The sequence below is a fragment of the Salarias fasciatus genome, chromosome 23 (assembly GCF_902148845.1).
Source record: "Salarias fasciatus chromosome 23, fSalaFa1.1, whole genome shotgun sequence".
In the NCBI taxonomy this organism is placed as follows: domain Eukaryota; kingdom Metazoa; phylum Chordata; class Actinopteri; order Blenniiformes; family Blenniidae; genus Salarias; species Salarias fasciatus.
In genome coordinates, this window is record NC_043766.1 from 32,667,429 (window position 1) to 32,810,665 (window position 143,237).

General features: G+C 44.3%; 2 protein-coding genes across 4 annotated transcripts; one reads left to right on the forward strand and one right to left on the reverse strand.

Moving 5' to 3' along the window:
• The first annotated feature begins 7,880 nt into the window (after positions 1 to 7,880).
• On the forward strand, positions 7,881 to 10,215 carry igfbp1a (insulin-like growth factor binding protein 1a). Of its 2 annotated transcripts, none has more exons than XM_030082481.1 (4): positions 7,881 to 8,445; positions 8,540 to 8,709; positions 9,006 to 9,137; positions 9,243 to 10,215. In XM_030082481.1, exons 1-4 carry the CDS (start codon positions 8,061 to 8,063, stop codon positions 9,351 to 9,353), a joined length of 798 nt encoding a protein of 265 aa, XP_029938341.1. In that variant the 5' UTR covers positions 7,881 to 8,060; the 3' UTR covers positions 9,354 to 10,215. The 2 variants fall into 2 exon arrangements, with proteins under 2 accessions (XP_029938341.1, XP_029938342.1); XM_030082482.1 differs by having other exon boundaries at positions 9,009 to 9,137.
• A 5,510-nt stretch (positions 10,216 to 15,725) lies between these two features.
• Positions 15,726 to 58,381, reverse strand: igfbp3 (insulin-like growth factor binding protein 3). 2 transcript variants are annotated; one of them, XM_030082480.1, is made up of 5 exons: positions 57,833 to 58,381; positions 57,322 to 57,329; positions 53,281 to 53,511; positions 49,965 to 50,084; positions 15,726 to 16,158 (listed from the first exon to the last, which is right to left on the reverse strand). In XM_030082480.1, the coding sequence occupies exons 1-5, from the start codon at positions 58,194 to 58,196 to the stop codon at positions 16,033 to 16,035; spliced, it is 849 nt and encodes a 282-aa protein (XP_029938340.1). In that variant the 5' UTR covers positions 58,197 to 58,381; the 3' UTR covers positions 15,726 to 16,032. The 2 variants fall into 2 exon arrangements, with proteins under 2 accessions (XP_029938340.1, XP_029938339.1); XM_030082479.1 differs by lacking the exon at positions 57,322 to 57,329 and having other exon boundaries at positions 53,281 to 53,519; positions 57,833 to 58,380.
• Between the last annotated feature and the right edge of the window lie 84,856 nt (positions 58,382 to 143,237).

The following is a 143,237-nucleotide window of genomic DNA, read 5'->3' on the forward strand; positions in this document are numbered from 1 at the left end:
GGGGGGCGCGTGGTGGTTCTTGCGGGGTCCGCAGGGCTGCACTGCATCCTGCTGTGTGCATGTGTTTTTGAAAAGGTAAAGTCTGTCCATGACCTGAGATAACTCTGCCCTGTTTGACCACTCAGCCGCTCTGATCTAACAGCGGCGAAGGGGGGCAGCCCTCCCCTACAGGACCTGTCAGCGAACACATGTGGCTCTTCCATGAGAATAGCCCGCATTTTTTAATGCCTCATGTCTCTCCGGCTTTACATCAACCTGTTAATCACACTGATGATCCCACGCTGTGCTTTACGGCGATATCACACAGACGGGCTTCACAGGGGCCTTAAAGTTGTTTTTTTTTTTTTTTTTTTTTTTAAGAGGTTTAGGGTTAAAGAACATCCTCTATTGAAGACCGCCGGGGTCAGATGAGAATAAAAGTCCGGGCTGCCCAGCGGCCCCGGAGACCACATTCCCTTCCCTCACTAAAAACCAGCCTGCGAGCGCTATCCTCAGATCACAGTTCAAATGAAGACAGATGCTTCATATACGTCAAGAAACATGTGACTGCAGCTGTAAAATATGAACTCTTAACATTTTGATGGCAGTTTAGTGTATTAGCAGATGAATCGTGAGTATGGAAATAGACATTCCAATCATTCCCAAGAGAAAAATGGATGTAAATCCATGTAAAAAAAAAAAAAAAAAAAAAAAAAAAGGTCAGGCACCTATCATACCAGACTGCAACTGTTTGCAAGAAATAGTTGGAGACGTCAAAATGGAAGAAACTCTACAGACTATGCACAGTTTTCACTTGTAATCACAATAAATTGGTACATTTGGTGCACTAGCATTGCAGGAAAGCCACACAAGCTCTCGGCAGCTGCAAGATACTCCACTCAACTTACACATCATATTTAACCAGTCCAGTCTGTCAACATGCAGGTATTTCTACTCTGTACTTAACGTTCACTCACCAAAATGCATTTGAAAACAAACATTTTATAGAACATATCCATAATGTTGCTGCTCAGACTCAAACAATAATGCTTGTGTTGACACTCTAATATTAACGCTACAAAACTAGAATAATGCCCATGCAAAGGTTAAACTGAGTTGTTTTTGCCCATTTTAGTCAGATTAAAATCTGTCCGGGGCATGTCCAGCTCTCAAAATGTTCAGAGTACAGTTACTGTATGTTTAGAAAGACGAGTACTGGAAAAGCTGTTCTGAAGTGGAGCAGTGCAACAAACCTCTCTGAGAAAGCCGCCGTTCTTATTACACATTAAAGGGCTTCCTGTCCAGTGAGAGTGAGAGAAAACAAACAGTATTTGGACATCCTGTAGGACATACTGTATAAGCTGCACATGTGCACACGTCACATGTTTAATTGGAGCAAGGATCAACTGCTGCATTGTTCTTTATTTAACCCCGAAACATCCGCAGACACCAGCGGTCCTCCCAAACTTCATCAACAAATGCACATGACTTTTTCTTTTTCATAAACCTGTCAAATCTGTGTGTTCGAAAATGTAAAATTATATATTGTGGGCATTAAGGATATTATCATATAACTCGAGCATGTGTGTGTGTGTGTGTGTGTGTGTGTGTGTGTGTGTGTGTGTGTGTGTGCATGAGTGAGAGAGAGAGAGAGAGAGAGAGAGAGAGAGAGAGAGAGAGAGAGAGAGAGAGAGAGAGAGAGAGAGAGAGAGAGAGAAACAGCCTGCAGGAAGGAGAGTGAACTGGAGTAGAAGCTCAGGGATGTCTGGAGAGTAAGCACTCAGGAAACTCAGTTCAGTAAAGCTATTTCAGAAGTTTAAACCTTGGTTTAATCCTAAAAACCCAACCAGAAAATAATCCAGGGTGTGTTGAACCAGCTCTAACTGTAGACAGGAGCCAACAGTAAAGTTTAAAGCCTAACCCCTAAAAGTTGAGTCTGTTAGGCCCTCAAACTGAAGCTGAGCTGATAGCTGCAAGCTCCGCCTCCCATTCTGCTTTTAGAAAGTCTAGAGACCTCTGGTAAGTGGTCTGATGAGATAGTTAGACTAACAGCCCCTTTCTCTCTGTCACCAGTTCCTCGCAAAACACAAAAAAAGAAGCCTGCTGAAACAGGACCCCACACCCCACACCCTCACCCCCGGTCACCCCACACCCTCACCCCCGATCACCCCACACCCTCACCCCCGGTCACCCCACACCCTCACCCCCGATCACCCCACACCCTCACCCCCGGTCACCCCACACCCTCACTCCCAGTCCCCCCCACACCCTCACTCCCGATCACCCCACACCCTCACTCCCAGTCACCCCACACCCTCACTCCCAGTCCCCCCACACCCTCACTCCCGATCACCCCACACCATCACTCCCGATCACCCCACACCCTCACCCCCGATCACCCCACACCCTCACTCCCAGTCCCCCCACACCCTCACTCCCGATCACCCCACACCATCACTCCCGATCACCCCACACCCTCACCCTGATCACCCCACACCCTCACCCCCGATCACCCCACACCCTCACTCCCAGTCCCCCCACACCCTCACTCCCGATCACCCCACACCATCACTCCCGATCACCCCACACCCTCAACCCGATCACCCCACACCCTCACCCCCGATCACCCCACACCCTCACTCCCAGTCCCCCCCACACCCTCACTCCCGATCACCCCACACCCTCACCCCCGGTCACCCCACACCCTCACTCCCAGTCCCCCCACACCCTCACTCCCGATCACCCCACACCATCACTCCCGATCACCCCACACCCTCACCCCGATCACCCCACACCCTCACCCCCGATCACCCCACACCCTCACTCCCAGTCCCCCCACACCCTCACTCCCGATCACCCCACACCCTCACCCCCGGTCACCCCACACCCTCACTCCCAGTCCCCCCACACCCTCACTCCCGATCACCCCACACCATCACTCCCGATCACCCCACACCCTCACCCCGATCACCCCACACCCTCACCCCCGATCACCCCACACCCTCACTCCCAGTCCCCCCACACCCTCACTCCCGATCACCCCACACCCTCACCCCCGATCACCCCACACCCTCACCCCCAGTCCCCCCACACCCTCACCCCCGATCACCCCACACCCTCACCCCCAATCACCCCACACCCTCACCCCGATCACCCCACACCCTCACCCCCGATCACCCCACACCCTCACTCCCAGTCCCCCCACACCCTCACTCCCGATCACCCCACACCCTCACCCCCGATCACCCCACACCCTCACCCCCAGTCCCCCCACACCCTCACCCCCGATCACCCCACACCCTCACCCCCAATCACCCCACACCCTCACCCCCAGTCCCCCCACACCCTCACCCCCGATCACCCCACACCCTCACCCCCAATCACCCCACACCCTCACTCCCGATCACCCCACACCCACCCCGTCTGTCAGTGCTGCAGCACACTTGGTGATCGGTTTCCTCCCTTAAAGCAGACTGACCCGTTCTGGTCCAGGTCCAGGTCCAGGTCCAGGTAGACTGACCTACTTTCTAACGCAGTGACACACATTGTGCTGTCTGTATAGCTTTGAGTTTAGTACATGAGATTATTATTTCAGTTTGAATTTTAACCATAAAAAACTAAAACTTCTAATGATACATTATCAATGTTTGCTTTAAGTCGTGTTTTCTTTTCTGACACCGTTGCATTTTCATCAAAGTAGCTTTCATGTGAAGCCTCGGTGCAAGACTGTTTGTCTTAATTTGACCTTAAGCACAGTGCATGAATTCTTCTTCTAAAGCTGCATGAACGATAGGATTATCGGCAACATGTGCACAATCAGTCAATCAACAATCAGTCACTCAATCAATCAGGCTTTATTTGTATAACACCTTCCACGTAATGTTTTTCACTTGCAGGTGCTCCAGAGAAGAAAACAACTTTCCAAACAAGGAGCCATACTGCACACATCAGCTGAGTGTGTGTATGTGTGTGTGTGTGTGTGTGTGTGTGTGTGTGTGTGTGTGTGTGTGTGTGTGTGTGTGTGTGCACTTACATGCATGATCTGGAGTCAACACTCATGGGAGTCATCACCCCTTTTACAATCTGGGAGTGGTCAGAACGCCACGTCAAATGAAGCGCCACTTTTCACGAAGCTCTTCAATACTTCTTGACCCGTACTGTTAGAAATGGCTGCTCGAATGGTCCCTCCAGGCGCCCAGGTGCCAACGGGCACTGCTTTGGCTACCTCTAGTGTAGAGACTCATCACCAGATGACCGGAGCCCAGGGTGCAGTGTGGCTCCTTTCAGAGTACAGCCGTGGTACTGCACTTCACCTTTGCATTTTCTTTCCTCTCATTCATCAACGTTCATCTGGGAGTCGATTTATTTTTTTGGTCCATATTTTAGAAATTCAAAAAAACACAGCACACAGAAGTGTGTTTTGAAGTTTGAATTAAGAAGAAAACATGGCTACTTTACAGAGTAATTTTTCATGAAAGGCAACAGACAAGACAGTTTTAATGTTAAATAAAATAAACGAAGTTCATATGTTATTCACAGTGATTCTTTTCCTTTTGAAGGCGCATTATGCACGTTTTCAGTGTTGCCCCTGACACCTTTAGCCGGCAGCGATGGATAACAGAAGCATCTTTGGTCCTTTAGACACAGCAAACTGTGTCCTTGAGGCGCCTGCTCGTCTGAGGACAGTGTGTTGGTTTCAACATGGATTCCCATAATCAGGCCATAATCAGGCTAAAACTGAAAATTAAACAACAGAAAAACTGGAGCTGGGACTCAAACGCATCTGAACTGCACACTGAACTTTACCCCAGCGCATGCGAGAAAATACCTTTCAGCTCCGGACAAATTGATCTTACTGTTGTAGCAGACTAGAAACATAGATTTATCTGAGAAGAACCCTCATCGACTCACTTCAGTACATTCACGTCTGCTGCAGACGGAGGTCTGACACCAGGTCTTTTGGTGATATGTGGAATCACAAAACTGAAGCTGGTCAAGACTTTTTGTAACGGTGGATTTATACTTATTTTCACTTTAAGATAAAAACAAAAACCAGATGCTGAATTAGTGAAAATCAAGACAATCACATTGAAATGACATGAAGCTACAATGACAGTTCCTAATAGAAATAAGTGAAAATAATCATCCATAAAATCCATTTTATAGCTTCCAAAAGTGAAACCAGTGAAAAAGAGAATAGAAAAGAAATACTTTCTGTATACCGGCGATGACATTTTTTTATTAGCATTACTTACTGAGTCCTGAATTTACATTAAATAGAGTTGAACCTAAAGAAAAAAAAACTAAATAGCTAAATAAAACAGAGAGGGGCAGGAGAATAGGAGACTGTTTACACATGGTTGACACATGCAGGAGTGTTGTTTAGTTTGAGCTCGGCTGGAAAAGACGCTCTGCATCGCTCGGCACTCATCTTGGACAAAACAGAGGGAAAGCCGAAAGACCCCTGAGCAGTGAACGTCATCAAATACGCTCTTTGACCCGATGAGAGGGTCCAGACTGAGACTCCATGGTCCTGCATACGCCTTTCTTCATGAAACAACAGAGGAACGATGAGAGTTCAAGATCGACGTGTCTGCCACCAGACACGAGAGCCCGCCGTCCCATTACCTCCAGTTTTAAGGCGATTTTCACTGTTTTCACTTTTTGTGTGATTTACTGAATGATCCAGGGAACCATGATGTCTGGAGGCCCTGTATTTACAATAAACTTACCTTTTCATGGATTTTCATCAAGTTTGCCTTTACAAAAAAAAAAAAAAAAAATTGGTACTAAAAATATAACTTAAAAAAATAAAAAGCTTTAGTAAGGCTAGAGAGAGGTTTGCTGAAAATTCAGTTTAAAGAAGTGGAAGCACAAAGAGAACAAAAAGAAATTCTATTAATGTAAAAGTGAAAATTGTAAGATTGCCACCCAACACCAGTCATCAAAAACCGAGGTGCCGTTTACACTGCGATGATTTAACGTGAAAAGGCAAAGCTTTCGTTTCACTTTCAGTGTTGATTTACACGACAACGTTGCCCGGACTCAATGGAAATGCATCTCTTTGGGATCAGCCCCCAGGGTGGAGAATGCCCGGGCTCCGTCCTGGTTAATGTTTATAGCCCAGTGTTTTCTGCATGTGTGTGTGGTTTCATGACCCCAGCTCGTGGCCTGGCAGGCTCACTTCACTGTTTCCAATGTTGCTGAGTAAATGTGACAGGAAAAACACAAAAATTATGTTTTCACTTGTAATGTCAATGCCCCCTCAAAAAAATTTAATTAAAATCAAAAAAATGTAAAAAAGGTGTGGTGCTTTATAATGACACCATCGAAGAGTTGGTATTGTTTAAATCATAAAACAAAAAAGTAACAAAAAGAAGAGATAATGGGCCCAGAACCAGAGGACATATGATACTGAGATGTGAATAAATCAAGACAGACTCATACTGAGTCACAACATGAAAGAAATTAATAAACTCGATTGTTTCTCTTATTTCAATTCAAAAGGGGGGGAGGGGAGCACAAAGGAGGTATTCAGCTCCTGGTGAGATAACTACATAATAATAATAACACAAAAAAAGATCATATTGGTGGAGTTATGATTCGACATAAAAGAGAGATAAGATTAAGACCTACACTTCCACAAAATGAAAAGTGAAATTCACTTAATGAGATGATGCAACGCGATAAAGCAGTTGCGTGCAGATGATGACACGGCTCCGCTGGTTGCATCAGAAACAAATGCGGAATAAACCAAGTTTAGGAGAGGAAACGGGAGAGCGGGGGTGCATCGAGATGCAGAGGGGCTTTTATTTATTTAGGTCTGGTGCGAATGGAGGGGACACAATCAGCCAGGACAGAGCATCCAAAGCCTTGCAGCAAACCGTGAAAACGTGCACGTGGGACCATGCAAGCCCCCGGGGAGAGTGACTAGTCGAGGGGGGACGTGTCTGTGGTCATGTCAGGCAGCCCTCGACCCAAAGCTCCGTCTATTATTATCGCAGGAAACGGGTAATTACGGCGGGACATCTCCTGGACGGAGCCCAAAGTTGGCTCCAGAACGCGCGCAAGAGGGACCGAGAGGGCTCACATGCGGCCCGAGACCCGGAGCATTAAAAAGAAAAAAAAAATGAAAACAAAAGAAAGAGGAAACAGGGACCCTCGTATCCCCGGAGCTATTTCTGAAACTTTTATTGCCTCCCCCCTCTCTGTGTAACGCTTGGATGCTGTTAAATTGGAGCTCTCTCAGGGCCCGCGCTCAGTGCGCGCAGCGTGGGCGTGCGTAATTTGCGCTCATTATTAGTTTCCCCTCACAAAAGTTGTGTAAGAAGTTCGAGAACGGACAATTAATGGAAAACCCTCATGAATAGACGACGTTGTCCAGGAGGAGAGGGGGGAGGGGGGCTCATTTGTGGTGGTGGTAGTGTGTGTGTGTGTGTGTGTGTGTGTGTGTGTGTGTGTGTGTGTGCGTGTGTGTGTGTGTGTGTGTGTGTGTGTGGGGGGGGGGGGGGGGGGGGGGGGGGGCAAGGAACTGGCAGAAATCCTGCCTGAACTTATCCTCATTTCAACTTCTGAAAACAAACGAAAGCAACGTGTTGTTACTATAATGTGGCAGTTTGGGGGTAAAGTGGTTTGGTGTAGCACATGGGTGAGAAAGGAAAAAAAAAGAGGTTGATGGAGGGTGGGGGTTGGGGGGACTGGGGGGGGTGCTCATTGCAACATCAAACAGTGTTGTCGTCACTCGCCAGCGGTACGTGCAAGCACCGCCTGTTCCAAAATAAATATTGACGTTATTGTTGTATTCAAATGAGCTGCCTGACCGGACATGGACGGGCCAATCAGAGCCCATCGTATCATTACACCTTCTTTTCAGAAATCATTCATAACGGCGATGCGTCAAACACTCACAGAGGACCCGGCTATAAATACGGCTGCGCGCAACGCACAGTTAGACATTTTCCCAAAAATCAAAGGAAAGACGCAACTGAGCAGGGACCGTGGGAAACGCGAGAGACACCTTTTGATCACCTCTCTCAGCACTGCTCCGCGTTTTATCTTCTGTATTCAGTCTCCAGATCTGAATGTTGGCCATGGCTGGATTATCTGTGAGGCACGTCGTGGCGCCGCTGCTGGTGTGCTCCGTGCTGGTCACAGGCACGCTGGGGTCCCCGGTGGTGGGGCCAGAGCCGATCCGCTGCGCCGCGTGTTCTCCGGAGAAGGTGAGCCAGTGTCCAGCGGTGGCGCCCGGCTGCGCCGAGGTGCTGCGGGAGCCCGGCTGTGGATGCTGCCTTGCCTGCGCCCTGAAGGCTGGAGAGCCGTGCGGGATCTACACGGCGCCGTGCGGCTCCGGACTGAGGTGCAGCCCGAGACCCGGCGACCCCCGGCCGCTGCACTCCCTCACCCGCGGACAGGCGATGTGCACGGAGAGCGCGGAGCCCGAGCCCACCCCCGAGACCCAGACGCAAGGTAAGGCCGACCACCTCCACATTTAACGCACATCTGCGTTTCGCGGTCACCCGGAGCCGCTTCACAGCCTCCCGTCCCCCGCGTCTCTCTGCAGACCTGGAAGAGCCGGAGGCGGAGATGGAGAACGCAGCCACCATCTCGGACCCCGGCTCCAGCCACTACCTCCCCGGTGTCAGCAAGCCTTTCGACCCGCGGGTGACCGCCGACGCTCAGGAGAGCATGAAAGCCAAACTCACAGCCATGCGCAGGAAACTGGTGGAGCAGGTAAGCACTGTCCTCATATTAATTTTAAAAAGCGCACGCGTCATTGCTCCGCATGGGCTTTGAGAAAGCTTCATGTTGCTAAAAGTTTTTTGGGGGGTGGGTAGAGAGAGAGAGATAGAGAGAGAGAGAGAGCGCGAGAGATGGAGGGAGGGAAAGAGTGGGGCGCCACAAGGGGGCGCTCCCGTGCTGCTCGAAATCACGACTAGGAGTAGTGGAGCCACAGAGAGTGCTTTCAGTGTGATCCAGCCCGATGCCCATGTGCCCGGTGCTGACCCGTCTGCCGTGCCCCCTGTCAGCAGGGACCCTGCCACCTGGAGCTGCAGATAGCTCTGGACAAGATCGCCACGGCCCAGCAGAAAGTCGGGGACAAGCTGACCAGATTCTACCTCCCCAACTGCGACAAACACGGGCTTTACAAACCCAAACAGGTGTGTGTTCCTCGCCGGAAGACTCTCTGAGTGCGTTGCATGCGAAGGCTTGACCGACTGCCCGGCAGCGAGGGCGGAGATGCTGAACACTCTTCCTCCTTGCAGTGTGAATCCTCCCTCGATGGACAGAGAGGTCGATGCTGGTGCGTCAACTCCTGGAACGGGAAGAAGATTTTAGGTTCGACCGACCTGCCCGCAGACGCCGAGTGCCCTTAAAAACGAGATCCGCCACCGAAGAAGATCTCACACAAAAAGAAGCAAGCAAAGCCACTGACCCCCCCCCCACCTCCCCCTCTTTTGACAGCTGTTTTTCTTTTTCTTTTTTTGTTTAATTTATTGATCTAGTCCATGGTGGTGTTTAATTCAGGTACACTGTCATTTGTGGGACTGTGGGTCCCCGACCACCCTGAACCCCCTCCCCCAGCAGCTTCCTTCCCTCCTCTTCAAACCCCCGTCCCAAAGAGAGAGAAATATCTATTTTTGTTTTTCTGAAAGGAGATTTTTTAATATTGATGCATTTACTTCTACTCTTCAGCCTTATTTATTTCAATTTTATTGCATTTTACTTGTTTTTTGTAATTATGTCATGAGTATTTATATCATTTTTTTGCCTTATTGTTATTATTATATTATTATTTTTATGCGTGTATAAAGTGTATATATGTATCTTGGCCCTGAGGAACTCCGCCGCTGAGTTGAGCTCGCTCTTCCCTTCAGGAGTTGTCTGGAGGTTTGGTTTTATTGTCACAAACCAAGCAAGAACAAAAGCACTGAGTGACCAAATGTCATTTAGAAGTATCTCTAAATGTTGTTTTTATGATTTGTTTTCACTTTTCTGCTATCGTCTTTGTTTTTTTTTTTTTTTTTACTTTATCTGATGTGATGCATCAGCTTTCGTCCATGAATGCAAAACGCTCTCAGTCGGGAATCCTCAGCAAACAGTCTCAGAAAACATCTTCCCATGCTTCCATGGGGCTGCAGATCAAGCGTCATGCTCTCAAACGGGTCTCTACATTTACCTACCTCCGATATTTACGTGTCTGCTGTCAGTTGAGTTGGCGTATCTGTCGAAAAAGAAGCAAGAAAGAATAGAAATTGCTACTTTATGTGTTGCTCTTCTCTCTGCGAATAAAGAACACATGACCACAGGGAGCGAGCGGCGGCTCGGCTCCATCCACATGCTGCTCGCCGGAGAGAGAATTACTGTTTATGTGTGTGAGTCTACTCCAAAGTGACTAACTGCTCACTCGTGTGTATGTACACTTTTGTAATTGAGATGTAATGTAAGGAAAAAAAAAAAAAGGTGATATATTTAATAAAAACATTAACCTCAGCTATGTGGCCTCTGCTTCACCTTCTTTCACCTCAGGCCTTGTTTGCATCGTGCGTCCAAAAAACACGCCAGTCATAATAACAGCCTGCTGCTTGTGGAAGCCAGCGAAGGCTGATGCGCTCCTCGGACCACATTTTCTATATTGGGGGTGTTTGTGAGCGGTGTTATCGCAGTGATCTGAAGTGGAGGTCCTTGTCTAACTTTAGCCCGTTCCCCTGGACGCTGCCTTTTGACCCGCGCTCTGTTTGCCTTGGTCGGGCACAGGAATTCGCCTCAACCTCTCGTGCCCACTGCCAGCCTGCCTGGCACCACCGGATTTATTTTTATTCTTTACAAATTGAACCCTTGCTTTATCCTCATTCCAAGACTGAGGGGAGAGCCTGATTACATTCAAGGACTCCAGCGGGAGCACATTTTTCTGAGCGCTGAGCAGCTTTATTAGCTGCCGATGACAACGCAATCAGAAGAAAACACACACCACAGCCTGCCAACTGAAAATGTGTTCAAATTTTTATTTAAAAAAAAAAAAAAAAGACAAAACAAAAAGACACATTAAATATTCAAATTATATCTTGAATCAAAATCATTTCCTTTATCGGAGAAAATAATAGCTGTGTGATTTCTAAAAAGCTTGAAACTCTTTGAAGGATAAACTTCATACATTTACCCGTGAAACAGAGAGGGCAATAAAAAAGAAACAAAAAAAAAAAATAATAATAAAAAAAGGTGGTAAAGAGGAGTGAGACCCTGGCTGAGGAGGGATGTCTGGGTATGCATGGAGAGAAGTGACCTAGCGAGAGGTGAGAAGTTCACGGAACTGACCGGAGACCTGAGTGCCCGACTGACACAGATTCGTACCCCCCCCCCCCCCCCCACCCCCACCCCCCCACATCTGAGAGCTGAAAATACTCAGGAGGGGGGGGGGGGGGGGCATGGAGCTTACCAATGACACTTAAAACAAGTACAGGTTCATCAAAAAAAAAAAAAAGAAAACATTCATTAGTGATTATATTCCCCAAAATACACTGAATAATATAGACTTTGCTGTGCAATCGGTGAGTCACTGAATTGTTCATAAGAAAACCTAGTTTGGATGAGCTTATAATCTTTCTTAGATAAATAATTTTAACTTTTAAGTACTGTACATGATGTCTAGTCAGACATATAGCTGGCCAGGAATTAATAATAATAATAATAATAATAATAATAATAATAATAATAATAATAATAATATAGAAAAAGACACACTTACAAATATTAGGGAGGGAATAGCTTAAACATGTTTGTGTGTATGTTCCTCCCTGTTACATCAAGTCTTTGAGTCAGATGGGATTTAGCACCAACAGGCTGGTTGTAAGTTGCTGCTGTGTGTTGGAGGAAGCCGATTTTCATGCTACCGAGCTACTGGGCAGGCATTGTCCATCGGCCCTCTGTCTGTATGTCTGTCTCTCTCTCTCTCTCGCTCTCTACTTTTCAAGTCTTTTGCACAGGATGCAGCAGAGCTTCGGCCGGAAGCTCCTGGGGGAGGACCACGCCTCCTCCCCTCGGACCCCCTGCCACTTGTGTGAATGCATATTTGGTGCTGTGTCCACCTTGTGGAGAGTTGTTGGCATAGGATCATACGAGCATTTCTTCCCCTCAAAGAAACAAAAACAACAACAAGAAGAAAAAAAAAGAGAAAGAATAACGTATTGAATGGAAAACTGTCTGAGGGGTGTTAGCTAAAGTTTTGCTGTCCGATATCCTGGTGTAGCTTTTTCTTTCTTTCTCTTTCCTCCTCCTCCTCCTCCGCCTCCTCCTCTTCCTCCTCCGCCTCCTCCCTCCTCTTCCTTGGGGTTATTATTGTTTTCTTTCAATATCGCGCTGTTTCATCTGACATTACCTCCACAGAAAGGTATGCAGATGCAGATAGGTCCAATTGTCTTTAACTGCATGCATTGGCGAGTAGCAGCGCAGCTAAAGTGCTTTAAGTGCTTGTGCTTGAAGCATAGAGGGCAGCTGGCACCTGCTGCGGGTTTTGGGCGGGGAGGGGGGTAAGGTGGGGTGAGCGGGGAGGGCGCGGCGGTCACGCCGGGCTCGCCGGCTCCGGGATGCACCACCGACTGAGAAGAGGGACGGGACTGGACAGGAGAGGAGAGGGCGGGAGACGGGGAGACGACGGACGGCGAGGGCAAAGATCGGGCGGCACGGAGGGAAGGTACGCGGACGGAGCCGTTACAGAGACAGAAGACAAAACCCATCCAACCAGACCATTGCTTCAGGTCGTGTGTGTGTGTGTGTGTGTGTGTGTGTGTGTGTGTGTGTGTGTGTGTGTGTGTGTGTGTGTGTGTGTGTGTGTGTGTGGACACTAGTGTGGTCTTCTCCACTGAAGACCCGTCCCTCCAGTTGCAAACATCGCCTGACCATCCTCTACACCTGCTGTAGCCAACGCCATCCAACACAGAAATACACACACTTACACACTTACACACACACACACACACAGACAGACACACACACAGACACACACACGAGACAGCCGAACAAACAGAACCAGAGCACTGGGGGAAAACCAACGCACAGGTAGAACATGCCAACCATGAGTCAAACAGGCATAACTGGGAGCAATGGAACAGGTTTTCTACATATTTCTGAGACTACCTACCCAGTCGCAGTCGCTTTACACCTTGCTGCTGATGCTAACCGCCACTGCAGCGCCATAATCCACCGACTTCTCCAGATCATTAAGTAATTAGTTTTTGACTATCTTACTGAAATTAGGCCACTGTATGACACGTTCTCCTGCAAACTTTCTGCTCCTGCTCTGCGTGGGTCGACTTATTGCTTCATTCTTTGTGTTTTTATTTGTCTGAAAAGACGGTGATTCAAATTGCGAAGTGTGAATACAGCCAAAGTTCACACACTGGGCAAGAAATGAAGCTGCAGCCTTCAAAATGACAGCGAAGCGCCGACATTGCATGCATCACGCACCGTAATATTTATTGGGTTTAGTTTGTCATTGACACCAACTACTCCTGCTTTACAGCCTTCTCATTCTTCTACTGTCCAAACTATTATACACCCAAAGTTATTTAGCTTGAATTACTACTTTAACCATTTTTTAAAGGTATTGTTTACTTATGCTGATGAATTTGAGAATTTATTTTTACAGAACTTGCAAAACGGTAATAAACATGCTTCTCTTTCTTGCTGGTTTAGATGTTTTTAATTTAAAGCATCTGCCGAAGTGGTTCGCTCTCATTAATGTGGCTTGCACAAAATTTTATTTTCTATTTTTAATTAGTCTCGATTGCATGCATAAACACTTTCCTTCTAAGTAGGCGTGCTTTAATAAATTAATTAATGCATTTAATTTCCCTTTTGACAACAGTAAGACAAACAGTAAATTCTAAATACGAAGAGGAGGAGGAAGGCCGTGAGCTTGGAGTGAGTAACGAGCTCGATTCCGGAACGGACACGTTCCCGATGCGTACTGAAGGCTGTAAGGCTGTTGGAGGTGATGTAGCATCGACGCAGGAGCTGTGCGGAGTTTGAACGACCCAACTTGGAAAACGATATTGAGCATGTGAACGCGACGGAACAAGTGAAACCTGTGTGAACCTGCAGAAATGTCAACCCGGCTGCCTCTGACACCATAACGGATTTTCTGGACGAGAATTTCTGCTTGTAATACTTTGTATGCTTTCAGATTGTAGCTAAATGCAGCACTTCCACGCCACATTCCTGCAGCCTCAGAGCGCTGACTCTCAGCCAGACCTCCAGCACTTGTGCCTGTCTTCCCGGAGCTGGTCACGGTGGACGAGCAAACCGGGCTGCAGGAGTCTGCACGGACGTTTGTGCTCGAGTCTGGCAGCCTGGACTGGATGTACGTTAGCTGTGAACTAACTTTCAGACTGCAGCTGCAGTCCTGGATCTACGGCCGATGGTGCACCCTGCGGTGCCAGCTCTCCAGTGAGGAAAGCAGCCATTGGCTGTCAATAATCATTACCTAATTTGCATATTTATCCATGTTCATGCACTTGTGACGGACTGTGTAAGGAAGGGAGGGATAATGTTGTGTGAGAGACAAGACGTTCGTTTGGAACCCCAAACGTGATGGGAGCTAGCGCACTGGGATCAGCGGGTGGTAGCTTTTCACATGCCCGATTCATTTGCAGTCCGGACGCACAGGGGTGAACACGCCTGCTCTGACTAGGCCAACTGTGGGCGCGCTGGGACGGGGGAGGGGCCCACAGCCGCCGCCTTGGCTCATTGTGAAGACCAAGACGACACTGCTATGTCAGAGTCCCCAACAGTCACTGCCTCTTCGGCTGCTCCCTTCTCGCCACCACAAGTCACTGCAACCTGCACCACAGGCTCTCCTTGCCGGATGTCTGTCACGGATCTGAACCAACGACTGAACCAAATGCACCAGCAGGCGAGGACAACCTCCGATAGTACTCTGCTACGTCAAAAAAAAAAAAAGTTCTCCGATTTGAGGCTGGAGAAACTGGGTGCACAGATCCATTGCATAAATTTCAGAAACACAAATTAAACTTTTGGACTGCGGGAGGAAACTGGAGTACCAAAAGAAAGTCACGCACACACAGGGTGAACATGCAAACTGCCCCCAGCCCAGACTGGAGTCGGGGATATTCTGTGAGGCAACAGTGCTCGCCACTACGCCACCGTGCGAGCTGGAGATCCGTGACGCCCGACGCCCGAAAGGCAAGTTCTCAGCGGAGTGGGAAGGTTGGAGGAGGCTGCGGAGGGAACGGGGAGGCATCGAGCGCCGGACTCTTTAAGGCACTGCATCTGCACGTCTTGCTCCGATCGGGAGAGACGACGCAGCGAAGAGCCAACGCCGCGCCGCCGCAACAATCTTCAGAATGGACCCTGAGCCAGAGAGAGTGTTGTTTATTTTCAGCATTGTTTAATTGATGGAGCGAGTGTCCGGGCAGCGGGGGATGGGCCAGCGTGACCCCTCTAAAACCGAGCTTAGAGACGCACAGTATGTACACACAAACACGCACACACACACACACACACACACATACACACACATAGCTGCGCACATGTATGTTAACCAGGCGCTGAAACACAGACAAACTGACAGTTACACACTCACAGAAAAAGTGTTTTTTTTTTCTTTTTAGTGTTTTTTTTAAGGGGGGGGGGGTCACAGTCACAAACAAGTCCTCCTAAAAGTGAGTGGAAAAGTCCCTCCTTCCTCTCTCTCTAAAATAATAGTGCAGATGATAGGATTTATGTCTTTCTCCCCCTCCTGTCTCAGTTTTCAGCTTTTTTTTTTTTTTTTTTAAAGTAAGAATAGAGGCTCCCTAAGCACAGGACAGATAGCTGTGATGGACCAGAGGCGGCTCCCCTCCCCCGCTCCGACAGAAATGGGACCTGAAAAAATCAAAAAGGTCCAGAGTTCCTTCAAATGTTTACAGAAAACTACATGCAAGAGCAGAGTGGGCTCTTTCTTTCTTCCTCTCGGTCTCCCTCCTCCTCCTCCTCCTCCTCCTGCTGCTCCTCGTCCTTCGTCTCCGTCCACTCGGTGTCCCTCGCCGCGCCGTCCTCTCACTTGTTCTCCAGGTTGTAGCACTGCGTCTCGCCCCGCTCCCGGCCGTCGTACCCGGGCAGCGGCTGCCCGTATTTGTCCACGCACCAGCAGTAGCCCCGCCTCCGACCTTTGGATGGACGGCACTGTGAAAAGATTTTAAGACAAATCCAGAGATCAATTCGGTTCATGGTTTTTTCAGCCTTTATATTCCTACATCCAAAAGATAAAACGTAGAGAAACAGAGCTTTGCTTCCTGACATGAATCCTCATGGTGGCTGGAATTATCTTGGAGAAACCTATCTGGACATCTATATTTTCAAGTCTACTTTCAAGGAATTTCATGAAAACCCAAAGCATTCCAGTCCAGAAACAGATTTTCTAAACATCAGCTTAAACTTGACCACTCATGAGACACAGGGTGAAAACACGGGGATATGGCGGCGTTGTTATCAGTGTCAGTATCGATATCTTCCACGGCAGCCATGAGCCGAACAGTTTGAGTTCCACACTCAGGGTGCGTTCACATGGTGTTCCAAGTGGAAAACACATCATTTTTGTGTTTTTGTTGTAGAAAAAAATTTGCACTGACATGGCGAGATTTTGAAAATGATGTCCATTTTTCCAGAAATGTCAGAAAAGCTGAAAACTATCTAGTTTCCATGTCGGGCCAATAGTGGCGTGCAGAGAACAACACGGTGAAAACATTAACAATGGGAGAACAGTACCACCAAGTTGGACTGTTAATGCAGTGACTGACAACTCTAAAACCACCAAGTCCAGGAGAACCTGGGCTGGGATCAGGACCAGGACCAGGAGAATCTGGACTGGGAGCCATGACACTCTGGAGGAAAACACTCTTCTTATTGTCCGCCTACTGAGCATATGCAGAAACTGCTGTTCACCATAACCACGTATTTTAGCTTCATTTCATTACATTTAAAAGTTTAAAACTTTGCATAAGAAACTTTTTACCATCCTGAACTTTTTATGATTTCTGCTGTTTTGATGTTTGTGATTCTTTTTTGATTATTTTTCAATTTTTTTGACTGTGCTCACAAAACACTCCATTTCTAGCATTCAGTTTCAGTCCTAAAGGATGCCCTGATACCGATACCGGTTTGAGGTTTGCTAAAGGGTTCTGCGGCTCACACACCAGCTATGCTACACGCTACGTGCGACTGAAGTCTGACTGACACACTCGTTAGCATGGAGCTCGATTTCAGCAGTTTAACAATTTTACGTCTTTGTAGGTCGTTTGGCCGTTTGGCATGCTTTTTTAACATTTTATTTCATTTCATGTATTTCCCTCAGATTTTTTTTTTTTTTTTCTGTTCCTGTTGCAGTCTACCGTCACAGAGGTCTGATCCTGCACTGGAACTGGGACATGAGGCATTCTACTTCACTCTCTGCTCAACCTTCTTCCAAAAGCTGAAACGAGTAAGTAAACAGTTAAATGGATGTTTGAAATTTTTTTCAAAAAAATACAGTTTTACTCTAAACGACTTGAATATGGATGCAGAGATTAATGCGTCCAGCTTTCCGGTGGCAGCGGCGGGGCACGAACCAACAGCCCGGGCGCTGCCTCGGCTCGCTCTGGCTTCCATCTTTAGCTCCCAGCTAGAGGCTGGAGAGCAGCGGAGGACTTATCACTCAGAGACACACTGTGAAAACAGATTAGGGTTTCCACGGTGAGGAATTATTTATCGACACCACTTTCCATGTGCATGCACGTATTAGAATAACACTCCATCCCTGTGCTTCACATTTCGAATGCTTGTCGGGAGGCCAAGTCGTGCCTCAGCAGAACTCTAACAAGACAAACATCTCATTGGAGGAGCGCCTCGGACCGTGGTAGGTATTTATGTGCAGGAGCGATCAGAGATAAACAGACTGCTGTCCTTGTGAAAGGCAGTTTCAGCGTTATGAAGATCCAGCCAGAAAGGCATCCACGTGCAACCAGCAAGTCTGGCGAATTTTTTCTCCCATTTAGGCGCGACGGAGGAGTTTACTCTGCGCCGCTCACCGCTGGGGGTACAAACGATGAAAAAGCAGATTATTTCTGATCTGGAGCTGCAGCCTGTCAGCCTCGCTCTCACTGAGCGAGAGTGAAAGAGTGTGAAGGTAAACACAGAGTTGCTAAAATATTTGCCAAGGCCAGTTGGAGGGCTGCAGGGAAACCAGCGCTGCTATTCTGGGAAGCTGGCAGATGCTCAAAATCATCTGGAGCTGATTATGGCCCGCGCGTGCACGAGAGGCAGTGGCGGGGCGTGCGCGCGTAAACACACATCAGCAAACATGTAGGCACACATAAACAAGGGGTGTATGTACTGTATGCGTACATACCCCCCACCTGCTCGCACACATGTAGGCAGTAATATCAGATGTCCCGCAGGGGGCCGGGCTTTGTAGAGTGGCAACTTTATGAGCTCCATTTGGGGTTCACATGAAACGACACAATCAGTCGAGCCAGGCTAAACTGTGGCCCGGAATAATCCTCCTCCCACCTCCTATCATCTCCCACCGGGGGAGTGGTGACAGAGAGGTGGGGAGACCAGCTGGGACCCAGACTCGCCTGTCTGTCTGTCTGCTCAGCAGCGGAACTACACCCGCCAGCCGCGTATACGGTCGAATCGTATCACAAATATCAGCAAAGCAGAGCCGTCGTCTGTCAAGACACACACTTTGTCACTAAGGGTTGGTCAACTTCCTGTATAATCAGATTTAAAACATATTGCTGTCATTAGTCTCTGTGTCCGGTGGAGAGACTCTGGCCCAAGTGGAGGAGTTTAAGTATCTTGGGATCTTGTTCATGACTCGGGGACGGAGGGAGCGTGAGATTGAAGACGGATCAGTGCAGGTCGTTGTATCGGTCTGTTGTGGTGAAGAGGGAGCTGAGCAGGAAAGGCGAAGCTCTCGATTTACCGGTCAATCTACGTTCCCACCCTCACCTATGGTCATGAACTTTGGGTCATGACCAAAAGGACAAGATCCCGGATACAAGCGGCCGAAATGAGCTTCCTCCGTAGGGTGGCTGGGCGCTCCCTTAGAGATAGGGTGAGGAGCTCAGTCACCAGGGAGGAGCTCGGAGTAGAGCCGCTACTCCTCCACATCGAGAGGAACCAGCTGAGGTGGCTCTGGCATCTGTTCAGGATGCCTCCCTAGGGAGGTGTTCCGGGCATGTCGCACTGGGAGGAGACCCCGGGGAAGACCCAGGACACACTGGAGAGACTATGTCTCTCGGCTGGCCTGGGAACGCCTTGGGATCCTCCCAGAGGAGCTGGAGGAAGTGTCCGGGGACAGGGAAGTCTGGGCGTCCCTGCTGAGACTGCTGCCCCCGCGACCCGGCTGGATGGATGGATGGATGGATGGATGCTGTCATTATCAGCATTTGCTGATGGGAGCTAATTAAAGGCTTTTAAATGAGGTTAATAGTTTTTAAATATGTCAGAGTCCAATGTTCAACAACAGTGAAAACACTGTAGAGAATAGATTCAATGTCTCAGGAGTTGGGGTGCAGCGAAAGCCCCTGAGGAGAGTACGAGCCTGACAATTCGGAATGAATTCAGGAAATTGCGGCATTTAGTACAGAGACTCCAGGCTCGACTGATGAAATTTATATATGTTAAAGATATACATTCAGAAAGAGAAAAAGCAATGCTTTTTAGGACGTGTAACTTTGTAAACATGCAAAACAATACGATTTTCGGTTTCAGTATCATCACTCTTCGGTGGACTAAAGATTTGCACACGTTAAAATGGGCTCAAAAGTGATGCTGTGTGAAAATACGCTTGTTGCGACACCTTCCAGGCGCCGCTTACCCGACACGTCAACTGAAAACACACCGATTTTTTGTTTTTGTTCCAGAAAAATTTCGTATTTACACGGAAATGGAGAAAAACACTGAAAACAATGTAGCTAGTACACTGGCGCTGTTTACTTTTGCAATAGCACCACACAAACACACGTGCACAGAGAACAATACACTCTAAACATTAACAATGAGAGAACACAGACATGCATATGGACAGACTGTTATTACAGTGACTGTCAACTCTAAAACTACCAAGTCCAGGAGAATCTGGACTGGGAGTCATGACTCTGGAGGGAAACACTGTCATTGTCAATCTACTGTGCATGTGCAGAAGAAATACTCCTTACAGCTGTAGTTCACATGTGCAGTAGCAGCGTTTCCTAGGGTTGCACGATAATGCAGTAATAAGATATTCTGTGGTATATAAAAAACAGCATTGGTATCAGTTTAAAAAAGATCTGGTGCACATTTAGGGCTTTAGAGGCCTGATACACTTAAATCCTACATAATGAGTGTCTGTCCAGCACCTATTTCATTCATTCATTTCATTTCATTTTATTGTTTATTTCATTCTTTGAAAAAAAAATGAAAAGGAGCAGAAAGAAGTAAAAATTATAATGTCTGCCCCTACCAACACAAAATAATTGACAAAACAACAGTTTACATCAAGATTTCATTATAAACATAACCATTTCACAAGCTATTTACAAAATCAAAGTATTATAATTTCTTATTATACAGTAGTATCATTTTAATAATTGTTCTTTTAAACATTTCTTGAAACTATAAATGGACTGAGAGATTTTAATTTTACAGTCAAGATTGTTCCACAGACTGATTCCTTGGATTGTGATGCATCTTTCTGACTCTGGTAATGAAAAGACTTCAGTTCCTCGTAATTCATATTGACTTTCTCTCTTTTTAAATCTGTTTTGCAACTTATCTGGTAATATTTTTTGCTGAGCTTTGTACATAGTTTTAAGGAGGTTGAGTTCAACCAATTCATTGAGTTTTAAATATTTCAATTGTTTAAATATTGGATTTGTGTGATCCTTGTATCCATTTCCATTTACCACACGAATGGCTCGTTTTTGTAAAAGGAAAAGTGGTTCAAGACAAGTTTTACAGGCACTTCTCCATATTTCAACACAATAGGTAAGATATGAGGTGTACAATAGAAACAAAGCATTCTTATTAAGTGACTCTTTGACCTTATGCAACACAGCATTGGTTTGTGAAACCTTTGTTTTAACATGTTCTATATGAGATCCATGTTAGTTGTTCATCAATCAAAACACCTAAATACTTGATTTCGTTTGTGCTTTCAACTGCAGTACCCTGTACAGTCAATTTTGTACATAGGCATGTGTGGTTGAGTTTTCAATTAAATACTGCTACAGTCCAAAACTAATAGGAGGCTGTGATGTTGTTACGGGAGGTGACAGGTAATAGACTCTTTGGAAGTGACGCCAACAAGATGGCAAACCAGTCGGTCTCAAAAAAGATGGGCGCATTTCGAGTTACGTCCAAACGACAAGAAAGAACTGGCAAAAGCCAGAGCGCACCATTGGACTATGGTCCAATATTGAGAGCGTATTTTTACACAGCTGACACTGGAAAAGCGAGCAGCGCCAAATACAAACTGCAGTGAGGCTCGCAGAGCTCATCCCATAACAGAAAGCTCACATCAATTTGTCATCGGCGTACAGACAAATAGCACAAAGGACGCTTCATATCCAGGTCAATTCACACATCTGTGAGTAAAGCATGAGAAGAGGAGAGGGCTTCATCTCATTCCTACACAGATGTAAAGTAATAACGGAACAATACACAATTTACATAAGTGAAATGTTTCACCTGATAACGTCGTGACTATGAGAGACGTTTGAATGAGAAAACTGTGCAGACAGAGTTATTGTTTCTGACAGTGTGTAATCGTTGCAGTCAAACTGCAACGCAGAACTTGTGCTGCATTCTGGTATTGTCACATAAATAAGAAATTCCTTTACTTTAATAGGCCACAGTACAGAATCACGGTAATACCGCAAATCCCAACAAAATGCGGAGAAGGTTTAATGGTATCAAAATGTGGATATTGCCAAACTCTGTCGCCCTCTACACAAAGAGTTGTGTTTTCAGAGACAGTGACGTGTACGCCGTTTATTAAACACCTCATAGAGAGAGGCTTCAAGTGCTCTGTGCAACAGCGCCACATTGCAACTTCTGCATCAGAGTGAGTGACGCACTAAAGAGAGCTGAAAGCGATGGTGCAGGGAAGGAAAATGTGGTTAGACAAATTGCATAAAGTACCGAGGGGAACACCAGTCGGTGGCCACGTGAACATGGCGCTCCGCATGTCAGCTGGGGACAGATGACACTTCATCGGCTGGTGCAGCGTTTGTGCCGAAGCAGCAAAAAGTCGCTACGAACCCAAGAAAACTCAATCGTGTATGAAATTCACATTTTGGTGGAACAGGTTTGAACTCTTTCTTTCTTTTTTTTTTTTTTTTTTCCCTAATTTCCATTCATTAGAACAATTAACAGGAAACGTTTAGTTTGGGGTTTAATAACAAGACATTCCTTTGTAAATCTCACCTTTGAGAGGTAAACAGACAGACAGGCAGTTTGGCAGACGGACAGGCAGATTGTGCATTTTTCTGTACCAAAAAGTAACCGAATGCTGCATTTCATAACTGATTCAACCTCACTTGGCCAAAATAACCTTGACACGTTGCTTCCTGTAACTGTGAATCAGAGCTGCATAACGTTCATGAGAAAGTTTAGGTCATGCTTTCTCTCAGAACTGTTTTTGTCCTTGAATGTGTCCTGATTAAACAGACAGACACAGGCTTCTGCTACTCTGTTGAACTCATTTAAAAAAAAATAATAATAATAATAGCAAAAATAAGATGTAACATTGTTCCTCATTGCACGGAGAATCTTCTAAAACTATTCAGAAAGTAGAAGACTCAGCTTGAAGTGCTGCAATGTGACGTTGCCTCTCTGGCTGGCTGAAGTGCCTCCTCCTCCTCCTTGTCCTTAAATGCACCATTTTCGAGTAATTAGTGTTGTGTAATTAGCCTTACAAATTGCAAAGCTTAAACGCTTTAGTTTACATCTTCATTACACCGAGTGGATTAACGGGTTTGAACACGTGCGCCGCAGCGCCGTGGAAATTAAAAAGCAGATGAGTTAAGCAGACATTCGCGTAGACCGTAGAAATGAGTCACAACCAGCGGCTGCTTCTCTCTTTGGTTTTCATTTAGCCTGACTCTTCTAACATCTGACTGAAACACATTACTGGACACTTTTATGAGATACCATAAACCTTAATAGAATTTACTTATATAACGCTTTTCTTTTCGTTTCTTTTTTCCATGTCAGCAGTTTTAGAGCACTTTACATGATCTGTCACACTCCGCCATTCTCTGACACACTTTGCATCACCTCGGGATTCAGACGTCAACACAAGGACAGAACCAACAAAAATTCATCTGTAAAGCAAGTCTGACCACACAGACAGTCTGAGTGATGAATACAAAGACTTCTTTAGATTTGGTCTGTAAAAAATCCTCTCCTCTTTACAGCGAAACGACCATCTGAGCTCAAACCACCTCCAGTAATCCTGTGCTCAATGCTCTAAAAACTAGGGATGCATAGATACCGGTTTTTTTAATGAGCCTGTACAAGTACGAGTGCTAACATTTAGCTACTTGCTGACACCGAGAACTGATATCAATACTTAATAAATGCCATAAAGTCTAACTCATACTCTATATGCAAACGATATGCACAGGCTGTTGCCGTAAGCCACCTCCACACAACCACTGTGTCGACGCTTTATAACACACACCGCCATGTGCACGGTAGATTGTAGACCGAGGGACTGAGCTCGCTGTAGCACGCTCCAGCGCGCTGTTAATGAGTGTCAGGGAGACTTTAATCCTGTTCAGCATGTAGCTTCACTTGTGTGTGAGCCCTGAAACTCTGCACAGCTCGGACAAACTCATGAGCAACATCGTTCCAACTGTGCCGGCCCAAGTGTCTCTGCTGATTAAAGTTCCTGGTGTTTAACCAACTATCATTCTTCCAGTCGTGATATTTTGGCAGAACATCGTTTACAGTCTGTCTCACTGTTGTCATTCTGATTGTGACATAACTGTGTCGTAATGAGTCGAACCCGGCCGTGAGGTGTTGTTTCACCTCGTACTTCACCGTAACACGTCGTAGAGCGCTGCGTCATGCTGTGTTGTGTGGCGTCAAGTCACACTGAACCACATGTGTAATGTGTCGTTCCGTGTTGTGTAGCTTTACATCGCATTGTGTCTTAACAACTTGTGCCTTATCGTAATGGGTCAGTCTGCAGAAAAACTGTGCAGGTCAGGTGGAAATTAGCGAGCTAGTCACGCAGTGGGCCATTTCAGCTCTGCTGTCTACATATCTAACTGTGAGAGACGAAGGGGAAACGTACAAGCTGATTCACCAGCACCTCACTACAGTGTCAGGTCTATACGTCCATGTGATGCGACCGCGAGGTTAACAAAGCTTTCGTCCTGCTGGTATCATGTGGTGTCGTCATCCGATCTGTCTGATTGGCTGGTTTCGGCTTTGCAGCGTACTTAAACTTCAACTAACCAAATGTTTGGAAATGGAGCGAGATTGTCCTCTCAACAGGTTGTCTAGCTGTTTGGTGCTCGCCAGGTTTGATGGCAACACAAATAAACTTCTCCAGCAGAGAGATGACACAAGAGTTTGTTTTAGCCGAACACACCCTGCAGAGTGCGAACACACCCCGTGCTCCCTGAGTCTGAGGAATGAGGACCTGCCCGTCATGAGTGAAGCCATTCATAGCCTTTCCCCCCCCCCTCAGGATACGGGATTAAAAAAAGACTATAATCTCTATACATCTTATCAGATGTGGATACAAACACCCTCAAATTAAACACGAAAGTCAGCACTTCAGTTTCCAACAAAGCCAAAAGAGAACTCTCCCGATGCTTGGAGACGGCACAGCCGGCAGACAGACAGGCTCTAGAGTGTGTCCAGGTGTCTGTTTCCGGCACAATCGACATCCACGTGTAGCCTGAGTGCATGATCAAAGGCAGCTTTATAGAGACAGAGGCCCATTAAAATACCTCTCCAACAACTACTGCAGCAGTCTGGGGGCAAGCATGCAGCCCAACACACCCCGTTCCCACACGCCAACATCATCCAGGGATGCCTTTTTTTTCTCTAAGTCAGTTTTGTTATGACCTAGAGCACCTCCTTCCTCATCCCTCTCTCCTCCTTCCAGCCCCCCCAAAACCTCACTCTGCCATCGTCTGCGGACAAGCTTCTATTTTAACACCAACCCAGCGGACGAGGCTGCGGAGAGGAGCTTAACATTGTGTTCCTTTGCTTTGGTTAATGATGATAGAGTCATGTGTCTGGTGTGTGTGTGTGTGTGTGTGTGTGTGTGTGTGTGTGTGTGTGTGTGTGTGTGTGTGTGTGCACGTGCATGGCGGGGTTGAAAAGCCAAAGGAGAGGCGGAAGGGAGAGGAAGAGCAAAATGTGCATGTGTGCATTCCCCTGTTGCTTGGCTACCTTTGAATTTCCGCTCAGTCTCTCTTTCATCTGTGAACTATTAGCAGTCATCTCAAGCGATCCTTTCTTTACTGCTTCAATCCATACACACACACACACACACACACACACACACACACACACACACACACACACACACACAGAATGCAGGACAAGGAAAAAGGCATCTGAACATCACTCAAAATGCTGAAAGTCACTTCTAATACAGATTGCAGCAGCAGTAATATTACATGCATTCATTGAAGATGCGCACCAAACAACAGTGCTACGTGTGTTAAGGAAAAAATAGTGCTTGACAAATAACGGAGATTTTACTTAAATAAGTAGATAAATTACTTGAGAAACTAACTGTCTGGGAACATGCTCTAAATCTGGATGTTAGAGGATTTACAAACTAATTACGAGAAGAAGCAGTACTACCAACATGCAGACAGAGTTTAGAAAGTGAAGCTGACGCTCATCTTTGACGGTTAATGCCGATGTTTCATGAGTCGCGCTCTGATCTGTTTGCCTCCCACTTTGGAAATCTGAGCCTTTTCCATTGTTGAGAAGAGAGAAGCATCAAAACACTTCAGGTGAACTCAGAGCACTTTCTACAGAATACCTAAACCCGGCCACCTGAACTCTCTAAACCTGGGGTCAAACAAGACCCCATGCCCTATTTTCTGAGGTCCCGTGGCCCCGGCACTGGTCCTGCATGGGCATGACTAAAAAAAAAAGCTAATTTCATCCAGCTTGCACATTCATAATGCTACCTTTATGAGGTGTGTGTTGTGTGTATGAATGCATGCTCTTGTGATGCCGGTCTTTATAGCTAATAGCAGCGTTGCTGGGCTTCACGGACATTAAAAAGAGCCTGGTCTGACCACAGGACAAACACAAGCTCATAAAATTCAGTGTGTGTGTGTGTGTGTGTGTGTGTGTGTGTCTTTGCAAGCATACTGTGAGCAGCTATGAGATATCATTCATTTTTTTTTCTAAAAAAGAAAAACAATATTTAATGAGACTCAAATTAAAGTGTTCTCCACGTGTTTGTTTTACAATAAAGAAGTCAAATAAACTTTAAATTAGGAGGCAAACTGTTCCTTCAGAGTTTACCAAGCTTCGGACTCAACAGGGCCTCACTGGATCAGATTATCAGTTATGAAAGAAGAACAGCACCAGTGTGAAAAGGGTCAATTCTCTGCTATTGTCAAGGCAGCTGTGTCAAATTCTTGTCATGTCAAACCCCCAAATGTACAATATCTGCATGTGAAAGCTTCTGTGAGGTTGAAATGAGGTGTTCTTGTACTGTAACCAATGATTAGCATTGATTACAGACTCCAGTTATTTATACACTCTACAAAAGAAGTATATACTGATTTAGCGAAAATGGAACATGCGGAATGTTCATAAAACTGAAATCCACTGAGCTCCAACTGGTTTAAACATTTCTCACAGGGCTGAGAAACAGAGTGAGAAAAGGGAGTTCATGTGGGAAAGGTTAGGGTTGACCCAAAATAGACAGGAATCCATATGCAGGCACTTTATTTGTAAGCTGTTTCGATTAACGTTCAATCTCAATGCTGAAATGGGATTCCCAGCTGACAGGTAGGGTACAGCGCAGACGGGCAGCCAGTCCATTGCGTAAAAAAGACACATTCACGCCAACAAAGAATTTGGAGGCACCTCGAGAAAGCCCGACACGTACGTAAACAGGATCAGACATCGCAGAATGAGTTTACAGTGAATTTAAATCCCCTCCGTAGGAGGAAAACATAAGCAGGAGAGACACCTGGATCAGGTCTAATGGCATTCCCTCATATACACACACACACACACACACACACACACACACACACACACACACACACGCTCCTCCAATGGAGGAGACAGGGAATCAAACCTGAAAACTTCTGCGTGAGAGACGAGTCGCCCTCATAAATATATGCTGGTATTTACTTCATGTGACTGTTTGCATTTCCCAAGTTAACTGCAAGAAGCATTACTAGAAAATAGAAATAGCCTTGACAAGCGGGCGCTTCACAGAGAGAGAGAGAGAGAGAAAAAAAAAACAATTCCTCAAGATTTCGGGTCTATCAAATAAAAACTGTTGTTTTAAAAGATTTAAATGGTTGTTTTCAGAAACTCCAGAGAGGCTCTGTTCATCTGAAGGCAGGTGCTATAGTTAGCACCAGCCGGCTTGACGACGTCCACGTTTACTGCTTCTAGAAGATTGTTCAGGTGCTGTGCTGGCACAATCGCTCTGCCCTATATATTATGCAACAGCCGCTGCAAACGAAGTGGCCCCAAGTGAGAAGGAAGGAAAGAGGGATTAGAAATCCAGGGAGGGAAGAGAACCAGGCAGAGAGACAGAGTGAAAATAGCTGTCTGGGTCCCCGAAGGTTGGCCAGTCATTATAAAGCCATTGTGGTCGGTGTGTATGTTTCCACAGATCCTTCTGAGTCACGCTCAATAAGTCAGCCCTTATGGGACTGGCACTGTCAGAACCCAGTGAGGGAGGAGGCAGGAGGGTACGTAGGCACCTGGCTCACATCCTTAACCCACGGCTTCCTCCTCCTCCCCCTCCTCCTCCTCCTCCTCCTCCTCTTCCTCTTGCTCGCAGCAGCGCACACACTAAAAGAGCACACAGAGAAGGGCAGACGCTGCTGTCCCATTCACAAACCCTCTGCGGGGTGATTCCTCGCCAAACAAGGAAGGAAAAGACAGGTGGGCGGAAAGGGCAGGATGGACCGAATGATGGAGCGGGCAGGCTGAACAAAAGCCGGCTGGGTGACTGTAGGCAGGGCACAATGGGGGTAATGATGGGTGCACGAAATGATGAATAAGAGTGAGAGAGAGAGTGAGACGTCGAGGGGTGTAATGAGTGGGTCAGTGTTAGGAGTACACGGCCTGAACTGATATACTGAGCCAATTCATATAACTGCGACTAAAAATAGGTTTCCCTGTACTGTAGCTGAGGTAGGGCGACACGGCTCGACTTCTCTCGCAGGCCCGAGGCGCTCAGGTTACCACCAACGTACACAGAAAACCACACGGACATGCTCGCAACTTTTTTCAAGGTTGACCTGTTGACAAATCTCAGGTTAAATTCATAGAGAGTAATACAGCTGGGCATGCAGGTTATAAAAATGCCACTTATACGTCGATAATACTTCCATAGTTAACTGAATTTAGTTGATAATTATCAACACATCATGTGTTTTTACACTGTAGCGTCAATGATCCAGCTCTGAAACAACCCTTAAAATCTACCGCAAAAGATTAGCAATTATTAGTAATTACTATAATTCCCTGAGCTGCTTTATGTTCCCAGGAGGCTAGATTTTCAATTTTCATACTTTATCTCGAGTTAAAGTGGCTTTCCCTCAAGTGGCCTAACTCCTGCGCTGCGTTCAACAACTGAAATGTGCACACGAGAAAGAGCCAATGAGTGCGTCTGCCTGCAGGTAAAGACTGCAGCCAGGGATCAGCACGGACCCAAGTGTGCTGCAAGAAATGTAAAAAGTCAACAAATTAAGTTTCAGCCGCAGTTGTCAGAAAGTAAATGTTGCTACGCCTTGACTTATGAGCTAAGGCCAATGGCCCTCTGATTGGTGCATTTTGCATTGCAGCTGGGTTGCGGTTGGGTTTTCTCTGTAAAAACACCCTGACGTGACTGTGTTGCATTTATGTGTCATGTGAAAAAAAAAAAAAAAAAGTAATCAAATTGCATTACAGACAAAATAGAACTAGACCAATTAAACACAACGTTACAACCACCTGCAAAAATATTGTGAAGTGACATTTTACAGCCTCACACACAACCAATTGTTTTTGACTGTGTCTTCTGAGTTCCTTTTACCAGAACCGGTGTTAAAATGCGCAGCAGGTTAAACTGCAGTCGCTCGTCTCTTGGAATGGTGCATTAATGAGCCTCGGCTGTTCACGATCCTGCCGCCAAATCACCACGTTTCCTTCTCTGGGCCACATTTGATGGCAAAAGCAGTTGTGAACATCAGAACATCGTGCCACTGGAGCAGATTTGTGGATGTCCTGACATAATCAAACTAGCGCCATGATAAGGAGGTAATGAGTATTATTTGCCCCGCGATTAGCGGTTGAGCGTATCGGTCATTTTTTTCAAACACGTTTAGCATGTAGCATGTAGCACAGCTCGGAGTTTCGTGCTGCTGAACAGTTAAACTAATGAGCGACGTCGTTCTATCTGTGCTGGTTTAAAGGTCTCTGCAGATTAAGATGCACCTGGTGCAACCGTTCATCCCTTACCGGTGCTCTGGATCAAACCTGCTTTCAGTTGCCTCCCTGCAGAAATGTGTCCTTCCTTCAAATGAAGTTGCCTTTTATTAGAATACAGATATGAACCTCTGGTATTTGAAAGCCTTATAATAAAGTTTTTTGAATGTCGGTGGGATTTTCTGTCTGCACCTTTTGCGGAGCGATAAAGTACAACGCCAACACTGTCAATTATGTCTTCATGATAAATACCTTAGTGTCTGCGATCCTGTGCTTTGGAAATGGTAACCTAGCTTGATACAGTATAAGACTACGTTACATGTTTATTTGGGTTTATATTAAACAAATATGTCAGCCTAAGGAGGATTTCTCACCGTGATCTCGTTGCAGAAATGGGCTGATATACGTTCAGAAACCTTTCATCGAAAGAGCAGTAAAGAAATCGTACACGACTTTCCCCACATCCAATATTAGCCTAATCCACACAGATCTCTAGACACACTGAAAAAACAAACAAGACCGCTACAGCTGTTATTTTGGTTCCTGCTGATCCATCGTTCTCGGAAGTACATGGTCAAAAAAGGCGCTAACTCCCTGTTTAATTCCCGGTATGAAAGACGAAACCAAGCCACCTTCCAACAGTTCGTGAGTGTTTCGGTATTAAAAGATCTTGGCTGGTTTATCACTTTATCTGCGACAGCTTGCATATCAGGTGCAAAGTTGGACTTCTTTTTCCTCTGTTCAGTTCTCCATCGCTCCCTGCATCCTCACATCCCACCCCCGCCCCCCCCCCCCCGTCTTTTCACAGTATTGTCACCCTAGACGGTTCACACGGTCTCCTCTTCACCGGGTTTCCGGTCATAAATCTCTGCTACACACACCGCACACCGCACATCCCTTCCAATGGATTTTACACAACACCCCACACACACCCCACCACCGGGCCTTCTCAGGAGGACAACAAAACAGAAAAGAGCAACGAATTTATGACTAGAAGTGACACTCTCTTCCCCGCAGATATACGCTGACACAATCCAGGAAAAGCACAAGGAACAGTCTGATTTTAATACAATCGACAATAACACCACACTAACTGTGTGTGTGTGTGTGTGTGTGTGTGTGTGTGTGTGTGTGTTCTTACTTATGTCCAAATTGGGGATTTTCATCAGCTCACACACCAGTTGATTGGGGACACCATTGCCTTTGGGGACCAAAACCACGGTCCCCAATTAGATTGCATTGTAGTTGCATTCAGAATGCTCTAAAATGGGTTTCTTCCTTAAAATCTCCATTGTCCCCAAAAATAGTTTTTTTCAGATATTTTGTGTGTGTGTGTGGACCCCCCCCCCCCAATCTGTGTATAACTCTACACTGCCCCTAATGGATGTGTGTGGTACTGCACGACCCCAAAGGTAGGGTAATAGAACGGATACACAGTAAATGATAATTTAGCAAAAATAAAGTTTGACTGATATATATATATATATATATATATATATAATATATTTAAATAATACATTTTCATCTACTGCTATTCATAGCTAGAAATGTAGCTGGCACTGCAGTAGCATGCGTATACCAGTGCTATCTGCTCAAGTCAATGGATTTGCTTAACTTTAAATAAACCTAACTTGCTTAAAGTTAAAGGTATACTGGAGGATCCTTAGAACCAATCAGAATTGTATGGTTCCAACTTATGATTGGACAGTCATAATGCCAATCAATGTGGGAACGCGTTTGCGTGATGACGTATCATGGCGAGTCGCCTCCTCTGTGTGCGCTCTTGTTTCGAGCCGCGCATGCGCAGAGCATTGTTTAGGAAGTGGCATGCAGCGGGAGCGACCATCGCAGAAGCAGAAGTCGCAGAAGCGGCTTGTTCCTCCCGCGAACACCTCCGAAGATGGCCAGCCACAAAAAAGAACATTGTTTGAGATGGCAGAGGATAGAAGAAAGGCCATAGAAAAGAAGGACAAAACGTGTGTTTTACTCGGAGATTCCTTTACGAGGTGGCGGACATTCAAAGCACAAACGGGATTTAGGACTGATCACGACATGGGGAAGTTTCTGCTGGACAGGTAACATGCTTATTATCCCATTCAAATGTGTTTCTGTTGCATAAACACGTAAGACACTACTTTACGGATCGTATTCTTATGTATGATTTGAAGAAGAGTCCGACATGATTACAAATGTGTTTTAATCCTATGCGGAAAGACGATGCTCCAGCCGCGCAGATGTAAACAAACTGACATGCGGCTGACGTGCGCGCTCCCACAGTCCTCATGTGGAGGGAGCCTCGCATGCGCAGTGCTCCAAAAATGGCAAATCGGCCATGTTGTACGAAATCGGCAGAGAATCCACCAGTATACCTTTAAGTACAGTTGTGAGTCACACTTTGTAATATTGAGAAACCTGATTCTTTTTGCAAACTTTCAAGTTGCAATCACTTGAAGCCGGTTTGGCAACATTAGCTATGTCAGTGGTTCCTAAACTTTTTCTTGTGGCCCCCCCTTTGTAGTTAAAAATATTTTCAAGCCCCACCACCCTTGTGAATGCATATACACATCTTCTTCTTGAAAACGTCTTAAGACTCGTTTCGTAAACATTGTCTCACCAATACAGAACTGCAACTTCAGTGTGACATCGCAACTAAAAAAAACTTAAAGAACAATTTTCTTTGCAAACTGTAAACCTTTTATGTGCATGATTAATTTGGTAAATTTACTTGTACACAACAATTATTTCTCTCAAATATCAACAGGCTCTTTTTTATGTCTCAGTTGTCTACTTATTCTACCTCACACTGTCAGAATCTAATATTTTGACTTTTGAGACACACAGCACACCACAATCTGTCTTCATTAGCCAAAGACTTCATCATATTTCCTTGTTTTGTTCCTTCCTTTGTTTTGTAGCCTTGCTGTGACCCCCCTTGTGATAATCTCAACAAATTCAGTACACCATCCTCATCTCCCCTTCACTGTGTCCTGACTGATACATCATCTTGTTTATTTGCATTACCCCTCCATCACGAACCTGTGCCTATCTATAACCTTCCCAAAATTGAAGGTATTCTAAGTCCTGTCATGCAGTTTCTAAGCTGGTCACCTACAGCAAAAATCTTACAATCTGCTAGCTGACTGTCCTCTGAATATGCTCTGAAAAAATTCAGTCTGTTTGAACAGCCGAGGCTGCAACAACCAGCCAGTCACTGACGAGAGGTACTGGGGGTTTGCATCCCTGCACTTGAAGAGGGTGTGGGGAAGTAGAGTAGATAAAAGAAGTTAGCTATGGGAGAGCGATGATGCCAACACCGATAGAGAAACAACAGTTTTTTTTTTTAATTCGACATGGTTGACACAGGACCAAAAAGGATATGTTCAGACGCTCATCCTTATGTGCATTCATGTCAGGAGCATAAGAGGGGGAGAGGCAGAGATGGGGAAGTCCTGAAATTGAAGTCTTTATTTTGGGCTACATTTTGTGTTTGAAAAGTAGGGGACGGAGCTACGGTCCCAAACGTAAGACCTTTTCCCAAAATTTACGTCCCTCTAGCTCCACCCCCTTATGCCCCACGGGGCCGAGTCGGGTGGATTCTCGTTCAGGGTGACCCGAGCTTTTCTAACAGTGCTCTTTTTTAGGGCGTGGCTCCAAAATTTAAAACCGGTGTCTGACCCCGGCTCAGGAAATCAAGTGGGTGAAAGGGTTTCACCTCACGCCCCCCTTTTTTGGGCCTGGGGGGTCCCGACCCAAGACCGAGTTTCCACACCGCCCGGTAGAGCCCCTCCTGCCCTGCACAACACCGTTGACCCTGCCTTTCTCTGGGCTTCCGTTGCCGAATTACGGCAGGTTGAATGACGCTGAAACGGGGTCCTCAGACAGAGGTCAAGGCATCGAGCTGTGAAAAAAGGGGGAACGCCTCCGTCTGGGATCTTCAAACTCTAGATTATGTTTCAGAGCTACTACTACATCTGAAATTTCAGCTCCTTCTGATGTTTTTTTTCTGAAAAAGTTCAGTTGTTTCCACTTGTGAATTTGCTTTCCCATTCTGTACTCTTATTACAGGGAAACTCTTCCACGCTTGGAGCTCTAGATTATGTTTCATGGCTACTGGTACATCCTCTGTGTGTAATTTCAGCCCTCTGGGACACACTGGAATGATGCTAAGGCCACAGGTCAAAGGTCAACCTCATCAAAACTCCTCCACACTTTCACCTAGGAAGGTGAAATTCACATTTTGTTAGTTTTACATGTGTCCATATTCCCTCTGTCAAATTGCTGCCGTCTAGCCACAGTGGATCCCTTTCGGGGGGTCTTCTGAGTCCGTTCTCACGGGAAATTCCAAAAATTGCTTAATGGAGCATCTTTTGCTCATAACTTTTAAAATACTGCACCAAGATAGCTCAAAGCAGAAGGGAATCACTGTCTCTACACCCCATTTGTGTGTGCAAGCTGTGGTGGGACCCTTTGGGCAGGAGACACATATTGAAGCCTCATCCAAGTCCCTTTCAGAGTTATTCACCGCCACTTTCAGAGCTATTCAATGAAACGTGCGGCGTAGGTCAAAGGGCAACGGTCCGCAGGTGCTAGAGGGATGAGATCGCACACAGGTGTCAAGGACCCCCCACCCCGGGAGACACATATTGCACCCCCATCTCCCTAGCCCCGCCCCTTTCAGAGTTATTCACCGCCGAAGTCGGTAATGGCAGCTAACGGCTAAATCCATTAACTGCACATGTTCCTCAGGTGCTAGGGGGATCGCCTCTCACAGAGATGTCAGGGACCCCCTCAGACACACACACATCCAACCCCCATCTCCCTAGCCTCAACCGTTTAGGAGTTATTCAAGCTGGAAGTTGGGATTAGCAGCGAACAGCTAATCACAGCTCACGCCCACTTTGTGCAGTATTTCTACAAGGTGGGCGGGGCTGACCCATGCCCACGGATGTGTAAGGTCTCCACAGACCAGGTGTGAAGGTTTGAGCCAGCTAGCTATCACTGTTTGGGAGCTATTAATGGAAACAGCTAAATTAGCTTCTTTTTTAGCCACAAAATGCTAGCATTTGCCTCATTTGCATATTTCTACATGTCCCGGAGGGCTGAAAATCGCACCATAGATGTGTGATGGGACAACAAGGAATCCCTGAAGGTTTCAGCCCCCCACCTATCACCATTTTTTTTTAGAAAATAAAAACGTGAAAACGCAAAATATCGAAATTTGCTTTTTATGGGTACTTCCGTTTGAGCTGTAACCACCACAGCCGGCACACATGAGCGCGGTGTGGAGAGGGTGATTTCATGCTGGTTTGAGCTCGTTTGGCGGAGTATTTCAAAAACGGCGCACAAAATATACTCCGTTAAGGTGTTTTTGAAATCTGCTCCTTCCAGCTCCCTAGAAAGGCTTCCGGTGGGGCTGGAGGACTGAGATTTCACACAGGGGATGGGGTGGCATTCCCGAGGCATAATCTTAAGTTTCTAGCTCAAAGCGTTGAGGGAGTTCTAGCCACGTTGACCTTTGACCTTTGGGGTTAGGAGGGTCCCAAAGGGCTGATAAACACAATGGATGTCCTGGCAGCCCTCATTCAGGATCTAGATTTTCAGCTCCCTAGCTCAAAGCGTTGAGGCATTCTCCTGTCTATCAGGCTGCAGTTCGGGCCTCTCACTGTGCAAGTGGAAACTGATGGATTTTTTTCAGTAAAATCTTCTAGAGAGCTGAAAATTCACACAGTGGATGTCCTGGCAGCCCCCATGCAGGATCTAGCGTTTCATCTCCCTCGCCGAAAGTGTGGCAGAGTCCTGTTGAGGTTGACCTCTGACCTTTGACCTTTGGTCTCGGCACAACCCGGGGGGGGGGGGGGGGGGGGTCCTAGAGGGCTGATATTTCACATGGGGGATGGGGCGGCATTCCCAAGATATAATCTGAAGTTTTCTGTCTCTAACTCAATGCGTTGTTTTCATCCTCTGGGGGAATCCCGATTAGGGTTACCTCACCTCACCTCTGTGTTTTCCAACCTGATCCCACAGAAATGCATGAAATGAGCATGCATTGTTAGTACCAGAGGGTCCCAGATTACGTGCTCCTGTCACGCAATATGCTGAAATTGCGTGTGGAGACTTTCAGTCTCCACTGAAAGTCAATTGGAATCCGTGGCGTGGTCTGGACACGCATTTTCAGCTTCAACGACGTCACTCCGTGAGTGTCGTTTCAAATTCTTATTACTTTTCCTGGGGTTGTTGTTTGCACTAAATAGATATTCAACCGTGGATCTGAAATTTGATCTCGGCATTTAAAGGGGGCATACGCTTTTTTCACTTTGTGAAGAGTTTCTTATAGTATTATGTGTCGCCGTAGCCTCATTATGACGTTCAAATGTGAAAAGTGTCTGTTTCCACCGTGTGTTGCTGCACCACATTTTGTGAAAATGAAACGGAAGCTGAAATGGTCAAGTTTGAGTTTGGTCCGCTTATCCTGAAATAAGCGGGTTCAACTCCTCCCCCTGACTGTGCCCGCACCATGTGTGTGTGTGTGTGTGTGAGAGTAGGCGTGGACAGACACGTTCAAGTGCATACCTGGAGGCAGGCTCAGAAACAGCCTGTTCTGAGGAGGGCTCCTCAGAGCCACTTTTTAGACCACTGAAACTCCAAACAAAGGATGAATTTGGGGTGAACAAACTTAAATACTATGTTTTTGGGCTTCTGAGACCTATATGATATGACTGAAAAATATGTTCCCTTAAAACTCCTCTGAGCTGCCGACAAAAGTACAGAACAGAAATGCACTTTAATTACTGAATCTAATGTTAATCACTGACTGTGTTGCTTTAAGGACTGTTTGCATATTGTGACCTGATCGCTAGAATAACGCAAATAAAACAATTTAAATCACAAACTTGTCTTAATAACTGCAGTTGCAGATTGGTAACTCACCCTGAGCAGTCATCTCCTCACAGCTCTTAACATCTCATCTTCAGCTTGATTCCGCTGCAGGGCCTCCCAGACTCTTCCCTACTTTTCTTTCACATTATTTCTCACTGTTTGTAACATTTTATGACTCTCTTCTTACAATGAAAAGCGCCAAAACAGCAGAAAGACACATGACGGCCTATGTCCTTCGTTCAGCTTGTTTATGTCTGCTGAGGGGCGGAATGTTTACCATCTGATTTCCCCGCCCACTGAGAACAGTATCCATGGAGACAAACAAGGCCAGTGGAGACACCACAAAACCGAGTCAAGTACAGCGGGGCAGAGTCGAGTCTAGTAGAGTGGGGTAGGTGGAAACACGTCATATGTCAGTAGTATTAATTTGAGAGAACCAAAAAATTAAAGATGCACACTGTATGACTGACAGCAATAAAGCCTCAAAACTCAAAAAACTCAATCTAGATGTAGTGTATAGAAATAGATCATTTTATACCTAAATGTGAAGAGCTTATTCGCTGTGGTTGATGTGGGAAAAAAAAAAGCTGTGGTTGATGTGGGAAAAAAAAAAAGCTGTTGTTGATGTGAAACAGGTCACTAAGGTTTGGAGAGATTCACATGGATCAAAATGTTCTGGGATAGAGGTAATAAGTTTTCAAACCATGCATCCTTCGTTTTTGTCTTTCCTCAGCAGAATTACTCTAATCTTGATTTAACCAAAGGTTAATGGAAGTGAGACACATTTTTATTGACCTCTATATTACAAATCTAGCCAACTGCTTTGATCACTGTTCTAATAAACAACTTAGGAACTAATTATAAACATGCCATACAGTGTATATAGCACTGCTGGATCAGTTTCAGTATTATGAAAATTGTAAACAATACTGCATTTTAGGTGAACAGTATTTGTGAATGTAGTTGAAATGAATACTGCTGCTACCTATTTCCTAATAATAATTGTTTTATTAAGCAATTAATTATTACAAGGTGTGTACTCAGGTGACTTGCACAATAAATAATAGTCACCATTGACTAAAGTGTGAAACACTCATTTAATCGGACACCACAGCCCATCCCCCACTCCCGACAGGAAGCGTGTCTTCCTGGCAGCTCTGCGCATGCGCGTCAGTCAGTGTTGGAGGGAACGACAGCAGGACGCCTGATGGAGTCACCTTTAAAGGTAGGCAAAACTTTTTATTGGAAAAGCAGGGTTTTGTGCTGTGTGCCACCATCCAGTTGTGTAGTGAAAACGTGCCGCTTCCGGGTTTCTGATGAATTGGTGCAGATGGTCGGACCTTTTAGCCCTGATGCTAACGAGGCTAACGTGAGTGACAGACGCAGGTGCACTAATTAGCAGAGATGTGGACTCAGTCTGACTCGACTTCCACTTGAGACTCGAGTCTTTACTTGGGCTTGAGCCTTCTGAGTTGATCTGACTTTCTGCTTTCAACCAAACAGATTTTTTTTTTTAAAAAAAGGTATGCTAATTGACGCTCTGCAGTGCTCGCTCTCGCTCTCTCTCTCTCTCTCTCTCTCTCTCTCTCTCTCTCTCTGAGAACGTGTGTATGTGATGTGCGCGTGCATGCATGACACGACTGGATGTACTGCATTCTGCAATAAAGTGGTTTATTATGTACAGCATGCACTTTACATTGAGCTAACATTAAACCCCACCGCTCGCCGTAGCCCAGGTCGGGCGGTGGGGACGCAGAGTGACGGCAGGGCGAGACGCTGCTCCTCAGTGCCGATAAGACAAGTGTTGATTTCTGCCAGAAACTGATTTCTGGTCCGCAGGAGCGCACACAGCTGAAAAGTGCAGCTTCTGTGACTCTGTGGAAGTCTTCATCAGTCTCAAACAACCAGTTTGTTTATGATCATTGAATGATGTTTATTTGTGTGTGTGTTTGATAACCTCCTGTCTGTACAGTTGCCTTATCTCGCTGTCAAATAGGCTTGTTGGTGTTTCATCCCCCTTTTACTTCACAGACCTGCATATTCTTTGCAAAAAATGACTTGGTATCATGCCATCAATACATGTAATTAGCAAAATATCCATCTACATACAATACTAGAGACATGAATAATTTTTTGGTAAGCAAAAAAGCAGATTTTTACACTGTGATGGCCCTTTAGTCATGTTCCCAGTAGTAAAAAGTACTGGTTGTGTTCAAATGTGGTAAATCTGACTCTGCTGTGTTATATTAACTTATTTTGGGGCAAAATATCCCTCTATGTATAATACTAGAGGCATGAATCAGTTTGTGGCAGGTGAAGTAAGCTGATTTTGACACTGTGATAGCCCTTTAAGGCCCGTCCATGCTTCACATGTCCGCGTGGGTGTGCGTTGGTCCGCGTGACGTAAAAATCGTCATGAATTCCTGTCCGCTAGGGTCCGTGCGGACCGATCCGCGGACGTCCGCGCAGCAGCCAGAATTTGAGACCGCGTTGCGCAGTGCGCGCAGGTCACGGAAGTGTGCGCCTGTGCCAGAGCGCCATAGCAAACAAAACATGACGGTAAAAGTGAAAGTAGACGGAGCTCCAGCCTGATGGCTCCACTTAAAGACACCGAAAGAGTGAAAAACTCGTGGAAAGAGAGAGAGACTGTCTGGAGGGAGGAGAAGGTCCGCAGACAGAAGTGAAAAAGTAAGTAATCGCTCCGGCGCCGCCCCCGCGATTCAGAAACAGAAAAAAAAAGGCTAAATAAACTTTAATATTTAAAGATAATGTACTGGCAATGTATGTGCTTAATTTTCTCTAAATAATCCGTAATAAAGGAGCAGATAAACAGTCTGTAGAGCCGGAAAAGCTTGTCGAGGCTGCGTGGATCACCGCGCCTGCATGAGACGCGCACAGCTGAGCTCAAAATGTAGCATGGGAGAAAGCGCGTCCACATCAGTGGTGCGCGGACCTTCCAAAGCGGACGCGGAAACGCGTACATGTGAAGCATGGACCAGCCTTTAGTCAATTTTCAAACCGTGCAAAGCACTGCTTGGGATCAAATGACTCTGTTGAGCGATTTAGTAATTTTGATGCAGAAAAAACGAACACATAGAACACCTCAGTGACACTTATCTTTATTAGCGTAAATACAAGCCAGATTAGAATCACCAACGAGCACCCACGATTTAACAGCGATATAAGGCAACTGGAGGAGGCTATCAAACGCACACACAAACAACGTTTGATGATCATAAACAAAACTTGTTGTTTGAGATGGGTAGATGGGGGTATGTCACATTCGCCCACTGTCCAGGCAGATCGCTTCAACCCTCGGCATTAAAGTGGATTTAATCCTTTGTCTTTCCCATGTAAACGCCAAGCTAATAAATGTAATTTGGAATTAAATAATTCTGAACTTCCATGTAACCGTGGCCACTGACACGGATTGTGCTCTATGCAGCAGTGCAGTCCCCCCCCCCCCCGTGGGCACTGTATACTGTAGGACAGGGGTGCCCAACCAGTAGATCGCGATCGAGTGTCCCCAGGTAGACCGCGAGGTGCAGGGGGAAAAAAAAAAAGTTTGTGCGGTTAAAAAAAAGAAGAAAGCAACAAGTGTGTGCACACGTTAGCGAGCGAGTGCGTGTGTGCACATGCAGCACTCTCCATGAATGACAATCACGCCTGATGCACACTGGATGGGGTCCGGCTGCGAAACGGCTGCGTTCCACCTACGGAACGGAATCACCGCATCACCGCCTGCAGTGTCTCTGCAGTCCGCTGGAGGAGGTTGACAGATCTGTCGCTCTCCCCTGTAAACAATATGAAACCTGTTTAACTCAATAGAAAGCAGCCCAAACGGCCATCTTGGTTAAGAAATGCATATTAAAACTGTACTTGTGTAATAAAAGAACACGTCATAAACACAATCATTTCATCAACCCGTCCAACATGTTCAAAAAAGAAGCTTGACTTGGCAAAAACCTGCCCAATTTGAGAACACAGAGCCCCTCCGTTCATAGAGCTGTTTCATTTAATTTTGGAGCCGTTTGACTTTCCTGCAGTGACAAAGTACAAAACTGTTCATTCTTCTAATGCATATAATCACTACATCACGTTGTTTGTTCTGTTTTCTACCAGAGGAAGTAAAGAAAATAGAATATTACGGAAAAAACACAATACAGATTTTATTTTGGAATCACTTATTTTAGAACAAGTATCGCGTTACCTTCTGGTACTACTTGAAAAGTAGCTCTTGGCCCAAAAAAGGTTGGACACCCCTGCTGTAGGACAACATATAGTGAACCTGTCTATACAGCTGGAGCTCCCCCAAGTCCCATCCTGCACCTGATTCATTGAATGTTCTGAGCAGTTGCTCACATGCCCCACAGCAAAAACCGCCCATGGTTGAGAAGTTTCATTAAACTTCATATTTACCTTAAATAACAGAAAATACACAACCCTGTTCATGTACTGTTTCACTCTCTCAAACACATAGACACACTTTCACTCTCTCAAACACATACACACACACTTTCACTCTCTCAAACACATACACACAATGAGTTTGTTTTAATGATTATAGATTTTAAAAGTATATATAAACTGTCTACATTCGATGCGTCATTGCTTTGTTGTTTAAATCACTTGAGAAGACTCGAAACTGAAAGTATAAGACTTGTGACTTGACTTGAGACTTATTAGTCTCGACTTGAGACTTGACTCGGGACTTGATTGAAAAGACTTGAGACTGACTTGTGACTTGCAAATCAGTGACTTGGTCCCACCTCTGCTAATTAGTTTTGGGGGCAGGTGAGTTGAGGGGTGCGCTACACAGATTAGCCCAGGTCTTGGTGAACTTTTTTTTGTGAATGCCTTTACAATTTATGATAAAAACTAATGATAGTCTTTGAAGAAGGGGATGACTCATTGAAGAATGAGTAGATTTTGCTGATTGCATTGACACTGAGATTTGCACTGAGATTTTCAATCAGTTAAAGTTTAAACTTTGATATAAGATAATGTGTTTAGTGTATTGTAATGAAAACACATTGTTCAAAACATTAAATTAAAAATTGTGTTCCAGGACTGCACATCATCAGATTTTGAAGAGGATCTATAAATGAAAACATTCATTTACTTATTTCAGGATAAACGGACCAAACTCAAACTCGGCCATTAAATAAGGAGATTTAACTCCTCCTCCTGACTGTGCCCCCACCATGCATGTGTGTGAGAGTGGGACAGATGCGTTCAAGTGCATACCGGGAAGCAGGCTGAGAAAGAGCCTGTTCTGAGGAGGGCTCGTCAGAGCGACTTTTTAGACTGCTCAAACTCCGAACAAAGGATGAATTTGGGGCGAACAAAATTAAAGACTATGTTTTTGGGCTTCTAAGACCAATATGACGTGACTGACAAATAGCACAATATGTTCCCTTTAAGTCTTGTTGGTTTTTTAAACTGTGTCTTGTTTCTGTTTCCAGTAGATGTCATCACCTGAAGTCAGCGAGCAGACTGTGGATGAGAGTGACAGATCTCAGGTAGGAGCCAGATTATAATACACGACTTAATCTCTCAGAGATTGGACAGTATTGGTTGTCTGTGTTGTATATAGTGGTTCAGTGAGTATGAATTGACGTCCCAGCACAGTCTAAAATCAGTCCAAGTAGGCTGTGTGTATAAGTACTTCTCATGTCTGCTGTTGTGATCACTCTGTCTGTTAGTTACCACACGACAAGTTTGGTTGGACTGACAAACTGGTGTGTTAAGGTTTCATCTAACGGGACGTCCCCAATTAGGTTCAAGTAGCAAGTGTGTGTGTGTGTGTGTGCTTTGAACGACCCCAAAAGTATAGCTCAACTCTCAAACTGGTGTCTAAAGGTTTCATCTAACAGCCGTCCCCAATTGGCTTTGGGTAGCAAGTGTGTGTGTGTTCTTAATGACCCCAAAAGTATGGTTAGACTGACCAACGAAACTAAGTTTAACTTGGTTCAACATCTGTTAACACTGAGCAGGTAAAATGTTCCCAGGCTTGGCATAAACGGAGCCACCTCCATCCTCACACACCTAAGTACAAACGTTAAGTGTTGTTGGTTTCTTAAATTGTGTCTTGTTTCTGTTTCTAGCAAATGTCATCACCTGAAATCAGTGAGCAGACTGTGGATGAGAGTGACAGATCTCAGGTAGGAGCCAGATTATAATACATGACTTAAAGGATAGGTTCGATTTGAACAGTTTGCATGTTGTTCATGGAATGAAGTACAACAATATTCTCACCCAGAAGGCTTTTCTGATCCAAGCAGTGCTTTGGGAGAAAGTTAGATCCAAAATCGAGCAGTGCACATCCCTATACTGTTAGCAGATGGGGCATGTATTGTGCCGCTAGCAAAATGGCTTTAATCATCCAAAAACTTGTTAGTTTCACCAATATTTCATCATGGTCCACTCAGCCTCTTCTCCACGACAGCCCGGTGTCGCGAGATATGTCATATATGCAGATATGTTTGATTTGAATGTACTACTAGGTGTCCACGTGTATCTATACACCTACAGCTAGATATCTATGTGTATATGTCTAGGCGGTAGTGTGACAAGAGGAAGCCCCAGTTTTGTTTTGTGTGTGTTTTTTCGACTGCCGATCCGAACGCATGTTTCTGATCCGTGCTCTTGGAATATACATCCTCACGCTGCCAAACAACTCTGGACTTCTTTCAAGCATATTACAAAGATTAATGTTTTTGTTGTTTTGTTGACCTCTGAACTGAAAGCTTTGTTTACGGCACCGCACGCATGTGTAGTACGACTCATTGTTTCCGGGGCAACCTGAGGCTGCACGCGGTGCTTTTTTTCCAGTGTAGTGTAAAATGGATGAATATCTGTCGGATGAAGTTGTTGTGGACGAGAACTTTGAATGATTTTGTCTTAAGCAAAAGCAGCATTAGCACTGGCAGTCGAAAAAACACACATACAACAACACTGCGGCTTCCGTAGCTCTCCTCACACTACCACCAAGACATATAGACATAGATATCTAGATGTAGGTGTCTAGATACACGTGGACGCCAAGTAGTACATTCAAATCGAACATATATCTGCATATATGACATATCTGGCAACACCAGGCTGTCATGGAGGAGTGGCGTGAGCGGACCATGATGAAATATTGGTGAAACTAATGAGTTTTTGGATTATTGAAGTTGTTTAGTGAGCGGCGCTACACATGCTCTACCTGCTAACAGTATAGGGATGTGCGCCGCTCGATTTTGGATCTAACTTTCTCCCAAAGCATTGTTGGGATCAGAAAAGACTTCTGAGTGAGTATATTGTTGTACTTCATTCCATCAACAACGTGAAAACTGTTTAAACCAAACTTATCCTTTAATCTCTTAGAGATTGGACAATATTGGTTGTCTGTGTTATGTATATAGTGGGTCAGTGAGTATAAATGACCTCCCAGCACAGTCTTAAATCAGTCCAAGTCGGCTATGTCTACAAGTACTTCTCATGTCTGCTGTTGTGATCACTCTGTCTATTAGTTACCACACTACAAGTTTGGTTGGACTGACAAACTGGTGTGTTAAGGTTTCATCTAACGGGACGTCCCCAATTAGGTTCAAGTAGCAAGTGTGTGTGTGTGCAATGAACGACCCCAAAAGTATAGCTCGACTCTCAAACTGGTGTCTAAAGGTTTCATCTAACAGCCGTCCCCAATTAGCTTTGGGTAGCAAGTGTGTGTGTGTTCTTAATGACCCCAAAAGTATGGTTAGACTGACCAACGAAACTAAGTTTAACTTGGTTCAACATCTGTTAACACTGAGCAGGTAAAATGTTCCGAGGCTTGACATAAATGGAGCCACCTTCATCCTCACACACCTAAGTACAAACATTAAGTGTTTTTGGTTTCTTAAATTGTGTCTTGTTTCTGTTTCCAGCAGAAGTCATCACCTGAAGTCAGCGAGCAGACTGTGGATGAGAGTGACAAATCTCAGGTAGGACCCAGATTATAATACATGACTTAATCTCTTAGAGATTGGACAATATTGGTTGTCTGTGTTATGTATATAGTGGGTCAGTGAGTATAAATGACCTCCCAGCACAGTCTTAAATCAGTCCAAGTCGGCTATGTCTACAAGTACTTCTCATGTCTGCTGTTGTGATCACTCTGTCTGTTAGTTACCACACTACAAGTTTGGTTGGACTGACAAACTGGTGTGTTAAGGTTTCATCTAACAGGACGTCCCCAATTAGGTTCAAGTAGCAAGTGTGTGTGTGTGCTATGAACGACCCCAAAAGTATAGCTCGACTCTCAAACTGGTGTCTAAAGGTTTCATCTAACAGCCGTCCCCAATTAGCTTTGGGTAGCAAGTGTGTGTGTGTTCTTAATGACCCCAAAAGTATGGTTAGACTGACCAACGAAACTAAGTTTAACTTGGTTCAACATCTGTTAACACTGAGCAGGTAAAATGTTCCCAGGCTTGACATAAATGGAGCCACCTCCATCCTCACACACCTAAGTACAAGCGTTAAGTGTTTTTGGTTTCTTAAATTGTGTCTTGTTTCTGTTTCCAGCAGAAGTCATCACCTGAAGTCAGCGAGCAGACTGTGGATGAGAGTGACAGATCTCAGGTAGGACCTAGATTATAATACATGACTTAATCTCTTAGAGATTGGACAATATTGGTTGTCTGTGTTATGTATATAGTGGGTCAGTGAGTATAAATGACCTCCCAGCACAGTCTTAATTCAGTCCAAGTAGGCTGTGTGTATAAGTACTTCTCATGTCTGCTGTTGTGATCACTCTGTCTGTTAGTTACCACACTACAAGTTTGGTTGGACTGACAAACTGGTGTGTTAAGGTTTCATCTCACGGGACGTCCCCAATTAGGTTAGAGTAGCAAGTGTGTGTGTGTGCTATGAACGACCCCAAAAGTATAGCTCGACTCTCAAACTGGTGTCTAAAGGTTTCATCTAACAGCCGTCCCCAATTAGCTTTGGGTAGCAAGTGTGTGTGTGTTCTTAATGACCCCAAAAGTATGGTTAGACTGACCAACGAAACTAAGTTTAACTTGGTTCAACATCTGTTAACACTGAGCAGGTAAAATGTTCCCAGGCTTGACAAAAATGGAGCCGCCTTCATCCTCACACACCTAAGTTCAAACGTTAAAGAGATACTTCAACATTTTGGCAAATTGGCCCATTTAGCGCAATTCCTTCATCATTTTCAACAGCATACTTACTTTTTTTGTGAGGGCGAGCTATTGTTTATTCAGAGGTGAGTCGGGGAGGGTTTTCAGGAAGGACACAATGGAAGTGAATGGTATTTTTGCTTCCCCTCGTCAAACTCATCAAATACAAAATCCAACAACCCCAAAACACTTTAGTGGACACGTTATAATCTGCACATTCACTACGCTGTGGAACACCCACAAATGATATTGGAGCGTTACGACACTGAAGCAAATACTGGGAACTACTTTTTCTTTTGAAATCACTGTGTCCAGATGCCATATTTAGTAAGTAGTTCCGTCTTAGCAATCTTCGCATAAACAACTCAATCTGGTAATTTTGCATTAATATTTCACAGCGTAGTGAATGTGCAGATTATAACGTGTCCACCAAAGTGTTTTGGCAGATGCATGGTTTTGAAAATCAAGGCTGTAAATGCAATGCAGCTTCCTCACTTCATGCAATGTGTGTTTATAGCTACATCAGCTATAGAAATACAGAATAAAAGAGACTGGATACTGTGCCTTCTTTTATGACTTGCTGACTTTTACACATTAGAGTAGGGCATTATCAAAATTTAGACTTTTAAAGGAATACTCCGAAGATTTTGGACCCACGCCCTATCCCGATCATTTACAGAGTTAGATAAGCTCATAAATACCTTTTTTGTGTCCGTTCGTCCAGTGCCTGGCTAACAGCTGTTAGTATCGTAGTTAGCTTAGCTCAACTACGGCAGGTGAAGAGGAGACAGAGCCAGACTGAGAAAGTGGACAAAATCCTCCTTCCGGTGGTCCAGGGGATGGCGTATTAGCACGTGAAGTAAATCCGAATGGTTATAAAACTTCTTAAAAGACGTGTTTTCTTTTCAATCCCTTAAAATAGCGTTTTGATACACACAGATCTGCACAAGCATAGTGCGCTGTGGAAGGATATACCAGGCGCACAGCGGCTGAGTCTATGCTGCCACTGCTGTGCTCCGGTATATCCTTCCGCAGAGCACTGCGCATGTGCAGGTCTGTGTGGATCAAAACATTATTTTAACTAATTGAAAAAAAAGCACATCTTTTAAAATGCTTTATAACCATTCGGATTTACTTCACGTGCTAATACGCCGTCCCCTGGACCACTGGAAGGAGGATTTTGTCCACTTTCTCAGTCCGGCTCTGTCTCCTCTTCACCTGCCGTAGTTGAGCTAAGTTAACTACGATGCTAACAGCTGTTAGCCAGGCACTGGACAAACGGACACAAAAAAGGTATTTATGAGCTTATCTCACTTTGTCAATGATCGGGATAGGGCGTGGGTCCAAAATCTTCAGAGTATTCCTTTAATAATTCGTTTAACATTATGGAAAGTTTTGTTATTGTACTTGAAGAGAATATCATGTTTGCTTTGTATTACTGCCTGCCACAGGGAACACAACAGCTTGCCAAACTGGGCAAAGTGCTTTTGACAGTGGAGAAGGGGACCCTCTCACAGTGTAAAGGCCAGGCCCTTGACGACATTGAGATTGACCCTGAAGGTATGGATGTGTGTATGTTAGTATAATTAAGGTTAGATGTACGCCATGGCTAATATCTCATGAGAAATGCATCATCACTGCCATTTAACTGTAACATACTCTTGATGCTGTATTTGGTTATTTAAGTATAATCATTTCCTCCCTGTCTTGCCACATCACATTTTTTTTAGAAAATGCCTTCTGAAACGGTTGAGTTTGAGTGTGGTCTGCTTATCGTGAAATGAGCGGATTTACCCTGCTGTTCAAGTGCATATCGGAAAGCAGGCTCAGAAACAGCCTGTTCTGTAACTTGACATCACCTTTTCACTTTTCTTTATAGAGATTTCACAGATCCATCTTAAAAGAGACAACTCTAAACGTAAGTGGGATGACACTGAGGTACGTGCTGTGGAAAGACACATGATGGACTTCATACATACTTGCAAGGTACCACGCAAGATGGACTGTCTGCAGTGTATCAGGGCAGAGTCCGACACACTGAGAGACTGCAACTGGACTGGTGTAAAAAATTATGTCAGAAATCGAATCACTGCTATGAAGAAAAAGGCTTGTGCTAAACAATAAGAGCCAGTATTTGATACTTTACAGATCATTCATCAAATCATCCTTTTCTCTTTTGAAATAAATTGACTTCTTACCTCTTACTTATATGTTTCTACCCACAGAAATAAGAGCCAGTTTTTGTTAGTTTTCAGTAATTCATCAGCTCATCGTTATCTTTTGGAAGAAATAGACTTGTTACACGCTACCTATATGTTTGGAACCACATAAATTGTTGTTCTGAGCTTTGATGTTCACACATTGTTTCAGTAAAACACATTTTGACAGCATACCTTAGTTTGTTGGGTGATGTTTATTTTCATGCAAATTTGATTCTGGTTCCAATGTGGCTAAGATATTCAGTCTAAATCTTATTTAGAACAAAGTGTTTCCTGTAGAATTTTATTGAATCTCAAGTAAGTCAGTAAGTAAAATTTATTTATAAGGCGCTTTTCACAGATCATCCGTCACAAAGTGCTTCACAGTGTAAAAATCACAAAGAGGTCAAAGACATTACACAGTACATAAAAACAAGGAGATTAGAGTATGTGTTACTGCCGAGACAGCGCTGACCGGGGGTCTAGAATGCCTTCTGAAACAGATATGTTTTTAAGAGTTCCTTGAAAGCATCCACTGAGTCCAGGGAGCAGGTCCGGAGGAAGCTCGTTACAGAGGCGCGGCACAGTGGATGTAAAAGAGTATTCACCCCTGGTTTTAAAACAAGCATGGGGAACTCTCAGAAGGTTCCGATCAGATGACCTGAGGCTCAACTGTTGTTAATAGTCCTTACAACATAAAAATTGCTAATATGGCAAGGACTGGCCATTACTTAAGCCATTGTCCTTCAGTTGTTTTGGTTTCTATTGAAAAAGTTAAATAAGAAAAATGTTAGTGCATTTCTGTAGATGCCAAGAGCTACTCAGGAGCAGTGTTGAGACTGAATTTGATGGTTGAATATTCTCATAACTCAAACATAACAAAAATACATGCTAGAATTACTTTTATGGACTTTTGTCCCCAAAGGAATTTGAGGCACCTAAAAGTGACTTTTATGAGTTTGTGTATCTGTGTACAGTTGAAGTCCTCAAAATGGACATTAAAATTATTTGTCCCCAATCTCAAGGTAAAAATTCAAGTTGGACAAAAGTTGTTTTAAACTAAAATCCCAGGTGATTTTCATCATCTGGGTGTTCCCGGTGATACATTACACTTACCGGCATCTCTCTAAACCATTCAGAAAGTGGTGTTCCCAAAAGTAGGGTATTTTGATGTGCGCCCCCAAAGAGGACATAAGGCAGTATGTGTGTGTGTGTGTGTGTGTGTGTGTGTGTGTGTGTGAGATGGCCCGAGTCGGACTCTGACTCATGGTGCTTATGGGGTTTTTTTTTTTTTTGGTGACTCATTCACTTCTCAGAACGGGCAATAGCTCGGCGAAATCCCTCCGATAAGAGTCTCGAGAAAGAGGATAGCGGTATTCGTCTGACATGCTGCGCGTCCCGGCAATGCCCCTCCTCCTCTTTCCCCACTTTCATCTCGCACTTTCCTCTCCCGTCTCGCTCCTTCTTTGCGCCAAACTCACTCCAGCAGATTCCGGCTCCCTCTCAGAGCGAGCAGGCCATGGGTGGCCCCGGTCTGCGGCACCACGGACAAGAAAAACTAAACCAGTGACAGCCTGTTTGTTTTTTTTTCCCCTCACCAACAGCACCCCACACACCTACACACACCCTCACCAAAACTACCGCCGTCAAACAAGCGCCATACATACACTCCCCCCCACCCACCCCCTGCCGCCACATGGACCATGCCACACACATTCCCAGACCACATTCTTACATCCCTACCCCCCACACTCTCCCACACCGCACACCCACAAACACACCTGACCGACTTCATTTCCTGTGAGGCATGAGTCAGACGGCTGCAGTGCATTTACCGGAGTAATACATGGTTATTAGCCATTCTGATAATATAGTGTTGATGCGGCTGTCAAGGCAACCCGCTCTGCAAAAAAAAAAGAAAAAAAAGTGGGGGGGATTGTGCATGTGTGGGTGGCTGGGATGAGCCTTTGAGGATTCTTTGGAAGTGTTCAGGCATGCGGTGGGTCTGTTTGTACGTCCGCAGGTGTGGGTAAAGCAGGAGAAGGGGAGAGATGAAACAGCAGAGAGAGCCATTCACCTGTTTTTTCTTGTAGAAGCCCTTTCTGTCACAGTTGGGTATGCGGAAGCCTCTCGGGTTGAGCACGTTGCTGATCTTGAGGCTGTTCAGGATGCTCTCCATCTCCCGGCGGCACGGCCCCTGGCAACGCGGCAAACAGCGCAGAAGAAAACGGCCATATCACACACAGTCATTACATAACCGCAGACACGAAGAACAGATGAGCCCACAAGTTTATGTCAAACATTAAACTCTTTAAAAGTTGCCCTATTGAACTCTGAATGTCCTGTTATTCATGCACACAGCATCTCTGATATCTGTCATCTGTTAATGACTCAGATTTCTCAGTTTCTCTGTAAGTTATGGGGAAGAAGTTTTTAAGAGATCCTCCACCACGAGGCGGTAATTCCGAGTTTAAACTTGGAACAAGCTTCAGTCAGTCTGAGAGAAGCTTCCACTGTAACTGTGCACGGAGCGGTATGTTTGTAAAAATGGTTCTTTGATTTTCTTCTAAATGCTGAAGTCCAAAAAGCCGTTAAACCTGAATCGCTCAAGTGGGAATTACGAGGTTGATCTCGGGGCAGCTTTGACGACTCGTGGTTCGGTTTCCGGTGTGGCTGCCGATCAATTAGTTCATAGGGAGGTCTGGACTAGGATTATAGTCATTACTAGTTAGTCTGTTAAAAAAATGATGAAATTTCTCTACTAGCTACTGAAAACCCAGTTTTCACAACAACTTGAAAACGCTGGTGACTTGAATACGGGTGATTTTTAACAGCTTTTATAACGTGAATGATTGATGTCGCTTGCATTGTTCTAATCAACTAGACCGATGGATCAATGTTCCATAAACTGATGCAGTTCGCAGTTCAGAACTTCAAGCTATTTAAACAGAACAAAACTGAGATGAAATTGGCATCTACTCATTCATCGGCAACGACAGAATTTTCAGATTTGTGTGGCATCATTTCAGTTTTGTCAGCAAGTTGTGCAGATTAAATTATATTAAACTGAGCTGAATTGAGTTGCTGAGATTAAAAAAAAAATCACTTTATTTTTTTGACTATTCATTGAACTTTTTTTTTTTTTTTTACATTGTTTGGCTTTCAATGTAAATTACAGTAAGAAGCATACTGCATGTCAAAACGTAGTGGTACATGCTCTGTGGGACCAGTAGTTGTCTCTGTTTGACTACAGAATGCTGCTACAGTACCACAGAAAAACCTTCATTAATGCTGCGTACAGCTGGGAGTACAAGAAAAACGTGGCCAAACATAAAAGCCCAAACAGTAGAATTTAGATGTAAACTGACAAAATGTGCTTCAGAAAACAGACACAGAGCAGCAGAAAGAGTTCAGAGTGTCTAAAAACTGGTAAGGCAGAAAAATTGAGAAATTACGGCTAAAAGCATAAGTAAGGAGCCAGAGCTGAAGGACAAATTCATAGATCCTGCAACAAAGGCTGCTGGACCTGGACTATCAAATATGCAGTTACATTTGAACATGGATCATATTTGCAATTTAAACAAAACTGAGACCTACATGTGTGTGTTTTTTTTTCTTGCGGGTCATCATGACATATTTTCTTGTCATCATGACATATTTTTCGGCATTAAGGTATCTCTTCTCCTCAGAAAGGATGTTTGGGTAACCGAATTTTACATATATGGTGGATTTTGTTTGAAAGTCTCAATGCGATTTGCATGACACACTCCCGCGCAGACACACACATCAGTGGTGACAGCCATCATTATGACTGGCACACCACAGGTAGCTGGGCTCGGTGTTTGGCTTAAGGACACTTAAACACAAGGACAGGAAGAGATGGGGGATCAGACGTCCAATGTTGGGATTAGAAAATAACCTGTTCTACCAACAGAGCCACAGAAAATCCCTTAACAACAGAACAAATCAAGGCCGGGCCAAAAGGGCCGACGACCAGCAGCCCCGGCAACATATGATTAATGAGGACTGCAAGTCGCTGCCTCTACTTCAGGTCTCAGTAATTCATCCTGGCTTTTCTTCAAGAACAAAGCAAAGCTCAACTGTGCAAATGTATTTCTTTTCCTTTTTAATCTAGAGATTCTCACATATACATAGTACCTAAAGAAACCTTAAATGAAAAGCAGAAAAGTAAGTTAAATAATCAAACTTTATATAATGAGCTTTGCTTTTCAGTGCAATAACTAACCATCAAACTAACAACCCAGAGCGCAGGTAGGAGGTCGTTTGGAGCTGTAGAGCTGAACCCTCTGCCAGAATTAGGTTAAAGAGGCAAAGTATCACAATGGGCAAAGCCACACGAGTTTGAAAGAAAGAAAGAAAAACAGGTGGTACCTTCTGTCACAACATGTTTGTAATCAAAGCTGAGATATTTAAACACAGTCTGAGTTCCCTATCACGAATGTATATCAGTGTTTAGCTGAGCGATTTTCCATACTGTTTGAGTCTTGTGTTTTATCCTACATGTGCATGTATACCACCTACCGCAAGTGTGCGTAGTATTGTGTTTATTCCATGTGCTAATCAGTTGGTGGGAGTGTTGCAGGAGTAAAGGCTGACTTCAATGGCAGAGGGTTTGTTATTCTCATAAAATGCACGAGTTTCAGGCATTCCTCGCCACTTGATAAAATGCATACCCTTCAACGGGTTTTGTTCACGAGCCACTCGAACTCCTTAAATATTACTGGCTTTTGTCTGATGCCTAATGTCTAATCTATGAAAGTGCTTCAGCTTCAGCTGATGCTGAAGTTCACAGTGGAAACACCGAGTTGGGGCAGGAACTCAGAGCCCGTGTGCACGACAACATTTTCAAGTGCGAATGATAAAGTTTCGATGTATTCTTGGAGTCCATTTACATGACAATGGAGCCAATAAAAGCCAAAACCTCACAAAAACACTGGGGCTTGGTGCTGCTGCCCGTGCGCCCATAGCTAGACAGTAAATAGCTGTTCTGCACATGCTCAGTAGATGAACAACAAGAGCAATGTTTTCCTCCTGAGTGTCATGACTCCCAGATTCTCCTGGACTTGGTAGTTTGAGTTGACAGTCAATACCAACATTTCTATTGTTCTATAGCGTGTTGTTCTGCTAAGTAAGGTTTGATGATTGAGGAAAGGTTTGCTCTTTTCCTCACTGAGCCACTCGATTTCTAGGTTATGGAGGTGCAGTCACATTACGGAGACTGCTGCACTACGGCACTCCATCCATCAGCTGGGAGCAGTTTAGGGATCAGTGTTGTGCTCAAGGACACTTTGGCATGTGTACAGTAGAGACTGAGAATCGAACCTATGACCTTACTGTAGGGTGTAAACTGATTTGTTCTGTTTGTCACTTACATACTCGGTCTCCCTCTTATTCTCCAGGGAGAAGTTGTGCATGTCCATGTTGGCTCCTCCGGACACCGACTCCACCTTGTAGCTCTGCGTCTTCTTGTTCTGATCCTTCTGGATCAAGGTGTTGTGCCGACTGTCCATGGAGCCCCGGCTGTGCCCGCCCTTCACAGTCGCCATTCCCGGCACGACGGTCATCGTCTGGGTCATGTTGGCGCAGTCCTCCACCTGATTCCCGCTGTGTTCTGTAAGGCGGATGTTAGGAGAATGTAAGGAGAATCGCCCAGAACCTTTTCAGGAATGGGCTGGATTAGAGATTTAACTCTGGGCCAGTATTCAACATTCTTACTGTGGTTGGTCTGAGGCACTCAGGTTATTTTCCATAAAAGGAGGGAAAATAATTTTCTTGTAACAGATTAATTTTTTGTTTTTAATAGCACAAGTTACGAGTGTTTTTATTTTACAATTCTCCTTTGTCTAAGTCAATTGTGTTGTAAAATAGATAACACTCTCCAAATACAGCCCTTAATCCTCACCCTTAATTTCACTATTGAGAGGTCGCAAGAGAAATTCTAAATTGTTTTGTGGAAACGTAATCATTCTGAACTACTTAAAAGACACCAGAAAGGCCAACCTGGCAGAAAGGAGCAGGGTTTCATCTCTAAACCAGCAGAAATTTAGTCTTGTAATGTGCTCATCTGCTTGCGAGCAAGAGCTAACAACTTAATTCTTCACAATCAGTGAACCGTGTTAACTTATAAGAACCCAAGATAAGATAAAAAGCTCTTAGTTTAGAGAACTGGTCTCAGATTGCTCTACCTCAAACAGATAAAAGGCAGCCAGTCCTGTGTTGTTATCTTATAATTTGATGGGCAGCCGGAGAGCTCATGGTTTGTTAGATGTGAAATACTCTCCCATACAGGAAGCAGGAAGAAACCAAATTACACAACACCGAGGTCTCCTCAGGACGAAGACCCCTTTTCACACTGCAGAGTGCTCAAGTGAAGACACAAACCTTTGGTAGCGGTTTGGGTGTGCATTCACACCAGCAGTCCCTGGCGCTGTTTTCAAAAAGTTCCACCGACGCACACCCAAAACAGAACAAACATTTTCCTGGGCCTAAAAATTTGCTCAAGTTGAAGTAAGAGAACGAGTAAAAACTCGTCTTCCAAAACATTCCATCCTATTGAAGTAATGAGTATTTGCTGAGAAGCATTGTTAATTTCATTCTTTTTAAAAACAGCTAGGTAATCACATCCATGGCAACTTTATTTATAAAGCCTGATTAGACATTAACTTCGCGATCCGTAATGGTAATCAAATAATAGTTTTCCCGTTTGTTAACTTTTCTTTGGGGGGCTTCCCATACCCTGTTGCTTTGGTCCTCCCTCTGTTTCTGGACGGCCCTGTCTGTGAATCTGAAATGTTACTGTCAGTATAAACTTTTTTATAACCCTCGGAGGAAGTCTGGGAGGGTTCAGACAAACACCTTACGCAATTTGTTTGTGTAATGGCAGTGGGGTAAACAGCACAAACTGTGGCGAGGAGAGCTGGTTCATGTCTGGGAAGAGAGTGCAAATCACTGGACTGCAGCGACACGATATGACCAGTGGGGGCGCTTCAGATCACTTCCCTCCATTTTTCTTCCCCTGGCTCTCCAGCAAAGAAGCCTGATACCTGTGTGACTTCTATCAGGAGGGGCTGGGTGACATTCCTTCGATTGCAGGCAGTGATTTCAGTTTTTCAGGTGACATCAGGGGTGCAAACAGTGAGAAAAGTTAGGTTGCGTTTAAGGAACTGGGAAAACTGACTAATCACCCCCTCTACATGACTCTCACCCACATCTTAGAGCTGCATATTTTCATGCAGTGTACAAGAATCCACCAGCTGAGCTGGTAGGAAAACAAGGTCATTGCAGAAGACTGTATACTTACAGCATGTATGTGGCATTCCTTAACTATTGGTTTCAGGGCGCCAGGATTGTGCATGTACGTCTGCACATACCTTTTCTTTCTTTCTTTCTTTCTTTCTTTTAAAAAATAAAAATAAAAATCCTACATCTCGAGATCCTACAGGATGACACATTTTCATGGTATTTTCCCCTATTTTAAACACCGTGACAGTTTGCTGCACACACCTATAGAAAGAGCCAATAATTAGTGCAGCCTGTTCGATCCACGCAGGGCCGCTCCGAACACGGCACAGGCCCTGAGCAAGAGAATATTATGAGCCCCCCCAAAATGACCTACTGCAACCATCTAACCCCCCAAAGACTTGTCCTTCACTTTCTGCCAGCATTCTGCACGTTACTGAAACTCAATACTAACCACACTTATAGTTGCCACTTTATTAAAGTACTCAGATACTTAATAGTAACTGAAAAAGTTATTAGTTGTCACTGTTAAAGTAAGAAAGTCACTTTCCTAAATGGCTGTGATTTCATACTTGCCTACAGTTATCGTTGTGACTTTCTGCTCTGAACTTCAGATAATCATGCAAGTATCTTGCTTGTTAGTGAAAATCAATCCTTGCTTAGAGTTATAGTTACCAATTATCACTTCAGGTAGCACACAGTGACTTTAATAATAACTAAAATAAAGTACCTGATGGAGGTTGCACTTATCCATTAATACTTTATAAAGAAGTCTAAATCACTCCTAAAGACTTACGTTAAATACTGAACTACCAGCATAGTTGCTAGTTGGAATTACTTTACCAGATTCTGAGACCTGAGATCATTAGCTCAAAGAGTTACTTATTGTGAGCAACTCAGACACTTCAGTCTTCAGTTCCACTTACCGAGGTGGTAAAAGTACTATACTAGTCACTGAAAAGTGGTACTGGATTACAGTTACAGTTAGGAGTTGCTGGTTTATAAAGTAGTGGTTTTTCTTTAGTAACATCCTGAATATTAGTACCTTTTTAGAGTTATATTTATTAGAGTTTTAAGTAGCAATTGAAGTTTAATGGTTAATATAAGCTGATGACGGTAACGTCAGTAGTTATTCATATTAAAAGTAAGTACTTTACTCGTTTCTTAATTTTTTTTACTGGTTATAGTTACAATTACTGCTTCTGAAAGTAGTAGAATGACTTAAGTTATTTTCACATTGTTACTTTTTTAGAGCTGCGGTTACTAGATAGTACTTCAGAAAGTGATGGAAGTTTAAAGGAAATACTCTACTCGTTACACTCAATCAGCATATGATTACTGCTAGTTACTATCACTTAAAGAGGAGTGAAATTACTTTTCCAGGTGCTAAAGAGCAGTACTTTGCTACTTAGGATGGAAAGAAGTGGAGTTGCTTTACTGGTTACCTAAATTAAGTATGTGATTACAGTTGTAGTTAGTAGTCCTTTAAACATAGCGGAATTACATTATGAATTACTTAAGAATATCATCCGAGTATAATCACTCATGCAGTACTAATTACTAGTTACTGCAAAGAGAATCACAACAGTTACTTTAGTAATTAAAGAAAATTAGAACCTGATTAAAGTTATAGTGACTACTCTGAAAAGCAGTGGAATTACTTTACTACTTATTGGACAGTGCCATCAAGCACTTTTTATACTAGTTACCATTGATCAGGGCATGATTACAGCAAGTTACTAACTGGCACTTTAAAAAGTTATATTACTTCACTAGATACTAAAGATCAGTAGATTGTTACTCAAGTTGTGCTATTATTTCACTGGCTAACTCAAATTTAGTATGTGATTGCCGCTGTAGTTAGTAGTCCTTTGAAAATAGTGCAGTTACATTTTGAATCACTGATAATTAGTTACTGATTACTACTTACTACACTACTACTTTACTCATTATTGCTGTGAGGAGTATAACAGTTACTTTAGTAGCTAAAGAGAACTACTACTTGACTACTACTCAGTTAAAGTTAGTAGTCCTTTGAAAACAGTGGAATTACACTATGGATTACCAAAAAAAATGACTTCATGAGTTTCTTGTGCACTACTTAATACTCCTTATTGATTTAAAGGGTATAATGCACTTGATTAAAGTTACTGCTACTTGTAAGCTCTTTGAATAGCACTTTAGTTACTTGGCTGATACTGAAAATCAATAATGCATTACAGTTACTGCTGTAGACAGTTGTGAAATGGTTTGAATCAGAATTTGAAGACATTTCTGGTGGGAAGCTCTGGTGACTAGTGGAAAGCTGCAGTTACAGGCGAGTAGTAAACTGAGTACGTGATTACAGATGTGATCACTAGTTCAAATAGTAGCGGCTTTTCTTCCACTAAGTTGCCTGTCAATCATATCTGAGCTCGCAAACTCCTCTCGGCGCGCTCGTGAGGCGGTGTGCCGTGCTCGCGCACACGGCTGGTTGAGATGTCAGACCTCCTGCGGGGCCGCTTTGTGATTTTGCGCTCAGTGGCCAGAAACAGGTTTATCTGTGTCACTGTCAGCGCTGCGCCTTTAATCTGCGTTTCCATAAGAAGGGAACTCCCCAGATCTGCAAAGCAAATCTCATCTCTCTCTCACACACACACGCACGCACGCACGCACGCACGCACGGGAAATCACCACCGTTCCTACCGTGTCTCTGCGCCGGTATGAGAATGCCGCTGAGCTTTCTGGACGGCGCGCCGGTGCACACCCCCCGTCCCTCCAGCAGCGCCTGCAGGGGCCGGCTCTCCCCCGGCCGGTGCTGGCACGTCAGCCCGGAGCCGCAGCGCGCCGTGTACACTCCACACGCGTGTCCCTCGCCGAGAGCGCACGTCATGCAGCAGCCGCAGCCGGGCTCCCGCAGCCGCTCCGCGCACTCCTTGGGCAGCGGCTTGCACTGGAGCAGCGCGCCGGCGTCGCACGGCTCGCATCGGACCACCGGACCCACCGCGCCGGCGAGCCGGGCGAAGGCGGCCAGAGCGGCGGCCACACAAAGCACGCAGACACCGGGCATTTTTTTTTTTTTTTTTTTTTTTTTTTTTTTTAATGTTGCTCGATGGAGAGCCGGTCACAAAGGGACACTATGCGAGTTGTCACGCAGGCTTAAGGGGACTCTGTGACACAGCGCGCCGGCGAGCCTTCTCCATCTGTATTTTCTTTTACGCGAACTTCTCGTTTTATACGAGGCGGAAAAAAAAGAGCCAACAAGTCACACCCTCCTCCTCCGTATGAATAATGTAAACGGAGAGCCCCGATATGAGGGACCGCTGCATCCAGTCAGGAGCGAGCAGCTCCGATTCCTCCCGATCCTTTGTAATAATTTACTGAAATCTGCATCTGCAGCGCTTTGGTTTGTGTTTGAAAAAAATAAAAGGGGGGAATAGAAAGAAAGAAAGAAAGAAAGGTGTCGTTTCCATGTGGAAATGTGCCCTCTTGTCAAAAGACTGGCAAGTTATGTGAACTGCAGATGGCATGATACACATGCAAATGTTGTTTCTTTAACAGATAAGATACTGATCTGCAGATTTCAACTTGTGCGCTGGAGGTCGGCCACATCCCCTGCTGGCATCGATGGTATGCGAGCGAATGCCCCCCACATGCAGCACTCGCACAGCATTCCTCTGGGCAGGTGTGTAGGTGGCCTCCATAATAACTGGCTAAAACAATAATTTCCTTGCACATAACCTTTGTGCATGTGTGACCACACCACCGCACCACAAGGGGTGTTGTTTTACAGCGCTGGCCGGTCGGAGCTGCGCAGTTCGGATGCTCCAGCCAGCTACCCTGCACATGCCAGCCAGACTGCATACCTGACCCCTGGGGCAGCTGGAGCTCGCTCTCCTAATTCCATGGTTGGCGGTTCGACCCCCTATCATGCCATGTCATTGTGTTGATGTGTCCTTGGGCAAGATGGTGCACCCCAATTTGTTCCCAATGCGAACGAGCTTGTATTTCAGAGGTCACTGATGATGAGAGAGTGAACTGCCCGACGTGGTGAGCTCAGATCACTTCAGCATTCATCTCTTTTAGTCTGGATAGCTTCACACACCCCGGAGCAGACTCGGCCGATCCGCCACCCCCTCCCACACGTCCGCACCGGCAACCGTCCAGACCCCCTGCACCTTCTTCCCCCTCTCACACCCCATCATAGACCCCACAAGTTTTCAAATTATTAGAAAGAAAATGTTCAGATTGTGCCGGCTCAGCATCGCCCCCCTGTCCGGCATATCCTCCTGTTCTGCAATAACAAACGCGAGAGGGGGGTACACACTGAGAAAATAAAGCAATCAGTATCGGCCATTGTGTGATTTCCACCACAGGAGCAGGAAAAGTGTTGAGACTGCATTATGAAAAACAAGCAGAGGGTAAGGAAACACCCCCGGAATAGCAAGAAAACGTCTCCAGCTAAGATTAGTTTTCTTATTACTTGACATTTTTTCACGTCTGAGACATTCAGCTGCTGACCTTTGGCTTGTTTATTGTCTGCCTGTTCAGTGCGAGGTGTGATTTACCTAAGGTGCCCTTACAGTTTAGACTCATTCAGCAAAAAGACGCTCTTTGTGTGATTGCAGCTCATTCCTGTTTATTTTTGCACTTCTATAACAGTGTCAGGGTTCACAGCGGCGTGTTGTTATTGCTTGTCTGGCAGTAGATAACTACAGAAAAACATACAAAGAACCCAAATCAATGAGTCACTCTCCGGTGTTATGACAGTTTGCTTGGGGTTGGGGGCAGCAAAACCGCGAGGTTTGGGCAAAAGGAAAGATTCACCTTGGACAGATAACCAGGCCCTCACAGGGTAAACACACACTCTGTTGTTGGATTTCAGGCCTTCGTTAACCTACATGTTGGGTTTTGCAAAGAAAACGACAACAAGTGATGTATTTAAATTGTTTTATAACAAACTCTACTGGACTTATTCCCTTTCCTTATCAACCAATGACTGCAAAGCAGAGATCAAGACAACTAGGTGAAGCAATTTCGGGCCGAGGACAATTTAATGTCCAATTTAGAAGATAACTTTTCAAGTGAAGACACATAATTTTTGCTTCATTTAAAAAAAAAAAAGTTTTGCAATTAGACCCCAGCGTTTTGAAAATGACGTCCGTTAACACTAAAGTGGCAGGAATACTAAAAACAATGTAGTTAGCATTCAGGGCCACTAGCGGGTGCTGTTGGTTGTTTCTGTGATGACACCTGTGCAGAGAAACACACAATGTAAGCTTCAATGCCTGGTAAAAGGACACTCGTATGAAGAGACAACCAAGTTAGATTATTACAATGACTGTCAACTGTAAAACTACCAAATCCAGGAGAATCTGGACTGGGAGTCATGACGCTCTGCTGGAAAACGTTGCTCTTATTGTCCATCTACCGAGCATGTACAGAAGAAATATTCACTCTGACTGTTGCAAGATGAGTAGCATTTCCTCCGTCTGCACAGAGACAGAGCCAGGCCGTTTTCAAAAAGATCCACCCTGGGAGATGTTTTCTGTTGTTTAAAGGTACACTGAAAACACAATGGAAGTTTAGCATTTTTCACTTGAAAACTTTGTTGTGAAAGAGAACGTTGGTGAATTGAGTATACCTGACATCGTTCCACAGTTAATCGCCAGATGTGCCCCGAGTGATAATCGTCTCTTCAAACAGGAAAGATAAAGAAAAGTCTTTTGTCAAATGATGATTTCTGTGATCAAATGATGGCACTAGTAGGGAGATACTCCAGATGAATGGTGAAGAAAGGCCCTCACTGAACAATGTCTTCAAGTGTAAGAAACAAAAACAGAGTAAAATAAACTCTACTACTAAATGAAAATAAACCAACCAGCACCGTTTGATGGCTGTGGCTTGGGGAAAATTTTAAATCCGGTTTAAAAGTGCACTGAAATTGAAGGATGATGAAATTTACCACCGATGAAAACAAAACTTTTCTGAAAATCTGCCACTGCGTATGCTATGGCTGGATGATAATTAAAAAACAACACAAATTGAATACTGTACCCATATTTAGCAGTAATTTTAATAAATACTTATTAAAACATTTTTAAATTTGTAAAATTAGTTGCAGGTACTTAAGTTTCAAGTCACTGTTTTGATTATTAATGTAGCTAGTCACGGTTGCAAATAGTAGTCTACTTTCTTCACTCATAATGGAAAACCAGCACTAATACCCCTGCAATCACTTTACTAGTTACTGAAATTAAATTCTCTATTACCATCAAAGTTGTCGCTTTGAAGAGAAGTAGAATTAAGTCAGTAATTATCAAAAATGATCAGCTGAATACAGATGGAGTGACGAGTCACTGTGTTGCTTCTCAGTCACCTCTTAAACTCACCACTGCTATAGTTTCAAGACACTGCGTTAATAAATATGAATGTAATTACCAGTTGCCACTTTAAGTAATCATGAAGTCACTTTGGATGTTTCTGAAACGAGTAATTCAGTTATATTTACTTTTTGGAGGAACTTTATGCCTTACCTAAAATCACTGCTTGATTTCTATTTGCCTGCATGACTGGTCTTGGATTTACTTAAGCCATTTCTGAAAATGAGTAAGTGACTACAGTCATAGCCCAAACATTAGTAAAGTCACTCAAATTAATATAAAAACTTTTCTTTTTTTTTTTTTTAATGATTACTCCTACAAATAGTTGAATACCAGGGCTGACAGGTCATTGGATGGTTATAAGTGATCGACAGGCGAATTTGAACGTAGTGGAAAAGTGGGAGGAAAATGCATCACCTCTCAACGACAGACTGGGACACAACGTGTGTGTGTTGACGCTCCTTCTTGAACTCAGGTGAGTTGATGTTACCTCCATCCATTCATCTGTTGGAGCCATACACCGATGCCACTATCTTAAAGAATGAGTACAAGTACGATGCATGCACTTGTTAAATGCAAAAAAAAAAAAATAATAATAATTTCCACTCCATATGCAGTTGATTCGTGAAGGCAATGCCTCGCGTTATCTGTCGTTCTCATTAATGCCGAATAATCTCCGACACTCCTGCTCCCTTGCATACCTCACATCAGATAATACTCACCAGGTTGCAATGCGGATCTTTTATGCGTACAAGCATCGCACCAGATAGTAGCATCAGTGTCGGTGTGTCATTGCGAAGCTTTACCCATGTTGGAGTTGTGGGTAGTTTATTCCAGATGACTATTCAAATTTACACCTTGAGCAGTCCTTCAGTCCATCAGAGGGCAAACATGGAGAAATACTCTTGAGGGGAAACTTCAAGGCTTCAGAGTGTGGACTTGAATCCTCTTGCTGTGAGGCAAGAATACAAAGAATGTGCAGTTGTGGAAGGCCATCATTGCACCTGTTACATTTATAATTGTGTAGTATAAAATAGCTTATTTTATAGCAGCTCGTTGTCATTGGTTCTGCATAAAATTCAGTCCCAGTTCAACTCGTCCAAGTTGCAACCTCAGCAAACGGCAAGGCAGTGCCGCTATCTCTCTCATTCACCCATCTTCTCTTCTTTTTTCGTCCTTTCCGCTTCAAGGAAGCCGATTAATCCCTCCGTCTTTTTTAAGTGTCTCCGTCCCGGTCGAAATTCCTGCTGTACGTTCCCAGAATGCGGCGGCCATATATCATTAATTGGAAACACAAAGTCTTGTGACGGTCCTCAGTGCGGCTGGCACAATGCACGTTATAATTTGTGGTTTTGTGGGAACAAACGGTTCTGGGCTGATTTATTTGTTTCCTTCCTCCGTGAGCGATTCAGACAGCACATTTCCTCTCTGTCAACATGTGCTGTCATCGTACGCGAGCTATACCTTCAGCACACTCTGACCACGTAATGCCATGCATATAACTTCATACAACAACAGCTAATTTACACGATATGCAACGTAGATCATACTGACAGAGCCCCCATTTTGTGCCTTGTGACATGGACAACCTTAGTGGGCAGCACGCTCGCTCTGGATCCCGTTTGGACGTTTTTCACCACAAAAAGAGCTTTAAACTGCTTTTAGTTGACCTACAATTTGAAAAAAAAAAGAAGAAAACATATTTTATTATCTGAAAACAACAAACCTTTTTCTGGCTCAAGCCTGTGAAACTTTCCCACGTTTCTCTGCATTCTATCATTGGAAGTTGAAAAATCAGATTTGAAAAGATGATTGAGCCAAACATGCAGTTTAGTTGGTGTTCCCTGCATCATTTCTATGTCTGAACAAAAAAGATCTCAATTTAAGGTCTGCTGACATTTTCCAGAGCTTCCAACCACACCGCATCTCTGTGGATGGATCCAGTTGGCTTGTTATCGTGCAGACAGTAAGAGCCGGCTGAACGACCTTTGCCTGCAGATCACAGACTGTGATATGGAGTGAAAAGCGAGTGTGACTAACATTAATATCTTTGTTTAAACTACTGACCTTTCCTGGTTTGGGTTGCAGTGATCCTCCACAATGCCTGCTCTAAAAGAGCCAGCAACAGCTTATTTTATTTACATGATCTGAACCACCTTATTAGGAATAAAGTGCAAAATGATCCCATGTTGCACTGGAGTTTGCTCACTATTCCTTAAAGTATCCTTCAGCAGACCAAAGATTTGAATGTTAGGTTACGTAGTGTCCTTAAAACTGGATGAATGGATGAGTGAACATGTCGTGAGGGAGCATGATGAGACACTTAACGAACATATATCTGCATTTATGACATATCTGGTGACACCGGGCTGTGGAGGAGGAGCGGCTTGAGCGGACCATGATGAAATATTGGTGAAACTAATGAGCTTTTGGACGATTAAAGCTGTTTTAGGAGTGGCGTCGTTACCCATGCCCCGTCTGCTAGCCGTATACGGATGTCCGCCGCTCGATTTTGGATCTAAATTTCTCCCGGAGCACTGTTCGGATCAGAAAAGCATTCGGGGTGAGTATAATGTTGTACTTCATTCTATAAACAACGCGAAAGCGGACCAATCACAGCCCTCGACGTTCACGTCACCACGCGTCGTGTCGTGCCGCGTGGCAGTTGCTTTGGACAGGTTTGTATGTCCCCCTCTGTTGGCACATTCTTGAGTATGAGGTTCAAATCCCAGCATTGCAACGTAAAAACTATGCAAGTGTATGGCGCAAGTTGAAGTTCCCAGTTTTACGGTGTTCAGGTGTTCCGCATTCGTGAGAACTTTCCCACTTCACGGTTCGTCCTGGATGTCCCAATGGCTGCATGAGTGAGTGAATGTCACGGATGACTGCGACCCATCACATAAAGCAGCATTTACGACTGACTCACCAAAGCCAATCAATGCAACTTGCACTTTGGATTTGGGTAGTTTTGTTTTTGTTTTTTATGCTGCATGCGCTTCCCACAATGTCTGAGATAAGAAGCCAGGACCCTTACTCTCTTGGTCTGGCCCTAAACCAATACACCCACAGGGGCTCTCGGTTTTACTCTAATTTGCAGTTGAACTTTGTGTTGTTTTATCTCTGACAGAGTTTAGACTGTCACATTTATATGTTGTTGGACTTTGATCTTCAGTTGAGCTAAACATCCTTTCAGTCACGCGTCGAGCCAGTCCAGCAGTCACCCAATGACCTAACAAGCATATCTTTGAACAGCGATAGCACCTGGAGGATGCCTATATATGCACAAAGGGAACATGCATTTAGTCAGGCAGGGGTGTCCTGATGGACCCCTGTCCTGTGTGTTTTAGGCCTTTCCCTGCTTCAGCACACCAGAATCTGATGGCGATGGCATTATCAAGCTGGTCATAAAGCCCAGTATGGAAAACGTCACTGCCATCAGGCGACTGTGGCAGATCTAAAACGTGCAGGCTGGTGGCCCTCTAGGACCAGGATTGGACACCCCAGCAGCAAAGCTACAAAACCAACATCAAACTGGCTATAATCTCTTTGTGAGGGAAGTTTGCTAACCACTACACTCCAGCGTTTTTCACTGTTCCCTCAGGAAATCAATGGAAGGTCCACAGGCTCCACTGTTTTTCCATGATTGCTTTGCATTGAGTGTAATTTCACAAGAAGAGATCGCAATTATGGTCAAAGCAAGATTTGAATGGATGGTAATAAACCAAAGATGGAGCTCATCCTTCTGAAATGTTGTTAAAAAAAATTACAAAGACAGAACAAAAAAAAAAGAAGAACAGACCACGGAAAGTTTCCCAAATATGTGACCCACACTTTTTCCCATTCATCACATCCAAATTACCTCACAGCTTCCATACATTTTTTTCTTTAAATATTTCCTTATGGCATTCAGCACATTCCTCAGGGCGAGCAGTATTGAAATTAATTTAGCATTCTTCCGAGCAGCCAAACGAATGCCTTCTCTTATCGACGGACTCCACTCCAACTTCATAAACATCCTTACAAGGCAGCCCAAATATTTGAAGATTGTCTGCTTTGTGTTGCACTGCTGTTGCAGAGCACAGCCACTTTCAGTTCAGTCTCTGCTTTTTCTTCTCGTGCTGTTCTGTTGCTTTCCCATCAGGAGGATGATTAACATGTAATTTCCTTGAGCGATGTTGACTGTGGCGTTCAGGCAAAAAGCATAAATAATGTGTCCTGCCAGCTCCGTGTTGAGGAAAATCATTTGGTGCTCCTTAACTCAGCCGCCGCGCTGACAGCGAGGACAGGCCTCGTCCGTCATGGGGGGAACACAGAGATGGGCTAATGAAGCCGGGATCATTTCTGCAGGCTGACAATTGCATCTGGGATGTTTTGAGGGGCCTTTAAATGTCAAAACTGTGCAGCTTGTAGCTGAGTCTGGCGAACCTTTAAAAAAATGTAAGCATTACTTGTTGGGTATCTGTTCTTCCCATCATAATCACAGCTGACATCCAGCATTACCCCTTAATGCCTTCAGCTGTCTCTGGACTTTCTGTGACTGTGTTAGGATGAAAACTTGGGTGGCAGACTTTGCCTTCTGTCTTGAACCGCTGTCCTGCCACCCCATTATTTCGATGGTTTAATAACGGTGTTGTAATTGTTGGGAAATGACTTGTGCATGCATGTGGAGATAACCCTAACCCTCAGAGATGTGAGTGTGAGTCTGTAACAGCACTTGGTTGTGGATACATAGATTTACATATGCATAACATTAAGCTTTATTTTGCCTTTATTTCGTGAGGTAAAATGTTCCAGCTTGTCTGAATTTCATTTTTACTTCGACCTCCGCTTAAGTTTGGCAGGATTTTGCTCTCATACCCACAACTGACATTTGCTCTTGGGTGTCTAGCCTCGCGCTGCCCTCAGTCTAGACTTGCAGGCTCACATTTTGCTTAGCCAGTTCAAACCAGCTGACGACAGGTGAAGACATGGACATTTACAGGTCCTCGTAGACATGCTCCAAACATATTTACATGCACAAATCTGTGTACGCACAGGTTGAAGTACAAACAAGCAAATCTTACCACAGGCTCAAAAATATCAATACAAACATGCAAATGTCAATAAGCATACACACATTGAAGATACACACAACTCTCAACATGCTCACTGATTTTATTTCAGCCATACTTGGAGGGAAAGACTGATGGCGGAGTCCAGACAGTTCAAGGCCTGTTGTTGTCTGATTCAGTCAAAACGTCTCTTAAGGGTGAGTGAAAGCCGGTAAATTACTCCGTCTATACAGACCTATTTAGTTTTTATGTGTTTTCCAACTGGCATAATCATGAGAGTTTCCACACAACTGCTATGAAAGTTACTCAGGTATGTACTTTCTTGGAAAGTACAGGACTGACTATAGAATAAATGCACCAAAAATTGAAAGTGCTCTTGTTATATGGTTTGTAAAGTTTACGGCACAGGTCTTGCTGCGGCAACACAAAGCCACCTTTTTTTTTTTTTTTTTCCTAGAGACAATGGTGCAGCTTATATTGAAACCTATTAAATGCCACGCATGCTTTTAAAACCAGCCGTTTCTTTATTGATTGTCAAAATGGGGGCTGCTCGACGGGAATGAACTCTTCCTGTTGTATCTGTTTTCAATAAATTGATGGAATGAGCAGGGCCTGACTGCGCTCTGTCACTGTCTGCGTGACATGGTTGGAGAAACATCTGGAGGCAAGAAGAGCGGGGCAGGAGGAGGAGGAGGAGGAGGAATGTGCAAAGCCAGAAAAGGTGAAGAAAGAACCAAAAAAAAAAAAAAAGCCAACAAGTCTCAATTTTTTTTAATCAAGGCAGCTGCCTGTGGGAACCGAGAGGCGGCAGAGAGGTTAGGGTTCGAGCATGTGTTATGATGTGTTTGTGGTTAAGTCTGCGTCGTTTGTTGGGATTTGTTTTTTTTTTTTTTTTTTTTTTTTTTCTCCTCCTGGCAGCTCTGAGCAGCAGGACACAGTCCTACCCAGCAGAGACTTACTCTAATTGGTTGAACAGGCAGTGTGGCACCTTGGAGTGCTCTCATGCCTGGAGGTCAGGTACGACATACTTAGCAGCACATCGAGGGAAGATCGGAGTCATGTGCTCAGCTGTCTTCAGGTCAGCGAGTGCTTCCCGCGGGGCGCAGGAGGTGGCCGCTCTCGGAAGGAGATACAAGGCTAGACAATCTCGCCTGGCGCTCTCAGGTTGACCAACTCAAGTGACACTTTCCTGAGAGTAGGCCAATTCCAGGCTGCTAAGAGGATCAGTTTCCCCTTCCTGTCCTGACACACATACCCGGCTAGCGACACTCAGCAGTGGCAGGGCCCGCTGCTGGCCGGCCACAGCCGCTTTGAAGCTCTCCTCCATGCCGTGGTCCTGCAGCAGGGCCGGGATCAGGGAGCGTTTCAGTGGAAAGACAAAGTCCTCACTAAGAGGATTGAAATCTTAAACCCAACTCTCTCACACAGTCTGTGTGACCACAGGTCGGCGGCAGGCAAAGACCATACACATACAACTGTGCTCGAACAGGCCAGAATAGATTTATGAGGGAGTGCGCTGGGATTAAGTCGAAGGAAGGAGGAAAAAAAGAAGGCAGAAGAAAGGCAGGACTCAGCGGGGGAGGCAGACAGAGAGGTGTCTAATCTTGGATTTTGGAGTGGCGAGGCTTGCACGGAGCATGTCACATGGAGTGTCGCGTCACCTCCGAAGAGCTGGGCGGGGCTTTGCAATCCAACGGGGGGAATCCGTCAACGGAGACTTGGGGCTAACGGATGAGGGACGACTGCAGCGGTGCACACTACCTCAAGTCACTAAAGTTAAAGAAAAATGGTTTTAAAGCATGGATGTCAAGAAATAGTTGGTTTCATTATCTGACTTCCGAGCATCCTGTGTATATGATCATTAAAGACCACAGTTAAGTAAATAAGGTAAATCTTGTTTGTGCCCATTAGATTATTTCATTTAAAAGTCTAAGTCTTCTGAGAAAGACAGAAGGGTCACTACTGTTACACACTTTAGGTCATTACACTGGCATTACAATCCACTTGTAAAAATATATTTTGCTTATTTTTTTTAATTGAAATCATCAATCATTTAATGCTGACATTTGTTTTCATCATGCTAATTTGTCATCTGAAATAACAGAGAATGGTTCAGAAGTAGCCTGAATTTGTAAACACAAGGAGGCATGCACAATGTTTTCATAAGAATTAGAACTGAATCACCTGATAAAATATGTGTAACCACACAGTAAAAATAAATAAATAATAATAAATCAGATTTAGGATGTCCAACCAGAGCATCAGGACTTGCAGTGTAAATAAACTCAGTGTCATCAAGTTGGCAGTGAAGGACTGTCCTTCTCGTTTAAAAAAAAAAAAAAGAAAGAAAAAGAGAAGAATTTTTGGTGAAATTAGTTTTGGAAAGTAACGAACAAGAAAAGTTTGTGTGCAGCTAATTGTTGTTCCCATTATACTTCAGGAGGATTGTGGGGTATTTCAGGACTCCTCCCGAGACGTTAATGCATCACCTGAGGTGGTGGCGGCACGAATCAACAGCAGGTTGACAGTGATTGTGAAATGTTTTAAGCAGCCCTACTTTTGGCCGAAACCTGCTGCTAATATTTTATTATTGAACAAGTGACACAGTTTAGAAAGTTTTTTTAGGCACTCGAACATAAAAGCAGAGCTGCTGTCTCTGTGCTGCTTCCTGAGGAAAATATCACTTTTGACACTAAAACTTCAAAAAGCTGTCGTTTCTAGTTAGAGAGCAGCACTGTGATCAGTGGCAAATACCACCCCAGAGTAGAGGATATCTCCAATGACGTTCAACTGGTGTGCTGAATTATAGGGACAATTAACGTCTAGTCCTATTAAGAAGTCTTCTAATGTCCTGTAACTGATCACTGCCGGTCTGTTCCCTGTCCAGAAGGATTAAGCGGTAGAAAGATGGAAGAACAACAACAACAAAAATTTGTCAAATGGCTCTTGTTGAACTCAAAACACTCCATAAACGTTGTTTTCCAGAGACACAGTGACTTGACTTTGACTTTCCCTCAAAGGGCGTAAAACAGCTCGACAAATAGGCATCCGACTGTGAAAGTGATTTTGTGCATTTAGGTGAACTGACCCTTTAACATGTTATTACAAGGACTTGATGAAAAGTGAAGAGGGCTTATGGATTTGAAATTACAAGATGAAAGCTCGGCACGCCGCGATAAAGGGACAGGTGTTAGAGCCGCTGCCAAAAAGGCAAGAGTGCTGTACTCCCAGCCTCTGTATATTTTGACACATGTTGGAGCCTGACCTGACACTGCGCAGGTGTGTGTGCCAGAGCGGGCTAAAAGGCAGAGTGTCCTACACGCCAGCTGCAAAGCGGCTCTGGCTGAACCTGCGTGCCTGACGTGCTGTTTGGATTGCGAGTGACTGATGAGGTTGCGATGCAGGAGCCCTTTCACCACATGGCCTCTTCGCCGTGCGGTGCCCACTCAGCCTTTAATGGATGTCTTCCGCGTTGTGTGTGCAGAGGGAGTGACAGGTCGGTGCCGTCGTGATGTTTCACATACGAGACGAGGGAGGACATTAGCTCAGTGGTTTCGCTGGGGCCGTTATACAAGGCTTCAGCCGCAAGGCACAATCAACGGAATCCTGGGGCTGTTTCTGATGTGAAGGAATAAAGGCCCAGCATGAACACGCCATGCAGCAGCAGCGAGCGGTGGTTTTCCAGATTCACACTGCCTTCATGGGATGTTTCCAAATGAAAACGCAAAACTTTCGTGGCGTTTTGGATGTGGAACTGAATGTGGACTCCGTCCTTCTGGAAATGGGTAAAAAAGAAATGTCCTGTAAATGGTCGTGCTCTCTCTTTGCCTCCGTCCTGGTCCACAACAGGAGCTCTTTCAGTAACAGACTCCAACCTCTGATGTGCAGCCCAGCGTGCCACAGGAGATCCTTCCTTTCTGTGGATGTAAGACTCAATAACTTTCCTTTGTCAATGGCGTTTGTTGTTTTTCTGCTAACTTCATTCTTCTTTGCTTATACTACTCACTGCTTAGCCCCTTGTATATTGATATTACCTCTTTTAACTGTATTCAGTCTTAGTGTTTTTAACTTCTTTGTATTTATTGTGTGTTCTTCTCTGTATGGAGATATGTTACAAAAACTAAAGTATCTCTGTTCTATTGTAGCTAGAGGAATACTGATCGTGCTAATGTACACTACAGCCAGTAATCAGTACTTTTGCACATGCTCAGTAGATGGACAACAAGATCAGTGTTTTCCTCCAGAGCGTCATGACTCCCAGTCCAGATTCTCCTGGTCCTGGTAGTTTCAGAGTTTACGGTCACTGAAGGAACAATCACACTTGGTCGTCTGTCCGTATCAATGTTCATGTTCTACTCAGAGAGGGAGCTGCATCCTGCTTTTGCAAGGCTGCCAGAGTATTCTACAGTCAATAATAAACTATTTTAGCACAACTAGGATGACAGAGCACTTTTATATTATGAAATATTATTAATCCTATATGCTGTGTTTTCAACACAAAAGTCCAAGCAACTCGATTTCACACGGACACTGTGTGATTTCGAGGGGATTTCACCACGATTTTGCCGTCGCAGACCACGCTGCGTCATCGTGGAAACATCGTAGCTTCGGGACGTCCGGTCGGGAGGTCGTGAGCCGTACAGTGTGAGAACACTCACGAGGAACGATTAATTGCTGCTACGTTCCAACGATAATGCTGCGACCTCCCGATCAAACTTCTGGCATGTCAGAAATTGTCGCCGCAGCCCGTACAGTGTGAGTGGCGTTACGTCACGATTCTACGTTCGCACCTGCGCAGAAGACGCCGGCGGAGCTAACTGTATTCATCATAACGTTATCGGCTACAGATGAGGAATTCGCCGGGGCAGTATAGTGTTTAAAGCAACATTGGCTGGCTCAGTGCGGCTCCATGCTAATGCTAATTGCTAATGCTAACGTGAAACTATCATAGCTACAGTAAAACAATATATAGTTTACATGAACGTTACCTCAAGCTCCTGATGAAGGATGGACATCCCATAACGACCACGTCTCCTCAGCCATTCACGTACCCAAATCCTTTTCTTTTTTTTAGTTTCAGCACAGAAGACAGCGCACACAGCTGCAGCAACTTGCTGCCTGCTCGCCGTCTTGTTGTCATGCACGCTGTGGTTGTCATAGGAACGCGGAACCTTGGTCTTTCGTTGTTTACACTCGAGCATGTCGTGCCGTCACACGCCGACTGACGCCGTGGTTGTCAATAATCTTGACCGACAGCAGTCGTACAGTCTGAGTGCACATGTCGCAGGGTCAAATAGAGTACGAGCGACAAACCCAGTCGTGCAGTGGGAGCATTTGCCCGACAGTCAGATTTATAAAATCTCAGTGTCCGCCCGGCATTACCAACACCTCTCCAACTCTCACATCACGATACCAGCCGCATAACAGCACAGCCACGACGAGCATAGACCCACGACACATAGACCACACTGTGGATGGATGCATCTACCAAATCTGTATTGTGTACCGTCTGTCTGTGTGTGTGTGTGTGTGTGTGTGTGTGGTTTCTTTACAAAAACAACCAAGAGCACCCACTAGTGGCTGAAAAAGAAAACTACATTCTTTTCTGCATTTCTTCAATTTCTATGTATCATTTTCACCATTTTCAAAAGTTTCTGAGTAAGCGTGCAACTTTTGTGAAACAAAAAAGCAAAAACGATACGTTTTCACTTGAAACGTGTAAATGGAGCCTCAATGTTGAGCAAGGCGACCCCCCCCCCCCCCCCCCCCCATCATCAAAAAACTGTGGAATCTGCAGTCACATTCTCTTACAAGCAGTTCTGCAAAAACTGAGGAGAAATCAAACATCTGATTTTGTGCTCAGCTCTGCTCTGGGACTCTGGAAGCCGCCACTGGTGTTGTTGTATTTCCACCGTCTACACGGAGGTGGAGACCGAGCGTTTTCAGAAGCTGAGTTTCAGTTGCTCCAAACACATTGCGTAAACAGACAGCCAAAATGCAACAAAAGTTTTGTTTTCATCTTTTATAGTTTTAGTAATAGTTCAGTTAGACCTTTCCATATTTAATGTTATTTCAACATTACATGTTTTTTCTGTTTTTTTTATTTTTATGTCTCTTCTTTGTTTTGTTTTGTTTTCGCATTGTCTTTTAAAATTTGTACTTTTTCAAGTTTTACCTCCTCGTCGTTTCAATAGTTTTTCTGCCAATTTTAGTCTTTTTTCAGCTGTTATTTTGTTGTTGTTGTTGTTGTCTTTGACACTTTGTCCTGAATACATGCTAGTATATGCATTTGAGAATTTAAATGTGTCTTTGATATATTTCATAGGGACTTGTAATCCCTATGTGGACAAATATCCCACATGGATTCATCACTGAATTTGCAGGTGAAGACATGAAGGAAATGAATGCAGGTCGATGGAAAGTCCTGCGTTCTTGTATTTGTCACATTTTGTAGCCCAAGAAACTGGAGACGCTGGGGCATATTTACATGTCATTTGAGGGTTTTAGCTGTAAGTCACAATTAGGTAAGAACAATCAAAGTGGCCAAGAAAAGCATTTACATCTCAATAAAAAATACCCCGCAAAGATTTAGCCACAAGTCTGTATGCGCATGTACGTGTGCGCTGACTGTATGCACACAGTCCCGTCCATATAACTCTTCTTCACATCAGTGACTCTGTAAAGGGCATGTTGAGCTCTGCAGATTGTTCAAGTGAACAGAAAGAGTGACAGGGTGTGGGAGGAGAAATTAATGGTTCCCCCGGCTTATCACTGAGCGGGGCAGTGGAGTGAGGCGGCGATGTGGTGGCAGCGCTGGGGGAGGTGGCAGTAAAAGGTTGGTAAAGTAAATAAACTGCACTCCTCTGTCAGCAGTAAAAAAGAGAGAGAGGGTGGGGGGAGAGACAAAGAAGAATGAAAACGTAATCTTACTCCAGCTTTTAAATCTATCACCTCAGACAAGACCTTGAGAACAACACGTTTCCCATCAAATGGCGGATTAATCTTGTGTAAGTCATGCACGGTCACATCCCCGGTCCTCACGCAGTGCTGGGAAGATTGCGTGGGAGTCCTGGAGCGGGGGAGGGGAGGGCCTGCAGGGGGGAGTCGCTAAGAAGGACTCAGCGCGTGCATCATATCATCTGATTTGTGGGCTGTGGGGGAGAACAATAATAAAGATGCCAGCCTCCTAAAGGTTTTGTCTTCATTACAAGGCTGCAGAGCTGCTGACAGCAGAGTCGGGAGGCGTCGTTCAAACAGCCTCCTCATTCGTGGCTTTCTTTTTTTTCTTCTACTACAAAGTGCAATAATTAAAGAAAATACAACAGGAGAAGAAAGAACACAACTAAAACCACATCATTGGAAGCTTATAATGAAGTTGCAGAGATGTTGCTGAGAAAAAGCTAAGAATTGCTTTATTGGGGGTTGTGCCAACTTACTACTCATCATATCAGGGAAATTAAAAGTTGCAAAAAATGTATCATCAACAGTGTTTTCTTTTTTGTTCTTTTTTTTTTACACTTTGACACAAACCTCATTTTGAATGGTTATTTTTCTGACCACAGAAGGGATCTTCTGTATGAGAACTTTTGCAGAACTCAGTGTTTCTGCAGTTATGTGAAGACCAGCTCCTCTTGCTTTAACCGGGTTAGAGCTGTGAGGATCTGAAGCTCATCATGTCTTACATCGAGTCAGCTCCTTCAAGGGCGAACTCTGAGAAACACAATGTAGAAATTCTGTCACTGTCAAACCCAACATGCGCATCCGGGATTATTAGGAAGGAGCCAAAATACAGAAAAACCCTCAGAACCCACACTAAGGCCCCTGTTTGCACAACGTTTCAACTGAAAACACTTCATTTTTCCATTCTCACTCCAGAATGGTATCTCATTCACATCGCAAGGTAATGAAAACCACGTCGTTTGATCTGAATGATGCTGAAGTGTGAACGAATCCTTCCAAACTGGCTAGTTCACTAGTGGCTATCAGCTAAGCTAACAGCATGCTGCTTTTAGGGAGAGCATCTCTAAAAGCTAAGCTAGCTCCAGAAGCCTGTGCTTCCTGCACTGCTGCTTCCGTTTTGTACATCACAGGTTAACTGGCGGTGTTGTAATCGGATAACTTTATTAGCTGCAAAGACGCAGGATGAAAAGGGTTGAATATAAATTCGAATTGTGGCTGCAAGTTTTAATTTTAAAAGCAGCGAGGAAATTGTACTCAAGTATGAGTAAAAGTACACACTTGAAAATAATACTCATCAAAGTACAAGTAACTAAAAACACCCAATGAGATATGGGGCTTAAAATATAATCACAGTATTCACCTTCCGAAAAGAGAGTGGGTGACTTTAACCTCACCTTGAAAAAGTTTCATGAGTACTTTGTACCACAGAAAAACACATTGCAATTGCCACAGGAAAAAAACCCCACTTTTTTGCAATTATTGCACCACAATGCTAACCTAATGTGTGATGCTTTTCTAAAACAAAATAAGTGAAAAAAGTACCTTTTCAGGTTTTTAAAATGCTTAAAAAGTGTAATTAGGAAAGAATTTAAGGTGTTTTTGATCAATACAACACAAACTACTGCTTGAGTTTAAATTACAAGGTTTTCAAGTGAAAACTGAAATTTTCTTTGAGGTGTAACTTTACATGATAATGGTGTTCAGAGCCACTAAAAATGCAACTTTGGAGACCGAGCGTTTTCAGGAAAATGGTCCCCAAGGTAGAAGTTTTTGATAAAGCTTTGCTTCCAATCCCATAGAAGTGAGAGACAACACAAGTTTTCTGACACAATGCTGCTGTGCAGCCGCACCACGGCCCCGGTAAATACTTCTGCACATGCTCAGTAGATGTCAATAAGAAGAATGTTTTCTTCCAGGGTGTCATGACCCCCAGTACAGATTCTCCTGGGAGTTGGTAGTTTTTGGTCTTTGGTTATGTTAGAGTTTAAAATCCCCCCGATTGAAAACCCAGCCTGCCGGTCTGTCCATATGAACGTCGTCTCCTTTCATTGCTCATGTCTATAGGTTGTTGTTCTCTGCACAAGTGTGCAGGTTCATTACTAAAACAATCCAGAGTGCCACCTTGTGGCCTGGCATGCTAGCGCCATCATTTTCACTTTTTTTTACTTTTGTGGCCTTTTTCATTTTCGTGTAAATGAATCCTTTCGTTTGTTTTGTTTTGTTTTGTTTTGTTTTGTTTTGTTTTGTTTTGTTTTGGGGCTACAACCAAACACTCACATTCAGATGCAGTTTAGATCCATCAGTTAACTACATGCTCATATTTTTGCACTGCACAATGAAACTGGAAGAGAGCATATGCAACATCCATCTTCCTGATCAATCTGTAAACACAACATTGCATCAGGCGATTCTTCAAACATTGTGGCAGAAAGAGAATCTGACTGAAACAGACTGTAGACGCTGTAGTCAGAATATTGAATCCACCTGTTTGCTATTTGTTCCCTGTGAGATGATGCTGTCACTGAGGAGCTCTAAATAATGAAATGTTGCAGCTTACAGTTGTTTCTCGTCTTATTTGGAGTTGGCTGCTGTAATATGTCAGCTTTTGCGAAACAGCTCCATAGACTGCGGCTTTCAGGACGACCCAGATCAGTTCAGAAGACGTCATTTAGAGGAATAAAGTTCACAATCCAACGCACTTCAAGTTGGGGTGATTCAGGGATAGCGTTCACCCTGAAGTTGAGCCTGTTTTTGCTCACCCCTGAGCACCTTGTACATGTCAGATTCATATTTCCTGACCATATAGTCTAATGTATTTTTTCCGCACCCTCCTGTGAAATTCCTCACGTGAACTTTATTTTTCACACAAAATATTTGGGAGCCACTTGACATAATGAAGAAGAGAAAGTGAGCGAGAGGGAGGGACGAAAACACTCACCGCCATCGAGACTCACACACACACACACACACACACACACACACACACACACACACACACACACACACACACACACACACACACACATACATATATTCCTTCTTGAAAGGCCACAAGTTTTCTAATTATATCCTGGGTTTCAAATAAAAAGCGTTTACAGCCAATTCGTTTGCGTAAATGCCATTCCTGTCTGTGTGGAGAGATGTAACCATCTCTAACCTCGAAACAATAAATTGTTTATTGCTTTTATTTGTCGTGGCTTTATGTTGTATTGCCAAGTCCTCAAAAGAATAGAAAAAAAAGAAGCATATTTTCCCACTAATGACTGTGTGTGATTTATAGCGTCTGCCTCTGACATGGGGGTGTCTGTAGTTTCAAACCCAGCATAATTAGACCTCTGGAGCAGCATGGATCCCAAAATGCATTGGACACAAAAACGCTGTTTCCCAAGAGAGACTCTTCCGTGCGGTTTGGGGTTCGATGCCGGAAGAGTGCCTGGAGGTTTCCCTTGCCGCGCATGGAGACGTGCACAAACCCAGAGGTAAACGATATCTGGAACAAACATAATGATCAGCTTTGGCATACTTTCAGAATCAGATACAACGGGGGAGAAGAAAGAGCATATAGATTGGCCCAGCGGGGATCCAAACAGTTGTTCAAGCATGAGCTGTTCCCTGCAGGCTCAGAAAGAGCGGATTCCCCTCCCTCCGCCGTCCTCGCTGACCCTGAATGCTCACCCAGTGATTTCAACAGGTCACAAAGGAGCAGGAGTTCACACTTTTTTGACACCCTTCACCCTCTCTCGCTCAGCCGTCCTCCTCCTCCTCCTCCTCCTACCCTTGTCTCTTTGCCTTTTGTCTGCGTCGCTGCCCAAAGGAGAATCAAAAATAAGAAACTGGAAGTCGAGACGTTTCTGTTTTGGGTCCCTGTCAAGTGATTTCTAATGACACACTGCTCTGGTCTCCACAACATGTACTTTAGAGTAAATGAATCAGGGAGTACATGGCCTCATTAAGTTGAAAGTGCCGCTTCATGCCGCAAAGTACATGGTGCTCTGACGCCGCGGCGTTCACACCAAGAGGCGGGCAGAGCTGCAACACGGGACACGTCGGATGGGAACCATCTGCTTGTTTTTGACACAGCTCTCACCAGAACCTGACGAGAACCCGACGCCGCTGCTCGGCGTCGATAAGCTGAGAAATCATGCTGGATTTACACTTTCACTTCCAGTTCTCCATGGGCTGCATTCAAGAGCTACAGCTCTTTCTACAGGCTAGCCGCTTGTTCAGAAACCGAAGCACCGTGACCTGATTTGTTTGGGTTCTGACACTAAGGGTGCTTTGCCTTTTACCTGCTGTCAAAATAAAGTTCCCATGATCAAGAAAATCCTGGAAAAGCTGCAAACTTGAACTCATAAATTTCTTTCAGCTATTACTTAGAGCATGCAAAGCTTAAGAACACTCCTTAATATAAATGTACTGACTTATCATTGTGTGTAGTTGTGATTTATAGACAGTATTTTATAAAGTCATGAGGAGGAGCCAGGCACAGGATAACTAAGTTTTCTTTTCAAAAACAGGTACAACTAAAGTCAGCAATGCTGAAACCAGTGCAATTATAGTATGTCTTCACTTGCTCTGGAAAATGAAAGAAGAAGTCAATTTAAGCAAATTATGTCTAGAAAATGACTCTAAGACATACGTGACTATTTCCAAATCTTGTTTTATATGTTCTCCAAAAGCTTTGTGGATGCACAGGTGCCAGTACAAGTACCAGTGGTAATCTCTATCTTCTTGCTGATAAGAGAACCGATGTGAGTACACATTAAATGCCATAAAGATATTGGAAGGCTATACGTTGCCGTGATCTTCCTCTTCCTCTTGATATTTTGGCAGAACATATTTTATAGTCTGACTTACTTTAGTCATCCTCATTAATATAAATTCTCCAAACTGTGGATTTTGCTCACACTCTCTTGCTTACCTGCGGGTGACGGTGGTGACCCACGATGCTCTGCACTTGCTGGGTTACATCGAGGAACTGGAACAAGTACCTGCATGAGTACTCTGTGCAGTATGGGACCAGATACTTGATACTGGTATCGGTATCGGTGCATTCATACTCAGAAGCAGGGCCGGGTCTACGCAGGAGCAAGAAGGGCCCTGGCCCCCTCAAATAAATGTTGTGCCCCCTCAAACTAAATCCCCCAAAATGTATTAGCACGAGCACGCACCACAACATCCTCGCTCCAACGCTACATGCGGAACCCCCCCACACACACACACACACACACACACACACACACACACACACACACACACACACACACAGCCACTCTGGATTTACTTGTTGAGTAAAGCATTAACTGCAACTGCAGTTTTAGTGCAGGAAATTTTCAGGAAATTTGTGTTTTGTCTGTTTTAAACTTTGCGCTCCGGAAAACTCTTTCAAAAAGTGCCGTTGTCGTGTAAACAAACGCCCAAAACACCACAAAAGTTGACTTGTGCACAATGTTTCAGTGAGACTGCTGCATTATTACAGTGGGAGCTCAGGCAGCAGAACGAGTAGTCCAGATCATGTAATAAACTAATTCTGTGAAAAAGTGTGTGTTTGTTTTCAGACAAGCATTTTTTTTTTTTTTTTACCTTCTCTTAGCAGGACTGTTTAGCTTGGTTCACGGTTCAAACTGGAAATTTAACCTCTGGTCGCTGCATGGAGCTGTGAGGGCTGCCGAGATGCAGATTGCCTCCACTCAATACTGCGCCTCGGGGCATCCTGTGTAGACACTGATTAACAGACTAAAGCTGCTGTCTGGATGAAAACTAAGTCACCGTAGCTAACGTTTAACTAAGTGATGGCATGACGCACTTTTTCTTGTTAGGGCGCATTTTTGTGTATTTATGTGTGAGTGATTATGTAACTTAAAGAGTTTACGGCGTAACTGCTGGGTCAAAGCGGTCAGTTTGATCATTATATGAAATAATGTTATTGCAGAAACCACTTACGCTACATGTTATTCTGCTGACTGATGTTGTTTTATTCACGTTGTGGGGTAAAGCCTACATTAGTCTAACAGGCGATGAAAAGCATGCTGCTTTTTCCAAGACTCAAGGTGGTTTTAGGACTGCGGCTGCAGCTGAGTGAAGGTCAGATACTGAGTTTTCAGAGGAGGGAAGATTGAAGCAATCCATCAATTCTGGCTGTTCAGTTGACCTTCACCCTAATTTCCCCTTTAGGTTTTGCAGCCTCCTATTTTGTAACCAGAGATGGTCTCGTTCTTCCCCCGCTTGCATCTGAAACCTCATTAAATTATGTTCAATATCAGATATCGAAAGTGATACTTTTGGAGTTTTAAGTTTAAAAGGCTAGGGATTTTTTTTTTTTAACCTGTCACGGCCATAGGTGAGGTTTCTACGTGTTTTCAAGGGTCAAGGTTTGGCGTTTAGGATTGATGTTGCAGTTAGATGAAGTTGAACTTTAATGATGGCTATGATTAATACGAGGGGTCAGGGAAGGCATTACCTTGGTGGGCCTCACGCTCGCACACATGAGGCCACTAAGAAGATCCTGTAGAAAGCATGCATGCTCACAAAGATAGGTTGTGCATTCTGTTTTTGCATGCTTTTGAATGCATATGATAACCAGTAAAGAATAATACTGTGGTGAGCGATGACTTCGAGGTGTGCAAGAGAAGACAGGAGACTTCTGCAAGGGCTTTTATTTTGAAAAATCACACAAGCCAAAACACACACATCCTGCCCACAGACCCAGAGGTCATGATGGCCCACACCCGCCTCACTCACGGTTCAACCAACTTGGAACCCACCCCATCAAGCGAACACCAATAGTGAACCCCGGCTTGCTACAATGCAATGACTAGCAAATGCAAACGAATAAATGAAATATGAATATCAAATGCAAATGAAGATAAATGAATACAAATGAATATCAAATGCAAATACAAGTGTTTAGATGAAGGAGTTCTTTGGCACGTAACTGTTATTTACTTATTGATACAATGATACTGATACCAGTATCAAGTATTGTGTCCGATACAACCCTGATACAACCCGGCAAGTATTATGTGACGTGATGCGTCAGCAATGTCAGGTACGCAAGAGAGCACAAGCGATGTCTTGGAACAATGGTTTGGAGATTCTTTAATGAGAAATAATGAGAACGATATTAGTAAGGCAGATGGTTTTGTAAGACCTGCCAGATCTTGAAGCGAAGGGGCAAAATCTAGTTTGTGCAACACCAGCAACTCAGTCATGAGAGACATTTGGACCAGCACAGTTAGCCAGATGTTGCTAATTAGTGGAACTGCTCAGCTTGTAACTCTGAGCCATACCACCTGCTGCAGAGTTTTGTGGCTCACACACCAGCGATGCTACATGCTAAATATGATTAAGGTCTGGCTGAACACCGAGCTTGGTCTTCAGTCTGCAGTGTGTAAATACACACTCCGCGCAGCTCTATGTGTATCTTAGGCTGTAAGGTTGTTGTAGGTGTGTATAGCATCAACACAGAGGCTGTGCAGACATGTTTCACGGCAAGGCATAGCCTCTCATATCATTTCAGTATGGAGTATGAATCAGAGTTTATTGCATCAGTACTTAATTTGAGTAAGTATTTAAAGGGGCTGTATCATGCTTTTTTAGCTAGTCCAAACCCTAGAAATGGCATTAACATGGTAATAGTTTATTTTTGGCGCTAAGGAAAAGTCATTTTGTGTGAAATGAAAGATTTTCTGGGGCTAATTCTGAAACCCGGAAGAGAAATTGCTCTGTTTCACTGAAAATCCCGCCTCTCCCCCTGTGGACTTTGACTGACAGCGTACTTCAACCAATCAGCGCTTCAAAACAAATACGCTAGCGAGCTTTAGCTCTTTAGCTCTAGCTTCGCTACACGCAAAAACATCTTTTCCTGTTAGAAACTCACCAAGCGCAGACCCTTCAGACTCTTGCTCTTGCTTGATTGTTGCCTTCAGACGATGGTTAAAGTTTATCTCCGTAATCAGAGTTACAAAAAGCAGCAACGCTGATTGCCGAGGGCCTGCGGGAGGAGGGGGGCTCAGGGGAGCCATCTTCTCCGTGTGACGTGAACGTGGGAAAACAGAGCGTTTTCACGGGTGCGGGAGGGGCTGCCTCTCTGAGCAGCACAAACACCAGGAAAGCTCAAACACGCAGGCACGAAGGAAAAAAAATGCTTTGGGGGTGTTTTTGGTGAGTACATAGTAGGGGTGTAACGATACACAAAAATCTCAGTTCGATACGTACCTCGGTTCTGAGGTCACGGTTCGGTGCGGTTTCGATACAGTAGGGAACAAAATGCAAAACCTAAATTTTGTTGTTGTTGTCCATGTGTCCGCCTGTCTGTGTCCGCTTTGCGGCACATCACCGATGCGAACGCTCTTCTCTCCTGCTACATTTGGGCTCAGCTGCGTACGTTCCATGCAGGCGCACTGATCCACGCATCCTCGAGAAGCTTTTCCAGCTCTCTAGACTGTTTATCTGCTCCTTTATTTCAGATTATTTATAGGAAATGAGGCACATACATTGTCAGTACGTTATCATTTAGTATCAGAGTTTATTTAGCCTTTTTTTTCTGTTTCTGAATCTCGGGGCGGCGCCCGAGCGATCAGATACTTTCACTCAGGGTGCGAACTATGGGGGGGCCAGGGGGGTCTCAGCCCCCCTTGATGAGACATGAGCCCCCCTGAAAACATGATTTGTGAAATTTTTTTGGGGGGGGGGGCCTGAATATTGGAAAAATGCTGTTTCCCCCATGTATTTCCTTTAATTTATTATTATTGATTTTGTATGATCATAATCATGGATTATATGCAGAATTATGCCAATTTTAATGGATGATTTGCGCATCACTATTTCACTTTAACAAAGATGCCGACCTGCATGCAGTACTTGTCCTCACCATTGAAGCGTGGGGGCGCTATGCCTTAAGCGTCACTTAAAGCAGACATATTCCTTCCGAGGCACGCGCATCCCCCCAATAAGTGAGCCCCGCCGACAGCCGCGGTATAGTTCGCACACTGCTTCACCTCTGTGACAGGCCTTCTCCTCCCTCCTGACAGAGTCTGCTCTCTCCGTCCTCCAGCTTTTCTCTCTCTCTCTCTTCTCTTCTCTCTTCACAGACTCACTTTTCAAAGTTAGCGTCTGTCATGGTTTGTTTGCTGTGGCGCTCTGGCGCATGCGTGTACCGGCACGACGTGCGCATACGCGCAACGCGGTCACAAAATCTGTGCTGCGCGCGGACGTCCGTGGACAGAAATTCTTGACATTACGTCCCAGGGACCGATGCGCCATGCGGACATGTGAAGCATGGACGAAGCTGCTAGCAGTAGCAATCATGGCTGCAGGTGTAGCTGCACATGCTAGCAGCAGAACGTAAACACACGCACCATCCGGCCCGTGAGCCGGGGAAAAAAAACAAACTTTGGTCCGCGAACTCACCCGTGCACAGTCCTGTACCGAACCGAACGGCCCGTACCGAAACGGTTCAATACAAATGCATGTATTGTTACACCGCTAGTACATAACTATATAACAAGGTTAAAACATACAAAAAGTGAATTTTCCATGATACAGCCCCTTTAAAGGTTACAACTCGTACTCATCCTTTAAAAAAGGTATCAGTGCATCTCTAGTTCAGAGCATTTCACTAAGTGGGTGTGCTTTTACATGATCTCTCACATTAACACCACAATAACCAACGACATGGTGATTGTAATCCAACCCACTAAGCCAACGGAGGTTCCCATATCCATCTTAGACTCCGTTTGACCAGCTTTAAATCTGTCTACAAGCAATCATTGTTATTTCACAAATAACTTTTGCTCATTTACTTCATCACTATGAATGAATTAGAGTTTTCAATTCAGGCTCCTGTAATAGTTACAACTGAAAAAATGAATATAACCAAGTGTCATGTCTTCTAGAAAGCAGGGGAATCCAACACTGGTTACCTTCTGCAAGTTATAATCTTCTACTTTTTATTGACTTTCAGTTCATACAGTCTTATTCTAAACTCAACCACACCAAAAAGTCATTTGTGTCCTCATAATGTGACCATGTGACCACATCCTTACTTTCACTGTATTTGCTACAGGCAGACATTTATTAGAACTTGCCTGCCGACAGATTTCTTTTAAAAATGTCTTCACTCACTGACATAATGATTTTCTGAATACGTTACCTCAATTTTTGTCCTCACGGTCACATGAGTCCTCATGGGTCACTGTGCAATCAGGTTACGTACCAACCAGCACACACACACACACACACACACACACACACACACACACACACACACACACACACACACACACACACACACACACACACACACATTGTGTTGGTGTTTTTGTGCCTTTCGGGGATATTGTATTGCATTGACTTAGACTCATTTCCTGCAGACTTACTGTAAACTCAAACAAAAGTACTACTTGCTACTATTTGTGCTTAACACTAAGCTCAGTGTAACCATAAACCACGTCTTTACCTCAACATTAAATCAGCTCTCTCCTGGGACTTATTTCCTGTCTGCATATTTCTGACAAGTCCCCGAAATGTGAGTCCACAAAACAGACACAGCTCCCCTCCCTGTGTGGTTACAGGGAGAGAAGGTCTGACAGTGTAAATGTGTTAAACAATGTGTAAATTATGCAAGAAACCACAAATTTTGCAGAAGTGATATGAGGTGGGACGTATAGACAGGGGTTCCTGTCAAACACGCTCTCTCACTGAAAACAGGTGGCTAAGTCATAGCATTGTCATCTTACCTTTGGTCAAAACATTATTTGTAAGGCAATTTAGCTTTATTGGGCTTAATTTTATTGACCAAAAAAGGGACAAAAGGAAGGGGACTTGACGTCTTGTGGTGATGTCTGTGTGAGTCAGAATGACGTTTCCAACTGGCAGCATGTGCCTCAGACGCACTTCATAATGTTAAGATTTGTCTTGTAATCTTCACAGATTCTGTGTTTTATGAGGCCAGCTGTTAAAAAGACCCAGAAACCATCACAGCTCATTTCCCTACTCGATCCCCAAACAGCTCCATAATAAATCTTATCTGTAATAAACCACAATCAAGCCAGAGGAGGTGAAATTTGTTGTGGTTGTTTTTTTATTTCCTTCCTTTTCCCCCCTAAACAAGAGAAAGCAGAGCAGTTTATCGCATTGATAAATTTCAGCCTCCCATTAGTGGTGCTCCTGCTGATTGTGAGGACAGATTGATAACATTGATTTTTGCAGTGTGTCACCTGACTGGCGAGGACTGGTGGAGACAGATCAGGAGGTTTCAGCAGCCAATCACAGCATGGCCATGCGGCCTGTCACTCATCTGCCCATAGCCAATGATGTGCCACACAGCCGGGGTGAGCACCGCCCTCCTGGGCTCTGCAGTCAAAGGGTTAAAAAGAAATTCATCTCAGGGTGGGTTGATTGAAACCCACAGAAAGCAGTCTGTTCTGTTCTGCCCCTCAAAAATCTACACAAAAGATGGAGCCAAGGCCTTCACGCCAAAGTTTACACTGTTGCTGTGTCTTTCTTATATCTTACAAGTGTTGCATTTGTCGAGTCTATGAATTTGACACTTGCTTGGTCAGAATGTTCACTTTAAAATCAAACAGATCAATTTTTTGACTAGGCTTGCACACTATAATTTAATTCCAAACACCAGCTGGTTTAAAGGAGTAAAAGTGCAAACACATGAATGGAAATTAATGGTTGACTGAAAGAGGGGATAGATGAACATTTAGAAGCTGACTGAGTAATACTTTAGCAAAAATAGATTCAAAATCATCTCATAAAGCCTTGTCAAATACGAGGCCCACGGTACAAAAGTAAAACATTTCAATAAAATTGACTGATGTGTCATACAGCCAATCACAGCATGGCCATATTCCAGCGAATGCACTTGTTTCAGTAAAAGAAGCTATTAAATAAGACTAGAGCCAAAATTCAACAGTCGATGGCAACAATGCTAGTATTTGATACATGAGCAATAGCTGATAGCAAAGCAGCATTAGCATCAAAAGCCATAGGATGAGGGATAATTTCTGAAAACATGATTGATATAGGCTATTAAAAAAACAAAGAAAAAAGCAGAAAAAAAAAACAGCCAACACCTCAATAGTCTAAAGAAACTTACAGGTCCCAGAAGGATTTTGATTTTCAGATTTCAAAGTTTTGAGAAATTTTGAGTTTGCCCAAAATAGATTTTGTAGAACGTGTGTGAAAATTTTCATACATTCACGACGTGCTTGATTTTAGTGCCTTTAAATTAATTGAAATTCAAGAAAAAAAACATTGTGATTGTTTGTATTTGCAGGTTCGGGCTTCAAAATTTCAAAGGACCTTTTTTTTCAAGCCAGACAGAACCCCACACCGCCAATCCAAGCTATTATCGTCATAGCTGCGTTGACTCTCTATGATCCTAATTAAAAAGAAGCTGAGCTTGGTCAGACTTCGTTCTGCATTAAAATGATCCCTCCCGGGCAGCACATTGGGTAAATTCTTGACCTTGTTGGTTGCAATGGCTCATTTTAGTTTTCAAAATACAGAATCAATCTTTGGCATCATACAACGATAGTTGCACAGTGTAATAAACCATGCAAGCATAACATTTTGATTTACATCTAAACATTCTCATCAGTTGCTGTACTGACACAAAATAAAATTGTTCTGGCCAGAACACACACAGCAGGGGGTCATATGCATCAGATGCCTGATGGAAGATCTAGATCTACTTAAAGTTGAACCATCCAAATTTTGATGAGCGCTGTGTCCACATCCCGGAACAATGTGGTTTGAAAGAGTCATCAAAGAGGAGAACTATGTCAAAACAGAAAAAGTTTCCCTAACAGAGGAGCAACATCTGTCCTCAAAAAATGTGTTGAAAACATGCAGTGAGACCACCATGACATGGAGAAAAGCTTTGTCTGGCTACACCCTACAGACAACTACTCCTGCAGACACATGGATTGTGTTTCATATGTCATGTGATGCGAATTGAAATTCTCATGTGTGTTCATTGGTCAGAACTCTTTCCTGATCCCCTGCAGCGTTTTGAAGAATGCCAGGATGTGTTACTTGTATGTTTTATTCCACCATTTAAGTAAACACACTTCAAAGTTTAAATTATTACAAAAAGAGGCAAGTATACGGAATTAGTTTTCAAACCCATGAGATTATGAAAAGTACTCTTAACTGTCAGCAGGGTTGGGGAGTAACGGATTACATGTAACGGCATTACGTAATCAGGATACAAAAAAATTGTAACTGTAATCTGTTACAGTACACACAAAAAACATGCAATCTCATTACAGGTAGCCTATATAGGATAAAAACACGGATTACTGAGCGGGATTACTTTTGAAAATCAGACGGAATATACCAGAATTACAACAGACATCCGCGCCGTATACAGACATTGTGACTCTTTACAGCACTTTACAGCACTTTACAGCACTTTACGGCACTTTACGGCACTTTATGGCACCAACCACCATACCATAGATCTATAAACAATATGCACCGTAGATATATAAATGATAGACGCCGCATCTACCGCTGTCTTGGAGCAGCCTCCCGCTCTACTGATATGTTTAACCGTGAATGAAACAACCCGCGTTGCCATGAATTTTACCACCTGCTGCTGGAGTCATGGCTGCTCCAGGGAGAGAAACTCATTCTCTGGCTGGAAACTCAGACATCATTTTGTATTTAAAGGGCAACTCTGGTTTTTTGACATCTGGACCTTATTTCTAGGTGTGTGCATGCTCATATATTCACTCGGACAAACACTGTGCAGCTCGGAGTCCTTCAGAAGTTATTTAGAGCCAACCGATTTAGCCGCACTTAGCGGGGGCCACGGCAGGGGAGCTTCAACGCGGGACATAATCTCTGCAAAGTCACTCATTTCGGCTATATTTTTTCATCCATCGCCAGTGTTATCATAAAGTCAGCTCGTCTACCGTACAGTTTTCACTAACTTAGCCACAATTAGCTCGGATGGGAACGTCGCGGGGCTCCTCTCCCCAGCAGAGAGGCACTTTGGCTGGGCCTCGGCTGTCACGTCGCGCAGGCATCTGACTTCCAGGGCCGAGTTGGTCCGAGTCAGGGCCGAGGTGGGTAAACAGCCCGGAGCTTGCTCCACGGAGTCTCCGGAGGTCTCCAGGCCGGCCTGGCCGCGGTGCGCGCGGATACCCGCCGCGTTCCGCCTGGATGTCTCTCCTCACCGAGGGTCTCTGGAGGTCTCCAAGCCGGCCTGGGCGCACCGCGGCTTCGGAGACCCACAGTGAGGAGAGACAAATGCTCTCAACATCCAGGAACTCATCAAACCTGAAGACACATCTACAGGTATGACACACACCTGAACTCACAGTGAAGCTAAAGTGTTATTAGCCTGCTAACCTGTCAGTAACCTGCTGCTGAGAACCTCAGCCTCACCAGGCTGAACTCAGAAGAATCTGATGGAGGCAATAATATCTTAAGCCTGTATGGAGGATTTATTGGAGACTGAACGTTTTCTTCTGTCACTGAGGGATGAATCAACTCTGAACTCTTGAAAAAAAAACTTTGCATGGCATACCTGAACACAAACCTGCTCCTCACTGCAGCAGTACAGCTACACAGTAGGGCTGCCACGATTAGTCGATTAATCACGATTATGTCGACTATTAAAATAATCGACTACTAATTTAATAGTCGACTAGTCGTGTTTTTTTTTTTTTTTTTTTAATGTTTGTTTTTGTCTCGAAACTGCTGCGGTACCTTCCACTGCCGCGTCTGCCTTTCTGTGTTTGACACACATGCGCAGTCGTGTCAGCTGCGACAACATGGCCACCCAGCGGCAGCGGAGCTCCAAAGTGTGGGAGCATGACAAGAAAACCTCAGGGAAAAGTGCAATGCAGCATCTGCAGGACAGAACCTGCCTTCCACGGCAGCACAACTGCGATGCACGAGCAGCCGAAACGGAAGCACGGCGTGGCTCGTGACGATGATTGACCGTCGTCTCGGTAAGCTAGCGTTAATGATATTAGCATGGAGGGCTAACTTGCTGTTTACTCATAGCTGTTAACATTAGTGGTGACGATTTGATTCATTGGCTGCCTTTAGCACACATTTCATGTTTTCTGTAACGTTATAACAGTGATGTGTTTTAATAAGAAGTGATGTCGCGCTGATGTTTTCTACCGTTATGTTTCAGAGCCTCTGCCCCATCGGAGCGGATTCTCTCCACAGCAGAACATCTGCTCCCAAAAGAGAGAAGCCTGTCTCCAACACATGTGGAAATGCTGACTTTCCTGAAACAGTTGAGCACTGAACACAAAATGCACTTTTGTTTTATTTGAGTCAGTGAGACGAAAACTTCAATAATTCCGTAGTTACAGGTGCCTGCCTCATTGTTGCTATGCTTGATGCTAAACACAAATTAAGAAAAAAAAAATTAACGTGAAGGATTTATTTTTGTGTTGTTCAGGCAAGTGCCTTTTCCTTATTTTACTCAAGTATTTGCAATTTATGCCATTAAATAAAGGTTTAATGAACTCTCATCTGAATTGTCTTTATTTTTAGTTAGCAATATACCTTAAACACTTAAAGCTGAAATCTAATTATGGTTATATAAGAGCAGCTTCACGGTGGTGCGATAAACTATGTTCTACATTTAATTTATATATGATGCGATTAGTCGACTAATCGAAAAAATAATCAGTGATTAGTCGACTACCAAAATAATCGTTTGTGGCAGCCCTACTACACAGCAGACTGAGGATATAATATAAATGTGTGTTAACACTGTCAATGCGGCTCCTGGTGTTGCTGCTGTTCTGTAGAGCTACAAGAGGAACACAGTCTCAACTGATGAAGCTGATCCTGAGTCAGAGAGAAAGAAAGTCAGATTCTCTGTAGGTTTAGAGGTTAAAGGTCATGTTGTTGGTATTAATTGGGGCTGAACACACAGAGTTCAGCAGAGTTCAGAACACTCAGAGCATTTAGTGTTTACTGTGAGTCAATACACTGTGAGGATGACACATGGTATTTGTCTATGTCTTTATTTTTATGTTTGTTGATGAAGTAATCTAAAAGTAACTAAAAGTAATCTGGTATGTTACTTTTTAATTGAAGTAATTAGAGTAAGTTATTGATTACACTTTTTGACAAGTAACTTGTAAATGTACTGGATTATAATTTTAAAATAACCCTCCCAACCCTGGCTGTCAAACTGTGGAGGCCTGTCCAAGCGAAGCCAGTTAGGTGTAAACTTTGCAGCGGGTCAGAATAACCTTAACAGTGGGTCAGTGTAAACCTTGCAGCAGCTCAGAGTAAACTTGACAGTAGCTTGGAATACACTTGACAGTGGGTTGGAGTAAACTTTACAGCAGGTTGGAAAAAAACTTTACACCGGGTTGGACGAAACTACAGCTGTACAGAGTAAATGGTCACAATAAGCTTTTCAGTGGGTCACAGTAAGCTTTTCAAAAGGTCTTAATAAACCTTTTAGTGCGTTGCCAATAAACTTTATAATGTGTTGGAATAAACTTTACAGTGGGTCATAATAAATTGTCAGAGAAACGTCAGAGAAAAGTTTACACCATGTCGGAGTAAACTTTAGAGTGGGTCATAATACACCATGTCGGAGTAAACTTTACAGTGGGTCATAATAAATTGTGCAGTGCATGAGACTAAAGTTTTCAATTTGTCAGAGTAAACTTTACAGTGGGTTGGAAAAACTTTACACCGGCTTAGAGAAAACTTTACAGCAGTTCAGAGTAAATGTTGCAGTGGGTCACAGTAACCTTTTCAGTCAGGCGCAGTAATATTTACTGCAATTCAGAGTAATCTTTACAGTGAATTGGAGTAAACTTTGCAGCAGTTCACAGTAATCTTTACAGTGGGTCAGAGTGAACATTTTAGTGATTCAGAGTAAACTTTACAGCAATTCAGATTGAAAATTTCAGTGGGTCAGAATAACTTTTACAATGGGTCAGAGTAAGATTTTCAATTGATCTTAATACATTTTTCAGTGGGTTGGAATAAACTTTATAGTCTGTTGGAATAAACCTTACAGCTGGTCAAGGTAAACTTTACAGCAGGTCAGAGAAAAGTTTACACTGTGTCAGAGTAATCTTTATAGTGGTTCAGAATAAATTTTACGGTGTGTGAGAGTAAACTTTTCAATTGAACAGAGTAAACTTTACAGCAAGTCAGAGTAATCTTGTCAGTGGGTCATAGTAAACTTATCAGTGAGGCGTAGTAAACTTTACAGCAGGTCAGAGAAAGGTTTACGCCGTGTCAGAGTAAACTTTTCAGTGGGTCAGAGTAAGTTTTAGATCAAGTCAAAGTAAACTTTACACAGGGTCAGAGTCAAATTTACACCAGGTCAGAGTTATTTTTTTCAGTTGGTCAGAATAAACTTTACAGCTGATCAGAACTGACTTTAAAACTGGTCAGAGTAAACTTTACAACAAGTAGGAGTAAACTTTACTGTGGGTCAGAGTAAATTTTCCAGTGGGGCAGAGTAAACTTTTCATAACGTCAGAGCAAACTTTTGCCGTGGCTAGCCTAAACTTTTCGGTGGGGTGGAGTCAGTTTTCACTAGTTCAGAGTAAACTTTTCAGTTGGTCAGAGTAAGCCTTTAAAATTTATAGTGGGTCAGAGTCAACTTTACACCGGGTCAGAGTTATCTTTTCTGTTGGTCAGAGTAAACTTTTTACTTGTAGTAAAGCTTTAAGTTGTTTAGAGTAAACATTACAGCAGGTGAAAGTAAACTTCACACCAGGCCAGAATTGTGATGCAGAATGTTCACCCACTAACAGGGAATGTGAGCTGGGTTTAGACTGTCGTGAGACAAGTTGGTTTCACCCTACCGATGATGTGTTGTTGCAGTAGTAATTGGAGTAAGCTTTTTCACTGCGTCCGAATAAATTTTACAGCACATTAGTGCATGGAGTAAACCACTCTGATGCCAAATAAACTGCTTATCATTTATAATAGTAATAATAATAATAATAGTAAAAAATAATAATGATGATGATAATAATGCATTGGCTTTGTGTAGCACTTTTCTGGACACTCAGAGTTGCTTTACAATTGCTTTATTCATTCACTCCATACGCAGTGATAGCAAACTATGTATGTAGCCACAGCTACAGACTGATGGAAGCGATGTTACCAATTCGCACCATTGGACATTCTAACCACCACCATCCACTCATTCTCACAATGCATTTACCCATTTGTGTTCCCAAGGGGTTTCTGATCTTTTTTTTTTTTTTTTTTTTACTCCCAGGTGTAAAGTGTTGACTGGAGAGCCAGGTAGCTATCAGCTCTGATTCGGAGTGGCTTTGCAGCGCATAGCAGCTTTTTATAACAGGGTCAGGTAGAAACACAGTGGCTGTCATTCATCATTCTTTCGTTGAAACTGGTGCAGATCCGAGCGGTCATCTCACTGTAAGACGGGGCCCATGTGAGCTTCATCAAACTTTCGTATCTGACCAGTCTCAGCATATGAATGACTGGGTATTGATAAATGCGGTGGCTGAATCCGGCAATCAAAAACATGTTATGCCGTGAAATATTATTTGCTCAGAAGCCTTATCCACTGAGGTCATACAGCGTTGTGTACAGCATCGCTGTGGACCAACAGACACAGCGATGAATAAGTTATAGCTCCAATAATTTAACCCTAAGAGTATTGTCAATCGGAAATAATGACATTTACACACATTACATGGGTGCACATTTTTACTGTTTCTCTTAATGATGTCTGAGGGCCAGATGCCATAGGAACAACAGCCGGGTCTCCTTCCCAGAGCGGTGACGGTCCCACCAAGACACACCTGGAACCAGACCAGACATCGGACTGAGACACACTTGGTACCACGTCTGGACCCGGTGCTGAGCCACACTACAGACCGATCTGGACCCGTTACTGAGCCAGACCCAGGACCTGGGCCACCGAGGGCAGGCATGTGCCATCTGCTCCCTGTGCTGGGTCAACATCGGTCATCATCACTCAGAGTCCTTGGAAGCAGTGTTGCCAGATTGGGCGGGTTCCTGCCCAATTGGGCTACTTTAAAAGTCACTGGGCTGGGAAAAAGATCCTCGGGCGGGCATGTAAAAATTGGGCTGGTTTTAACTCCTTGGGCTGGAAAAATCAGCCTTGGGCGGGAGCCCAAATTCAGCAATCGTGGAATTTTTCACGGAAATCACATCTGTCCGCTCTTCTGCGGCCGGTGCAGAAACACGACACGCCCCCCTCCACTGTGTACCTGCTGAGCTGAGACGACTGCAAGGCGGCAGATACGAAAAACCAATAGTCTGCAGCAACCATTGTCATCCTCCACAGACAGTTACTAATGCTGTGACGTTCAATGAATGAGCCGTTCGTTTGAACGGCTCTTTTAAGTGAACAATGAGAGCTGGTTCACAGCTGTCTGAGAGCCATTCCTTTGTACAAATTGTCCACGCTTCCTTCACGTGTCTCCTGAGTGTCTCCTGAGTTCAGCTGTCACCGCTGCCTTCATGTGAACGACCGAGTTTCAGTTTTCCGCAGCAGCTCCAGTCACCTGAACGCAGCAGCTAACTAGCGGAGGAGAAGTGTGTCGAACCAGAGCAGAGCGGAGCCGGTGTTTTGGAAGAACTGGCTTCCATATTAATTGGCGAGTTCAATGTTCAAAGTAATTAAAAAGAAGAAATGGAATTTCAGCCCAATTCTTCATGAAGGTAAGATAATTTCATTAGGATGTGCGTGTGTGTGTGCGCGCACGCGTGCGTGCATGTGAGCAGCGTGCTGTGCACATGAGAGAGCAGCTGCTGGTTTTGAAATGCATTGTTTTTGTTTAATAATTTTATTGTGGCAACAGAGAGGTGTTACTTGCGTTGTCTTATACAGTTGTTTATCCTCGTTATGGTCACTATGTGAAGGTTTGTATGCTTAGGAAGTGTTTTCTGTTGTGTGTGTAATGTTTTGGCGCTCTCTCATGGGTTTGGCCGAATTGGGCTGGTTTTTATAAAAATGGGCGGGTTTTCAGCAGTGCTTCGGCTGGAAACTGCCATGAGGATCTGGCAACACTGCCTGGAAGGAGAAACAAATTTGCCGTTTGTTGGCCACAGTAGTGTGGTCCAGTGTGTAGCTAGGCCCTGTGTTGTGCCCCATGGAAAAAAAAAAACTCATTGTCTTATAAATGGCATGGCAGAGTGGATCTGTGCAAAGACCATCATGCACCAACAAGAAAATACACAAATACTGCCCATAGCTGGCCCCTGGGCTCTGGACTCTCAATGAAGGCTGCTGTATATCAAAACAGCTAAACTCCACAAAGCACAATCATTTCTGTAAGATTTTCATGCTGGGTGTGGAGAGCTAAACCTTTTGTTCCATCATTGCAAAAAGGTTAACAACATAACTGATTTCCAAAGAATCCATCGATCCTAGTTGCCAAAATGAAGGGGTTCTGGGATATTCCAGCTGTGTCGAGCATACAAGAGTGATTTAGCCAGCTCATCAAGGAATCCAACACTTAACCGCACACCCACTGTCATCTGGCTGGACCTCACCAAAGCCTATCCAAGCATCCCACACCAGCTCATCCGAAAGGCAATGGATAACGACTGAGTCCCATCAGAGGTTTTCTGGCTTGTGATATCTCGTATGAATGCACTGAGGATGACGTTGACCATGCAAAGGATCACCAGCAAATGGAAAAAGCTCCAGAAGAACATCAGTTCAGAATGTGCAACCTCTCTGACCCTTTACAGAGCACCTATAAATCTACTCTAGAAGGCAGGAGGAATGCAATGCAGGGCCCAAAAGTAAACAACAGCATGGGACACACCACTGCTCAAGCCTTCAAGGATTATATCACTGTAATGACTCCATTAATAAAGGTTACACAATGAATCTTAAACACACTGGAAAAGATACTGACGTGGTCATGCCTGCAATTCAAACCTGAGAAGTTGACATGTCTCAGTACTCTGCAGGGGAATTTAACAATGAATTTCTTCAGCACCTAATTCTGAGAAGTTCGAACAATCCAAGATCAAGGGATTCAATGACTGGGAAAAATAAATTACAACTCTTAAAGCAGGGGACTCTAACTCAGATCCTGGAGGGCAGCATTGCTGTTTTCTATGTCTCTCTGCTTCAACACAGCTGAGTGCAATGACTGGCTTGTTATCAGGCTGTCTGTCAGAAGAGTGAGGAGTGTTGAAGCAGGCAGACATGGACAACATGCAGAGTTGCAGCTCTCCAAGATCTGTGTTTGGGACCCTGCCTTAAAGAAAATTGGTAATCTCACAACAACACAGTACAGCTGAAGGCAATCAAGAACAGCCAACTGCTCGGGAGGTTCAACGTCTGGTGATTTCACCCCCGATGCACACTGGATGCGGTCCGGCTCCAGAACGGCTCCGGTCCGGACACCGCAGCTAATCCGTATCATTAAAATCAATGCTGTGATGCACACCGGCCGCGGTCCGGCTGCGGTCCGGCTGCGGTCCGGCTCCGGAGCCTCTGCGGAGCTCCGGTCTCTTTCCGCAAAGATCCTATTTTTCCGCATGCCGCAGCCCTACCGCGTCAATTCAGACGGAAGCAAGTAGGGTGCCTGGAAGGAAACGCGATACGTGTTCCAAAATAAGTGGCTTCAAAATAAAATCTGTCGTGTTTTTGCCTTGATATTCTATTTTATTACTTCTTCTGGTAGAATACAGAACAAACAACGTGATGTAGTCATTATACGCTTTAGAAGAATGAACGGTTTTGTACTTCGTCACTGCTATAAAGTCAAATGACTCCAAAAGACTCAAAACAGCTCTGTGACCGGAGCAGCTCCGTGTTGCCAGATTGGGCGGGTATTTGCCAAATCAAGCTTCTTTTTTAAACACGTCGTGCGGGTCGATGAAATGATTATGTGTTCATGACGTGTTTGTTATTATAAAAATACAGTTTTAACGTGCATTTTCAACCGCGATGGCGGTTTGGGCTGCTTTCTATTGAGTTAAACGGGTTTCAAATTGTTTAAGGGGGATAACGACAGATCTGGCAACCTTCTTCAGCGGACTGCGGAGACACCGCAGGCGGTGTGAATCACAGTGCTGCGGTATACCGTTCCGGAGCCGGACCGCATCCAGTGTGCATGAGGGGTCAGGGTCATACCTGGGCAGCAATGGCCCTTCCTGTTGTATGACTTATCCACGGCCAAAGTGTAAAGAATGGAAAATACTGGAACTGGTTGGGCATCCTCTACATTTTAGTGCAGGGTTCTGTACCATCATGACCAAAGGAGCTGTTCATGTGATATTTCTACCAAATCAAATTTACCCGGAGCCACAAAATATGTTCAACCTTTAAGATGAGGTGAACACAGCTTCCAAAGTTTCAAATATGGAGTGATTTAGAAACACAGAAAACTGTAATTTTAAAGTAGTTTTAGTGACAACTTAAAATGGCAGCCATTTCAGTATACTTCCAGCTGTTTTTGCAGTTTAATCCTTGTTTTTTTATTATTTTTCAGACAATTCTGATAATTACAATAGAAATATTTTATTATTCCCATAGGGAAATTCCTTTAAGCAATAATCCATACAAAATGAAAATAAGGGGGGTTAAACTTTTCTCCATTGTTATAAATTCTCATCATATTAGTATGTTTTCCCATTGTATGTATATTTTATCTAAGTCAAAGAAAAGAAAGTCACTTTGAAAATGACTCTAGTGTGTAAATGACAAAATATAAGAAAATGTTCATATAGGCATCATTTTGTGAAAGCTTTAGGGAGCCACAACAGAAGGATCAAAGAGCCTTGTGTGGCTACAGAGCCGCAGGTTGCAGACCCGTGTTTTAGTATAATCAACCTTTACACCAAGACCTCCAAGCTTCCCTTCCCTTTCTGACCACTTGTGTGTGTGTGTGTGTGTGTGTGTGTGTGTGTGTGTGTGTGTGTGTAAGAGAGAGAGAAATCTTTAGGGAAGAAACATTTTTGTCCATCCATTTAGTTTTTATTAGTTAGATTTGGTTCAAATACATAGAGATGCCTTGAATTTAGCCAAGTTACTTTGTCTCCATTGATGAAGAAGGTCATCTGCCTTACCCATGGTTCATTTAATCATGTGTCTAAGTGTGCATGGACATCAAATAGGACTCCAACTTGTCCCAGTTGGTGTGTGAGCACCTTGCATGGCAGCCTTGTCCATCTTTGTCCAAACAATCCTGTGTGTGATTGGGTGAAAATGTCTGATCATGTGCACTGAAATGACAAAAGTAGTAATGCTATACTCGGCCAGCGATTTTCAAGATTACAAGTTTTTATCCACAATTTTTTATCTTTGATGAAATTCTGTAATTTTCACTACTCTTACATCAAACACATTACGTTTGCGAACTGTGGCCATCCAAAGGGCTAACCGCTCTTAGCTTGAGCGTTCAGCAATGAACTGGGGCCTCATTCATAAAACATGGCGTAGGATGCAAGCTACAACCTGACGTAGGCCCAAAAGTCAAAAACAGCATACACCAAAATAAAGTCATATTGATTAACCCGGGACACGCTAACCTGCATACCCTTTTCCCTTTTTAAATCAAGCTGGATTGGAGGTGGAGCAGGTGGATTCATCTCATGTCCCGCCCTGGACACGCCCACTTTCTACCATAAATGGGGTAGAAAGAGGCAGGAAGATGATATCTGGCGGTGACAGCGGAATCAATAATAAAAGAAAAAGGAGCGAACAGCAGCGTGTGGTCAGCTGATCTTGTGCCCTCAGAAGTAGTGTGAGACGAGGAGGAGACGCCTCATTTCAAAGTTTCCTCTATAGAAAGTGTTTGTTTCTTGGGGATCTACAAGTCCATGTTTGTATATCAGCTCAGAGTATTGATCAAACTAAATTGGATTGTTGTTGGATTTTCAAAGATATACACGTAACAATTCTGATGAGCTTCGGGTGCTAACATTAAGTTTATTACCTCCGCCAGGAGGTTATGTAATCATGTGGGTTTGTTGGTTGGTTGGTTGGTTGGTTTGTTAGCAAGATCCTGGAAAAAGTAATGGACGGATTGCAATGAAACTTTGTGGAAAGGTGGGTCTTGGGCTAACTTAGAATTGATTAAATTTTGGTGATGAATCCAGATCACTGTCTGGATCCAGGAATTTTTTAAAGGATTCTTTATCATTGACAGATAGGGAGTCTTTCACATAGTTGGGTAGGCCCGCCGACAGGGGGGGACAAACGCCTGGTTCACAGGATGCGCCGCTTCAGACGTGGAAGTGAGAAGTGCCATGCACCGACTGTCAGATCGGCGCCCCGTTAACCTATCTGACGGTTCATACAGGAGGCGCGGGACAGCGCCGCGTGCGTAGCGGCTCGCACCGTGCACCGCCAGTTGTAAAGCTGGACAGAGCAGATCGCACCACACAGGAAGTCAGGAACGGAAAATATGAGAGAATCCGGTCAATTTTCAAATTAAAATGAAGTAAAATAACAAATTATGTTGCTTTTCAGTTTTCCTTTTCAGATAAACACACACACACACAGGGAGAGAGGGCGACAGGGCGACAGAGAGAGGCACTGCACGCTGCAGCGCTCCGCTCCGATCACACCCCGATCACAATGTTGTGTGATTATATCTGGTGTTCTTATAGTTGTTGGTGACTGACTTGAGCTGTGGCGGAGGTCTGCGCTCTCTGAGTGCCACATTCTAGTTCTACAGATGATTCTGATCATGCAACAGGTTTAGTTACTAAAATGAAGGCAATTATCTGAAAACATACTGAAATAATACATTGAAAATTGTGAAACTATTTGCTGATGTCAGTGTATTGTAAAATACTGGAAAATATAAAATGTAAAATCTCATCAATTTTCCAATATACTGCAATTTATTTGTGTTTCATATGGTTAGCAGGCTAATTGCTGAGCAACATGACAATTTATAAAATTAAAGAGAAGAAAATTACCTTGTCCGGTCTCACTATTAATGCAACTTGAGCAACATGTATGTCCAGGATATTGTGTCCTTTCGCCACGGCTCAATGCAGCAGCGCATCTGGAGAACATGGAGCACCAGAAGTGTCTGGATACTGACCAACACGGAACTTTAACAAATCAGTAAAGTCAAGGTGAGTCGTGTGTGATGTCTGTATGAAAATGCAGATTAATCAAAGACATTCTGCTGTCTTATTGTGAAAACTGCATGAAACCTTGAAAGTCTGATAAGTGATGAAATTTAAATGTATGAAATGAATTTAGCTTCATTCTCTACCTCGTGATCAGTGCAGTTGGGTTCTGATGCATGCTGAAGGACTCACAACAGAGGAAGACCTATTACAGCCACGGATGCATTCACCCGAGACCCACCTCCCCCAAACATGTAGTCTCAGTGTTGTTCACATGCCTTTATTTTTGTGCCCTCTGTGCTCTCTGCTCCGCTAATGCCACCCTCCCTCCCCATTCTCTTCATCCTACTCCTCCTATAACCTAAGTGGCAGGTGGGACATAAAAATTTTGGGAGGTCTCGAGCTCAGGACATCAAACAGATGCATCACGGCTGAGTCACCCCCACAGGCTCCAGATCACTGCCCTGCATCATGAAAACAGAGCGGCTGTGCATAAAACACTGGAGGAGAATGGAAAGCGGGATACGACCGGTCGCAGAGGAATGTAATCAAAGAGCATTTTATTATGCTTCGCAGCAGGGCCACGGGACACTGCAGCCATTAGCTCATACGTCATTCCGCCGCCTTGCTGTATGTGTGATGCACGCCGGCCAACTTTGATTTCCAAGTGTTGATGTGTTTAGTTGAGTATGCGTGCATTCCCCACATTTGCAGTATGAGTGCGGTGTGCTCCTGAGTGTCTGTCAGCCGGAGGATTTCTGGACTGTGGTTTGCAGCACAGTACTTTAAATACATGTTTAAAGGTTTTAACTCTTTAGCTCCTTGGTCTCTTTTTTAAGATAGGGTTGATGTTGTCCTAGACGGCAGGAAAATGAACTTGCAACCGGAAAAGTGCTGGTTTGAGTCCCACTGTCATAGGTCAGGACTGTGGGTCCTTGAGCCAGAGTCTTCACCCCAAACTTAAAACCACCTTAACTTGGCTTAAAACCTAGCCAAATCAAACATATTGCTCACACAATTCACTGTAATGACCCAGAGTTTCTCTGTTTCAGAAAAGCAACTATTTTTAGTAACTCCTATCTTACTTGTTTTGCCCAAACTAACACTGGTGAGCATTAAATACACAATTAAATAGTCGTAGAGACCGTTTTGTCTCGACAAATATGCTTTGCCAAAGAACACTACTTTCCACCAGTATGCTTGATTAATGATTTTCACTTGTAAAAAAAAAAAGAAAGAAAGAAGAGAAAATAAACTCTGAGAGGTGTTGTGGTTTGCAGTGTTGCCTCACACTTGAGGCATGCAAGGGTTTGCTCTGGTCTACTCCCACAGCTCATAAAACATACCTTTAGGGTTAATTGATAACTCTGAATTGACCTTAGGTGCGAGGGTGTGTGTGTGCATCTGTCTGTGTCTGTGTTTGCCCTGTGATGGACTAGTGACCTGTCCAGGGTGCAACCTGCTTGGATCAGCTTTACGTGGAGTAAGAGGCGTCAACGATGGCCGCTGAAAAATGATGCTTTATTTATAAAACAAGCACTGTACAGATGAACACATTGCAAAAGACACTCTTTCAGTTTTCAGACATCCAGGAAGTCATACTTAAGGTACTTTGTTGCCACTGACACGTGATGTTGGCTTTGGAAGCTATGCATTGTGAACAGGATTTTACACTTTAGAACAGGTTCACTTCTCTGTAAGCTGCTCTTTGTATTAACACCTATTTAAAATGTCTTAATAGGAAAAACAAAAAAAAGTACTTCAGTCCGGAAAATCTTTTGAAAACATACTGGAGGGTGTAGATTTTATTTTTAATTTTCAAGACTTTTTGTGAGTCTTCTGTAAAGGAATGAAGAGACGCTTTTCATAAAATTCACCAGTTTGCCAAAAGAATTCTGTGTTGGTGAGTCAGGTGTTATCAGTACAAATTTAAAGGAACTTTTATTCCTTCAGACATGAACAAAAACGGTGAAATATCTTAATCTGATTTAAATTTTGGGGTATCCACTTCTCAGCCTCACTGAGAAGTATGTGCGGGGGATGCTGGAAAGGAGACTACGACCGATAGTTGAACCTCAGAAAGAAGAGGACCAATGTGGATTCAACAACAAACCAGCTCTTCACCCTCTATAGATTATGGAGAGGCCATGGGCGCCCCTCAATATTCCTTGACCTCCAACCATGTGTCAAGAGACGTGTTGTGGGAGGTGCCGAGGGAGTATGGCGTGCTGGGACCGCTGGGGTGGGTTATCCGGTCTTTGTGCTTGCAGTGTGAGAGCGGTGTTTGTATGCCTGGCAGGACTTGTTGAAACTGGCCGCTGGACTTTGCCATTTGTGATTTTCATGGACAGGAGGGCATCGTGTGGAGGGGCCAGAGGGTGACAACTCTGCATTGTAGATGATATTGTCCTCTCGGCAACATCACATGACGACCTCTGGCTTTCACTGAATCGGTTTGCTTCTGAGTGCGAACCAGTTGGGATGTGGCTCAGCACCTCCAAATGTGGACCATTTCTACGTCACTTTATAAAATGTACGGTGATATAATTGATGTCAACTGTCTTCATATTGAGTTTGAAGTCTTTAAGCTTTACGGCATTGTTTAGCAACACCGTCGAGTCGAATGATTAATTTACAAATAGATTAACGAGGGTCATGTAAAGAGATTAAAAATAAAAGTTAATATGTGATTGTGAAGCGAAATGGACCCAAGTGCAAACTTTAAGGAAGGAACCTAGGAAGGTGAACACAGCTTGGTACTACACTGAAAATATTTGAATCAGTCAGTCTTCTCAATTTCGTGTCAGATTAGTCTGTTGGAGGTTTACTTCTACTTTTATTTATTTTTAATTTAATTTCCAAAAGCCAAAAGTGGTTTTGTGAATGTAGCTCGCACAAATTCTGGCGGACACACACAAACAGAGGAACGTTCAACATTAGGGCAGTTTCACATCCTGAATGTGATTCTATATTCCGGGATTTGTTTTGGTCTTGTTACCTCATCAATTAAAGCTTTGTGCACCTGTGTGGGCTGTAAACCACAGACTGTGAAAGATTAGTTTAAAACCAGGCAAATGACATATTTCCATCATCAGAAACTTTAAACAATCTTCACACCTTGATGCTGATATGCAGTTGATTAATTATCTTACACTGCTGGTGTTGTTATTTAACTGTGATAGACCTCACTCCTGAACATGACATTTTGGTGCATTGACTTTTCAAGATATTCAAGAGCTTCCATCACAATTGAACAAATTTATGAATTTTTAACCACTTTAAAAGTTGGAAATGTGCTCATTACCCCTACACAGCTGCTCACATTCAACAGCACAGTGAAAAACATGCATTCGTTGGAATGTGATTAATCCAAAATGCGAGAGTGATAATTCTCACTTGACCCTTTTAAAGCATTTGAAAGTATTTTGGTTAGTCATGTAACAAGAGGATACTTTCACCTCCACACATGTGGCCAATCATCCAAATGTGGCTGTGTTTGTTCAGAAACGCACAGAAACTGATGAACATAGCCCTTCCTGACATCAGGAAGATATTTTCAGATGCTTTTCAATTATCGTTAAGCACCGCAATTAAAGCACAAAAACAATTGCAGCATCGTCACCTTGACTTCTGGGGCTCTGGTCCAGACACGCAAAAGGGCAAAAGTGCAAAAGTGTATCTATTTCATTATGATTCCAACAACATTACTAGATTTTCAGGCAAAGTTGCTCAGATCTTAACTGTGTATTTCACATTAATGTATTAATGTGTTTATTCAGCATGGAAAACAGTGTCGTCTGACCCATCTAGATACCGGATTAGTACTAGGAATGTTCGTTGTTTAAAATGGACTCACAATATGCCAACCTTGCTAATTCATGTGATTTAAACATCATTATGATGCATTCAAAACCATTGTAATCAAAGGAACAAAGGCACAAGTAGATATGGAACAATTCATCAAAAATGGCGGAGAACCAGGAGGAGGTGGTGGCGTGAAAATTTTACTGATCTGCAAGAAGGAAGGGACTTTACAGCGACGTTACAGGAACAATGACTGGGCATTTGCTCACACTGACTTGATCCTCTTGTGTCATTAACAATGCTGCTAATATGATGACACCATAACCCGTTCATCTAATGAAGCTTGGATCCAGCCTTTCATGTGAGACTCGAACTCCAGTTGGGCGTCAGTGCACCTTGCATGGAATCTGTCTACATTGCTGTTTGAATTTTTCAGTCTGACTAACACTATAGAATTATTCCTGACAGCTGCAAAGCTGTGAAAATGTACTAAACCAATGAAATAAATTTACCATTGCCAGCAGGCATGTGCAGGGACGGCTGGTATGAATGGGCTAGCAGGGCTGAGCCCTCCCGGCACAAAAAGACAGCTGTTGGTCGACTCATCTTTAGGGCAGGAATACCGTGATTACACGCACATTTCGCGGAGGAAAAACACACCACACATCGGTAACGTTGACCGGCTAAAGCTCACACTGAGCACCAGGCCGTTTAATGCAGAACTTCCGGTTTGTATCCTTCAGTGTAAGAGCACCCAAAATAACATTGCAGCCTCTAAAGTATATTAGGCCAACACCCCCACTTGCTCTTAACACTGCATATTACACATTACTAAATTTACATTATTTACACAGTCTCCCACATATTAACAGTTTCACATGCATTTAAGATTTACATACCAAACAGAAAATTTGTAAACCTTTCCATTTTCACTTTGCTCACAGACTTTGTCATAAGATCTGCCACCATGTCTGCTGTTGCACAATATTCAATGTGTATTTTTTTCTCTGTTAAAGCAGAACGAATGAAATGATACCTGATGTCGATATGTTTACATCGCTGACGGTTTATAGGATTTCTGGACAACGCAATTGCACCCTGTTTATCTGCAAAAATAGTAACTGGTGAATATTGCTTCTCTGAGTCCATTCCGTTTAGCAGCTGTGAGAGGTATAGGCTTTCTTGTACTGTGGCGGCCATCGCCACGTATTCCGCCTCGCATGTCGACAAAGCTACTGTAGCCTGCTTTCTGGTTTTCCAACATATTAAAGGTCCACTTTCTGATAGTGCAAAACAGTAACCTGTTGTACTTCTCCTGTCACCCAAATCAGTAGCCCAGTCTGAATCGCTATACGCTATAAGTTTAAGATTTCCTTCAGTCTTTCTATAGCATAGCTCTCTGTTCAGTGTTCCTTTAAGGTAACGTAACACATGTTTTGCTGCTGTCCAGTGATGTTCTTTTGGCTCGGACAGATATTGTGACAGTTTGCTTACTATCCAACTCAAATCTGGTCTTGTACATGTCATTAAGTATATCAAGCTGCCCACTAGTTCTCTGTATCTTCCTGAATCAACTCGTTCACCATCTGCGTCAAAGTTGTGTTTCAGCTCACAAGGAGTAGAACGTGGCTTACAGTCTGACATATTGAATTTTTCCAGTATCTTTGTAACGTATCTTGTCTGGTTTAGTTTGATTTCTTGTTCATTTTGAGTACAGTCAACTCCTAAGAAATGTTTAAGCTCACCAAGATCTTTCATCTTGAATTTGTCACTCAACATTTGTTTCACTTTTCTGACAGAATCTTCACTGCTTGCAGCAATGATTACATCATCAACCCAAATGATTAGAATCACTGTCTCATCACCTGCTTGTCTGCAATACACACAATGATCAACAGGATTCTGTATGTAACCGTTTTCACATAAATGATCATGTAACATCTTATTCCAGTTTCTCCCGGATTGTTTTAAACCATATAATGATTTGCTCAACTTGTAGACTAGTTTTTCACCTGTGTTTGACTTAACTTCGAAACCTTCTGGTTGCTCCATGTACACCTCACAATCAATTGGAGCGTGCAAGTAAGCTGTTTTCACATCCATTTGATGAAGCTTGAAGTTGTATTGTATTGCCATCTGCATTAAACTGCGCACTGATGTCATATCAGCAGTTGGAGAAAACGTTTCCTTGTAGTCAATGCCTGGAACTTGGCTGTAGCCTTTAGCAACATACCTCGCTTTGAAAGTCTCAGTTCGGTCTTGATTCTCCTTGATTGCATACACCCATCTTCCCCCCACTGCATTTTTATCTTTGGGCAGGGTGGTCAAAGTGAATGTGTCATTTTCTTTCAGCGATCTCATTTCGTCTTTCATGGCGTGTGACCAACTCTTGGAGTTCGGGGAGTGCATAGCCTCTTCAAATGTCTTTGGTACGCCGCACATCACCCTGTAACAGTAATCAATGTTTATCAGTGTCTGATCATCCTCTTCATCCTGGACATAGTCTCTCAAGTAGGGCTGGGCGATATGGCAAAAAAAATGATCACGATTTTTTTCTTCATATCATTCAATCTCGATTAAAATCACGATATGTTATATTGTTTTTAAACCAGTTTTAAAGCATTTGCACTGAAAACTAGAACTATAGAATTGTTTAACATTTTATTAACAAACCAAGTAAATAGCAATGCAAATTAAATAATATAAGCATAGAAAAATATAACAATCTCACTGAACAGTGCAGTAAATGGAAAAAAAATCTAGCACCAAGATAAAATCTTGCGATGCATTGTTTTTTCAGTAAAAGAGAAGAACTGAATGATTGTTAGAGTGTGACAGTTTACAGCCATGAGGATTTTTGTTGCTATAAAAGATTAAAAAACTAAAGAAACCGCCTGGGGATAATGAAGGTGCTTTAGAACAAACATTATTTTCAAGTTCTGATGCTAAATATGCTGCTGCCATCATTAATGCTTGCACCAAATGTACAAAATTTAAAGAATCTAGATTGGACAGATTAGACTTAAAATGTAACAGTACATAACTACAATAATACAAAAAAAATAGACAAAAGTAATCGTTTTTCTCCTCTTAAAATGTTGCTCGTATGGTGCAGTGGCCTGAAAAGACGACACTGGAGTCAATATTCGACGTGCACTCAATATTCGTGTTAAGATAAATATTCTGGTTTCTGAAACATTTGGAGTAACCCCAGGGAGATCCTCATTCAGACCACAGCCACAGGCGACGCCATGACTGCATTTGCACTTCATGCCACTAGGTGTGCTGTTTGCATGTTCAACCTTGTTTTACACAGACACCACAGAAGCAGACTCTCTCTGCATGTTGTTAGAAGAAGAGTGTTAGCGGCAAGACGTGGTGATATGTTCAATGATGCGATCCACCGTCATTTTCAGTAAAAGAGAAGAACTGAACGATCGTTAGTTAAACTGTATCACCAGTAGTTCCTGTACTCAAAAGACCAGATTCCTTGCGGATCGGTATGCTAGCAGCGGTGTGCTAGCAGCGGTGCGGGTGGAGCAGCCTTTCCTGTCACCAGCAGCCTCATCTTCAGAGGATAACGCCGAGGCATGGCTGACTTCATCTGCTTCACTGCCCTCGGCTCCACGTTCATCTCTGTTTACTTCTCAGACAACTTACAGGCTGGAGTTGAGCAGGAAAAAGTCGACTGTGATTGGCTGTGTTACGCACATTTCTGCCATGTCTGATCGAGCAAATGTGCTCTCAGCTGATCACCGTGATCGACTGGAAATTAATCACGATCACCAATCACGATCATATAATCGCCCAGGCCTACTCTCAAGTATTGTGGCATTTTCCTGTTTCGTTTTGGATAACGTCCTGAGTCAACATTGTCACTCTGCTTTTCAGCCTCTTGTTCTGGAAGTTCACTGTTATTTGTCACATCATTGTGAGTTTCAGTATCAGGAGGCTGTGTCTCATTCATGCCTCCCTTGGTTGTCTGGTCTTGTCTTGTGGGGTATTCCAGCATTCCCACTGGCGGTAAATCATCATCTTTTTGACTCTGAGTTGTCTGGGTCTGGCGCTCAACTGCACTTTTAGTGAGGAACTTTACCAACCTGTGTTTTAAAACTCGACCTGTTTCTGGATAATAGACGAGGTATGACGGACTATTTTTATCATAACCCACAAAAACTCCTTTGTCACACCTTGCATCTAGCTTCTTTTTATCTTGTTTGTAACTGTAACAAACTGAACCAAAAATCTCCATCTTTGACATGTTGAGCTTTTTCCCTGTCAGCATGTAATAAGGGGTCTGTCCTGTTCGTCTGTTATAACACCTGTTGCGAATTACTGCAGCAGTCATAACAGCATAAGTCCATAAGTTCTTTGGCAAGTTACTTTCAAGTAACATACAACGTGCCATCTCAAAGAGTGTTCTCCAATTTCTCTCGGATGTCCCATTTTGATGGGGCGAATATGGCGCTGAGGTCTCATGTCTTATTTTGTTTTTGCTTAGCAATGACTGAAATTCTTTGGAGGTGAATTCAGTGCCATTGTCTGATCTGATTTTCTTCACTTGCCCATAGGGGGCGACATCTGCCAGGAATTTTTCAGTTGCTTCAACAGTGTTACTTTTGGCTTTTAGAAAGTACACAAAAGTTGTGCCTGAGAAGTCATCAGTAAAGGCTAAAGTGTATCTGAACCTGTCTTTGGCTTCTGGTTCGATTGGTCCAGCTAAGTCAGTATGTACTAACTCTAACGCTGCCTTTGCTCTCTCATCAGGGTCTCGGTTTCGGGTTTGAATAAACTTCCCTTTTACACACACTTCACAATCTTGTTTAGCTTTTCCTTTGATTTTCATGCCCTCAGTAACATTTTCCAGTTTAGACAAATCTTCATAGTTACAGTGGCCAAGGATTTTGTGCCAAGTTTCAATGTCATGACACCCGTTACATTCATCATCATCAACAGTAACATCTGAGTTAACAGTATTCAAATAGTACAGGCGTCCATATTCTTTTATGTCAAACCTTGTACCGTCCTTGTGAATAAGCTGGTTGCTTCCCTTCTTGAAGATGACTGACGCTCCATTGGTTGTCGCTGCCTGGACAGAAAAGATGTCTTGCGGGTAGGTGGGGATGTAAAGCGCTCCGTCCAGCGTCGCCTTTACTCTGCGTCCCTCACTGTCTTGTAGGTAGACCTCCGCTGCTCCTCTCTTTAGTGCGACTCCACTCGTTCTCGTCCCGTCTGCCAGCTCCATGAAGTGTTTTCCTGGTGTGAATGTCTCATCAAACTTTTTAAAGCTTTGAATGTCCGTGACTATGTGTGATGTGGCTCCTGTATCCACCATCAGACCTCTTTGCTTTAGTCCTTGGACATCCCAGTCATTTGCTTTAAATGCAAAAGTGTGGTCTTCAGAATCTGCTGCATGTTTAGCATCGGTCTTCTTTTGCCGTCTACAGTTACTGTCTTTATGTGTTGGGCTCTTGCAGTAACTGCACCATTGCTTCTCTTTTTGCCCCTTTTGTTCACTTTTAGCATAACATTCACGTGCTTTGTGGCCTTTTTTCCCACAACTGTAACATGTGATATCTGCAATTTCTCTGGCTTTTCCTTTCTGCCAACTGTTGGCCTTCATCACGTTATCTTCAGAGTTCACAGTCTTTTCAGTGGTCTCAAAGCTTCTCAACTTAGACTTGAAATCGCTGAATGTTATTTCTTTGTCACTTTGGGTAATGTGTAAGGAAAATGGCTTGAAAGATTCAGGCAATCCTTTTAGCACCATAGCAATGAGTAACCCATCACTCAATGTCTCTTCAGCATTTCTGAGAGCTGTAATGGCTGTTTCCGCCCTTATGATATAGTCTGTAACGCTCTCACTGGCCAGCTTCTGTAGCGACGTTAGCTCTGTGTACAGGCTGATCACACGTGGTTTGCCCTTACCAGCGTAGTGTTCTCTGAGTATTTGAAGCGCTTTCCTTCCATCAGCTGTGGCTTCTCTCATCACAAGGGAAAGGCTTCTGTCATCCAGCACTTGTATAAGCTCTGCATAAGCTTCTTCGTTTTTCTCCTCTCCGTCTTCATCGTCTTGGCTCGGCTCAAACAAGATGGCGTCCTTTAGCCCGAGTAGCCGCAAGTGTCCCAAGAATTTAGTTTCCCACAACTCGTAGTTTCTTTCGTCCCCGTCAAAGCACAAGCGGTTCCACCGGCTTCCTCCATCCCTTCTGGGCCCATAACCTGTTGGTCGACTCATCTTTAGGGCAGGAATACCGTGATAACACGCACATTTCGCGGAGGAAAAACACACCACACATCGGTAACGTTGACCGGCTAAAGCTCACACTGAGCACCAGGCCGTTTAATGCAGAACTTCCGGTTTGTATCCTTCAGTGTAAGAGCACCCAAAATAACATTGCAGCCTCTAAAGTATATTAGGCCAACAACAGCTAATACAAAAAAGATGAGAAAATTATTTTTTAAATAACTTACAGCAGATTTTTTAAGTTTAGGTGAAACCAAAGGTAGCAACAGCACCAATCAGTCAACAGAAAAACATAGAATCTCTCTAAATGGGCTGATGTTTCACAGCCCAGCAGATACCTTCATTTGGTTCTTGTAGGTGATTGACAGGTGTCATGTCCCGCCTCCCGTGGTTTACTGAGCACTTTGGGCTAGCTTCAGTTAGCCCACAGGCCACTGACTTTTGCCCTACAGCAGCGAGTTAACGCAGCGGGGCTGCTGTTGGCGCCAGAGTTGGGAAGGAGGGAGAAGAAGTTCAGCAATGGCGGCGTCAGCATGAACCAGGTGGATTAGTTGCTCTGATTGAATGCTCTTCATGCTGTCTATCCAGAGGGACTTCATCCAAAAGTTACCCGACTTCAACGACATGGTGACAAACCTGTTTGCATCCCAGAAAGGCGTCGATGTGAGCTTCTTTTCAGATAAGGTCGGCCCATGTCAACCTGTTAAAGGACTGTGACGCCTTGGTTTTGCTGAGTGAGGCGTGTTTGGCTGCAAGTCACCAAACAGCTGTAATAAGACAGCTGCAGCAGGATATCTGTGAGCAGTCCTTGAAGCTGGATTAGAACAGGTTTGGAGTGTGTAAATGTATATGTGCATGCGTGCACACGTGTGTGCGTGAGAGAGAGAGAGAGAGAGACTGCACCAAAAAAGCAAGACAATCATAGTGTACCTGTAATTGATGTAACTGTGTATCATAGGTGATGTTGCTTTTGCAGCTCTGTTAACTATTTAATTGGTATTATGCAAGCATTGTTAGCCCCCCCCCCCAAAACAAATTTCACCACCAGCCGCCACTGCATGTGTGAAATAACCTGAGAATGAAGAGGCTTTAGCCAACGTTAGTCTGAAGAGAAACAGTGTCATATGGTAAATGTTCAGGTGCAACAAAACTTCAACATGTTTGGTTCAGTTATCAATGCTTTATCAGTGTCAATTGTTCCCGTTTTACTTTTAAAATGTCAACCTTTTAGATTTAAGAAAATCCAATGAAATTATATTTTACACAGCAACATTTTAAGTGACAACACATCAATTTTGCTTTTTTTATTTTCAGGTTTCAAGGAGGAACAGATTGGGAACTATTTCCATAAACCTGTAAACCTCTTCATGGCCTGTTAAGTCAGGTGCTTGAAACAAATGCTGTTTGATGTGAAGTTATTTTCTTTAATGTAAACTATTACTTTATAATTTCCGTTGCTCCCAACAGTGGTAACAGTTGCATGGCCTTGGTGCTCCTCGAAGGTAAGCAGTTTTAAAAGAGCATAAAAAATATATTAAAAGCAAAAGTAAGAAAGTAGCTAAAATTTGTCACTTGCCAAATGACATACGGTGACATTACTAAACATATAGCTCCAATGGCCATATATATTGCCTGCAAAAGTGTGAAAAATGAGCTGTAATGAGAAAAAATGCTGACAGTATGAACGTTTCAGTGTGACATGCTTTTGATTAGCGGAGCTGAAATAAATCGTCCCCTTCACGTCCAGACAGGATTTGAGTTGTCAAACTGAATCACTTTTTGTTCTCTTTGGTCCAACTGGAAGCAGAAGTCTTGGCCAAAGCGCAGACCATCTCTTTTCCACTTCTCCGCATCATGTCTGGGATCAAGAGTTTAGAGAACAGAGCCTCTGAGATAACAGCGGATATGAATCACAAACATGTGACACGCCCACTTCTGATATTCATTAAAAAAGGTTTGAGTGTTTTTTCCACCCTCGTCCTCCAAGTTGTTAAGTCAGCCAACCAAGACAGGAACAGGGCCAGAGAGGGGGTGAAAAGAAGGCAATGAAACAAGGCAAAGGCCGTGAGTGAGGCCGGACGGAGGTCACCTGCAGGTCTACCATCCCCCACGAGAAATCAGGTGAGCAGCAAGTTGCTCACCTTTATAAGGAAGTTGAGGGGAGCCGGTAGGGGGAGTGCCAGAGATGATCATGGTTTAAGAATCCAAAAATGCCCTCAAAATCAACCAATGGGACCCCTGGACCTTTGGTGGACGGGTTCAGACGCGCTCATTCGTTACCCGGTGCACAGATGCCATGAACCGCAGTGGAGAGTGGAGGAGGGTGACGGAGTGAGAGCGACACACCATCGGGGTTTCAACAGTGCCATTTATAAAGCATGGCCCACTGCCTGCCTCATAAACTGAGCATTATTCTGGGAAAGCAGGAAATCGGCCGGCCTTCTAGGGAGCTGGAGTCAAAGAAACTAAAAAACAAAAAACAACAACAACAAAAAAACATTCATATAAACCTGTCTCCTCTCAGTTTCTTCTCTTTCTTATCAACCTCTGAAGGTTACAGAGGGCACTTCCTACGGTAATCGTGTGTTTACACATGTGATGTGTTTGAACAAACTCCAGTGTGACGGATGTGTCTGTTTCACTTGCAGAATTGTGAAAAAGTTGCCATCCACTTCCTAACCAAGTGCGTGGTTCAATGGAACTGAGACTCAAAAAAAAAAAAAAGAAAGAAAAGAAAAAAGAAAGAGAAGCTACCCGCCAAACCAGGATCTTTTCTGAAACCTAACTCAGTATTATGGCCCCATAAACCAAACCAAACTGCAATTGTTGGACAAGACTAACCAAACCAAAAACAGGATGTGACAGAAGTGAGAACCGCTGACTCCCTGCGGCACCAATTTGTTGGTAAGTGCAACCAAGCAATAACTTCTGTTGTTTGTTCTTTCCTTTATAATTCATGAATAGTCGTGACCTTTGATTGCATCAAGCTTAGCATTGTAATGGAAGACATCAGAGTTCTGTTCTTGGCCTGAAAATAACCAGCATACCAATTGACCTTTTATGAAATTGCTAAAAATGTACTGATCATCCATGAGTCTGAGCTTGACAATATGATAGCAGGGATTAATCAGATTTTATTTACCATATATCACATCCAGAAATGTGTCTGTCCGCACAGAGCACCACAGTATTTATGCCAGGCCTGGAGTCTTGTCGTAACGTCACCACAGAAATACACCAAACACAATAGGAAAAGTCATGAAGCTGAAAACAACCATAGCAGGATGTGGCGTATGCTGTTATCAAGTTCCTCTTCTTTGTCTCAGTGATAGAGGAAGGGTCGTTTTGATGAAAAAGCTCAGAGGTGATAAAGAAAAACTGACCGCTGTCACTCTTCCATATAGAACCCATCCCACTTGGTCTGACCTTTGGTCTCCACTTTCAGCCCTTTCTCCTATTTATCACAGCAAAGATGGATTGCTCCACTTTGTGACATTGACAGGGTCAGTCAGTCTAAAGGCCTTCGACCCTAAAATCAAGTTCATCATGTTTCTGACTGAGACAAAGCATCTGCACACAGTTCATAAACATTCTTATCTGAATTCCACCTATTAGGTCTGCTTTGGCTCTCTTCATGGATGTATTTGCCCAGAGTTCGGCTCCTCACAAGAGGGATAGGAAGTGCTGCTCATTCTGAATTCTCTAAGACATGTATCTTAACATTTTCTGTTACCAACTCACTTGAGTCTTGTGAATCCCTTTCAAGTCCCTTCTGTAGCACCAATAGAAGCTGAAATCACTGTTATGTTGCTGGTTGGCAGGTTTTAGAAATTAGTGGTATCGCTCTCAGAAAACATCTGGCTGAAACACAAATCTGATATCGAGATGCCTACGTCCATCTGTGGACAAGATCTCGGTCCATCATTGGATTTTTGGAGGGATTAACCCTTTAAGCTTGGGGCCATTTTCGCCTAAAAGTTCAACTGAAGACATACCCAAAGTAAACTGAATGCTGTTCTTGAACTGTTTGGAGTACATGCATGGTTGGGGTCTCATTTGAAAGCTGACAACCTGTATTTTCACCCAGTGCAGTCAGAATTACTCTAGGTGCTACTGCCACAGATTTATTTATGTTGCAGCACACTGAATTAGGATGAATTTCATTCTCGCCTGAATTTTTTCCCTCATAAAACACCTGGAAATAAGTGTGGAAGCACTGAAATAGCTTGAAAACACAATTTTGCTAAAGCCTGGGGTCTTACATAGTTCAGGTCAAAATGTCAGAGCAGTACTACAAGAAATGAGTGTTTCACACATGTATTTGTACTGCTATGCCCCGGCGGGGTCAATTTTGGACATCCTCTGTATACCCTCTGAATGCCCTCTGTACAATGGTATATGTTGGTTTTTGGCCCGTTTTTACATTATTTTCACTCCAAAAACTCATAAAGTACTCAAAAAATCACTTCAGATAGGCTTCAGTGTGGGATAAGGCCCTCAGATTGAGAGGAGCAGGGATAGACAGCAGGTGCATCCCTCAGCAGTCTGAGAAGTCACAAAACCCGCTAGCCAGACATTCAGCAAGCTCATTGGCTACCAGCCCTGTCAGTCAAACATTTCCACCGACGTGATTGGCTCAGAATTCATTGATGACGAGTGATGACGACCGATGACGTGGGTCCATCAGTCTCGGCCGCGGTTGGCTGGTTAGCCATCGGAGGCAGGGATGAGTCACTTGATTGGTTGAAATATGACGAATAAGCAACGGAAACCGATCAGTCGCCATATTGGATATCCTCAGCGTGAGTGACAGAGGTCTGGATGTTTTTATCTGATAAAAAAATTGATTATTATCGGACGCGCACGCGGCGCGTCTAATTCTGGATTATTTGCTTATTTCAAGACATTTTTTGGACAAAAGGCTATACTTTCTAGCTTTGTCTGGATGCATACGTTTAGACTGTGGCAGTTTTTGCTGGATTGTCTGGATTATGGATCATCTGTGATCAGTTATGAGCCTCCAAAGGTGAGTTGCGCTGTTTACTTAATTTGCTGTATGTTGGACAAATGTGTTTATATTACCCGCTGTGATAATCACATCTGAAAGTGGTTTACACCCGCGGATTCGCGAGAATATCAGCTTTCTAACGGTACATAGTGCGTCTGTGGAATTTGCAAAATGCGTCTGGATATTTGATAAATGCATCGGGAGAAGTTGACCGGCCCGTCTGAGCTTAAGGGGTTAAATACTTTCTGACCAACAAGTCCTCCAACCATGAATTCATGCCCAAACATACAACGAAGAGTTACGTTTTAAGATCGAACGCCTCCTAGTGGTCTTATAAATAATGTCATGGAGTCATAATTCGCCAAGCGCTGGATTCTTCACCCACTAATGGAGAATGTGAGCTGGGATCAGACTGTCCTGAGGCAGGCTAGTTTACCCTACTGATGATGTGTTGTTGCAATAGTAGTCCTGGATAATTCTGTAACCCGATAATTCGCAATGCAAATCAACACATCGAATACGTGTTCCTCAAACCATTATGGAAGCCTTTGAGTGTGCATTTGGGTGAATGGTCCTGCTGAAAGAGGCACTGGCATCAGCGGTTCTATGAAAGAGGTGTGTATGTGGTGCAGCATTGCGTCGCCAGGTGGTGTGTGTCAGAGTGATGCAATTCATGGGTACAGGTAAAAATAAACAGGATGTGTAGCAGATGAGGGGACACATGCAAACAGATTTTAAAGCTGTTCGTTTTTAAACAAATTAGCTGTACAAAGTCTTCACCATTTTTCTTTCTTTCAGTTTTATACAGCAGACTAAAGTTTTCACCGCTCAATTCACGTCTGTCTAATGTGTGACACTCAGTCCTTGTTACTTTTGTATTTCCGTATTTTTTGACTTGTTTCTTTGACAAAATATACTGTAGGAGTCAATTGCAAGTTACAGATTATGACTTAAAGTGAACGGCTGCTATAATGGCAAAATCCACTGATTGTTCCTTGCATGTGCAAAATGTAATGCACTGTAGATTAACAGCCGAGTCTCGGTCGTCGTTTACACACTTTCAAGTGAAAGAGCTTCGGTTTTGTATTTTTGTTTCAAAAATGTGCATGAAAACTTGTGCGTTTACTCAGATATGGTAGATGTGGGTAAAGACAATGTAGATAGCATTCTGGGCCACGAGGGGGTGCTGTTTGTTTCTGTAATGAAAACACACAGCTAGAGAGAACAATAGACAATAAACATCAACGGTGGAAGAACAGGAACGGTCAGCTGGACAAATGACCAAGTTGTGTTATTATTACCGTGACTGCCAACTTTAAAACTCTAAAACTACAAAGTTTACCAAGTTTGATATTTGTGGTTGAAAAAGGCTCCCTCTACTCGACTACGTCGGCAAACAAAAACACAAAAACTTCTGTTGCACTTTGGGTGTCCGCTTACAGAAGGACAATAGTTGCAGCCCTTAAAACACTACTTTTTGAAAATGGTTCCCAAGGTGCAACTTTTTGAAAACCCACACGACTCTGTCTCCTTGGAAACAGAGGAAAACGCAACTTTCGGAAAATGCTCAGGCTCTGTGTAGATGAAAGAAGCACTGCTCCATGCATGTGCACCCATGACCATGGTAAAAAGTTCTTCAGTAGATGGACAGTAACAATAATGGCGGCCTCCAGAGCGGCACGACTTCCGTAATTATCACATATTGTTCTCTGGACACTTGTGGTTTCTTACAGCATCCATGTATGTCCCAAACGGACCCCATTTTTAACTACAAAGCTTTCCTCAAGTGAAAATGCTAAAATGATGCATCTTCACTTGAAATGTTGTCATGCAGACAGAGTGTTTGCAAAAGGAGTAGAAAAAATAATTCAGTGTTTAATATAAAGTCAGGCAGTTTCTTACATGTTTTTTCAGTTGCAAGATATTTTAGTTTGTCACTTGAGTTAGAATATATATAATTTCTTATTTTACTTAAGGAAAAAGAACGATTTGGTACTTTAAATAAAGTGAAACTACTGTAATCCTACTTATGTTTTATTAGGATAGAGTGTGTGTCACTTTTAATCGCAGGACCGCCATATTGTGAGTCTTGACAATGTTTTTCAAAATGTCGATTGCAGTGCATTGTTTTTAAAAGCACGGCTTCTGTAAAGGGGTAGTACTTGCACATGTGCGATATGGCTCGGTCAATTATTTCTGTGTGAGTGGATTAAAAACAGTAACAATGGGGGTATCCGGGATGCTTTGTGCTGTTTCGACTTCAATAGCACAAAATGCACAGAGATTCATCAAGATCAGACACATTTCTTCTTATACGACAAGGACAGTGTTGCACGGGGCAAATCTTCGAAGTTTGCTGTTTCAGTTTAATTAGTGCATGGAAAAACTACAAAAACCACCCCACCAGCTAGTGGGCTGACATGCAAACTGCAGTGTATTCAGTGATTGTCATTCTGCACTGCACTGCTTTTTTTCAGGTTTAATTTTTTTTTTACCAGCAGATGATTGTCACGTAAGCGGGTCTTGATAATACCACAGTCACTTGCCTTCTCGCTCCCATGCGTTTTTAGCAAATAGGCACACCACAGGAGCCAAATTCGCTGAGTAACTTTAATATTTTCTGCTGATAATGTCTGCAGAAAAGCTGTGAACTCTGCTCTGACGTGACTGGAAAGTTAAGCCAACAGGAAACCAGTGCAACAAGGTAGCCTCTTGGATTTGACTGCATTATCAGCTCTGAAGCAAGGTCGCAAAGTAACATGTTGATGTTTGAAATTTGATGTTGAAACATTTTGACAAGTGAGTTTCGCAGAAGAGGACAATTACAGCACATTGAGCTGAAGTAAGTCACTACTATACCAAGCTTTCCTTTCATTCTTTTTTCTCTTTTATTTATTTATTTATTTTTTTAGAAACTTGTTGCTTTACTTTAACTCTTTATTAAACTTTGTGTGCTTTTCTGAAACACAACGGCATGGACAGAAGAAGTGTGTGATGTTCCCGCTGACAAGACTGAAGTGAAGGCAGGAATTATGGTAGCGGGACAGAAGACAGAAGACAGGCAGATCTCTTCTTGTTCTTTCTCTGCCTTCCTCTCTGTTTCTCCATGCCAGCCTCCTTCGTCTTCCCCCAGTGCACCAGGAGGTCTATGTTTAGACAGGATAGAGTTCTCCAGGGCCAACATGGATAAAGCGCTCTCTCTCTCTCTCTCTCTCTCTCTCTCTCTCTCTCTCTCTCTCTCTCTCTCTCTCTCTCTCCCTCTCTCCCTCTCTCTCTCTCTCGTGGTCTCGGCATGGTGAATGTGTCAGCGGAGAGAGTTATAAGCCCTGCTCCCCCTCCCCCTCCCCTCCCCCCACCTCCACCCCCACCCACTCCTTGGCAAGTGGCAGCCAGTCAGCTGATTTGTGCTGCTGAGGGGATTTGGTATTCCACGTAGGCTATTTAAAAAGCACCAACACCTCTCTCTCTCTCTCTCCCTCTCTCTGTCTCTCTCTCGCCCTCTGTCTTTTCCACTCTTTCACTTTTTTCACAGTCTCGTGGTCGGCTTCTCTTACAATCAGACGCAGCGCACCCCTCACCCATTCCCCCTGCACTGCTTTCTGCACTCCTTTCGCCCATTCCCCCCTCCCCCACAACACCGTCCTTTCAATCGGTCTTTTTCTTCTTCTGCTCCCCTGACATCTATAGCTGGTTTTATTCAAGCCGCTGTCCCTTTATGAGTCCAGTATTTTAGTCTCACAATAGCTTCTGCCTTAGGCGTCAAGTCTGAGGGGTGGTGGTGGGTTTACGGGGGTTTCGTGACAATTCAAAGTTAAAGGTGAGAGGGCAAACCCCCTCAAAATATGGACGAGTAAAATGAGTGTCTGTTTGGCTGCTCCCCTTTCAAGGGGTCACCACAGCAAATCATTGCAACCTGGACTGTAGACACGGCTGATTTAGCCATTCCTGCTGCAACTGGGAATCAGACCAGGGTCCTTAGGTCAAGACATAGATAACTAGCATAGTACATAGTTTCATCAGATTTAGGCATCACATGCATTCAAACACCAAGATATGGAAATGATAGCATAATTACTTCTAGGAAATGTTACATGACAAACAGGGTTTTTTTTTTTTTGGAAGCCATCTTGGATGAAATGTTATCATGAAGTTCACAAATTATTTCATTCTAAAATTTTTGACCCTATGAGCAGGGTCCAACTTTTATATATCAAATGTCTTTTATGATTTATCTTTTATTTATCTTTTATGAATATTCCAGTGATGACTGAAAACATGACGGGTTAGCTGTTCATCAGTGGGACTCTTTAAGTTATAAAGTGATATTCACTACTAACGTCCTACATTTTTAGCTTCACAATACAGTTTTTTGTATTTTAATTTTTTTTAATCTTAGTTGCATTTTTCCCCATTTCCTGCATATGCCTATTCTTAAAGTTCGTGCAGCGTTTGGCCGAGAGCAGAGGTGAAAACTCCCAATCTTCAAGGGCTGCATTCCTGCACGGTTTCAGTGTGTCCTCACTTCATCACACCTGATAGCAATGATTGGTTCGTTGTGAGGCTTTCTGCTGAGCTTCATCGTGACACATTCATTAATTTCAGGTGTTCTGCAGCAGAAGAACATTGAAAACATACAGGACTGCAGCCCTCCAGGACCAGCAGTGCTCACTCTTGGTCAAAACTACCCATTCTTGGCCTGAAGTTTGCACCAGTGGTTTTGAAGATGTAACCCAATATTTTCCACTAGATCCAAGTCTCGGTAATCCATCCTGTAGCAGAAAAGAAATTAAGATTTTCAACAGTTCACATTACATTCACCACCTTGGTTCACGTCAACATAATTCTATAATAAATAAAGATATATTAAAATAAATAAATAAATAAATCACAAGTTTGACACACACAAAAAAAATTCTCCTGGTCCCAGTCCAGATTCTCCATGACTTGGCAGTTTGAAAGTTGACAGTTACCATAATAACAATCACATTTGGTCATCTGTCCATACAAATGTCTGTGTTCTCCCATTGGTGATGTTTATTCTATGGCTGTCACTTTAAGGCATTAATTAGATTAATTAATTACACTGCAAATTAATGCGTTAAAAAAAATCAATCCAAGACTAATCACAGTACACTTGAGTGGCAATTCAATACGAATTGATTTGTGACTTGCCTTATTTAGAAGCAAGTTATACTTGTGGTCAGAGTTGGGTATATAACTACAAGTAAAGAATGTTACAAGTAGTTAAATTACTTTTGATGGGAACGAGTAGTGTAACAGCACTACTCCTTCTAGATTGGTAGTTAAACTAGCGTTACAAATGAAACGCTACGATCGCTACTTTTACAATGACTGCAAATAGAGCAACCAAAATATTATTATTTAAGCGGAGTTCTTTTTATTACCACCAGTAGATGGAACGGTGGCCATATGAGCAACTACTCGCTATCTCTTCCGGGCCAGGCCTGATGGAACCTCAAAATAAAATTGGTTTCCTTATATAAATTTGTGCCCCACTGACAACACTGCACTCCCTCCTACTGTAAATGCCCCTGTTAAAGGAATACTCTGAAGATTTTGAACCCACGCCCTTTCCCTATCATTGACAAAGTTAGACAAGCTCATAAATACCTTGTTTTTGTGCCTGTGCGTCCACTGGCTGGTTCCCAGCTGTTAGCATCGTAGTTAGCTTAGCTCAATTGCTGGAAGTCAATAGGAATCAGAGCCGAACTGACGAAAGTGGACAAAATACTCCTTCCAGTGGTCCAGGGGACGGCGTATTAGCACGTGAAGTAAATCCGAATGGTTATAAAACATTTTAAAAGACGTGTTTTCTTTTCAATCTGTTAAAATAACGTTTTGATACACACAGACCTGCTCCGCGGAAGGACATACCGGAGCACAGCAGTAGAAGCCATAGACTCAGCCGCTGTGCGCTGGTATATCCTTCCGCGGAGCACTATGCAGTAATGAGTAGTGCAACTTCTTTACTATTTCCATAGAGTAATCAAGTAGTGAAAGGCACTATTTTTTTCAAAAGTAACGAGTAACGGGTAACTCTTTACTTTTTTGAGTAACGGACCCCAACTCTGCTTGTGGTATTGATTTTGAATTGCTGTATTGAGTTAGCTTAAGTGCCTATTTAAGACTCAGCCTATTTTATTTGTTAATTTTTTATCTATATTGGTACTGCATTTTTGAAGAGTGCACCAGGCCTAATTGGTTTGCTGGGATGTGCTTGACCTTTTACTTCTTTTGCATTTCATCAATGAAACAAACTGAAAGTGTTATTAATTAATGTAGCCTGACTTTGAAAGTGAGGGGTGCCCATACTGTCCATCAGTCAGTCGGTTAACTATACACGATCTACTATATAGGACTGGGCCTCCAGAAGGTATAAATGGCCTTCCTGCTAAGCTTTTAGCGCTCTCTTTCAGCAAGGCCTGCATCTGGGTCACACCAGTCATTGCCTTTGTGGTTTCATAACTGCTCCCAAACTTTTCCGTTTGAACCAGAGAAAGCCACACTCCAACCGATGGTTTTGTTCGCATATATTCTCTCACAGAAGTTGACTAATCTTCTCATATCACTGGACATGACCAACAACCACTGGGGATGTGATGAGATCTCTAGCCACAAGATCTCGTGTGATTAAATCATGACGATACGTCTCATTTAAATGCATATCTGTCTCGCAGGCACAAGGCAGAAGCCTATCAGACTGTGAGCGCACACCTTATGCAGCGGAGACCTTGCCAAACGTCGACAACGGACTACTTTTTCTGGCAAATTCCAGTCCGAGTGGACAGGAGAACAACCAAAATGCAGTCAAAAATGCGGTCGTTTTCATGATGCAGACACATTTAAGCCCCAAATTATTCATATTTGAGGGAAATTTAGGCTCACAGTTACTTTTATTCAACCAAAACGTTTTTATTATTATTATTATTATTATTAGTAGTAGTAGTAGTAGTAGTATTTATTTACCAGAAATGATACAGGTGCTTTTCAAAAGTTAAAAAGATGATGTACGAGAAGCAACATTGTGGAAAAAATATTTCTATGCATTTATTTACATTTGAACAAAAAGTGGCATGTCCAAAGTTATTCACACCCTCCTCAATTATTAATAGAAAAGTCTTCATTAGCTATTACAGCAAACAAACTCTTCCTATAATTACTGAGCAGCTTTTTCATCCACTGGTATTTTTGACCATATATTTTCAGCAATGAGCTCCAACTCTTTTGTTTTAAATATGTCCGCATAGCATGTCCCGCTAAAGAGACACCTGTCTCCAGGGGACATTACAGCTTAGATTTTAGGGTTCCCCTTTTCACCCTTTTGGACTGAGTTAAAAGTTCAAAACTTCCAACAACTGGTCTTCAAAAAAAACTTCAAAATATCAATTCTACTCAATTTGGGTTCAATTAGGGCCATAAGGAGACTGGCAGTGGTGACTCGTCTTTAATAAGAGAAGAAGAAAGAAACCTCCAACCACAATGAGACATTGGCAACACTTTGTGAAAGTCAGGTGAAATGTATTTGAACCATAAACACAGAACTTCACTTAACCAACAGGAACCTCAACAATCAAAGCGACACTCTCGTCGTTTCACATCAGGTTGTTTCCAACCTTGTTCCCTTTGAGAATCCGTATGTGCACATATTCAGCATTCATTTATTTTCATATCCCAAAAAATGTGGAAGTTTTCGTGTCAGAAGAATAAGCAGTATTAAAATGTCGACCCTGGACGTGACCTAGCTAGGAGAGTAATTTTTGCGCCTTGCCATAAGCAGGCACAAAAAATGAAAAATGACTAACTTTGTCACAGAAATAACTCTAGGTTACACCCTCAGTATATGTTTGCACAAAATGCACCTGTGTTGTTTCTTGACAATTAAATTTAATAAGTCTACTTTTCCAGTCATATATTTTGTCATTTAATCTTTTTAGAAATAAAGTGGGACGCCCATCTCATCATTATGACCCCAATATCGTGTCTCGAATCGGGAGCTGAGTGTCTTGTCACACCCCTAACAATCACCTAAACTAAATAAAACTAAAGGAAAGACAAATAGAAATTTTTATCAGTAACCAAACTGTAATGAAACCAAAATATACAATAAAATAAACCAAGTTTGCAAACACTGCGGATGGGTAAAATCCATTAGCAGCTGGTTAATTTGTACTGTTTGTCTCTCACAAAGTGACCTCAGTTTCTTGTATTAGGATCTACTGCTGTCCAACACTTCATCTTTGACACTCTCATGGATGTCTGCCGCAAACATGTTCACTGGTTGTTGCTCTGGGAGGTTACGCCCAGGTCTAAGCAATGGGAATCAGTGTGCTGTGTTATGAGCTGCCGCCTCTTCAGGTGCTGTTCTCCCCATGACTCTGTGTGAGTGAGAGAGAGAAAGAGAGAATGACTGGTTAATTGAATAACTGGCTGGCTGATGCAAATCAGGTGTGGGAGTGCTGCTGGAGCTCTGATTGGTTGGCCAGGGAAGAAGAGAGCTGATATAAGGCAGCAAGCTGCCAGGTGTCCCACTCTGCTATCAGTACCAGCAACAACGGTGTGCTTGTGTGTGTGCATGAAGATTCTGTTAGCATCAGTGTGTTTGTGAGCCTTAAGGCTAGTTTACACTTGATTTGTTCATTGTATGCCAACAATGCCAGCAACATGAGAGTTGATAAATTGATTGAAAGCTTTATTTTGAACATATAAAACAAGAAAAAGTAAATCAAAGGAAAACAAGGAAAGAAATCATCCAATTACACTGCCAATATGAAAGAAGTCATGTGCTTGTATCTTCTTACATACATGAAAAGGAGTAGGAAGAAGAAACACTTACCTAATCCCTACCCTTTCACATCATTGACTTTGAGGAAGAATTATTTAATTTCATAGCAGAGATACACGACCCATCCTGCTGGCTAAAGGCCAAACTGGCTGCCATCAGGAACATGTGGGACAGGTGAGCCTGGTTAGGAGTATCCAAGCCCCAACAACAACATGAGCAGAAAAAGAAGCATTGTAAGCTTTTTGTAACACATTTCCAGTGTTAATTTGTATTGCCAGTGCAATTATTTTGTGTTATTCTTTAATTTCATGATAAACACTACTTTAAGGGCGGGAGAGGAGCACGTCAGGAGGGTTAGTGGGACGGGCTGTGGCACGAACCAAGATCAAATAAAAACTCCAAGACAAATAAATCGGCTGCACTGGTACGACCTACTGACTAATCTGCTGACTCTTAGCAAATTTCAAGTCAACTCTATATAGCAAACTTAAAAAAGGCCCATGGCCAGCCAAAGTGTAAAAACACAGATTCAAAATTATAGAGAGGCGTAAAGTCATTTGCATGAAATTCAATTTAAACATTTTATTGGGTTTTAAATTAGTATCTACATTGTCCACCCTTTTAACAGACAAATCCAGGATGATCTCTCCACTTGATTTCGGTCACTTTTGGGCTACGTGGCGGGAGATGGGCCCATAAAGCTAAATGAAGTGTGAACAAAATTCTCACTTCATTTAGCACAGCACAACCCTACTCGATACTGCTGCTCTGGCAGACACGGCTGTGTGAGGCTGAGGGCCTCAGCCAGGGCTCCTCAGCCTCTTCAGGCAGATCCCCCCCAAGAAAAAAATGGCAGGGCTCTTAATGCAGCTCTCACCCGTGGACTGGGCGTTGGAGTTGGAGGTTGTAATGATGATGTCAAAGCCATAAGATGCCATTGAAATAGAATGTGGAGTGGTATCTACAGCTGTGGTGCCATTGGAGCCGATTTAAATTTCCCCTCCCTCCTCCATGGTGAATCGGCAGCGCTGAGCTTGAGCCACACATTTGAATGTGAAATTACAAGCAATGGCAGCCATCTGTGTCACTTGCTTTATCTTCGGTTCGGTTACCGAAGATGAAGAGGAGTTGGAGGTGGGGGCTGTTGCTGGCCCTCCAAAGTCTTGAACTGCAGGAAGGGTCTCTGATTCTGGGATCAGGGTCTGCACAGGAGCTGGTCTGGAAGGATTAGTACATGTGTGACCAAATCAGGACTGGAGAAGTTCTTCTGGTGTTAGGGAAAAATGTAAAATCGATTGACAACGCCACCTTGAGACTCTCACCCAAAGATTGTTACAAAATCCTTAACTTCTCACCCTTCAACAGAGGGTTTCCCCTTTAAGAACCATCATGTTAGGCCATAGATCAGTGATCGTCAACTGGCGGCTCGCGGGCCAGATCCGGCCTGCCGAACCGTCCCACATAGCAAAATTAGTCTGGCCCAGTAGTGGCCCACACAACTCACTCACACTTGGCCCACATACCGCAATGAATTACAGCACTTGGGAGGGCCACCTCTGGCCGCCACATATTGCCCATGACTTTGCCATGTCTCAGCCACCTATTTAGCCATATGTGGCCCTGTCCTGGCCCAGTGTTGGGCCAGATAAGTTTTAGTTTTTCTCCCAGATGTCAACCGCCTGTATGACCACCGCTGGCCCGAAGTAGGACCAGACAAGTTTCAGAACTGGTTCCAGATGTCAGCCTGAACTAAACCATAACCAAGCCACTTCTTTGATACACTCACTTGCCGTATTTGGCCCAGAAAACAAAATGCTCCAACAATGACAGTATCAAATATTTATCTGATACAATTACAATGCAATCTTAAAACAGTATATAACATTAACAAGTTAAATACTATGAACTTTTAAAAGCAAAGCAAAAAGTTTTATACAACATACATCCCACACTGAATACAAATGCCCCCCAAAAGTGAGATATGTAGTTGAAAACAGTAATCAAGCAGCAGAAATAAAGTTTGGAGTAAGTGGAAAACTTGTGAAGGACTGGACAAAGCGGAAGTTACTCTTACTGCAATGAATACAACAGAACAATTCGATGTAGTGGATGTTGAGCACATACAGGAGTCCAAACAGCAGAGCAGTGTGAGTCGTCCTTGATGCCATGCAGGATGATCTGATCCTCCAGCACCACAGCCAAGTCCGTCAGATCCTCCCCTTCTGGTATTCTGAGGATTCCCACGTTCAATCCCCTCGTCATGTCGTCCTCATGTGGGCTCCTCAAAGATGTAAAGAAAAACAAAAAAAGCACTGTTAGAATTTTTACTTGTCTGCAAGTCCCTTAAAATTTCAAAAAAGACATTTAACTCTAAAGTCCACTGGTTTGCTCCTGCTAAATCCATGTTATCTCACATGGGTTTGGAGAGACTTTTGAGACTTGAAAAAACACACAATCACTGTAAATGCAAAGGAGAGCTAAACTCTTCCATCATGACCATGGCTGGTTCTGTAGTGTTCAAGTGTTCTTCTGGGTTTCCCGTGACAGAAGTGCAAAACTTACCTGTCCATCTCATCCATGATGCAGCCAGGTGGAGCAAATACGATGACCTACAACAGAAAATCTCATATTAGTACAGAGACAATGGTTACAACACACTCAACAATCATAACTGTTTTGATTTTCTAGAGGCGTGCACATACACTTGCCTACTAATGCACTGATGATATAGTTTTTGTGTCAAATTCAACAATTTGCAGGACTTAAAACCTGAAAAATATTTTAGGTGGGCTGAGGCCAGCAGCATTGTACTGTATATTCCTCAACTAAATTGAAGACTTGGACCTTTAATTTAATAAAAATAGTGAACACCATAAAAATATTGTTTTCACTTAAAACTGAAAAAAAAATGCTTGTTTTTGAATTAGCCTTTTAATGTCAGAAACATGTCGAATCTGTACTGACAGATTTACAAGATTGACAGATTTAATCCTCCTGCCGCACCCGCGTGCCCCATGTTACCCCCCATCCCACCTGCACCCACAAACGTCGTCAAACGTTGCATTTTCAAAATTGCATTTTCATGGTGCAGTCTGCACAGAGCAGACTGGATTCATGTCATCCACTGTGACAAGTTGTGAATTAATGCTAACATGTTTAAAAACGCAAAGTGTGTCTTGCTCGTTGTCCTGAGACGCTCCAGTTAGCATAGCTAAAAGCATAGGTGGATCTAGGGGGTGGCTACTTGGGCTCAAGCCCCGGATGTTTTGTCAAGAGCCCCGGATCGCGGATCCGAGCTGGTCTGAGTATAATGTGCAGTACTGGAATTCACCAGAGAGTGGCAGCATGCGCTGGAGAGCAGCCAGCAGTCTGCCGCCTGTCTAGAAGAAGAAGCGTTCACGTCTATGCGCGTGAGTCGCTGCTCCTTGATTCTACTGCTAACCAGAGTCGACTCATAATGAATGTCTGAAGCTTTTTCAAAAAGCGGACGTCACCACCAGCAGCAGCAGCAGCAGAAGCTGCTACACGGATTGATGTTCCCGGTTTGTGAAACTCTGATTTTCCTCGCTGGCTATCAGTATTATCCATTAAAGCTAGAGTTGGCGATCTTGGAAAACTAGTATTAGCATGTAGCATCTCCCCAAGGCTCCGCCTAGCTAGCTCCGCCCAGCTCCCACCCCATTGGAGGAGCTCCCGTTGGGAGCGGAGATGTTTGCGGCGCGTGCGGCACTTCCACGTCCAGTGCGCTCCTGGCGTAACCTGTCCTCAGCACTTCTTTTCTTCATTTGCACTACACCAAGTTATGGCACACTCAATGGTATAAAGGCTGGTATACATGCTTCACATGTACGCGTTTCCGCGTCCGCTTTGGAAGGTCCGCGCACCACCGATGCGGACGCGATTTCTCCCAGACTACATTTTGAGCTCCGCTCAGACTGTTTATCTGTTCCTTTATTACGGATTATTTAGAGAGAATTAAGCACATACATTGTCAGTACATTATCATTAAGTATTAAAGTTTATTTAGCCTTTTTTTTTCCTGTTTCTGAATCGCGGGGGCGGCGCTGGAGCGATTAGTTGCTTTCACTTCTGTCTGCGGACCTTCTCCTCCCTCCAGACAGAGTCTGCTCTCTCTTTCTATGAGTTTTTCACTCTTTCCGTGTCTTTAAGTGGAGCCATCAGGCTGGAGCTCCATCTACTTTCACTTTTACCGTCATGTTTTGTTCGCTATGGCGCTCTGGCGCATGCGTACACTTCCGCTACCTGCGCGCAATGCGCAGCGCGGTCTCAAAATCTGGCTGCTGCGTGGTCGTCCCAAACATTCGTCTCCGCCGTTCTGCAACGACGCTCCGTCCTTCTACGCGCGCACTGAACCAGGGTCAGTGCAGGCCATTTACATGTACGCGCAGGGGGCAGGTCGAACAGCGAAGGGATTTGATTGATTTAAAAAAAGGTGTCCCCTCAAGACTATTGGTTGCTGTTTTTCCCGTTTTTACTCCTGCTGTAGGTAGCAGATATTTTCCGCTCTACTTTAAACACACGCTATGAATTGCTTCCCATCGGGTCATAAAGATCATGTTAATCAGTATTTTAAAAAAAATATCTCATTCAAATCGCCAACCCTAGCTTTAATACCAACAACAACACAACGCACTGAAAATGAAAGACAGCAAGATCAATGTTGCATTCCAGGATAAGACTAAAAACCCTTTATGAAATATGAATGGAAAGTATTACTAGCAAAATCATTAAAGTATTCATTGTGCAGGAAAGTGCTCCCTGTCAGTGCTTTGCCATTATATAGGATGTTTTTGGATTATTATACTGTACTATGGCAGATGTTTAAGCTTGTCCTAATTTCAGCTAATATGTGCACTTTTGGGTGGTTCAATCAACAGTTAATGATGTATTTTTCAGCTAATCCAAGGGAGTTTAAAACAGTTCATTTATTTGAAGAAGAGGGAGACTCTTCTAATCTCATCAAGAAACATTTCAAACATTTAAACTCAATATATCAGTATGTTTCATAGGTTTTATTTCTAAATATTTTTATTTATTTTGATTCATGGGTGAGTGAAGAGGAAAAGACAGGAGATGACCCACATTTGACATTCAAAAAAAGGCATGACAAGACATGAGAACAGCTCTGAAATATTGTATTTAAAGAATAACAGAGACAGAAGAGAGGAAGGAGTGAAAGAGAAAGTGAGGGGGAAAATGAACAGGAAATCATAAAAAAATGTGCAGAGAAAGCAAGAGAGAAGAGACAGGAGGATTGAAGATGGGATCTGAGGACAGGATTGAAGAACAGAGCAGTAAAGGACAGCAGCCAGCCAGCATCACAGGTAGCCTGCAGTAAGGAAATACTGTAAGGTATTTTATTTCTTTAGTTTATGATCAGTCTGGATAACTTTTGTATTTTAGATTTTTTTTCTTTCAGTGGACATGAGGCATAAAACAATGACTTCAGGCTGCTGGTGGTAAGACATTTGAATCATTAAAGGTTTTAAGTGTTCTCTGTGCCTTTCTCAGCTTTCAATTGGTGGTAAGTTGATGTAAATAAATAAAATAAAGATAGTTTAGTATGCGTGGCACAAAAAATGCCGGAAAAAATAGATCGGCATCTGCACCCTCAGGGCTAAGCCCCTGATCTCCTAGAATCCTAGATCCGCCCCTGGCTAAAAGTCTCACGTTTAGTCTTCTAATCACGTAACAAGTTAAAGGCAAGAAAAACCATCTGGGTAGTATTCATATCATATGGTGACTTACCTTTTCTGAATATGTGAGCGTGACTGAAACCCAGACTGAAGAAATGCGTCGCGTGCAGCTTCAGAAATGGCGGACAGCAGAACCGCCGGGCTGTTTGAATACACGTTCAACGTGCTGACGTCGGAAATGTCCAATGAGGAAAAGTATCATCGGTTCAAATCCCTAATTCCACTGGAATCGTTTTTCTAAGTTTTTTTTTAACTTTATTTTTATCCAAAAAAGCAATAACACAAAATCAAAAGTTTAAGCAATAATACAGGATTAGAAGTTTAAACAATAATACAAATATTCTCACTACTGTTTTTCTAAGTTTGAAAAGTTTTCTTAAAGGTGAACACAGCATAAACATAACATCTTGAGTTATCACAACTGTTTCAATAATTTGAAGTCCTGCTGACTAAAATTCTTAATTTATCATGACTAATTGGTAGAATTATTTTTAACGGTGTAGAATTTTATGCAGAGAAATTTATATAAGGACCAAGCAAGTAAAACTTGTTTATGGAAGTTTGAAAGATGAACAGGATTTTCTTTCAATGTTATAGCTACACTCTAGAGGAAATGTTAGGCCTCCAACCAGATAACATGGCTCGAAATAAAAATCCACATTGAGTTATGTTTTTTCATAACAGTTTGACACATTTAATCTTATTTTTTTTTGTTTAGAGTATCAAAGTCTATGAAGTTGAGTCCTTCATTCTCTTACGTATTCACGACAACAGGTTTTTCCAAAAATATTTAAAAAGCATGTTATCCATGCACTAGATGGTTTTATTATCAACATATAAAAAGGGCTGCGTATGTGAGTCTCGAGACTCCCTCTGCTTTTGATTTAAGTATTCTTGATTTTCAATGATGCTGTCGCCGTTGGCAGGATGCATCGAAAGGAAACCTTAAAAACCAGGTACAAAAGGTACAATATAATCAAAGGACCACATGAAGAGGTGTGAAAAAGTCTTCAGTATTCACAGAAAAATATCTGCTGCAGCTAGCTGTTTGGACAAGCTGCAGTTTGCATACAAATGTCGGAGAAGTACACAGGACGCAGCCATCACTCTGTTTAACACTGTAACTAAACTTCTTCAGGCCTCTGACAATTATTCTAGGATCCTCTTTGTGGATTTTACATCTGCCTTCAATTCTATGCAGGTACATATCCTACTGCACAGACTGATGGACTTGGGGGTCAATGGAGGCATAAGTAAATGGGTCAGAGATTTTTTGACCAATCGGCCTCAGAGGGTATTTTTTGGTTCTGACGTCTCAGACGAGACTGTGATAAATACAGGGGCGCCTCAAGGGGCTCCGTTGCTTTTTTCTATTTATACAAATGCTTTTCAAGTTTGTGATGAATTTTTTAAACTTTTTAAATATGCTGATGACATGGCGCTGGTCGCCCTGTTACAGAAAGGAAACACTGTGACAGATCATGTGGTGCTTGGATAGCTTTATAAAATTGTCTCAAAGACAAAGGAGCTCATTGTGCATAATGACAAAGAGGTTAGGGATGGGCGATGTGGCAAAAATGTCACATCACGATTTTTTTATATTGATTTTTCTAGACTAATTTGCAAGTTTGACCATTTTTTCCCCCAATGTTGAACATAAAATGTATAAAATGTATTTAAACATGTAAAACCCTAAAAGAAAAAAAAAAAGAATTTCAGCTAAAGAAACTGGCTTTAATTTAAATAGTAGTTTTTTTTCTCTAATCAAAAAGTGCAATAAACACAAAGACAAAAACAATTTAACCTGAATATCTATAACCTGAGTGAATAATACAGCTGCTTGAGGACAACTTTTTGTTCAGAGATCTTAGCTTGTATCTCCTTTTAAAAATTAGGTAAAAGATAATGAACAATAAAGTATACTTTTGTAACACAAAACTGAACACATCAAATAGCTTTTTAGCAGTTTTAATAGGATATCGTTTTAATAGTTGTGCTATATGACCACTAGAGGGCTCTGTCTCCATTGAAATACAGCCTCTCATAATCCCATTAAATCAAAGACGTACCACTAGTTATCAGACTAAAGGGCCGTTTCAGCTGTTAACTTGATGGTATGTTCACTCAGTGTCTTTTCACATTTCTGTGATTTGTTGTATATAAAATCCCTCATGCTAGCTTGTGAACTGCTAGTGGTAGCTCGCTAGCTAGCATTAGCATCGGTGCTAGCTTCAGCGCCTCTCCCTCCAGCTTGTTGGGGTGTTTCTGTGGCGGCTGATCTCTCGTAGATCCCGTACTGCTGCTGTAAACCAGCTTTGCCTGACCCAGCCTCCACCCAGCAGTAGCTCCAGTTAGAGAAGCTGTCGCACAGCGCTCCGCTCGTTGTTAGCTGCCTTTGCGTCCCCGAGTCAACTTGAACGCGGCTGTGGCTGCGGGTTTTGTTTTTTTTTTTTAATCATCGTTAATGTTGCTCCGCATGTATCTATTATGTATGTGGATAACTGTACTAGAGGGAATATTTAGTTATTATCCGAAGCTTTCAGGTAACATCATCACTCCAGAAAATATTATATATTGGTGAAAAAAGAACGAGGAGGCGAACGTGCCCTATAGACAATTTAACGATCTTTCAGATTTATGAGATGTCCCAACGTTATAATCCTTAACGATCTTATATCGTCATATCGCACACCCCTAAAAGAGGTATTAGCTCCTGTTAGAATTTATGGTGGAACAGTTGAGACTGTTAATAACATTAAATATCTCGGCAAATACATTGATGAAACTTGTTTTTCTTGAAAATATTGACTTTTGTTTTTAAGAAGTGTTCGCAGCGTCTGTACCTTCTTCGAAAGTTGAACAGTTTTGGTGTGAGTCAACCAATCCTTGAAACTGTATACAAAAGCCTAGTGGAGAGCCTTCTCACCTTCAACATGCTGATGTGGTATGGGAACCTCAGCGTGAAGAATAAAAATAAACTGCAGAGGATTGTGAACCTGAGCTCAAAGATCATCGGGCGGCCACAGAGAGCCCTGAGCAGTCTGTACGAGGAGCAGTTGGGAAATAAGGCGATGAGCATCGTTAATGATATTTCCCACCCCTTAAACTGTGAGTTTGAGCTACTCCCATCAGGATGGAGGTACAGACTGAAAATGGTAAAGAGGAATATTTTAAAGAACTCTTTTGTGCCAAACGCAATCAAAGCGGTAAACTCCTTACATGGGTGATATTGTTGTTTGAAGTGTTGCATGAAATCATGTCATGTCATGCCGTGTGCTAATGTAATGTGCTATAATGTGTCTGGTGAAACCAAAGACAACTTTCGACCTTGGTGGACAATAAAGTATTTGTATTAGTATTCGTATCATCCCCAATGAACAAAAAATTGAGAACGACGACACTGATCAAAAAACGTTACTCACCGGACGGCTCTTAAAGAACAAAGATGCTTCTTCCCCAAGAATGACTGCACTGTAAATGCAAACATTGACATGACTTAGGTGTAAATAGTATATTCAACTTAATTTATGCTAGTTTTTTAAGTTTACTTTGTTTCTCCAAGTTTTCTGTACTTTTTCCATGCTTACTTGTTCCGCTCAGTGATATTTACTTGACTCTTCTGAGTGTGTGGCACAGTTTGTGACCATTTCCGCTTGGCGCGTGTTTACCAACGAAGAAGAACGAGGCATTAACATGCAAGCTGTTGAAGCGGTGCAGACAGCCCCAATACGACAGTCTGGTGTTGATTCCGGCTTTTGTTTGTAATTTGAAAGTACGGACTCCCGATGAAGACATGGTGTTGGGGAGGTTCTTGTAAACCCACCATGCTTTAATCTAACGTTTCAGCCAAAGTTGACCTCTGATGACTGTTGTTGCTGTTTGCAAATATGAACACAAAAAAAATTAAATAACGGTTTTCATAAAGCTATTTTTGGGAGTTATTTTTAAGTAAGCAGAACTAAGGTACATGAAGTGCATTTTATGTAGTATGAAGTACTGCTCAAACAGTATTTGAAGTCCATGTGTCTTCTCATCAGCAGCAGAGTTGGCAGAGTGGTTAGTGCTCTCGCCTTACAATCAGAAGGTCATGGGGTTTGATCCCCAGACTGTGTGAGAATTAGTTTGGTGGAATATATTAATTTGACTCAAGGAATTTTAGTTCAAAAAACTTGGTTGGAAATTAACATTACTCAGATGCTTTCAGTGCTCAAAACTTTAAAAGAAGAAGCTCACTCAGATATGGTAATTTCACTCTACTTGACACAGTGAAGTTACTTTACTTAAATTTCCCAAGGTAATCGGTTTCCTATATTCGTCTGAGTAAACTTAACTTGTTAGAATTTACAGTGTGGAACACCTCTCAGGGCAAGGTATTGAATAGCTGTTGGCTCAGTGCTCTGCAAAGAGATATACCAGATTTGAATGTAGAAAAAAATAAATGTGTCTTTAATATGAATGAACTGACCATTCATATAATTTACAGAAAAAATATAACTCTCAACCCACCGTTGTCTGTTGTAGCAGGTCAGTTAACTGCTTGCCAATCCGGCCTGTCCCCAGATGAATTAGTAGTTACTGGATGTAACTCCAGTTCTATGAGTAAGTGCGTGCCCGCCTACGGGCTTCGCTAGTGGCACACCTCCAATCTCTGTCCAATCCACTGAGACTATACAAAGCTCGACGCACCAATCCCCCGCACGCGATGGCGCAGCGCCACGCCCCACACCGAGGGTACATAACCTCGGATGGCGCTAAGCAAACCCTTCTTCTGACGTAGCAAAAACAAGGGAAGTAGACAGCTGGGCCAGCAGGTAGGCGGGCACGCACTTACTCGTAGAACTGGAGTTACATCCAGTAACTACTAATTCTACTTTGTAAGTGCTTAGCCCGCCTACGGGCTTCGCTAGTGGTACTCACCAAGGCGAAGGCCGTAGGTCGATGAATGTACTCCCAGCTGGCCTGCTGACGGGATTGGTGCGTAAGATGGAAGTAAACAAACCGTACGTCCAGAACGGCCGTAGAACTCCCGAAGGACGAGGCGGGCACCTAGTGACGTAGTGCGGCCCACGACGTACAAAGCATTGCCACAGCGACACACACACACGCCAGCCAGGAAACCACAGCGGCAGGCGGTGAAGGGGGGGGACCCCTGGCCCGCGTTCCACGCACGGGGAGCGGCAGCGAACCCAAAAACGGCAAGCGGCAGAACTCTTGCCCCTGCAACACCGTAAACAACATCCGCAGACCGCAGCAGAGCCGAGCGGCAGGCGGGGAATCCCTGGTCCGCGAGCCCACCCGGGACGTGGCAGCCAGGCCAGAAGGACCGAAACGGTTAGACGACCGAACTCCTGTTCTCGCCGAAAACCGACATGGCCACAGAGTCAGTGCACATATCCAACAGATACGAACGCACAAAGGTGGACGCAGAGGCCCAGGAGGCAGCCTGGCAGATGTCACTCACCGTGACCCCTCTGCACAGGGCCACAGAGGCAGCCACACGTCGTGTGGAATGAGCACGAATCACTGCTGGTGGCGAGAGATTCTGTGCCTCGTAGGCAGCTGCAATAGCGCCCCCCACCCAGTGGGCGAGACGCTGAGAGGTCAGCGGGGAACCACGCCCCCGGGCTCCAAACAACCACGCCCCCGGGCTCCAAACCTCACAAACAGCTGGTCCGTGGTGCGAAAGCCAGCTGTGCGCTGGACATAAAGACGCAGAGCCCTGACCGGGCACAGTGACCGCAGGCGTGGGTCGTCCCCAGACGAACCAGGCATGGAGTCATGCGTCCTGATCCGGATCACTCGCGACCGGAAGTCCGAAGTGATCACCTTGGGATGAAAGGCCGGGTTAGGCCAGAGGTGCACGAGTCCCCCATCCTGGCTGAACACCATGCAGGATGGGTGGACTGACAATGCGCAGAGATCCCCAACTCTCTTGGCGGATGCTAGCGCCAACAAGATGGCGGCCTTAAAGGCGAGAAAGCGGTCCTCCGCCTGCTCCAAAGGCTCGAAAGGAGGTCCCTTAATAATAATAATAATAATGATATGAATGATTGGTTTTATATAGCGCTTTTCAGGACACTCAAAGACGCTTTACATTGCATTATTCATTTACACCATACTGGGTGGTGGTAAGCTACTACTGTAGCCACAGCTGCCCTGGGGCAGACTGACGGAAGCGAGGCTGCCAATCTGCGCCATCGGCCCCTCCGACCACCACCAACCATTCACTCTCACAACTTTCATACTAGGCAAGGTGGGTGAAGTGTCTTGCCCAAGGACACAACGACAGTTTTACGCCTGCGGGAGTGGGGATCGAACCGCCAACCTTCCGGTTATAAGACGACCTGCTCTACCAACTGAGCTACTGTCGCCCCAAGGCCCTCCAACACCCCTAGAGGTCCCATGGAGAGACCACATGCCTGGGGGGCGGTCGCAACTGACACGCCCTGCGCAGAAACCGCTTCACAAGCGGGTGGCTGCGTGCAGAAAAGCGGCCGAAACCGCCATGGCCCACTGTGATGGCTGATGCAAACACCGCCAGGGTGGATGCAGCGCGACCGCTGTCCAGCAGGGCCTGGAGGAACTCCAAAACTCCACCAATGGTGCAGGAGACCGGGTCCAAGCCCCTCTCCGAGCACCACAACATGAAGAGCTTCCACCGAGACCTGTAGGCCTTGACAGTAGAGGGGGCCCTGGCACTCTGGATGGTAGACACCACCGCTGGGGGGAGGTCTAGTTCCACCAGCCTCACCCGCTCAGCCTCCAAGCCAGGAGCCTCGAAGGGCGCCCCCTGCCTGCTGCAGTGCGTCGGGCCCGTCGGGAATCGGCCACGGGTCCCCGACTGCCAACTGAACCAGGTCCGGGAACCACCGCGCACTCGGGGTGTCCGGAGCCACCACGATCACGTGAAGATTGTGCAACCTCACCCTGCGCAGCAGCGGGGTCAAGAGGTGGACTGGAGGGAACGCGTACAGGATGCCCGACGACCAGCTCCTGTGTGCGAAGGCGTCTACCCCTAGAGGGGGGGCGTCTGACGACCCGAGCGAGAACCAGAGTGGGCACTGTGCGTTCTCTGCACTGGCGAAAAGGTCTGCCACTGAGCATCCGAACCTGCGCCAGAGTCAGGCTGCGACCCACGGGGACAGGCCCCACTCGTCGTGGAGTGGGCCTCCCCGGGACATTCTGTCTGCACCGACGTTGAGGACTCCGGGCACGTGACGCGCTCTGAGAGACGCGAGTTGCCGGTCCGCACACCGGAGGATCTCCGCCGCTATGCGATGAAGAGGGGGAGACCGGGTCCCCCCCTGCCTGTTCAGGTACGCGACCACCGTAGTGTTGTCCGTCCTGATGAGCACATGGCTGTCCTTCAGCCTGGCGTGGAAATGGAGCAGGACCCTCTGCACCGCCGTCATTTCCAGCACATTTATGTGAGTGGGAGTCAAATCCCAAGCACCGCCCACCGCGTGGTGGTCTAGGGTGCCTCCCCATCCCGCGAGAGCACTTCGACGTGATGCGACACGCAGCCCAGGGGAACTCCTTGCATTAGGAGAGCAGGATCCATCCAATAAAGGAGATCCTGGCGTGCTTGGGGCGGGATCGGGAACCGTTTGCATCCGTCCCACTTCCCCACGCAGCGGAGGCGTGCAAACCACCGTTGCAGCCTGCGCATGTGTAGAAGGCCCAGCCGGACCACTGGGTGGGCCGCGGCCATCAAACCCAGGACGGTCCTGATCAGACGAACCCCGACCAGGGGTGTGGTCACTGCAGACCTCAGGGTCGAGAGAAGGGAGGTCCGTCTCTCCTCGGAGAGGCGGGCAGTCATAGAGAGCGAGTCCAGCTCCAACCCCAGATAAGCCATGCTCTGAGCTGGGGTGAGCGCGCTCTTGTGTCGGTTCACCATGAACCCCAGGAGCTCGATGTGGTGCAGGACCTCGGTCGTGTGCAGCACAGCCTCCTGATGAGAGGACGCCAGTATGAGCCAGTCGTCGATGTAAGTGAGGATCCTCAGACCACGACGACGGAGGGGCTCCAACGCTGCTTCGACACACTTGGTAAAGGTGCGAGGGGTGAGAGAGTAGCCGAAGGGGAGCCGGTTGTATTGAAAATACCTGGTCCCCACGGCAAAGCGGAGGAAGGCTCTGTGCCTTCTGAGAATGGGGATGTGGAAGTAGGCGTCCGTCAGGTCGATCGAAGTCATCCAGTCCCCAGGTCGACTGCTCTCCAGGAGGTGTTTGACCGTCAGCATGCGGAACCTCCTGGTGGCTATGTGAGTGTTGAGGACCCTCAGGTCCAGAATGGGTCTTACACCCCTGCTTTTCTTGGGGACCAAGAAGTAGGGGGAATAAAAACCCGAGTGCGCCTCTGTCGCGCTCAGCTCCGTGACCGCACCCCGGCGGAGGAGTGAGGCGACTTCTGCCTCGAGAGCGGCCGTCCCCGCAGGGCATGCAAGCCGCGTACGAAGGATGCCGTTGAAGAGAGGCGGATGACAGGCGAACTGCAGGGCATAACCGTTTGTCAGTGTCCTGGACAGCCAGGGAGAAAGCGGTCCCAACATAACACGCCACGTGTGAAACCGGAGCGTGAGTGGCTGTACCACGGCCAGCGGGGACGGCCCACCCGTCCTCCCGGCCTCGGGAGACGGGGGGCCCCCGGCGAAAGGGCTGTGGAGCAGGCGTCCCCTGAATGAGAGCGGGCGGCCGCCAGGGGGCCGCGGACCGGCGCTTTGCTGGGGACAACCCGAGCAGAGGCAGCGCGATCCCGGAATTTTCCGGGTTGCTGTCCTCAGTGCTGATGTCGGAGCCTTCCGGATCGCTGGCCGTGATGCTGAAGCCGGAGCCGGGACGCTCAATAGCGGGAGCCCGGGACGGCAGAGCTCCGCTGCTCCGCCGTGACAACACACGGGGAAGCCGAGGGAGCGCTGCCAGGAGCAACACGAATAAGGCCGGGATCGGGGCGCTTTATGGCGGACACCCGGGCCGGCGTGAGTCTGCCGCTCGGCGGAGAAACTCCGCTGGGAGCGGCATGAGTGGCACCGGGGCTGGGGCGTTGCATGTCGGCAGCCCGGGGCGTAACGGCACCGCCGCTCTGACGCCTCGTCATGCTAACACGAGCGGAGGTCGGCGGACAAACGCTGCTGAGAGCGCTATGGGTGCGGCCGGGGCCGGGATACCCCACGGCGGGGAGCCGGGCCGGGCCGGAGCCGTCGCTCTGACGCTTCGAAATGCTCACTCGAGCCGAAGCCGGTGGAGAGTGCAGCCTGGAGCGTTTGCGGGGCGCTGAAAAGATATCAGCAGCGCACCGCTTGCGTGACGCACACAGCGGGAAAGCTAGCGGCTCCAGCGCGCTGCTATGCCCCGCGTCCGCAGCCGAATTGCGGCCAGAGCGCGAAGAAAGCGCCGGTGAAGAGGCGGTTCCGTGCGCATTCCGCTCACCATCCTCAGCCGCCTTATCGCGGAGCGGGAGGAGGGAGGGAGAAGGGCTCAGCCGGGTTTTGCACTTTTCGATCATGCTAACACGGGGGAGAGGAGGGACTGCTGCTCTTTGGAAGATGTAACGGGCCTGACGGCCTTTATTTGCATGTTTGCTGGCAGGTGCGGGTCGAGCGGACGGGGCGCTCCGTGTCTCGGGAGCGCGGGACCATCTGGGCTGATCGGCGCCCCGGGAGGATCGGCGAGAAGACGGTCCGGTCTGTCCAGGTGCCGAGGTGCTCCAAGGAGCGGGACGCCGCTGGTCCGCGGAGCGACGGCGCTGTGGCGGCGACTCACGGCGGGGCTGGAGGTGCGGGGCGAGCTGCTGCGAGCCTCGTGCTGCTGCCTCCAGGCGCTCGATGATCACCTGTATATCGGGCCCAAAAAGAGAAGAGGTGGACAGGGGGAGTCCCAGGACGCCCCGCTGGTCCCGCTCAGATAAAGAAGACAGACCAAGCCACAGGTGCCTCATGGCGAGCTGTGCGTTGGCTATGACGCGGCCTCCACTGACGGCGATGGCTCTGCACATGCGCATCAGGACTTCGGCCGTATTTTGGACTTCCACGATGTCTTCGGGGGAAAGCTGGGACTTCTCGTGGCAGATCTTGTCCACAGAGCCCAGGAGGAAGGTCATGTTATTGGCTAGGGCGAACGTCAGGTTGCCGCTAGCGTAGCCACGATCCAGGAAGCTCACCATGCGCCTGTCCCTTTCCGACGGCAGCACGGGCTTTCCGCCGGGCCAGGCGGAGGATCGGGGGAGGAGGCACAGCCGAACTGAGTCCTCAATGGCAGGCACTCCGGAGACCGGCGGCCAGCCCTCCACACAAGAATACTCTCGGTAGCCCTTCACCGTACCCTTGGTGGCAAGTGGCGTACCCCAGTCCCGCTGCACGTGAGCTTGAAACGACGGGACGGCGGGACATAGCACCGCAGTCTGGGACCGAGCCCGTGACTGGGTTGCCCGCTCGAGTGCAAAATCACGCTGCACCGGCTCTGGAGGCTGCGGCGGCAGCGTGAGGCCGGTGCGCTCGGCGGCTGAAGTGAAGAGCCCCGCGAGGTGCTCCACAGGCTCGTGGGGGAGACGGGATGCTGTGGAGGCGGAGTCGAACCGAGTCGAACTCCGTGACACAGACACGCTGCTGTGGCTGCTGCTGTTGCTGACGCGGATCTCGGCCCAGTCGTAGGCGGCGGCGGGGGCAGCGGTCTCCTCGGCGTCGTCCTCACCGGCAGGAGCCGGGGAGGTTGCGCCCATGAAGGCTGCTCGCCGCTGGCTCTCTTCGAGCGGCAGTGCGAGGCAGGCCGTGCAGGAGGTCCGCTGGCGGTGATGCTGCCAGCCAAGGCAGAGGAAGCAGAGCTCGTGACAGTCCTGCACGATGAGCGGAATGCCGCAGGAGCAGCAGAAGAATGGCCCGACGCCTGATGGCGACTGGTCCCGGGCCGGCGAATCCATCCTAGTTGAATCTTGATCGGGAGAATAGAGGCTTCTAAGTCTCATGGAGATGCTGAGAAAGAAGAAGGGTTTGCTTAGCGCCATCCGAGGTTATGTACCCTCGGTGTGGGGCGTGGTGCTGCGCCATCGCGTGCGGGGGATTGGTGCGTTGAGCTTTGTATAGTCTCAGTGGATTGGACAGAGATTGGAGGTGTGCCACTAGCGAAGCCCGTAGGCGGGCTAAGCACTTACGAAGTAGAACAAAGTGTTCTGTTTCAGTGCATGGTTCAAGAAATTCACATGACAAACAGCAGAACTTAATTTGAGAGTTAACAGTTTGTGGCTGTTCCACAGTTGTGGTGTGAAACCGGGATAAATGGCAGTGAAGTGGATTGAGAAACTTGAACGCACACATGCATTCTTCATGCAAGCAAGGAAAGGGCTCTGTTCTTGCATAAATGCCATGTTTTAGACAACAGTGTTTGAAAAGTTGTGCTCTCTTCTCAAAGATGGCAGTGCAGTGCTTGTATGTCCATTAATTTTTCATTCATTCTTTATTTGCTCTTTACCATGCACATGGTATGGAGCACAAACAGCTTACTGACAGAGAGAAAGCCATTCTTCAACAAAAAGAAAGACATACCCCTTTTTTTTTTACCCAAGTACCCCTTTCAAAAAGGCACCCAATCTACAAATAGCTATGTTTGTGGACTGAAACAAACAAATCATCTTGTACATGGAGGGTTTTTTTCTATAATACGTAACAAAATATTTTTCTCTAAAGGCAGTTATTTCTCTTTGTACACTCAAGCACGACATGTATTTCGTCACCCACAGAGTTAGCATTACATAAATTACAGATTCTTAGTTTTCTTTCCAGTCCTTTGTACCCACCAATGACCTTTGGAATCCTTCTATTATTTGTTCTGAAGTTGCTGAAGGCCTGCCTATACCTAGCGTTTTCACAAAATAAATATTTCTCTAAGCTATAGTTTTCCTTTATCTCTGCGTAAAAGTCACAAGAAGTCCGTTCTCTGATTTCACTTTGCCACTTTTGGATGTGTTGGTCTTTCAGTATTCATTCCACAGTCAGTTTGATCCAGAGGACGGAGCTGAATGACTGTGTGGTTCAAATGTAGGACAGACCACAGTCATCCAGAATCTTCTTGACCTGTTGGAGCCATGGACAAATGAATTCTCCTGTTGTAAATGATTGGAGAAGATAATTATAAATTTGTTTGGTAAATTTTGTGTTATTGCCTTGCACAATTTTTCCCCAGTACCCAATCATCCTTTTTTTTTTTTTTTTTTTTAACAGTAATACCTATGGGAAACTTAGCCAGTTCTCCATATATCATATATTGTTACAGGTGTTTGTTTTCACTCTTAGTATATACTTTAAAAAGCACAGGTGCAGTCTTTCAAGGGACTCAGTGTTTTCAAATCCCCACACTTCACAGGCATACAGCATAACTGGGGTAACCAGTTTGTCAAAGAGATCTAAAGTGACCTCCAGTGACAAGTCATGTTTTCTGCCCTTTGCAAGGACAGCGAACATTGCTCTGTTAGCTGCATCATGCAACTCTTTAATAGCTGGCTTGAATGACCCATTATGTTTGAATGTAATTCATAAGTATTTGAAACAAGGCACAACCTCTAACTGATTTCCATTACACATAAACTTAAATTCATTGGCATTGTACTTCCTGTGGCTGAACACTGAGATTTTAGTTTTTTTCATTATTCATCTTTAACTTCCATTTATTACAATATTCACTCATGTAATTTATAGCTGTTTGTTGACCTCTCATTGTGGTAGACATAATTGTGTCGTCCGCATACAGGACTGTCTCAGAAAATTAGAATGTTGTGATAAAGTTCTTTATTTTCTGAAATGCAATTAAAAAAACAAATGTCATACATTCTGGATTCATTACAAATCAACTGAAATATTTCAAGCCTTTTATTATTTTAATATTGCTGATTATGGCTTACAGCTTAAGAAAACTCAAATCCTATCTCAAAATATTAGAATATCATGAAAAAGTATACTAGTAGGCTATTTAACTAATCACTTGAATCGTCTAAATAACTCGAAACACCTGCAAGTGTTTCCTGAGCCTTGAGAAACACTCAGCTTGGTTCAGTAAACTAAATCACAAGTATGGGGAAGACAGCTGATCTGACTGCTGTCCAGAGGACCATCATTGACACCCTCCATCAGGAGGGTAAGACACAAAAAGAAATTTCTCAAAGAGCAGGCTGTTCACAGAGTGCAGTTTCAAAGCACATTCACAAAAAGTCTGTTGGAAGGGAGAAATGTGGAGGAAACGCTGCACAACCAAGAGAGATGACCGCAGGCTTAACAGCATTGTGAAGAGCCGCTTCCAGAATTTGGGGGAGCTTCAAAGACAGTGGACTGAAGCTGGAGTCCAGGTATCAAAAGCCACTGTTCACAGACGTGTCCGGGAAATGGGCTACAATAGCCGTATTCCCATGGTCAAGCCACTTCTGAACTCAAGACAATGGAAAAAGCGTCTGACTTGGGCTGTGGAAAAGAAGCACTGGACAGTTGAGTCTGGAGAAAGGCTGGAGAGGAGCAAAATCCAAGTTGCTTGAAATCCAGTGTGAAGTTCCCACAGTCAGCGATGGTTTGGGGAGCCATGTCAGCTGCTGGTGTTGGTCCACTGTGTCTCATCAAGTCCAGAGTAAATGCAGCTGTGTACCAAGAGATTTTAGAGCACTACATGCTTCCTTCTGCTGAAAAGCTCTATGGAGATGATGATTTCATTTTCCAGCATGATCTGGCACCGGCCCACAGTGCCAAAACCAGCAGTAACTGGTGTACTGACCATGGCATTACTGTCCTCGATTGGCCTGCCAATTCCCCTGACCTGAACCCCATTGAGAATTTGTGGAGTATTGTCAAGAAGAAGCTGAAAGACACTAGACCCAACAATGCAAATGAGCTAAAGGCCGCTATTGAAGCATCCTGGGCATCCATAACACCTCAGCAATGCCACAGGCTGATTGCCTCCATGCCACACCGCATTGATGCAGTAATTCGTACAAAAGGATTCCCAACCAAGTACTGAGTGCATTAATAGAATATTTCCTCAGACCAAGTAAAAAACAAAATTATAACAGCAAAACAAAATCAAACATTTGAAAATGTCCAATATTTTGAGACAAGATACTTTTCTTCACAGAACTTACAGAGCCTCTCATTTAACACATTTGTAAATAATTTACCAAGGCAGCTGAGGAGCGTGATACCCCTATAATTGTTAGTGTCACTCCTTTATGGTGCGTTCCCACCGGACGCGTTTGCAAGCGTCACGGGCGTCACTGACGCCTCAAAGTTGATGCATGTAAAGTGTGGAATTCGACGCGTGTTCAAATCTACACACGACGCTTGCAACGCTTGCGACGGGCGGCAGCTCATTGGCGGGAGTGGGAGGAGCTTCTGTGTCCTGTCTTCATGTTGACAATGGCGGATCCCATCGAGACACTGGCTCGGCTTTATTTAATAAAGAAAGCCAGAAAACGGCATCGTCAGGCGCCTTTGTGACGTTTTTGGGTTCATCCCATCCTGCAGCGGCGTTTGCAATTTGGCAAATTTCACCATTTGCTCCAGGAGCTGCGTGAGGATGAGGTTCGCTTTCAGCGGTACTTCCGCCTCTCCCGGGCCCAGTTTGACGACCTTCTGGCCCACATCAGCGCTCAGACTGCTCGTCTGTGATTGGATGACGCTCTGCGTTGACGCTTCAAAATTTCAATTTTCCCAACTTCAGGCGTTGACGCCTGCAACGCGTGACGCTTGTGATGCGTGTCGCCAACGCTCGAAAAGCTCAAAAAGCGACGCTCGAAAAGCGCCTGACACACGTTAGGTTCGTTGAAGCTCGTCCACCACAGACTTTGAATGTAAAAGAAACGCCCGTGAAGCTTGCAACGCGTCCGGTGGGAACGTACCATTATTCTTATAAATGGGGACGATCAGGCCCAGCAACCAGTCCTCGGGGACTGTCCCAGAGTCTAGGATCTTGTTGAACAAAACAACGTATATGGGCATAAATATTTTAACTGTATTCTTAATATACTCATTGATCACTTTATCTATTCCTGCAGTTTTTCCCGTCTTTAACTTTGTTATTGCTTTATATAT

Bases quoted from the DNA above. Each gene is read 5' to 3' on its own strand.
- igfbp1a (XM_030082481.1), top strand. From the start codon at position 8,061: ATGTTGGCCATGGCTGGATTATCTGTGAGGCACGTCGTGGCGCCGCTG. The intron at 8,446-8,539 runs GTAAGGCCGACC...GTCTCTCTGCAG, and splicing joins CCCCGAGACCCAGACGCAAG to ACCTGGAAGAGCCGGAGGCG. The intron at 9,138-9,242 runs GTGTGTGTTCCT...TCCTCCTTGCAG, and splicing joins GGCTTTACAAACCCAAACAG to TGTGAATCCTCCCTCGATGG.
- igfbp3 (XM_030082480.1), bottom strand. From the start codon at position 58,196: ATGCCCGGTGTCTGCGTGCTTTGTGTGGCCGCCGCTCTGGCCGCCTTC. The intron at 50,085-53,280 runs GTAAGTGACAAA...CCGCGTTGCCAG, and splicing joins ATAAGAGGGAGACCGAGTAT to GGGCCGTGCCGCCGGGAGAT. The intron at 16,159-49,964 runs GTGAATGGCTCT...ATCTTTTCACAG, and splicing joins GCTTCTACAAGAAAAAACAG to TGCCGTCCATCCAAAGGTCG.